The sequence below is a fragment of the Pseudophryne corroboree genome, chromosome 3 (assembly GCF_028390025.1).
Source record: "Pseudophryne corroboree isolate aPseCor3 chromosome 3, aPseCor3.hap2, whole genome shotgun sequence".
NCBI classification, from domain to species: domain Eukaryota; kingdom Metazoa; phylum Chordata; class Amphibia; order Anura; family Myobatrachidae; genus Pseudophryne; species Pseudophryne corroboree.
The window spans coordinates 202,633,396-202,777,574 of record NC_086446.1 but is presented as its reverse complement, the minus strand read 5'-3'; the positions used below and the strand labels follow the sequence as shown (position 1 = coordinate 202,777,574).

At 42.8% G+C, this 144,179-nt stretch overlaps 1 long non-coding RNA gene and 2 pseudogenes across 1 annotated transcript; 1 reads left to right on the top strand and 2 right to left on the bottom strand.

Moving 5' to 3' along the window:
- Positions 1 to 50,067: 50,067 nt before the first annotated feature.
- On the bottom strand, positions 50,068 to 108,876 carry LOC135057595 (uncharacterized). Its single transcript, XR_010244228.1, has 3 exons — positions 108,808 to 108,876; positions 51,160 to 51,252; positions 50,068 to 50,199 (listed from the first exon to the last, which is right to left on the bottom strand). It is a non-coding gene; the product is annotated as an uncharacterized LOC135057595 (long non-coding RNA).
- Positions 108,877 to 116,129: 7,253 nt separating this feature from the next.
- Positions 116,130 to 116,248, bottom strand: LOC134895874 (5S ribosomal RNA; annotated as a pseudogene).
- Positions 116,249 to 117,104: 856 nt separating this feature from the next.
- LOC134895978 (5S ribosomal RNA) lies at positions 117,105 to 117,223 on the top strand (annotated as a pseudogene).
- The last annotated feature ends 26,956 nt before the right edge of the window (positions 117,224 to 144,179 follow it).

Sequence of the window (144,179 nt, the reverse complement as noted above, 5' to 3'; positions counted from 1 at the left end):
CATCAGTGGTAACAGTGTTGCACAAATGAGTCAAATATATATATTTTTTACACACTGCAGTTTAGTTTCACCAACAGTGTCTCACAAATGAGTCAGCATTATATACTTTTACACACTCCGGTTTAGCTGACAGTGTCGCACAATACATGAATGAGTTAGAAATGGTAGTCAAACATTGCAGTTGACCTTCACAAATAGCGTCAAACAATATGTGTATGAGTAGAAAATATTATATAGTTGTCTGACCAGCAGTATCACAGTACTTATGAAAATAAAAGAAAAAATTTATATTACACTGGGGTACAGCATGTCACTGGCCTAGACTGAGGGTGTTGTGAACTCGGGGATTCTTCCGATGGTTGGGAAGAGGAACCACAACTGAGTTGGAGAAGGGAGGGCCTGATATAGGATCTCCTCATACAGGACGCTGACAGTGGAGTTCGATGAAATAAGAAAGAGCTTTATTGCAAAAGAAAACAACTTAAAGTCAAATGCCAATGGAATAAATGAAGGGAAAGTCCAGACCCACTGGAGGGTTAAGTGAGCAGTGATGAGAATGCTGGTAATTGAGAAAACTGTGGGTGATGTTGAAAGTCACAGATAACCTGTGGACCTTATGAATGATTATTAATGTAGATGGTTGAAGAACTTGTGGATGGTGACAGAGACGCTGATGATGTGAGAAACTGAAGTGCAGGGGTTTCAGACGCTTTGAGTTTGTAGAACTTGTGAATGGAGACTGAGACGCTGAGGATGTGAAGGATTGGAGTGCAGGGGTTTTAGACGCTGTGGATCTGTAGAACTTGTGAACGGAGACTGAGACGCTGATGACGTGAGGATTTGAAATGAAGGGGTTTTTGACGCTGTGGATCTGTAGAACTTGAGAACGGAGACTGAGATGCTGATGTAGTGAGGAATTGAAGTGCAGGGGTTTGAGACGCTGTTGGACTATGGAACTTGTGAACGGAGACTTGAGACGCTGATTCCTAGAAGCACGGATGACTGGAACACAGGAAGGTTATCGACCGCTGAATACACCGAAGCTGGAACAGTGAACTGGCAGCTGGAAAAGCCGAGGGCACTGGGGTACGACTGCAGGAATCCTTGCCGGGAACAGGAGCACTGGCATCTACGTCAGGGAAAGACGATACTCAGGCACTGAAGCTCTGTCTGGCGTCTGACTTTGAATCTCCCGCCAGCGCTGGATTGGCAGAGCAGTCTGATGACGTCACCTGCCCCCCGTCCACGTGATGCCGGGTGTCATGGCGGCGCCCATGCCCCGGAGAACCACCGGTACCCGCGCCAACCAGACGCCAGAGCCCGTGGCCCACCGAAGGCAGAGGCCGCAACACCGACCAGCAGACACGGAGGGGTAAGCGTGGCGAATGCCGCCTCTGGTGTGTGACACAGCACAAACATTTTCTAATTATATATTTTAGGCTTTTGTTTTTAGCTTTTATTGTTTACATTTTACACTGGGACAGAGCCCCTGGATGGATGGACAGATCACCCCTTTCAGATACAGGAGACAGAGCACCCCTTTTACAGATACAGCAGGCAGAACACCCCTGGACTGATATGGCAGACGGAGCACACCATCTGTACTGATACAGCAGAAAGAGCACCCCTTTCAGATACAGCAGACAGAGCAACCCTGAACTGATACAGCAGACAGAGCAACCTTGAACTGATACAGCAGACAGAGCACCCCATTCAGATACAGCAGAGATATCACCCCTTTTAGATACAGCAGACAGAGCACCCCCTTTTAGATACAGCAGGCAGATCAACCCTTTCAGATACAGCAGACAGATCACCCCCTCCAGATACAGCAGGCAGACAGCACCCACCCCATGCCAGACACAGTACTGAGACGGACGCGTCTGTCCAGTACACTCTCGACAGCTATATTAAAGAGGGTACCGATGCACTGGGACTTAATAGAATCAAGTGTATAAAGTATTAACAATATGATTGTTCTAGCCAGGGTTATCAACCTTAGAAAACATTTGTACTAACCATTATATATTTTCTGATAACTACGATTTATACTAATAATCTGACCAAAACAGAAAGTATAGTTCACTATCTAAAGAAGCATTACAGATGGGTCCTCCGTTATCTTGCCTGGCTGAGGCGTTAGTTGCAATCGGGCATATGCAGAATGCCATGGCGCAGGGAGGTGTGCCTAGTCGCAGAGAGGCGTGCCAAGTCCCAGGGAGATGCACAGAGTGCTTGTCATTACCTTTAGGTGTAATACCTGTGATCATCCACCAGACATCGCTTTTTACAATCACCACTGCGCATGCATGTGGTCTCCTGTAAAATACAATACTGAAATAGATAGTAAGAACTACTTTACTGGTGCATCTCATTACGCTCCATTATTTCATACAGTGTATAACAGTATATACAGTACAGATGCAAATAGTACAGCATATACAGATGCAAACAAACGTGATAAGGCCACAGTATGGTCAATTTATAGTACTTTAGAAATATGTGAGCGTCCAATTCCCACAGACAAATTAACATAAAACCAGTAGTGTACACAGACGCAAACAGATGTGTTACAAGTACATTGTTGCCTATTGATGTTAGGGATATTGTATGTTGGTGTCCTAATCCCGTAGCCACTACAGCATAATCAAAACCAATGGAATTATTCATCTGTCGGTGGCAAAGTGTCTGATTGGTGAAGTGTTCCTCTTCCCATGCTTACAGTCCCAGGTTCGATTCCTAAAGTATGAATGCATGTTAGTTTCTTCCAGACACTTTTTTTTTTTTTTTTATATCTATCATACTGTAGTATACTTTCACATTCAATACAAGTGTGCACACAAGTTTTACATAAAGCAGGGCAAAGCTGCAGGAGTGTTTGTACTGTTCTTGCACCATACGGTACACATACAATTCTGTAGCAGGGCAGACTCAATTGAAATGGCTACCACCTGCGACTCCTTGCCCCATGGAAGCACTCGGCTACGGAGCAAGTAACAGCACAGGTTTTTTCAGGCTATGGGCCAATGCTGAAGAAGAGTCACAATCCCCCAGCTAAAATACACAGGGGCGATAGGGATAAGCGAGCTCTATGCACATTACGGTACACCGGACTCGATCGCATAGCAAGTTGACAAAATGGTCGCCGTCCAATTCCCCCACCTTGTGGCAGCCCTCAGCTATGGAGTGAGCAACGGCATAGGTTTTGCAGGCTATGGGTCAATGCTGAAGGGGCGTCACTATCTCCTAGCTAAAATACACAGAGACAATGAGGTCCCGTAGAATGATCAATTAATAAATACTGTATAGTGTACGGTAGACATATGCAAAACTAGGAGTTTAAGCAACAGTGCAGTCTATAGAAGTCAGGGATACAGTACAGTAAGTGAGTGGCCAAGTCCCCTAGCCATTAGGGCTTAATCTAAAACCAATGGCAAGGGATCACTGCTTACTGTACATTTAGACATGAGCTTGTGTATCTGTCATGAGGTGTTTTTTTCCCTGACACTATTTTTTTTTCTATTGTAAAATAAAGAGCCGGTCCTAGGCATAGGCAAACCAGGCAACTGGGGCACAAGCAGCTTCTGCTGATTAAAATGATATGCAGCATGCCTATATTCTGTGTGTGACTGTGGCTCTATGAAATGAAATATGAAAATTGAAAAATAAAATGCATTACTAATGTGCGGCATTATGTGTATAAGGTGTACTACAGTACTTTGCGGCGTAACGTAAAGAAAGGGCATTACTGCGTGGTCTAATGTGAATAAAGAGCAATATAGTGTGGTGTAATGTGAATAAGGGGCACTACTGTGAGAAGTAATGTGGTACTACCATGTGATGTAACATGGTATAATGTGAATAAAGTTGCAGTACTGTGTGGCGTAATTTCAACTGGGGGTATTATTGTGTGGCCCAAGAGAATAGGGGCGATCCCTGGCAGCCATACTATATACAGTTAATAACCGCAATGAGTGTCTCAGACGTCGTGCTTCTCAGACGTCATGCATTCCAGGCATCCTAGGTTGTTATGTCAGTTTTGATTATGCCTTTTCTTTGAACATGGTATTTTCCACTGCCTCCACTTGCATGCTGAGTATCTGGTCTCCTCAATGCGCCTGTCCGTGATTAAACTCAGCAACCTAAGCTATTGCCTAAGCATGACTAAACCTCTGTCTAGGCACCGAAAGAGCCAAGATAACGGAGGACCCATCTGAATCAAGTGTATAAAGTATTAACATTATGATTGTTCTAGCCAGGGTTATCAACCTTAGAAAACATTTGTACTAACCACTATATATTTTCAGATAACTACAATTTATACTAATAATCTGACCAAAACAGAAAGTATAATTCACTATCTAAAGAAGCATTATGTCAGGTCTCTGGTTTTGTCTGTCCCCGGAGGGGGCACTAGTGGGTCAGCGCAGGTGTGGTGTATAAAACAAGGGGGCCGAAGAACAGTCCTGCGCATATGCGCTGATGTTTATTATGTCACAGAGGTCACAGAGCAATGGAATCCAATTGATAATAACTTGGAACCGGCAGTAACAGGAAATGAAATATGGATAATAGCTGGTACAACTGATAATAGGAATAATGAATGGTAACTTAATCCAAGGAGATGAATATTCAAGAGTCACTGGTAACACAAATGAGGAATGAAGATAACTTGATAACTGGATGCAAAAGGTTTTGAGAAATATAACTTAAGCAGACAGAACTCCGGTAATTGTAGAAAGGCTACAGTCTCTGTAACACACAAGGTCTTATAGCCAAGCAAGGCACAGGCAGGAGACAGTCCTAACACAGCAAGTTTGTTAAGTGCTGGATGCAATGCACAGAATGGAATCCTGGTAATTAGGTGCACCGGTTAGGCAATGATTAAACACCTGAGGAGAGTCTCTTACTGCATATGGATTGTAGCAGGCTGTGGCTGGCAGAGCCGTAACTACCTATGGGCAAATGGTGCTTTGCACACAGCGCAAATACGCTGAGGGCGCAGCCGCTGCCATGTCTCTTTGCCGGCACCCGCTTTGATGAGTGTTACCAGCGGTGCTCAGCTCACTGCTCCCGGCTTCAGTAACTTGCCTGCAAGGCAGCATCAGGAGGCCGGGGACGGGGCTGTGCGAGTGTTTGTTACAAGGGATAGTTATGTTTGTCCCTTAGCTGGCTGCAGGTCCCAGAGTATCCTCTGATTGGTCCCCAAGGTAAGGTAATTTATGTCCAGCAGGGCTCATTGTCGGCTGAGGTGCACGGCTGCTCTGGGCTCCGGGGGAAGAGGCAGGGAGGAGAGAGTGGCAATGTGTCTATGGTGCTGCAGTTCTATGGTGCTATTTATGTATGTACAGAGTACTGTATATGTGTGTATGTAATTACTGTACATTGTCTATGTATGTACAGTGTATATGTGCGTGTGTACAGTCAGTGTGTATTTATGTATGTGTGTACAGTGTGTATATATGTGTGTACAGTGTATGTGTGTGTAAGTACAGTGTATATGTATGTATGTGTGTGTACAGTGTAATATGTATGTAAGTATGTACAGTATGTATGTAAGTAGTGTAATATGTATGTAAGTACAGTGTGCATATGTACGTATGTACAGTATGTATGTAAGTACAGTGTATATGTATGTGTGTGTACAGTGTAATATGTATGTATGTACAGTATGTATGTAAGTAGTGTAATATGTATGTAAGTACAGTGTGCATATGTACGTATGTACAGTATGTATGTAAGTACAGTGTATATGTATGTATGTGTGTGTACAGTGTAATATGTATGTAAGTACAGCGTATATGTATGTATGTGTGTGTACAGTGTAATATGTATGTAAGTACAGTGTGCATATGTATGTATGTACAGTATGTATGTAAGTACAGTGTGCATATGTATGTACAGTATGTATGTAAGTACAGTGTATATGTATTTGTGTGTGTGTGTGTGTAAGAGCAGTGTATATGTGTGTGTGTACGGTGTATGTATGCAAGTACAGTGTATACGTATGTATGTGTGTACAGTGTGTGTGTATGTGTGTACAGTGTGTGTAGGTATGTAAGTACAGTGTATCTGTGTACAGTGTATATGTATGTATGTGGGTACAGTCTGTATGTGTGCATAGTGTATATACAGTATATATGTATGTGTGTACAGTGTTTATGTATAAGTACATTGTCTATGTATGTAGTGTGTATATGTGTGTACAGTTTATATGTATGCGTGTACAGTATGTATGTATGTTTGTGCAGTGTATATATGTAAAGTGTATATGCATGTACAGTGTATAGTGTATATGTATTTGTGTACAGTGTGTATATATGTATGAACAGCTGGGCCATAGTTGCCTACCTCCCACCTTCTGGGGCAGACTCTTAGTTCATGGTGGAGTCTCCCACTGCCCCAGATTTTAAAATCAAATTCCCCAAATTAAATTGCACCATCCTGAATCCGGATTGCAGAAGTGTGAGTCCTTGTACGTCAGGGTGGGTCCTGGATGAGAGGACTGGACCATAAACTTTGACACCAGAAGCAAACCCTATCCACAAGTCTGCTGATTCCCCCACCCACCTCCTGACCAGAAAGGATCTGACAAGAGCATTCAAGGAAGGCACGCACTGGCCCTATTTTTTATATGGGGGGGGGCGCCAATGCTGTTTCTTGCACACAGCGCTACAATGTCTAGTTACGGCACTGGTGGCTGGAGTCTGAAGCAGGCAGGAGAAATGAAGACTGGAGAATGAGACAATCAAAGTAACCACGGGGAATAACTGGAGACAGGAACACGGGAACCAGGAGAACTTGCAAACCGAATGGGACTCGTTGTCCGAGGCGATGAGACTGAGCCACGGACTGGAACTTATATCCCTTGCTCTGTGATGATTGGATGTTGAACTCTGTGGGAACACACCCCACTGGATTGGGTGTCCAGATCAGCTGAGCGCAGGTGTCATGGCGGCACCCATACCAGATAGACGCCGGCACACAGTGGGGCACACACTGGATGCGGTTCAGGGGTACTCAGCGACATTAGTTATGATGCTAGCAGACAGTGCATTAATGCAGCTGTGATTGGGGCTGCGACCTCCGGATGCCTGCACACCAGCGCGCTGGTAAGTGAGATGCTGCTGAATGCCGATTCCTGACACATTATCTATAATACAGTAAATAGGATTAAAGTTTTTCAATAAAAGGTTTATGTATTGTGAAAGTAATTCTTGCTGCACTTGTCTACTATTGCTGCAAGTTATAATAGGCCATTTCCGATGTCTAGTGATCATTACTATTTTTCTTACCAGCAATGTGGGTGTGAATTTGACTCATGATTGACAATGATGGTCTAAGCTACCACTCACAGCAGCTAAAATAAAGTAGATTGCAAATCCAGCTATATCCTAAAACCCATATTTTTTTTTAATAAATGATTTAGAACTAAGATGGAAGTTGAGTACATCAATTAAGATTACTGATTGGACTCAAATGGATTATTCCAGTGGTCCTCATATTGTCAAGGAGTAGTAACCTAGAGCTATTGACTGTACTCAACCTACATTGGAAAGACCCCATCCCAGCTATTCCTGGCTCTCCATCTGCAAACTGGACTAAGTGGCAGAATAACGCAAGCCTGCATTGGCATCAGAGGCGTAACTATGAGCGGTCGAGCAGGGCACATGCCCTAGGCGCCGTGGCAGGCCCAAGCAGAGGAGGCTGCTGCCAGCAAGGGCATCATGCTTGCTCGCCCCAACTATTGCACTGCTGCCGCCTTCCTGCCACACCGACCTGGTATGTATATATATATATATATACTGTATACATATATATATATATATATATATATATATTAGTGATGAGCGGGTTCGGATCCTCGGAATCCGACCCGCCCGAACTTCACCTTTTTTTTTACACGGGTCCGAGCGACTCGGATCCTCCCGCCTTGCTCGGTTAACCCGAGTGCGCCCGAACGTCATCATCCCGCTGTCGGATTCTCGCGAGACTCGGATTATATATAAGGAGCCGTGCGTCACCGCCATTTTCACACGTGCATTGAGATTGATAGGGAGAGGACGTGGCTGGCGTCCTCTCCGTAATAGAAAAGACTAAGTCTAAGAGTGACATTGTTATAATTGTGGGGAGGATTGGGGACGGGGAGCAGCTGTTAGGGAGTACAGTGCAGGGTTTTGATTATACCACCAGTGATTTTAATCCTTTGTTTCTCTGCCTGAAAAAAACGATCCACCATATCTGTGGCTGTGCTCACTCAGTGTGCTGCACTGCTGCATGATATATCTGTGCTGAGTGCACTGCTCTGCTCACACTGCCTAATTGTGGGGACTGGGGAGCAGTTATAGCAGGAGTACAGTGCACAGTTTTGCTGACAGTGACCACCAGTCCTGTATACGTTTGTCTGCCTGAAAAACACTGTGGTGTTTTTTTTTTCTTTCTTCATGCTAGTTTGTTTAGCAGTCTGCTGACAGTGTCCACCAGGTCCGTTATACAGTATATTATATATATATATAAGCAGCAGTACGGTAGGCCACGGCTGTACCTACCTCTGTGTCGTCAGTGCACTCGTCGTCCATAAGTATAAGTAATACTATACTATCCATCCATCTACATTGTATATCTGTGGTGTTTTTTTTTCTTTCTTCATACTAGTTTAGCAGTCTGCTGACAGTGTCCACCAGGTCCGTTATACAGTACATTATATATATATAAGCAGCAGTACGGTAGGCCACGGCTGTACCTACCTCTGTGTCGTCAGTGCACTCGTCGTCTATAAGTATAAGTAATACTATACTATCCATCCATCTACATTGTATACCTGTGGTGTTTTTTTTTTTTTTTCTTCATACTAGTTTAGCAGTTTGCTGACAGTGTCCACCAGGTCCGTTATACAGTATATTACATATATATATATAAGCAGCAGTACGGTAGGCCACGGCTGTACCTACCTCTGTGTCGTCAGTGCACTTGTCGTCCATAAGTATAAGTAATACTATACTATCCATTCATCTACATTGTATACCTGTGGTGTTTTTTTTTTTTCTTTCTTCATACTAGTTTAGCAGTCTGCTGACAGTGTCCACCAGGTCCGTTATACAGTATATTATATATATATATATATATATATATATATATATATAAGCAGCAGTACGGTAGGCCACGGCTGTACCTACCTCTGTGTCGTCAGTGCACTCGTCGTCCATAAGTATAAGTAATACTATACTATCCATCCATCTACATTGTATACCTGTGGTGGCTTTTAGTTGTGCGCAAAATATGGAGAACAAAAATGTGGAGGTTAAAAAAATAGGGAAAGATCAAGATCCACTTCCACCTCGTGCTGAAGCTGCTGCCACTAGTCATGGCCGAGACGATGAAATGCCATCAACGTCGTCTGCCAAGGCCGATGCCCAGTGTCATAGTACAGAGCATGTAAAATCCAAAACACAAAAGATCAGTAAAAAAATTACCCAAAAATCTAAATTAAAGCGTCTGAGGAGAAGCGTAAACTTGCCAATATGCCATTTACGACACGGAGTGGCAAGGAACGGCTGAGGCCCTGGCCTATGTTCATGGCTAGTGGTTCAGCTTCACATGAGGATGGAAGCACTCATCCTCTCGCTAGAAAAAAGAAAAGACTTGCGGCAAAAGCACAGCAAAGAACTGTGCGTTCTTCGAAATCCCAAATCCCAAAGGAGAGTCCAATTGTGTCGGTTGCGATGCCTGACCTTCCCAACACTGGACGGGAAGAGCTTGCGCCTTCCACCATTTGCAAGTGCGCCTCTTTTTTTCTTTGCGTCATGTGCTGTTTGGGGAGTATTTTTTGGAAGGGCCATCCTGCGTGACACTGCAGTGCCACTCCTAGATGGGCCAGGTGTTTGTGTCGGCCACTAGGGTCGCTTAGCTTACTCACACAGCTACCTCATTGCGCCTCTTTTTTTTCTTCTTTGCGTCATGTGCTGTTTGGGGAGTATTTTTTGGAAGGGCCATCCTGCGTGACACTGCAGTGCCACTCCTAGATGGGCCAGGTGTTTGTGTCGGCCACTTGTGTCGCTTAGCTTAGCCATCCAGCGACCTCTGTGCAAATTTTAGGACTAAAAATAATATTGTGAGGTGTGAGGTGTTCAGAATAGACTGGAAATGAGTGGAAATTATGGTAATTGATGTTAATAATACTATGGGATCAAAATGACCCCCAAATTCAATGATTTAAGCTGTTTTTTAGGGTTATTTGAAAAAAAAACCCGAATCCAAAACACACCCGAATCCGACAAAAAAATTCGGTGAGGTTTTGCCAAAACGCGTTCGAACCCAAAACACGGCCGCGGAACCGAACCCAAAACCAAAACACAAAACCCGAAAAATTTCCGGTGCACATCACTAATATATATATATATATATATATATATATATATATATATATAAAATTAATATCCCAGCTCCCCCTTCCCCCTCACAGTGACTCACACTCCTTCTCATGGAGTGGGCAAAGTGGCATGATGTGGCTTACAGCTGGCTAGAGAAGGATGGGTTAGCAGGCTTCAATGGCAGGGGGAGTGCATTCCGGGCAGTAGGGGGACCTACCAATTTTAGGCCAAAACTCTGGGATCCCCCCAATCCTGGGATTGGCTACCCTACATGCAAGCATCTACTGTACTTCCTTCAAGTCTACTGTCAGTCCACACAGATTGGTGAGTTAAGTTTAACATGTAGAACCTCATTCAGGAACTGTAAATCACTGTACAAACCCAAACTTTTGAACTTCGAGTCAAACATGGTTTCAACTCAGATCACTTTGGGGTTTCACTCTGGGGTTTCAAGCTGAACTTGACAGGGTTTCCCATCAAGTTCAGATCTTGAATCTCAGAAACATATCTTACATGTTTTGGATTGCATTTAAGTCCCTTCCTCTAGCTTTCATGCGCTATTTCACAGAGGAGAGTGTATGAAGAGGGTATGGGATGTACTTCATACTACAATAAAGAAATTAGAGATGAGCGCCTGAAATTTTTCGGGTTTTGTGTTTTGGTTTTGGGTTCGGTTCCGCGGCCGTGTTTTGGGTTCGAACGCGTTTTGGCAAAACCTCACCGAATTATTTTTGTCGGATTCGGGTGTGTTTTGGATTCGGGTGTTTTTTTCAAAAAACCCTAAAAAACAGCTTAAATCATAGAATTTGGGGGTAATTTTGATCCCAAAGTATTATTAACCTCAAAAAACATAATTTACACTCATTTTCAGCCTATTCTGAACACATCACACCTCACAATATTATTTTTAGTCCTAAAATTTGCACCGAGGTCGCTGTGTGAGTAAGATAAGCGACCCTAGTGGCCGACACAAACACCGGGCCCATCTAGGAGTGGCACTGCAGTGTCACGCAGGATGTCCCTTCCAAAAAACCCTCCCCAAACAGCACATGACGCAAAGAAAAAAAGAGGCGCAATGAGGTAGCTGTGTGAGTAAGATTAGCGACCCTAGTGGCCGACACAAACACCGGGCCCATCTAGGAGTGGCACTGCAGTGTCACGCAGGATGGCCCTTCCAAAAAACCCTCCCCAAACAGCACATGACGCAAAGAAAAAAAGAGGCGCAATGAGGTAGCTGTGTGAGTAAGATTAGCGACCCTAGTGGCCGACACAAACACCGGGCCCATCTAGGAGTGGCACTGCAGTGTCACGCAGGATGGCCCTTCCAAAAAACCCTCCCCAAACAGCACATGACGCAAAGAAAAAAAGAGGCGCAATGAGGTAGCTGACTGTGTGAGTAAGATTAGCGACCCTAGTGGCCGACACAAACACCGGGCACATCTAGGAGTGGCACTGCAGTGTCACGCAGGATGTCCCTTCCAAAAAACCCTCCCCAAACAGCACATGACGCAAAGAAAAAAAGAGGCGCAATGAGGTAGCTGTGTGAGTAAGATTAGCGACCCTAGTGGCCGACACAAACACCGGGCCCATCTAGGAGTGGCACTGCAGTGTCACGCAGGATGTCCCTTCCAAAAAACCCTCCCCAATCAGCACATGATGCAAAGAAAAAGAAAAGAAAAAAGAGGTGCAAGATGGAATTATCCTTGGGCCCTCCCACCCACCCTTATGTTGTATAAACAAAACAGGACATGCACACTTTAACCAACCCATCATTTCAGTGACAGGGTCTGCCACACGACTGTGACTGATATGACGGGTTGGTTTGGACCCCCCCCCCAAAAAGAAGCAATTAATCTCTCCTTGCACAAACTGGCTCTACAGAGGCAAGATGTCCACCTCATCTTCACCCTCCGATATATCACCGTGTACATCCCCCTCCTCACAGATTATCAATTCGTCCCCACTGGAATCCACCATCTCAGCTCCCTGTGTACTTTGTGGAGGCAATTGCTGCTGGTCAATGTCTCCGCGGAGGAATTGATTATAATTCATTTTAATGAACATCATCTTCTCCACATTTTCTGGATGTAACCTCGTACGCCGATTGCTGACAAGGTGAGCGGCGGCACTAAACACTCTTTCGGAGTACACACTTGTGGGAGGGCAACTTAGGTAGAATAAAGCCAGTTTGTGCAAGGGCCTCCAAATTGCCTCTTTTTCCTGCCAGTATAAGTACGGACTGTGTGACGTGCCTACTTGGATGCGGTCACTCATATAATCCTCCACCATTCTATCAATGTTGAGAGAATCATATGCAGTGACAGTAGACGACATGTCCGTAATCGTTGTCAGGTCCTTCAGTCCGGACCAGATGTCAGCATCAGCAGTCGCTCCAGACTGCCCTGCATCACCGCCAGCGGGTGGGCTCGGAATTCTGAGCCTTTTCCTCGCACCCCCAGTTGCGGGAGAATGTGAAGGAGGAGATGTTGACAGGTCGCGTTCCGCTTGACTTGACAATTTTGTCACCAGCAGGTCTTTCAACCCCAGCAGACCTGTGTCTGCCGGAAAGAGAGATCCAAGGTAGGCTTTAAATCTAGGATCGAGCACGGTGGCCAAAATGTAGTGCTCTGATTTCAACAGATTGACCACCCGTGAATCCTTGTTAAGCGAATTAAGGGCTGCATCCACAAGTCCCACATGCCTAGCGGAATCGCTCCGTGTTAGCTCCTTCTTCAATGCCTCCAGCTTCTTCTGCAAAAGCCTGATGAGGGGAATGACCTGACTCAGGCTGGCAGTGTCTGAACTGACTTCACGTGTGGCAAGTTCAAAGGGCATCAGAACCTTGCACAACGTTGAAATCATTCTCCACTGCACTTGAGACAGGTGCATTCCATCTCCTATATCGTGCTCAATTGTATAGGCTTGAATGGCCTTTTGCTGCTCCTCCAACCTCTGAAGCATATAGAGGGTTGAATTCCACCTCGTTACCACTTCTTGCTTCAGATGATGGCAGGGCAGGTTCAGTAGTTTTTGGTGGTGCTCCAGTCTTCTGTACGTGGTGCCTGTACGCCGAAAGTGTCCCGCAATTTTTCTGGCCACCGACAGCATCTCTTGCACGCCCCTGTCGTTTTTTAAAAAATTCTGCACCACCAAATTCAAGGTATGTGCAAAACATGGGACGTGCTGGAATTTGCCCATATTTAATGCACACACAATATTGCTGGCGTTGTCCGATGCCACAAATCCACAGGAGAGTCCAATTGGGGTAAGCCATTCCGCGATGATCTTCCTCAGTTGCCGTAAGAGGTTTTCAGCTGTGTGCGTATTCTGGAAAGCGGTGATACAAAGCGTAGCCTGCCTAGGAAAGAGTTGGCGTTTGCGAGATGCTGCTACTGGTGCCGCCGCTGCTGTTCTTGCGGCGGGAGTCCATACATCTACCCAGTGGGCTGTCACAGTCATATAGTCCTGACCCTGCCCTGCTCCACTTGTCCACATGTCCGTGGTTAAGTGGACATTGGGTACAACTGCATTTTTTAGGACACTGGTGAGTCTTTTTCTGACGTCCGTGTACATTCTCGGTATCGCCTGCCTAGAGAAGTGGAACCTAGATGGTATTTGGTAACGGGGGCACACTGCCTCAATAAATTGTCTAGTTCCCTGTGAACTAACGGCGGATACCGGACGCACGTCTAACACCAACATAGTTGTCAAGGACTCAGTTATCCGCTTTGCAGTAGGATGACTGCTGTGATATTTCATCTTCCTCGCAAAGGACTGTTGAACAGTCAATTGCTTACTGGAAGTAGTACAAGTGGGCTTACGACTTCCCCTCTGGGATGACCATCGACTCCCAGCGGCAACAACAGCAGCGCCAGCAGCAGTAGGCGTTACACGCAAGGATGCATCGGAGGAATCCCAGGCAGGAGAGGACTCGTCAGACTTGCCAGTGACATGGCCTGCAGGACTATTGGCATTCCTGGGGAAGGAGGAAATTGACACTGAGGGAGTTGGTGGGGTGGTTTGCGTGAGCTTGGTTACAAGAGGAAGGGATTTACTGGTCAGTGGACTGCTTCCGCTGTCACCCAAAGTTTTTGAACTTGTCACTGACTTATTATGAATGCGCTGCAGGTGACGTATAAGGGAGGATGTTCCGAGGTGGTTAACGTCCTTACCCCTACTTATTACAGCTTGACAAAGGGAACACACGGCTTGACACCTGTTGTCCGCATTTCTGGTGAAATACCTCCACACCGAAGAGCTGATTTTTTTGGTATTTTCACCTGGCATGTCAACGGCCATATTCCTCCCACGGACAACAGGTGTCTCCCCGGGTGCCTGACTTAAACAAACCACCTCACCATCAGAATCCTCCTGGTCAATTTCCTCCCCAGCGCCAGCAACACCCATATCCTCCTCATCCTGGTGTACTTCAACACTGACATCTTCAATCTGACTATCAGGAACTGGACTGCGGGTGCTCCTTCCAGCACTTGCAGGGGGCATGCAAATAGTGGAAGGCGCATGCTCTTCACGTCCAGTGTTGGGAAGGTCAGGCATCGCAAACGACACAATTGGACTCTCCTTGTGGATTTGGGATTTCAAAGAACGCACAGTTCTTTGCGGTGCTTTTGCCAGCTTGAGTCTTTTCAGTTTTCTAGCGAGAGGCTGAGTGCTTCCATCCTCATGTGAAGCTGAACCACTAGCCATGAACATAGGCCAGGGCCTCAGCCGTTCCTTGCCACTCCGTGTGGTAAATGGCATATTGGCAAGTTTACGCTTCTCCTCCGACAATTTTATTTTAGGTTTTGGAGTCCTTTTTTTTCTGATATTTGGTGTTTTGGATTTGACATGCTCTGTACTATGACATTGGGCATCGGCCTTGGCAGACGACGTTGCTGGCATTTCATCGTCTCGGCCATGACTAGTGGCAGCAGCTTCAGCACGAGGTGGAAGTGGATCTTGATCTTTCCCTAATTTTGGAACCTCAACTTTTTTGTTCTCCATATTTTATAGGCAGAACTAAAAGGCACCTCAGGTAAACAATGGAGATGGATTGGATAGTTTACTAGTATACAATTATGGACGGACTGCCATGGTTAGGTGGTATAAAAAAACCACGGTTAGGTGGTATATATTATAATAATAATACAATTATGGATGGACGGACTGCCTGCCGACTGCCGACACAGAGGTAGCCACAGCCGTGAACTACCGCACTGTACACTGGTTGATAAAGAGATAGTAGTATACTCGTAACAACTAGTATGACACTATGACGACGGTATAAAGAATGGAAAAAAAAACACGGTTAGGTGGTATATATTATAATAATAATACAATTATGGATGGACGGACTGCCTGCCGACTGCCGACACAGAGGTAGCCACAGCCGTGAACTACCGCACTGTACACTGGTTGATAAAGAGATAGTAGTATACTCGTAACAACTAGTATGACACTATGACGACGGTATAAAGAATGGAAAAAAAAACCACGGTTAGGTGGTATATATTATAATAATAATACAATTATGGATGGACGGACTGCCTGCCGACTGCCGACACAGAGGTAGCCACAGCCGTGAACTACCGCACTGTACACTGGTTGATAAAGAGATAGTAGTATACTCGTAACAACTAGTATGACACTATGACGACGGTATAAAGAATGGAAAAAAAACCACGGTTAGGTGGTATATATTATAATAATAATACAATTATGGATGGACGGACTGCCTGCCGACTGCCGACACAGAGGTAGCCACAGCCGTGAACTACCGCACTGTACACTGGTTGATAAAGAGATAGTAGTATACTCGTAACAACTAGTATGACACTATGACGACGGTATAAAGAATGAAAAAAAAACCACGGTTAGGTGGTATATATTATAATAATAATACAATTATGGATGGACGGACTGCCTGCCGACTGCCGACACAGAGGTAGCCACAGCCGTGAACTACCGCACTGTACACTGGTTGATAAAGAGATAGTAGTATACTCGTAACAACTAGTATGACACTATGACGACGGTATAAAGAATGAAAAAAAAACCACGGTTAGGTGGTATATATTATAATAATAATACAATTATGGATGGACGGACTGCCTGCCGACTGCCGACACAGAGGTAGCCACAGCCGTGAACTACCGCACTGTACACTGGTTGATAAAGAGATAGTAGTATACTCGTAACAACTAGTATGACACTATGACGACGGTATAAAGAATGGAAAAAAAACCACGGTTAGGTGGTATATATTATAATAATAATACAATTATGGATGGACGGACTGCCTGCCGACTGCCGACACAGAGGTAGCCACAGCCGTGAACTACCGCACTGTACACTGGTTGATAAAGAGATAGTAGTATACTCGTAACAACTAGTATGACACTATGACGACGGTATAAAGAATGGAAAAAAAACCACGGTTAGGTGGTATATATTATAATAATAATACAATTATGGATGGACGGACTGCCTGCCGACTGCCGACACAGAGGTAGCCACAGCCGTGAACTACCGCACTGTACACTGGTTGATAAAGAGATAGTAGTATACTCGTAACAACTAGTATGACACTATGACGACGGTATAAAGAATGGAAAAAAAACCACGGTTAGGTGGTATATATTATAATAATAATACAATTATGGATGGACGGACTGCCTGCCGACTGCCGACACAGAGGTAGCCACAGCCGTGAACTACCGCACTGTACACTGGTTGATAAAGAGATAGTAGTATACTCGTAACAACTAGTATGACACTATGACGACGGTATAAAGAATGGAAAAAAAACCACGGTTAGGTGGTATATATTATAATAATAATACAATTATGGATGGACGGACTGCCTGCCGACTGCCGACACAGAGGTAGCCACAGCCGTGAACTACCGCACTGTACACTGGTTGATAAAGAGATAGTAGTATACTCGTAACAACTAGTATGACACTATGACGACGGTATAAAGAATGGAAAAAAAACCACGGTTAGGTGGTATATATTATAATAATAATACAATTATGGATGGACGGACTGCCTGCCGACTGCCGACACAGAGGTAGCCACAGCCGTGAACTACCGCACTGTACACTGGTTGATAAAGAGATAGTAGTATACTCGTAACAACTAGTATGACACTATGACGGTATAAAGAAAGAAAAAAAATACCACGGTTAGGTGGTATATATTGTAATACAATTATGGATGGACGGACTGCCTGCCGAGTTCCGACTGCCGACACAGAGGTAGCCACAGCCGTGAACTACCGCACTGTACTGTGTCTGCTGCTAATATAGACTGGTTGATAAAGAGATAGTATACAATACATACAACAATGAATATACTACTATACTGGTGGTCAGGCACTGTGGTCACCACTAGTCACACTGGCAGTGGCACTCCTGCAGCAAAAGTGTGCACTGTTTAATTTTAAATTAATATAATATTATGTACTCCTGGGGGCTCCTGCTATAACAACCTGCAGTGCTCCCCAGTCTCCCCAACAATTATTATAAGCTTTGCCTTTTATACATTGATGTGCAGCACACTTGGCTGAGCTGAGTGCACACAGACTGAGTCACACTGTGTGACTGGCTGCTGCTGTGTATCGTTTTTTTTCAGGCAGAGAACGGATATAGCAGAGAACGGATATATATTAAAATAAATAAAAGTTAACTAACAACAACTGCACTGGTCACTGTGGTAAACTCTGTCTGACTCTGCACAATCTCTCTCTCTCTTCTAATCTAATTTCTAATGGAGAGGACGCCAGCCACGTCCTCTCCCTATCAATCTCAATGCACGTGTGAAAATGGCGGCGACGCGCGGCTCCTTATATAGAATCCGAGTCTCGCGAGAATCCGACAGCGTCATGATGACGTTCGGGCGCGCTCGGGTTAACCGAGCAAGGCGGGAGGATCCGAGTCTGCTCGGACCCGTGAAAAAAACATGAAGTTCGTGCGGGTTCGGTTTCAGAGAAACCGAACCCGCTCATCTCTAAAAGAAATTTGGATCAAATACCAAAACGCTTGATTGTGAATTTGCCAAAAACAAAACAATATTTATTTAATTCCAAAACACAGGCATCTGTGCACATCACTAGCCACAATTCCATATCATTTCAAACAATTCATTTTGAAAGCTGTGAAATCTATTTTAGCTATTGACTTACAATAAGCTGTATATGAGGAAAAAATAAAGCAGTGTATCTGTGCAAAATGACCATATTTACCTGTATTTTCTTAAACAAATTTTTAATTCCCTGCAGACGCTATTAAAGCAGGTTAGAACCAACAAATAATCTCAATATCACATTAAATGATGAACACATAAATTGCAAATAAAACTGCAATCTATTATTAACGAGCAAATGAACAGGATACCACAACACATTAAGCTATTAAGACAACACACATTTGGGGTCATTCCGACCTGATCGCAGCGTGCTTTCGTTCACACAGCTGCAACCAGGTCACTACTGCGCACGCGCGGGGGCCGTAATGCGCACGCGCATCATTGTCCGGCAACAGCCGTCACCGGGCAACGATGCTGACAGCGGAAAAAGTGGTCACAGCGGCGATTACAAGAAGATTGACTGCAGGAAGGCATTCCGGGGCGTCAACTGACCGTTGGAGACCGTTTTAGGGGGGTGGTAAGAAAAATGCAGGCATGTCCAGGCAAACAGAGGGAGGATGTCTGACGTCAAAGCCGAGCCCATCATCGCTGGATCTGTTGCACAGTGGCGCACGCAGGGGGTTTCTGAGTACCCAGAAACCCCCCTTGACGAGCTGAGGTCTTTAGTTTTGTAGACTGTAACAGCTGAGCAGCTCTTCACAGTGATTGCGGCAGGATCGGTGCCGCCGCGTCCTGTGCCTCAGAGAGCTCAGTGATGACAGTGGGGAGCTGCGGGCACTTGGTGGCAGCGGGGGGGCAGCAGTCACTACTCACTAGGGATCAGCAGAGGCGGCCGCGTTGGTCACTCAGTATGGGAGCAACGGGAACGGCCGCTGCAGGCACACTTGGCAGCGCTGACCTCCAGAGACGCAAACACGTGGCTACACTGTTATGCAGTCAGCCAGAAGACGTCTTCCATCTCCAGGTGCTATGTAGGAGTTGTAAATGTACACTGTAGAGTATGTATGTACAGCAGTGTGTGAGAAAAAATAAATATGTATCTCATATATATATATATATATATATATATATATATATATATATACATACACACATATATATATAAAATATATAGATATGTAGATATATATATCTAGATACATATACAATAGCATTGGTGGCACTCTGTTCCTCATAAAATAATACTCACACACCTCGTGTGTGCAGTCAACATTTCAGCTCTTTATTCAAGATGTTTTCAAGAAATATACAGCATTCTTGAAAAAATCTTGAGTAAAGAGCTGAAATGTTGACTGCACACATGAGGTGTGTGAGTATTATTTTACGAGGACCAGAGTGCTGCCATTCCTACTGCTATTGTTCTGTGTATTCCAGAAGCAAATCTGGCGTTGGTGGAGGGCACCTGGCATGTAATCAGGAGACTGCTGGAGTGGCTGGACTATATCTCTCTCTCTATATATATATATATCACACCAAAGTAGCACTCTTAGTATAAATCAGTACCACTTCACAGTGGCATTTCATTTCAAAATATGTCAGTGTGAAGTGGTACGAGTGCCAAGAGTGCTTGCTGCATTGGAGATATATATATATATATATATATATATATATATTTATAGCGCATATCTGGAACCCCCCCCCCCCCTTTAAAATCCTGTGTTTGCCCCTGGTTGCACAGGGTAAGTATGTCCAGGGCTGGTATTGTTTTGCATGAAACTTTTTTAGCATAGCATGGCTGCACAAGCAGTCGCATCCCTGCTATGCTAAAATACACTCCCCCATAGGCGGAGATTAGTTGATCGCACCAGCAGCAAAAAGAGGGCCATTGTTCACTCAAAACCTTTAGTCTTTTTTTGTGCCTCCAATGGTTGATTGTGCAGTTTCCTTATATTTTTCTATTGTGTCTCTAACATATTGATTATGCTAGCATAGTGCTCCTGTACATTGATTGTGATACTGTAGCACTGTGATCATACACAGGAATTATGCAGGCTATATGCCCTTAAATGGAGTAAGCCATGACTTTGTGGGATGCAGTCAATTTGCCGGTGGTTCCCGGGGTTCAGGATACGGATGCTAAAATATTGACAGCCGACAATGCTGCCAGGACTATTCCCACTCATGGGTGTCCACAACACCCATAGAGTGGGTATAGATTCTGTGTTGAGTGCAGCAAGCCACTGAGCCCGCAGCTTGGTGACTGCAGCAAGCCCACATGGGGACTCTAGAACTCACCCCACTGCTGGGAATTCTGGTAGGCGGGATGTCGCTGTCGGTAAATGGACAGCTGACATCCTGTCCAACGATAATACATATCGAACCCAACTTTGCACAACACATTGATCATTTTGGCACTGTGGGGTCATACAGTATGTTGATTATGTCTGTGAACAAACTCAGTATAGTCTTCTAAATTGCCTGCATTCTGGCAAATTCTCATCCCTACAAAGTGTGGTATATTGTGTCAACAATTAACATAATGTTAACATTGACAGAATGTCTGAATTGCTCATGTCATCAACACAATTTTCAATTTAAACATTACCTAAACAATAATTGCAGCCTAACCCTATACTTAACCCTAATTTCAGCGTAACATTAACATTAAAATCCCATGTTTGTCAATATTCACAATGTTAACATTACTGTATGTCAGTGTAGGCATTGTGACTGTCGAAATGTTGCATGTTGTACAGTAGGTCAATATACAGACCGTGTTAACGTTTTTATGTAATTCTAAAAGTTGACATTATGACTGCATACTATATCAGTCATATCATGCAACAATGAGCCAAGACTTTATGTGGAATGTCTTTTTTTTTCTTTCATGCCCTCTGGAATGACCATTCAGTGGTATTTGAGTTGCTAATTGAATTTTCAATGCAGTTTAATTTTTGAAGGTCACGTTAAACATGCATATGACTGACACAGTAGTGAGAGAATATAGAGCTGGATCTTTGCTAAGAGGATGATACACTGCTTCCCTACCTAAGATAGGACATACCAGGTACAGCAGTGTGAGACTACTAGTTAATGCAGAGAATCCCAAATGCGGTCCTCAAGGCACCCCAACTGTCCTGGATTTAGGTATATCCATGGCTCAGCATAGGTGGTTAAATCAAATTGACTGAGGTGCTAATTAACCTCTGAGTTAAGGCAATGGTTTCCTCCCATGAATGTGTGTCAGCATTTACTACTAGCACAAAAAAAGCTGATTCTTTTAACATGGAAATATTAAAGCTGTCCTGCCTGAAGTAGCAGAACACACAGTCTGACAAGCTCATGTGTACTTGTCTGTCCTGCTACATTGTACCTGGTTATTACACAATCAACCTTTTGTCTAAATGACATCTACCTTGACCAATGTTCTATAAATTCTCATAAATAAGCACAGGAAAACTAATTTTGAAATGTGTATGTATAGATAAAGTACAGCATTAGGGATGTGGGGGGGGGGGGGGGGGGGGTGACAGGCACCATGGGCACAGCAAGGATTACTGGAGAAGAGATAACAGGAGACAGGTGCCAGTCAAGATTTAACTGAAATTGAGTATGGGATAGAGAATTGAAGAAGTGGGGGACAGGAGAGGAGGGGCCAGTCTGGAGAACAAATCAGCTCATTCATGGCTAGTCCCAGGGGAGTTACTGTACAGCCACTGTACAGTATTGGTTAAAATATTCTGTCTGTAATAACCCTGGAGGACAGCTTTTCATAGATAGAGTCTAGCTGTGCCTGTGACCCAGATGGCTCCACCCCTAAAACTCTGGCCCCTATAGCCACACTGTATGTCTCTCATCAGAGCAGCTTAGGACACACTCTGCATGTCTCCTAGCCACAATATATGTGCATGCGCATAGCATCTAAGGCCCCAAGCAGTAATATTCTGCTGATCCATGGGGCATATGGCACACTGCCACTTGACCCAGCCACTGATCAACACACACATCTCAACATTCTATTCCCAACTCTTCTATCGCCCTCCCATGTCCTCCTCCCCATACCCCGCATCCCCAGTGCTACGCTTTATCTATACATACTCATTTCCGTTACAAAGAATTTGGACACCAGTGTCAATACCTATCACACAGAGGGCACAGTGTTACCCCCCCCCCTTTCAACATTCTAAAATTTGTTACAGATGTAGCCATGCATTGTGGTTACATCTAGATGCGAATGCACCTCAATTGCCGAATGGGGTGGCAAAAGACACAGCTTGGCTGCGTGACTACATCTGTATGTTCCCTTCTCTCCATGGCTTGATGTTCCCCCCTCTCCGTAGCTTAGTTCTTGATCTGCCCCTAAGTTAGTTTTCTCCAACATTCAGTTATAATGTTGCTGCAGAGGTAGCAAAACAAGCTGAGATTCATTTTGCTAATGACATCATCAAACAGTTTGCTATTAATTAGAGATGAGTCCAAGGGCAACGTGTTGTCTTCTTGATGTCTCTAATGAATTTAATGATAATTACTTTAAGAAATTATAGAACATAGTTTTCCTCTTAAACTATGTACACTTATTAAATATGACTAGTACAGTGATGAAGTATAACCATATTTCAAATGATAAGTATTTGTTTAATTTGCATCATGCTCCATGATCACTTCATTAGTCAAACATTTTGTAAACATTAATGAATTAATTGCTTGCTTATAAATGGTAAATACAGTAACAACCACCATATACTGTACTTTATATATTATTTTTTATCCAGATAAATAATATTGACTATTAACTTTTTTATCTCTATCTTCAGGGGGCAGAGATATGTAGATTACAAGTGTGATAAGAAATGCATTTGGATGCCAGAGGTCAGAAGACTGTCACCAGCATTCCAAAGTTCCAAATCCTGATATGGGTCAGGTAAGTATGTTTATACCCCCTACCCCATAACCCCCACTCCCTGCAGCGTAACCCCAACCCTCCCTTCCAAGGGCGTAGCTACAGTACCATAGGTGCAGGGAGTGCAGCTGCTATGGAGCCCAGAGCTGGTAGGGGTCCATCTTCATGTGTTATATATATTTTTCACCTTTGAGCAGTAAATACGGGCCCTTTGCCTTGGGGTCTATAAAGTATCTAGTTATGCTCTTGGAACTGCTCATTGTAATGTGGTATAAAACTGAACTGAAGGGCATTATAATGTTACATAATATGAACTGGGGCACTGTAATGTGGTGCAGTTTAAAGTGGAGGCACTGTAGTGTGGCATAATATTACCTGGGGGAAGCTTGTTATAATGTGAACTGAGGACATTGTATGGCATAATGTGAATTGGAGGTACTGTGTTTTATGGCAGCATTGCAATGTGCATAATGTGAATTAGGGCACTACTATGAGGCATTAAATTAACAGCTGCTGCAGAGAGATGTCTCTCTAGAAGCATTAGGACAGGGGGCCCATCAAAATGCTGCTCTGTGGCCCACAAAGTTCTGGCTATGCCCCTGCTCCCTTCCCTGCAGCCTAACTCTCCCCGGGGGTGCCCAACCCCCCCTTCCCACAGCCTAACCCTAACCATCTATTTCCCACAGCGTGACCCTAACACCCCCCTCCCCCCACAGCTGCCCCCACCTCATGGCTAAATTCTAGGAGCCCCCATAATACTTATGTTCAGGATGTCAGCGATTAGGATTCTGCCATCAGTATTCCAGTGATATCGCAGTTGCAGTGCTGGCATTTTGGCCACGTGTTGGGAATCTGTTGCTGGTATTTCAAGTGCCAGCATCCTGAGCACATCCCATTATTACAATACTGTCACCACATGGTTAAAATGGTAAATGCTGATTTCTGCATTTGTTGTATGAGGCCTACGGTAAGTTATCACATCTTTGTAAACAGAATTGTAACAGAAACGAAACTGAACCTGGAGTTTAAACAATGAGGGATGGTGTTATGCATTTGTTTCTGTGTATGTCTATAACACATACTGGGCACACACTAAGCATTATGGGCCAATAATAATACCAGTTAGGACAAGGTATGAAGCGGAGTAACTTTGTAATCATACAGAATATAAGTTTGGCAGGCTCCCTGTGTTACTGTAGTTGCAATTCGATTAAGACATGAAACACATATCAGTACTTAGTACTCTGCATTGGTGACTGGACATAAGTTTTCTGAGCATCATGTATGAGGAAGGATTTATCCAAAGTGAATTGAAACTATGAAGGACATATATAATACGAACTTTCAAATGTAAAAATGGAGTATTCCACATCACTTTCAATTGATTCTTGATTATTTATCACTTACAGGCACTAATAAAATAAATTTCCAGATTTTTATACAATATAATATTGAGTCTCAAAATATATTCACTGACTGACAAAGAATCATTTGACTGATACTTGTCACTCAAACGGGTAAAGGATTACAAATACAGTGGGAGGAAACCAATTCAGCAAAATGTGCCACAGGACATCGCTGACCAAATATTGTACATATGCAGTAGTGCCAACATCACCAATAAAATGTACAATGCTCGTGGATGTGATGTGCCATTCCAGAACAACACATAACATTTATCATGTTGAATTGAATTCATCCCATTGAGACAGTGATAGGAACATGTGCCACTCATCTGATGGAAAAGTACAACGATATTGAACTTAATGTGCTAATGAGTGAATGTTACTACAGTGATTACTACTGTGCTTCAGAGTATTAAAACTGGTTTCTTATCGCTAAGATGTTTGTCCTGGCTGGTGCTGAGGTATGTGTATGCTGCTTCCACACATTGTTCCCGATTCACGCAGCGGTCCGTTGGTGCTATGCCCACATGACACTTCCAGCAGCTTGCCGCTGTCTCTGAATCTGGTGTTGCACAGCTCTTATAGCTGTTGCCTGCTGTCTCAGGATTGATCCTCTATAGTGCTCCACTTCCTTGTGTTTTGGCCTAGTCCAAAGTTCCCTCCAAAACTGGCCATGGTTGCCACCATCTTGGTCTCAGTCAGCTGACTCTCCTCTGACCAATCCTGGAGGTTCTCCAACCGACCGACTGCAGCCTCCAATTGCTGAGCACTGTGCTAAAATGACGACCTCCTGCTGACATCAAATTGCCAGTACAACCGCCACTTCCATGGAAGCCACTGCTCCATTCAATCCAGTTCCAGTGTGGTGTAATCCAAGTGTTTTCTATCTTCAAGTGATTCTAGTTATTTCTCCAGTGGACTGCACAATGTCATCATTTTGAATCTAGTCCAGTTCAGCACTACAGCCCAATCAGTGTCATCACTCCGGATCCAGCCCGGGGAGCACTACAGCCTCATCAGTGTCATCCTTCTGGATCCAGCCCGATCAGCATTATTATTCTGGTTCCAGTCTGGCCAGCAGGGCGGCTCCACTCCGGCCAGCAGTCCAGCTCCACTCTGGCCAGCAGTCCTGCTCCAGCTGTGGCCGCCACCATCTTTGTGATTGGAGCATCTGCGTGTGATGTCATACAACCGCCCGGATCACGCCCCCCGTTTGTCCCACCACACCTCAATTTTCCTAATGGCAACTCCACAACGCTCCATCTCTGCCTAGGAAATGGAGCGTTGCAGCCCCCCTCCCTGATTGACAGGCAGAAGTGTACGCATTTACAACTGGGTGCCCGCAGTAAGTGCGGGCGTATGTGCAGGATGGGCCCCCTGCATGTGCCCACATCATCATTATATGTTTTGCGTTTGGATCGCAAGTTGCGATCCAACCTGAATTAGCTCCTAAGACTCCTCGCTTCATTCACACACTATGAGAGTCAGCTCCATCCACATATGCCAACCCAAAACAAACCCTCAGGTGTGACCCACTGATTCATATATTTACATATATCTGACAGCCTTATGTTATAACCTATACCACTATTAAAGATCCTGAACATATTTTTTGATGAAATGTGTTGGGCACATCTACAGGACGATATCTTACAGATCTCCAAGATAAGCACTTATTTTGTATCTCTATTGCATATGTGATTTTTATCTATTTTTTAAAAAATATTTCTTTGCTACAAGGACTATATGTTAGCCGGCATAAGGAAAATACTGGATGCTTTTAAAAGGTGTCATACGGCTGATTTGTCCATTTAAAAAAAGCAAAATAATGTAAAAAGCTTACAAATTTTGTTTAATTATGAAGGAATTAAATGAAAAATACAAAAAACAATTAGCAATAAAGGTGATTTGGGGTTAATTTGAGGCCACTTTAGTTTTTGAATTTTTTTTTTATAAAAAGCAATAATTTTTAATGGAAATAAATTATTTTATTCATTTATTGGTGTATAAACTAATGAGAAAGTTGATTTTGGGCCATTTTAGTATTTTAAGCTAACTGAAAACTTCCAAATGTCTAATTAGTCATTAGGAGGGGAGTTCAAATGGTTCTGAAACAAGTCCCAACATTTTTACCTTGTAAAAATGTTTGTAATTCACAATGCAAATTTGCTTTTAATTCACCTCACTCTCTCTAATATCTATCTATCTATCTATCTATCTATATATATATATATATAAATAAATAAAAGCAGGTGCACCGTACAACCATTGGAATTATAATAAAATTAATAACTGCACATCCTATCAGAGGTTTTTGGCATAAAATTGGTCAATATTTTGAGCCTGCCCACCATTAGTCAAGATAAACCTCATCGTGAAGGTGCCTAACAATATAGGGGTTCGCATCTAGGGTACCCCCAAACCACCACACCAAAACCACCCTAGGGCACCATACAAATAAAGAATAGCAATGAAAAATCAGGGTGTTAGGTAAGTGAAAGCAGCTGCTGAATGTTATACCCCATTCACACTGCACAAAAAACCCAATATTGACACAGTATTTTTCAGGTCGACACGGGTCGCTGTGCAGTGTGATTGGGTCACTGCTGAATTGCAGGGTCGCCTGACTCAGTAATTCAACCAAGGAATAAAGAAGGGTTATTCCTGGATTATTATCGGGTCAGGCACTGTGTGAATGGGTTACCCGGGTCGATTTGACCAAGGACCCATTCACAGTATATGAAGGTACGGCACTGGAGATCATCTTATGTCCAGCGCCTCCTCTGCAACCACCTCAGATACCACATCTGTCCCCACCCATGGATGGCAACTCAACTCGGCATATTGCCGAGTTGGGAAGCCACCCTGTTCACACTGCACGGATCCAATGCCTGTACGCACCCGGGAATAACCCATTTCCAATTCCCGGGTGCGACCCGGCAATTGCATCGTGAACAAAGTATTAGAGAGAGGACAGCAGTGAAGAATCAGAGTGTCAAAAGTGTCAGGTTAGCTAATCAGTGTTAAAAGTGTTCATAAAGTGACAGATGTGTGAAAATGTTAAATAAATAACAGTGATTTTTGTTAAAAAGCAATGCAAGATGGCGATTTCCCAAAGCGTCTCAGCTAGAGTAATGAAAGGATCCCCGTGCCCCAAATGTTCACCGCAAAGCTGACTTGCTATATAATTCTAAAGATCTTACATGGGACTTTGATATACAGATTGTGCAGTGAGAAATGCTAAATTTCTATTTAAAAGCCTCAGAGGCAGTGGTGCCAATCCAGATTAAATGAAGTCTCTAGCCTTCAGGTGTGTATACACACAAAATATTGAATATATTGAGGAAAGAGGGCCTGGATTGCACACCTTAGCTTCTTATTAGAGATGAGCGGGTTCAGTTCCCGGAGAGCCGAACCCTACTGGACATCACTACCCGAGCATGGCTCAGGTTTTCCCGCCTGACTCGGAAACCAGAACAAGGCAAAACGTCATCATCCCGCTGTCAGATTCTCGCGGGTTTTGGATTCCATATGAGGATCCGCGTGTCACCACCATTTGCACTGCAGAATTGGAGAATGTAACAAGTGGACGTGTCTCCGTCAGTGTTTGTGTGGGACAGAAAGTGGGGTGGAGATTCCAATGCTGTCTTGTGCTACTCAGTCCAGTGTAGTGTCTTATGCTGCATCAGTCCAGTCACAGTGGTGGTGTCCTCTGCTGCCATATGTTCAGTGCTGCTCTATAAATCCAGTCCATTGCAGTGGTGCGGTGTTGTCCTGCATCAGTCCAGTGGTGGTGTCCCTGTGCTTCCATATAAGTCCAGTGGAACTGCCGTATAAATCTAGTGATACTGCCGTATATGTCCAGTGGTACTGCCATATAGTTCCAGTGATACTGCCGTATATGTCCAGTGGTGCGGCCATATAAATCCAGTGGTACTGGTGAATAAATACAGTCCAGTGATACTGCCATATAAATCCAGTCAAGTGATACTGCTGCATTCTGTAAAACCAGTGTGCCGTATATGTCCAGTGGTACTGCCGTATAAATCCAGTCCAGTGATACTGCCGTATAAGTCCAGTGGTACTTGCGTATAAATCCAGTCCAGTGGTACTGCCGTATATGTCCAGTGGTACTGCCATATATGTCCATTGGTACTGCCATATAAATCCAGTGGTACTGGTGTACAAATCCAGTTCAGTGATTTTGCCATATAAATCCAGTCCAGTGATACTGCTGTATACTGTAAATCCAGTGATACTGTCATATATGTCCAGTGGTACTACCGTATATATCCAGTCCAGTGATACTGCCGTATATGTCCAGTGATACTGCCGTATATATGTCCAATGGTACCGCCTTATAAAACCAGTCCAGTGATACTGCAGTATAAGTACAGTGGTACTGCCATATAATTCCAGTGATACTGCCATATATATCCAGTGGTACTGCTGTATAAATCCAGTGGTACTGGTGTATAAATCCAGTCCAGTGATACTGCCACATAAGTCCAGTGATACTGCCGTATATGTCCAGTGGTACTGCCGTATAAATCTATAAATCCAGTCCAGTGATACTGCCGTATATGTCCAGTGGTACTGCCATTTAATTCCATTAATACTGCTGTATATGTCCAGTGGTACTGGCATATAAATCCAGTCCAGTGGTGCTGCCATATAAATTCAGTGGTGCTGTCCTGTGCTGTATATTATTTACTCCAAATAAAGGGGTTATTAGTAATTAATCTAAATAATTTTTACAGGGTTTGCCCTGTATGGTGTAGAGGTACGCTCTCCTTTACTGCAGTTTGTTATATAACTCCAGAAAAATAATAGAGAACAAAAATTTGGAGGATAAAATAAGGAAAGATGAAGAATCACTTCCTCCTACTGCTGCTGCTGTTGTTGCTGCTGGGAGTCAACCGTCACCCCAGAGGGGATGTTGGAAGACCACTTGTACTACTTCAACAAAGCAAATTACGGTCCAACAGTCCTTTGCGAGGAAGATTAAATATGACAGCAGTCATCCTGTTGCAAATCAGATAACTGAGGCCTTGACAGCTATGTTGGTGTTAAATGTGCGTCCTGTATCCGCCATTAGTGCAGTGGGACTGCAGTGCCAGCCCTAGATGGGCCAGGAGTTTGTGCCACACACTTGTGTCGCTTCGCTTAGTCATGCAGCTACCTTATTGCACCTCTTTTACTTCTTTACAAGATGTGCTGTTTTGGGGCCTAGTTTTTTTTTTTTTTAAGTGCCATCCTGTCTGCCACTGCAGTGCCACTCCTAGATGGGCCAGGTGTTTGTGCCGCACACTTGTGTTGTTTAGCTTAGCGACCTCGGTGCAACCTTCTGGCCTAAAAACAATATAGTAAGGTGTTCAGAATAGACTGGAAATGAATGTTATTGAGGTAAATAATACCGTAGGATCAAAATTACCCCCAAATTCTATGATTTTAGCTGTTTTTATGTTTTTTTCAAAAATCATCCAGATCCAAAACTAAAACCCAAAAGGGTGGTTTTGGCAAAACCAAACCAGATCCAAAACACGAGCATGGAACCAGAACCAAAACACAAAAAGTGCCTGCAGCACATCTCTACTTCTTATAATGGGATTTATTTAGGTATTGCTTTAAACTAGCGATCGCCAACCCGTCACTTGCGAGTGATGGGTAGCTCGTTTCGGCTTCCTAGGTAGCTCATGCTGTGGTGGGTACATGTTAATATGGTTACGGCCGTCAGCCAATCAGAGCTCACGCGCCGGCTCCTGATTGGCTGTCGGTCCACACCATGGGGGTCATTCCGAGTTGGTCGCTCGCTAACTAGTTTTAGCAGCCATGCAAACGCTATGCCGCTGCCTACTGGGAGTGTATTTTAGGTTGTATCGCAGAGCGCCTGCAAAAAATGTTTGTGTAGTTTCAGAGTAGCTCAAAACCTACTCAGTGCTTGCGATCACTTCAGACTATTCAGTTCCGGATTTGACGTCACAAACCTGCCCAGCGTTCGCCCAGCCATGCCTGCGTTTTTCCTGGCATGCCTGTGTTTTTCCACACACTCCCTGAAAATGGTCAGTTGCCACCCAGAAACGCCCACTTCATGTCAATCACTCTGCGGCAAGCAGTGTGACTGAAATGCATCGCTAGACCCTGTGCAAAACTACATCGTTCGTTGTATCCGTACATCACATGTGCGCATTGCACCGCATACGCATGCGCAGATCTGCCGTTATTTTAGCCTGATCACTGCGCTGCAAACAAATTCAGCTAGTGATCAACTCGGACTGACCCCCCCATATTCAAATAATGCACAGTGCCTCAAATAGAGTATGCACTTCAGAACGGCAGAGTAGTGAGAAGAGCCGCTGCACATAATCATATGGAGCTGCGATCACCACGGGAGCCGGGAACTCCGGAGGAAGCAGCGGGAAGAAACTGTGAGAGGAGGCAGCGTGGGTGCCGCAGCCACATTCCGTCCTCCAACAGCGGCAGAGCAAGTACAATGCTGCAGCCTGCCACCAGCACCTGGACCTCCAGATGGAAGCAGCCAGAGGAAGTTGTGGGAAGTGCCACGGCCACGATCACACACTCCTGGCAGTAGGTAACAGGGCAGCAAGGGTCTCCTGTGTGAGGGAGAGCACATTAGGTGGTGGTCAGCATCTAGGACGGTCTAGAGGAGTAGAGGGTGCCGATCCCAAACTTCTGGCCATTCTGGAACAACTCACCGGGGTCCACTTCAAAATTGATCCCCAGGCTATAGAAGGGGGAATAGGCTGCAACCTGCAAGGGCTCAGGGGTACCCTCCAGCTCTGCGGGCTCGATCCCCGCCAGTAGACCAGTGATTGTGAGACACACACAAGAGAGCGGCGGCTGTGGGGACTGCTGAAGGATATTATTTGTGTATTTAGCACTGCTGAGGGGCATTATTTGTGTATCTGGCACTGCTGGGGGGCATTATTCGTGTATCTGGCACTGTTGGGGGGCATTTTTTGTGCATCAGGCACTGTTTGGGGGCATTATTTGTGTATCTGGCACTGCTGGAGGGCATTATTTGTGTATTTGGCACTGTTAGGGAGCATTACTTGTGTATCTGGCATTGTTGGGGGGCATTATTTGTGTATCTGGCACTGTTGGGGGGCATTATTTGTGTATCTGGCACTGCTGGGGGGCATTACTTGTGTATCTGGCACTGCTGGGGGGGCATTACTTGTGTATCTGGCACTGCTGGGGGGGCATTACTTGTATATCTGGCATTGTTGGGGTTAATTATTTGTGCATCTGCCACTGCTGGGGGGCATTACTTGTTTATCTGGCACTGCTGGGGAGGCATTACTTGTTTATCTGGCACTGCTGGGGGGCATTACTTGTTTATCTGGCACTGCTGGGGAGGCATTACTTGTGTATCTGGCACTGCGGGGGGGGGGGGGGCATTACTTGTGTATCTGGCACTGCTGGGGAGCATTACTTGTGTATCTGGCACTGCTGGGGGAGCATTACTTGTGTATCTGGCACTGCTGGGGGGCATTACTTGTGTATCTGGCACTGCTGGGGGGGGCATTACTTGTAGTTGTGAGGCGACACCCACTTTTGTGAGACCACACCCAATTTTGCAGGAACGTGCGTGTATTGGGGGGAGGGGGTAGCTCTTTCAGAGGTTTTATTTTCTGGAAATAGCTCACACCCCAATAAAGGTTGGAGACCACTGCTTTTAACCATAGAAGCATCCAAGCAATTTCAAACTGCATGACAGCTTGTAATACCTTATAAGCATGTTTTCCCATTTTAAATGAATATTTGAATGCTTAATAGGTAATGTGATGAAAAGTCAAAAAAAAAATATTTTAAAAGGTAACTGTTTTTTTGTGTTACAGTGTCTCTACAGTAAGACAAATGCTAATATTGCTTGGTGTGGTAAGAGGGATCCTTTGTGTGACACTCATTGTTGTTAGAATCTGTTTGCCCATCAGCTGGACATGCCTTACACACAAATACATACTAAGCTGATATACACTGGCAGATATATTGGCCAATTAATTGATCTGCCAAAATATCTTTTGCTGATCTGCAGGTGTGTACAAGCAATATGTCTGTGAACGACATCTATCACAGATATGTTGCATCTGCTGTACAACACAGCAGATGGCAAATACATCTGCAGATATATTGGTCCATCTTTCTGTGTGTATGAACAACCAGCATCAGCAGATATACTGTATCTGCAGATTGATTGAACTGAAGATATATCTACCAGATTGATTCAGTCAAATCCATATAAGGTGCGTACACACTGGCCGATATATTGGCTGTTCTATTGAGTGGCCAATATTGCTGGTCCATCAACAAGTGTGTACCAACGATATGTTTGTGAATGCTGTCGTTCACAGAGATATTGCGTCACACGATGACCAAAATATCTACAAATATATTTGTGCATCGTTCTGTGTGCACGGATGGTCAGCCAACCGCCTACACACTTTCTGCACAAGCTGGCGGTGATTGACGGCTCAACTGGGTGGCTGCATGTAAACTAGCCCGGGCAGTGTCCATGCACAACACACTGCCCAATCCACCTATACTGTAGATATGTCTGCAGATCTATTGATCTGCAGATATATCTACTAGTGTGTACCCACCTTTAGTCACAGAGGTACTGTGGGCACATGATGGCAGAGGAAGGAGAGATTGATTAAGAGGAGCGGCATTCACAGACACACTGCATCATTTATATACGTATAAATCTGAGTTGCCATGATAATCACCTGACGCAGGGAATACTGTAAATCATTATAGCAGCTTAAAAACCCAAGGGAAAATGGACAAAGTTAAGCATCTTTTACAGGAAATCAAGAGAGATTTATTATCAACAAACACACTGACAGCACGGCTTGTATCTGGATTATTAGAACATAAAACTTTTTTTTTATAAAAATGTGTTCTACAGCAGGGGTGTCAAATTCACGGCCATCCAGCTGTTGTGGAACTAAACATCCCAGCATGCCTTGCCATACATTTTGTATTAGGAACTACTGTGACAGGGCATGCTGGAATGTATAGTTCCACAACATCTGGAGGCCCAGGAGTTTGACACCCCCGTTCTAGAATAATGACTAAGATTAATCCATTAATTTCCAAACAACTATGTCCTTTAGCAATTGTAAAAAAACAATTACTAAAAAGTCTTAAACATTTTCTGAAGCTAAAGCTGTAGATGTTTGGCCTGCTAAATGTGGGCACCCTACCCGAAGATATAAAATTTTAACATAAGATGCTAATAACCCACTTAACTGAACAGAACATAACATAGACATTGCAGGGAAAAAAAAAGTTTTGTAAATGGGTAAATAACAATATGATATTATAAAATATAAAACAGAGCATTGGTTTTGCAAATGATGTAGTCAGCAGTGGCGGAACTTCATCCCAGTTGCCCGGAGGCAAGATAAATGGTGTGCCCCCTCCCCCCTTACAAAAAATAATTTATATTTGAACTGACTCCTTGCCCTGTGTGAGTGATATCCCACCTTCCACGTGTGAGCCATGCACCCCTCCCTCCCCTGTGAGTGATATCAGCCTCTTGTAAACTATGTCCCCCTTCACCTGGTGAGCCATGCCCCCCTTCCTTTGTGTGAACCATGCCCGGCCTTCCCCTGTGTGAGCCATGTGTCCCCCTTTCCCTGTGTGAGGGTGTGAGCCATGCCTGCCCTTCCCCTGTGTGAGCCATGTGTCCCCTTTTCCCTGTGTGAGGCTCTGAGCCATGTGTCCCCCTTTCCCTGTGTGAGGCTGTGAGCCATGCCCACCCTTCCCCTGTGTGAGCCATGTCCACCTTCCCACTGTGTGAGACAGGGAGAGGGAGAGAACCACAGAGACAAGGAGAGAGACAAGGGAGAGAGAGACAGACAGAAGGAGAGAGACAGATGGAGAAATACGCAGAAACAGGGAGAGACAGAGATGGGGAAAGAAAGATAACAGGGAAGGGAGAGAGACAGAGACGGAGGGAGATAAACAGGAAGAAAGATGCAGATACGGAAAGAGACAGAGATGGGGAGAGAGAGAGATGAGGAAGAGAGACTGGGAGGGGGGATAAAGGCGGGGAGAAAGACAAGTAGGAGAGAGAGAGAGAGAGAGAGACAGTTTTGCAGGGAGAGAGAGACAGAGGTAAAAACAGGGAGAGAGAAAGACAGAGGCGTGGAAAGAGAGAGAGATGAGGGAGAGAGACAGGGAGGGAGAGAGAGATGGAGGGAGAGAGATGCAGAGATGGAGAGAGAGAGATGAGGAAAGAGAGACAAGGGAGAGAGAGACAGATGGAGGGAGAGAAGCGGGGAGAGAAATGCAGAGATAGAGACAGGGAGAGAGATGCAAAAACCGAGACAAGGAAACACAGAGATGAGGAAGAGAGAGACAGAGGGAGAGAAACAGAGAGAGAGGGAGAGAGATGCAGATACAGGGAGGGAGACAGGGACACAGAGACAGGGAAAGGGAGATAGAGACAGGGAGAGAGAGACAGAGATTGAGGGAGAGAGACATTGAGATATGGAGAGAGAGAGCAAGACAGAGACAGGTAAATAGACAAGGGAGAGACAGAGGGTGAGAGGTGCATAAACAGGTAGAGACAAACAGATGGGGACAAGAGAGCGAGGGAGACAAAGGAGAGAGACAGAGATTGAACGAGAGAGACAGGAAGAGATGCAGAGATGGAGAGAGAGAGACACGGGGAAAGAGAGACAGAGATGGAGGGAGAGAGACAGGGAGAGGGAGAGAGACAGGTTCACAGAGACAGGGAAAGGGAGATAGAGACAGGGAGAAGTGGAGAGACAGGGAGAGAGAGAGAGAGAGAGAGAGAGAGAGATATGAGGGAGAAAGACAGAGATGGGGAGAGAGAGGGGACAGCACAGGGTGAGGTGCATAAAAACTTCTTCTGCTCTGCGGGACACTGAAGGATGAAGAAACGCTCCTCCTAATATGGCCGGGTGGCTGTGGTCTCGCCCATAGAGTTTAGTTGGCTTCCCAGCAGAGGGGAGACTCCCGATGCTCCCTGCACAAGAGCTGTGAATTTTATCCACGCTTACCCTCCTTGTCCGCTTTGGTTCCCGCTGGGAGCGGCGCTTCTTCTGGCCTCACTGCCCGGACCGTGTCCCCCTCTCTTGGTCGGGGTGGCTGGTGGTGCGGGAAGCTCCTCCCCTGTGTCCCCGGTTTCCACTCTACTTCCCCTGCTATTGTTTCTCGCCTCCCCGAATCCTGCGTATTCCGCAGCACTCAGCCAGGCAGTGAGTCCTGTAATGTGTCTCCGCTCCCCATCGCTCGAGAGGGATGTTTTGTTAACAGTTAGACTGCCCATGTCAGTGCCGCGGTACCTGGTGTGTGATGGATACGCACAGGCATAGTTCCGTCATCCCATGTATCCTAAGCTTCACAAAACTTCCGGGTCTCATGCGAGGGGTCACAGAGGGGGAGCGCACCATTGATGCTGATCGGCGCTGCGCATCTTGGTGGATCCTCTATTGAAGCAAGAAGGGCAGGGCTGGTGTACAATGGAGGAGCCAGGTGCCCCATTCAGGGCTGGAGCCCGGCGGCAACAGACTCCGTTGCCTCCGGGAGATCCGCCCCTGGAAGTCAGGTACAATAGGGATTGAATGTTTTATTATTAGAGATGTGCGGCGGGCACTTTTCGGTTTTGTGTTTTGGTGTTGGATCTGGATCCTCGCTCATGCTTTGGATCTGGATTGGTTTTGCCAAAATCACCCTTTTGGGTTTTGGTTTTGGATCTGGATGATTTCTGAAAAAAAAAACCATAAAAACAGCTAAAATCACAGTATTTGGGGGTAATTTTGATCCTACGGTATTAACATCACTAACATTCATTTCCACTCATTTCCAGTCTATTCTGAAGACCTCACAATATTGTTTTTAGGCCAAAATGTTGCACTGAGGTTGCTAGATGACTAAGCTAAGTGACACAAGTGGGTGGCACAAACACCTGGCCCATCTAGGAGTGGCACTGCAGTGGCAGACAGGATGGTACTTTTAAAAACAAGGCCCCAAAGAGCACATAATGTAAAGAAAAAAGAGAGGTGCACCAAGGTCGCTGGGTAACTAAGCTAAGCGACACAAGTGTGTGGCACAAACAACTGGCCCATCTAGTAGTGGCACTCCAGTGGCAGACAGGATGGTACTTTTAAAAACTAGGCCCCAAACAGCACATGATGCAAAGAAAAATATAAGAGGTGCAAGATGGATTAGTCCTTGGGGTCTCCCCCCGACCCTTATGTTGTATAAACAGGACATGCACACTTTAACAAACCAATCATTTCAGCGACAGGGTCTGCCACATGACTGTGGCTGAAATCATTGGTTTGTTTGGGCCCCCACAAAGAAGAAGGAATTAATCCCCCCACCAAAAAAAGAAGCAATTTATCTCTCCTTGCACAAACTGGCTCTACAGAGGCAAGATATCATCCTCATCCTCCGATTCCTCACACCTTTCAGTGTGTACATCCTCCTCCTCTTCACAGATTATTAATTCGTCCCCAATGGAACCCACCATTATAGGTCCCTGTGTACTTTCTGGAGGCAATTGCTGGTAAACGTCTTCCTTGAGGAATTTATAATTCATTTTGGTGAACATCTTCTTCTCCACATTTTCTGGAAGTAACCTCCTATGCCGATCGCTGACAAGGTGACCGGCTGCACTAAACACTCTTTCGGAGTACACACTGGAGGGGGGGCAACTTAGGTAAAATAAAGCCAGTTTGTGCAAGGGCCTCCAAATTGTCTCATTTTCATGCCAGTATATATACGGACTGTCTGACATGCTTACTTGGATGCGGTCACCCATATAATCCTCCACCATTCTTTCAATGGTGACAGCATCATATGCAGTGACAGTAGACATGTCAGTAATAGTTGGTAGGTCCTTCAATCCGGACCAGATGTCAACACTTGCTCCTGACTGCCCTGCATCACCGCCAGTGGGTTGGCGCAGAAATTTTATCCTTTTCCTCACAGCCCCAGTTGCATGAGAAAATGAAGGAGGAGCTGTTGACGGGTCATGTTCCGTTTGAGTTGACAGCTGTCTCACCAGCAGGTCTTTGAACATATGCAGACTTGTGTCTGCCTGAAAGAGAGATACAATGTAGGCTTTAAACCTTAGATTGAGCATGGTGGCCAAAATGTAGTGCTTTGATTTCAACAGAATGACCACCCTTGAATCCTGGCAAAGTGAATGAAGGGCTCCATCCACAAGTCCCACATACTTAGCAGAATCGCTCCATCTTAGCTCCTCATTCAATTTCTCCAGCTGCTTTTGCAAAAGCCTGATTAGGGGAATTACCTGACTCAAGCTGGCAGTGTCTTAACTGACTTCCCGTGTGGTAAGTTAGAAGGGTTGGAGAACCTTGCACAAGACAGAAATCATTCTCCACTGAGCTTGAGTCAGGTGCATTCCCCCTCCTTTCCCTATATCATAGGTGGATGTATAGGCATGAATGGCCATTTGCTGCTCCTTCATCCACTAAAGCATATAGAGTGTTGAATTCTACCTCGTTACCACCTCTTGCATTAGATGATGGCAGGGCAGGTTGCTGATGGCACGCGGTGGCTGAATTCCAAAAGTGGCCCACAATTTTTCGGTCCACTGACAGCATCTCCTACATGCCCGTCATTTTTGAAAAAATTCTGCACCACCAAATTAATTGTATGTGCAAAACATGGGATGTGCTGGAATTTGCCCAGATGTAATGCACGCACAATATTGGTGGCATTGTCCAATATCACACATCCCCAGGAGAGTCTAATTGGGGTAAGCCATTGTGCATTGATGTACCTCAGTTTCCATAAGGGGTTGCCAGTGGTGTGCCTCTTATGGAAAACAGTGATATACAGTGTAGCCTTCTTAGTAACGAGCCAGCGTTTGTGAGATGCTGCTACTGGTGACGCAGCTGTTGTTGCTGCGGGAGGCAATACATCTACCCAGTGGGCTGTCACAGTCATATAGTACTTAGTTTGTCCTGGTCCACTTGTTCACATGTCCATGGTTAAGTAGACACTGGGTACAACCACATTTTTCAGGACATTGATGACACTTTTCTTAATGTCCATGTACAGTCCGGGAAACGCTTTCCTAGTGTAGTGGAATCTAGATGGGATTTGGTACCAGGGACACACTATCTTCATCAATTGTCTAAATCCCACTGCACTATTGGCAGATACCGGATGCACGTCTAACACCAACATAGCTTTTCCGCTTTGCAACAGGATGACTGCTGTCATATTTCATCTTCCTCACAAAAGACTGTTGGACAGTCAATTGCTTAGTTGAAGTAGTACAAGTGGTCTTCCGACTTCCCCTCTGGGATGATGATGGACTCCAAGCAGCAACAGCGGCAGCAGTAGGCGTACCACTCAAGGATCCTCCGTAGGAATCCCGGTTAGGAGAGGACTCATCAGTCATGCCAGTGACATGGCCTGCAGGACTACTGATGTTCCTGATGGAGGAGGAAATTGATGTTGAGGGAGTTGGTGGTGTGGCTTGCAGGAGCTTGGGTACAAGAGGAAGAAGGGATTTAAGTGTCAGTGGACTGCTTATGCTCTTACCCAAAGTTTCTGAACTTGACAATGACTTTTGATCAATGCGCTGCAGGTGACGTATAAGGAAGGATGTTCCTAGGTGGTTAACATCCTTACCCCTACTTATTACGGATTGACAAAGGAAACACACTGCTTGAAACCTGTTGTTCGGATTTGTGGAGAAATAATTCCACACTGAAGATGTAGCTTTTTGGTATTGTGCCCAGACATGACAATGGGTGTATTAATTTTTTTAGCGGAAGGATGAGGGCTTCCATCGTCAGATGAAGCTGAACCACTAGTCATGTACATAGGCCAGGGCCTTAGCCATTCCTTTCCACTCCATGTCGTAATTGGCATATTGTCAAGTTTTTGTTTTTCCTCAGACCATTTACATTTATTTTTTGGGTCTTTTTACTGAACTTTTGCTTTTTGGATTTGACATGCCCTCTACTATGACATTGGGCATTGGCCTTGGCAGACGACGTTGATGGCAGTTCATCGTCTATGTCATGACTAGTGGCAGCAGCTTCAGCACTTGGAGGAAATGGTTCTTGATCTTTCCCTATTTTATCCTCCAAGTTTTTGTTCTCCATTATTTTTCTGGAGTTTTATAACAAAATGCGGCACAGAAGAGCATACCCTGTAAAAATTATTTGGATTAAATATTAATTACCCCTTTATTTGGAGTAAATAATATACAGCACAGGACAGAACCACTGAATTTATACGGCAGCACCACTTGATTGGTTTTATATGGCACTACCACTGGACTTATACGGCAGTACCACTGGATTTAAACGGCAGTACCACTGAACTTATACGGCAGTACCACTGAACTTATACGGCAGTACCACTGAACTTATACGGCAGTACCACTGAACTTATACGGCAGTACCACTGAACTTATACTGCAGTACCACTGAACTTATACTGCAGTACCAATGGACGAATATGGCAGTACCAATGGACGTATACGGCAGTACCAATGGACGTATACGGCAGTACCAATGGACGTATACGGCAGTACCACTGATCATGTACAGCAAAGCGTTTCAAGGATTCTCTCCTCTTTGTCAAGAAGTCTTCTTGACAAAGAGGAGAGAATCCTTGAAACGCTTTGAAGTTATCCATGCTGTGATTAACACCCTTTGACTGCGGGACTTTTTTGTTACGGAATCCATGTTTGCCAATTTTCATGAATAAACCTGTGTATGTTTTTAACTACATCGGTCTATCAGCCTCCTCTCTGCAGTGAATGGGAGATGGAAAAAGAAACCTTTCAGTGCACTTGAGACTGAATTTTAATATAAGTGTGATTCCAATTACCCGCTGTCTTTGAAAAAAAATCATCTGGTATTCTGCTATCAATATTAAAGATACCCTTATGTGAATGCGAGCCTGAATTTATATGTGAGTGTCTCTCCAATTACGTGGATTCGTTCTGAGGATTATGTTCAGTTCAAGTACATGAAGCATTTCAGGCAGACGCTTTGATTAACGTTTTAGATTGTTTTAATTTGTTAAAACATCAGCAGCGCTAGTTTGTATCTTCTTTTGTATCCATTTGCATTTTGGGAGTTCTTGAGGGTGAACTCCTTTGATTTGGAACTAGCAGCCTATAATACAGCGCAAGGCTATAAACATTTTATTTGTTGGACTTATATGGTAGTACCACAGGACTGGATTTATACGGCAGTACTACTGGATTTATTCGGCAGTACCACTGGACTGGATTTATACAGCAGTATCACTGGAAATATATACGGCAGTACCACTGGACATATACGGCAGTACCACTTTACTGGATTTATATGGCAGTACCACTGGATTGGATTTATACGGCAGTACCACTGGACTTATACGGCAGTACCACGGGACATATACAGCATGATTACTGGACATATACAGCAGTATCACTGGACATATACGGCAGTACCACTAGACTGGATTTATATGGCAGTACCACTGGACTTATACGGCAGTATCACTAGGCTGGATTTATATGGCAGTACCACTGGATTTATACGGCAGTACCACTGGACATATACGGCAGTATCACTGGACATATACGGCAGTACCACTGGACATATACGGCAGTACCACTGGACATATACGGCAGTATCACTGGACATATACGGCAGTATCACTGGACATATATGGCAGTACCACTGGATTTATACAGCAGTACCACTGGACCTATACCACAGTATCACTGGAATTATATGGCAGTACCACTGGACATATACAGCAGTATCACTGGACATATACGGCAGCACAGGGACACCACCACTGGACTGATGCAGGACAACACAGCACCACTGCATTGGACTGGACTTATACTGCAGCACTGAACATATGGCAGCAGAGGACACCACCACTGTGACTGGACTGATGCAGCGCAAGACACCACCACTGTGAATGGACTGATGCAGCACAAGACACCACTGCTGGACTGATGCAGCACAACACAGCACCACTGAACACTGAACTGGACTTACACAGCAGCACTGGACATATGGCAGCAGAGGACACCACCCCTGTGACTGGACTGATGCAGCACAAGACACCACAACTGGACTGATGCAGCACAAGACACCACAACTGGACTGATGCAGCACAACACAGCGCTGGAATGACACACATAAGACAGAGCAGGCCGCCACACCACTTTCCCGCACAGACACTGAGGAGAGAGACATGTCCTCTCGCTACACTCTCCGGGACTGGAGTGAAAATGGCGGTGACGCACAGCTCCTAATATGGAGTCCAAAACCCACGAGAATCCTACAGCGGGACGATGACATTTTGCTTTGTTCTGGTTTCAGAGACTGGCGGGAAGTTCCGAGCCGGACTCAGATCCGTGCTCGGGACGTGATGTTCGGTAGGGTTCGGTTCTCAGAGAACCAAACCCGCTCATCTCTATTCATTATTATTTTTTATGACCTTTTGAGATTGTCTAGAATGTACAGTATCCAGATAACAATAAATGATGCTAAGTTTAAAAAAAAAATAGTATTATGCTGCAAAAGGATTTAGATAAATCATGAAGTTTTGTAGAAAAATGGCACATGATGTTCAATGTAGATAAAGATCCACACCTAGTTATTCTTCCTACAATTTTTATGGTGTACATATGATAAGCCTACAATAAATAAAAAGTATTTAGGAATACAATGACATTTTTAAGTTTTATGAAGCACCAGAATTCTGTTTGCTACAATTCAGTGAAACTTCAACTCCAAAATAGCAAATTATTGAAAAACTTGATAAACATTTCTGTTGGCTAAAAGTGAGATACTTGACAGGTTGTCCCGTATGCTTCCTGGTGTGTGTATATATATATATATATATATATATATATATATATATATATATATATATATATATAAAACAATAGTGCAAAATAGCGCTGCTAACTAAATAACAAGACTAGTAACATTAAAAATTAAAACAGTCAGAGACACTTCCCCTATTTTAGGGGGGCTGCTAAAAGGGTCCTCTTGTATGAACTCTATTTCAAAAGTCCAAATAGATAAAATGTACAGAATGGTAGAACCCAGCGCCTTCTGTGTTTTGCAAACTCCAAGTGCAAATTAAATACTTATATGTGTACCGCATCCCATGTTGATATCAAGCATGTGATATTAATCGTAGTTCTCCTGATGTCGGTCCTGTAGCTTTCCCACTAACTTCGTGGACGGTCCGTATGAAAATTAGAAGAATACCACAAAATAGTGTAATATTGCCAGCATATATGAGGTGTGCATAAGTAAATTTTCTGATGTGATTGGTAATAGTGCCTTTAAATAAACAGTGCACCCAGTGTCATAATAAAATGACTGTGCGAAAGTGCCCACCGCCTGTAGTAATATATATAAGTACCCTCAGGACTTGTAAAACTTACATGTAGGAATAACTTTATATGGTTCTTCTCCTGTGGTTCTTGTTGGGGACCCTGTGGGAATTTAACCAGTACTTTAAACGTTATAAGAGCATCAAGCTTGACAGGCAGCGGAAGACTCCAGTGAGGTCTACTGCAGATAGATCTCTATTCTCTGCTTTTTCTTAACCAGAATAATCCAGTTCAGGAGAAAGAGAAGGTTCTCAGTTTCCTGTCCTCTGGTCCAGTATCCTAGAGTTCACACAGCCTTGCTCCTGAAATTAAGAATTTCAGGGTTCTACCATTCTGTACACACACACATATATATATATATATATATATATATATATATATGTCTAGCCAATGAAATTGCCACAATTAAATATGCTGGGCCAAGTAGTGTGGAGATACACAAATTAAATCCTTGAGGTGTGCTGAAAAAAATATGAAATAATACAAACACCCTAAAATAAATATACAAAGATATATCAAGATGTAGAACTAAACAAATATTAAATGGAGACTATATATAAACAGTTTAAAAAAGAACAGTCGAATGCTAGGGATGATCATTTAAAATACAAGAGCTAAGTTTAAGTAGTGGTATTCACATGTTTATACCTTAAATATCCAGGTTTAATGCTTGCCTAAGGGGCTGCAGGCTATTTGTATAAATGGATAAATATTTCACATGTTGATTTCTATGAGCTGGCTGCTATAAAATATGTGATTGTGATTGGTCTGATTCCATGGTGAATCTGGACTAATTTGCAAATAGACGAAATCTGGCATACTGTAAAAGTAAATTGAATATCATCACTGAGCTTCAAACAACTGTAACAAATTAAATTTTAGAATACATAGAAGAGGGCTAGATATCATGAAAACATAATTGTAGTGCTACATAAGTAATTAGTCGGACCAGACCATGAATATGGTTCACTGCTTTTGCACATCTATAACAAAAATATGGCAGAACTCAACGGTGTATAAAGAGTATTACCACCTTATTATTTAAGAGAATGGAGTGGTTTCATTTAAAAGAAACCAAATGTAACTTTTTAATTTGAAATGTTGAAAAAAAAAAGTGTAAGGAGTCGACATAGCAAGTACTGTATATATAAATATATTACAGATAAATAAAAAGATTTGACTAATAAACATAAATGTAAGACTATCCATGGGACAGCAAAATGAATGTCTTCTAACACTGTATTGAAAGCCAGTCTCTATAACTCTTTAAATAAGTAGATGTGTTAGAAAAAAATGGTATTTTGTTATAAAAATATTAAAAATAGACTTTTTTCTTTCTTATTTATATACTCAAAATGAAGATCTTTTGTCAGTTATTGCTCACCGGTGGTATTTGTAAATGTTTGATCAAGGTAAACATTTCTCATATACATTGAAGGGTTACTTTTAGTAGAGAGTGGTTTCATGTTTTTTTTGTATCCTGTAGCCAAGGTCATAACTTCAACACACAGATTGATATTTATTTTTAAAGAAAGACACAGAACACAAATGAAAGTATCTTTATGATATTTCAAATATAAACACTTATCAATTGAGTCTGTTGGGGAACAAATACCTGTACTAAAGAATGAAAACAGAAACCAAAGTGACTCACTTCAAAGTAAAAAAAAAAAAAATAGATAAAAAAAGGGCATTTTGAAATGCTGGGAAGAAAGACCCCCAGTTATAGAGATAAGTATACCTCTGGGTCCCTCTTTCCACTATTTTTTCATCCTCACAGACACAGTAACGCCATCTTCTTTACAACCTCTATACTTTCTACCTTCCTCACCACACTCATTTACATTTTTCATTATACAGGTATCTCTTTTTGTTGCTTCTAATTGGCATTGAATAACAGCAATAATCCAATTTTGGCAATTTTTATTTTCTATATTGTTTATACTATCATCATTAATCATTTTAATAATTATTTTGTTTCTTGTTTTGTAGGTGTTCTGTTTGATGCTTTAAAGAGCTAAGTTATTGGCCACTGCTACGTTGTTCGGGCAGCTAAGTTTATGGTTCTACTGGTGCTCTTGCATTAGTAGGGCCAGAAGTTGTGCTTTGGGTTGGATTCAGTGGTATTTCTTGGCATTCTTTTAGAGTAAAATGATTTGGTGTTCCTAAGGTCTTGGTTATTCATTTGGGTATCAATGTTTCTGGGAAACAAACATCTTTGGATTTGCAGTGCTCTCATTAAGGATATTGAATGTATTTTATTGCCCTGAATTTTAAGTAAGATCATTTGGACATTTGTTGCACCTTGGCTGTTCTGGAATGGTGTGTGGGACTGTTAGGTTATTGATAAAGCCAGAAGGAAATTTTGGTTATATTTTTGGTACATATCTTACGGAGTACATTTGTCTTAGTAGAAACTGTTTTTGTTTACAGTATTTAGGTTCTTTGTAGAGATGAGTGGTTCGAAATTTAAAAAGCCAAACCACTCTGAACTTCTGGGATCAGAGGTGAAACCACGAGATCCCGCTGTTGGAAGTTGCAGTTTTGGCTCAGGCACATTTTTAAAACTCCCATTAAGTCAATGGGTTGACTGCTGATTGGCTGAGACTGCCATCTGTCATGGCTCTCAAATAATCAGCATGTCCCTATAGACTTTAATGGGACTAGATGCCTGCACCATGCAAATGACACCACCACCTCAATTGCCAACATCACCTTCTGCGCTGCCAACACCCAGCACGGAGCATACTGCTGGTACTCCAGCAATGCTGGCACTGCTGGCACCCCCGCACTGAGGACATTTCCAAAACTTCTGCACTTCCAACACAATCAGCAACCCCACACTGCCAACACCGCTGACACACACCAGCCATAAGGACACTGCCAACACTCCTGTGTTGCTGACATTGTCCGCACCCCTACACTGAGGACACTAATGACACCCCTGCACTGCCGACTCCACCAGCACCCCAGCAGTACTGACACCACCAACAATCCAGCACTGAGGACACTGCCAGCACTGCTGGCGTCCCAGCAGTGGGGACACCTCTGGCTCCCCCACACTGCAGGCACAAGCAGTATGGATTCCACAAGCAACCCTGCACTGAGGACACCACCGTCACTGCTGACACTGCCAACACCAGTATCTGCCCTGCATTGTATTCTGCATTGTATCCAACCCACATTGTTTCCAACCTGCACTGTATCAAACCAACAATGTATCCTGCACTGTATCCGACCAGTACTGTACCTAACCAGCAATCTATCCAGCACTGTATCTAACAGAAAATGTATTAGACCCACACTGTATCTAACCTGCACTGTTACCAATCCACACTGTATCCCACACTGCATTCAACCAGTAATATATCACGTACTGTATCCAACCTGCACTGTTTCCAACCGACACTGTATCCAACCGACACTGTATCCAACCTGTCCTGTATACTGCACTGCATCTGACCCACACTGTAGCCAACCCACACTGTATACCGCAGTTTAGCCAGCCAGCCTTTGGCCAATATTGGTGAAATTAAGGTTATTGGGGTTAATAATACTCTAGGAACAAGAAAAGACCCAAATTAAATGATTTTAGCTTTTTTTGTCAATTTCCAAAAAAAAATCCAAATCCGAAGTTAGTCACAGTGGTTTGGCAAATCCAAAGCCAGATGACAAATCAGAACCAAATCCAAATGACTCAGTGCACAGCCCTAGTTCTTTGTGGGCTGTTGCTTTGGTGGTTTACTTTGTTCTGGCTCTGTTTTTTTAATGTTTTAGAGTGCTGACCTTTGAATAGTTACTTGGCTAGTGTCATCACCCTATTATTTTATTGGTCAAGTTAAAAGTTTGAGTGTATACCTTTGAGTTTTGATTTGGGTTTCAGCACCTTCATTGATATCTGCCTAGAAAGCCGCTGTTTCTCAGCCAAAAATTGCTTTACAGAGAGAGCTGTATAGGCTGGTGCATTGTCCTATTGGAGGATAAAACCATTTTTGCACAACTCTGGCCCTTTCTTCTGATTCTGTCCCAAAAAGTTTAAAGAACAATTTTTGTATTATAGGTAATAACTTTATCTAAAAAAATTGTAAGTCTGCTTGAATTTGTTCCAAAATGTCTGTACAAATTCGTTTTCAATTTTCTTTCTGCTTAACTAACAGACTATGGTTTATTTTATACAAGTACAGTCTTGTCATTTAATAGCCACATCTCGCATTGTTAGTTGTTATTGTGCAAAGTTGGATTGTGCTGATTCTGGACATAATTTTTTTGCCACCCTACTCTTCTTATATACCGTGAATAGATTTGTCCTCCTACATCTAGCCTCAATTTGCCATGCAGCATGAGGAAAATCAAAATCAAACTTGGCATGGAAAAAAAAGGTATAGCCACGATATGCAGTTAACATACTGCCCGTTGGGATCTGGGCAATCTCAATACTGATGCTGGGATCCTGACAGGGGTACTATACTGCCGCCGGAACACCAGCAAGGTAGGTGATTCCCTTTCTATGGGTGTCCATGACATAGAAGGAGAATAGAAACTGTGGCAAGCAAAGCTCACCACCGAGCCCACAAGAGGCATTATTGCACTTTCCCACCTGCCAGCATTATAGCGCCCGGGATGCTGATGTTGGTATACTGACATCCAACATCCCGAGCGGCGCAATCACATACCAATCCCATAGCCACTACGTCATAGCACTTTGTGATTTATATACAGAATCAGAGACTCAGTTGCACACAGATATACAAGTGTCACATAACAAATTAATCTCCCGGTGTGTTCTAGTCACATCACATTTCAAAATAAAACACATTTTGAGGTGAAAAGATGTAAAAAAAGAAACCAGGTGCAAGAATCTTACGGGATATGGCACACCGAGATGTGCACTTTGGCACAACTGCCTACAACAATGTATGAGGACACATCTGTGTATTAAAAATAATTGAATTTAATTTTTTTCTACCAAATCTCTCTCTCCGAGTCTTTACATCTCAGGGCTATTAGTATTGTTATAAGTATATGTAAGTGATGGGAACACAAGACACCACTCAGTGTTTTTATCTCCAGACATTGCTTTGTTTTAGGTGCATGAGTATATACATTTATATGATGATGTAGTGTAGAAGGGAAGCTTGTATAATATTGTACAATACAGTTTTTTTTGTTGAGTTTTTTGTATTTAATTAATACTGGGTTAATTCATACTTAACTACTGTTAATGCTTTTTTTAGCTATGTACATAAAAAAAACATTAACACTAGGTTGATTAGCTACTATTTGCCCATTCATACCTTTTGAAAACTTATTTCTTATATTGAAATGCCTGTAACCAACACAATAAATTGTTTTGGTTGCATGAAAGTACATGGCAAATGCATTAAAAGCATGCCTAAAACTTGTCGGTCGAATTTTCCCAGCGCATTTGTGTGCATGAGCCCTCATTTAAGTGATTTGGAACAACTGGTGCAGAAGTTGGTTTGAAGCAGCTGGATTGAACATCCCTGTTGCTAAAGTGGAAGTACAACAAAACAAGTTAATTGGTACATTTGCAGTTTAATTTGAGATTTACATAAAAACTAGAATGATCACAATGAGCACTTTAAAGTAAATATCCTGCTGTGCTAATTTTCATTTGGCTAGGACAGAGGTATTTTGTTTGGCCAGTGAGACCATAACATTTATTACATACTTAATAAATGTATGTATATTGCTTCAAATGCATTGTAAATGATTTAAATAAACAGCTTGCTTATTTGTTTTAATTAACTCACATAAACTTAGAAGACTACATAATAGTATATCGAAACCTAGTTAGCAAAAAGGAGGAATGGAGTTAGTAAAAATGCTTGTAAAATTATTTGTGTTATATTTACAACTACTTTAAATATAATACATTATGTTTAAATTATAAAATGAGCTATACATTATATAATGTCCTCAGTGGAGGGCCCTCTTGTGGTAACTAAAGTAAACATAGAACAAAAATGTATTTTGACTGGCATAACTACAGTACATGTAAATTTTAGGTTTCCTTCATTATATCACCTTACAATTACAGTAAGATCTGTGAAAAATGATGTGCACAATTTAATAATATAGAATACAACAAATGCACATTGACTTGTGCAATCATAATTTATGTGATTACTCTAACATCTATTTAAAACATATAAATACTAACTTAACACATTACACAATAAAAATTCTGGGCAGAGCCATCTGCGACTGTGCTATAAATCACAGGCACAAAATGCATTAACGAAAAAACCACAAATGCAGGCATACAGTATAAGTACTGTAGCAACTCCCTTAATACATAACATGGCCAGTAACAGTAGCATATGAATATGGTTTATACCTGGAATGCACCACAGATAATACTATCCCACTTGCAACCATGTTTTCAAAACCATTTTGTCTATGTGCAACAACCACAGTCAGCATTATGCATTAGAAAAGGGCAGTATTATGCATTAAAAAATCAAGAACATTATAGTGGATTTTAGGAACTCGAACAAACAGGAACTTAGCCCATGAGTACTGAATGGACAGAATGTGGAGGTGGTATAGTCGTTTACATTTTTAGGCATTAATATTACAAAGGATTTGTCCTGGAGTGCTCACATAGAAAGCATCATTAAGAAGCCTCAGCATCATTTTTTTTAAGGAATATGAGTGCAAGAATGTGTAGGGAAATTTTATTTCATATTTATTCTTGTATTATTTAAAGTGTTTTAACCTATGGAATTGTGATTGGCTTATGCTTACCTAGTATTCAAGCATACTAGAAGACATGTCCCACCCAAATCATGGAATGTTTGCGAGGTTGTCATCACACAAACGATATAGATCTATCTTACAGTATGTCATACTAGCAGACTGAAATGTAGCTTTTCTCAACAGCGGTAAATACAGTATATTAAATTGTACTTTTGTTCTTGAGTAGGTTTAAGGTGAAATGTTTTCATGTTATTTTTAGGACTCTGTTGACTGCTCATGTCATTGAATTTTCATGAATTTGAGCTGTTTATAACAAAAAAGAACAGTTGGAGTTGAAAGATGGATCATTGAAACTTACAAAACCTCTGTAGTATAGTAAAAAGAACTCTTAGTACTCATTTATGAAAACAAAAAAATATGTTCACAGAAGTTTTGTTTATCCCAGAGAAACCACAAACCCCCCCAAAAACAAAACAAAATTAAAACAAAACACCAATCTGCATCAAAGAGCTAATCACAATTTAATCATTAGTGCTGGGCTGGGGGACATCATCACAATGTTCACCTACCCCTGACCATCAACAAATGATATAGCTTTATCAGGTTTCAATGTGTCTTTTTCCCCATTTGCTTGTGTTTGCAATAATAAAAACATAGTTTGGCTATATAGATGTGTTCACATACATCTTTGCTATATCCCGCCATGTATGGCACGGTTTTTCATGCCATAGACTCAGAGATTTAGTCATGCCTCATGATTTTTTGTTACTTTGCTTCTTTAATACAGTATGTTACTTTATACATATTCTATTATGGCAAACAATTTTTTTAAAATCCATCCACTTGCTACTCGTTAAAAACAGCTTTGCCGTGTTTTGCATGTTGTGCCAAATTTTGCAAAATAGCAAAGATGTAGGTGGACACATCTGTATGTGGCCTATATTAAAATGCCCATAGCCAGCCTAGTTCCATCTATTGTATCTAAATACAATTAGGTATAAGTGTCAAATCTTCATGGGTGCATATCTATGTGCTTTCTGTTCTGGGTACACTTTGTGCCAACAGACAAAGGTCTCTCCTGCAGACCCTTTATGTTATGCAACTTTTTATACAGGGCAACCATTAAAAAAATTCTAGGCACCGGTACTTTAACCTGCAGAAGATTAGTCCCACTCGTTATCAACCTCCACACTAAAACTATGGAAGATGAGTTGTACTTATCATCCACTGCAAGGGGGTACAAAAACACTAACAGTAACTTACCTTCCTCAATAGGCTGGATGACCAGTGGAGCAAGCATGCACCGGTTGGGGAGCCCAGGTAAAACCATCAGCATGCATGTGTGTACTGACAGCACTGTAATGTAAAAAGAATTAAAATTAACAGTGAAAGCGATGGGGAGAAGGGACTTTACGTCCTTCTATATTACTTCTATAAGATAGAAATGGTTCCGGCATGAATGGTCGACCATGTTATGGTTGACAGTCATTAGGTCAACCACTATTGGTCGACATTGACATGGTCGACATGGACACATGGTCGACGCATTAAAGGTCAACATATGAAAAGGTCGACATGAGTTTTTTAACTTTTTTGGGTGTCGTTTTTTGCGTAAAGTGACTGGGAACCCCAATTAGTGCACCGCGTCCCCTCGCATGGCTCACTTCGCTCGCCATGCTTCGGGCATGGTGCCTTCGCTTGGCACACTTTACGATCCACATGGACTACGATTGGAACGGTAAAGTATGGAAAAGTTCACCAAAAGAAAAAAAAGTAAAAAAACTCATGTCGACCTTTTCATGTGTCGACCTTTCATGTGTCGACTATGTGTCCATGTCGACCATGCCAATGTCGACCAATAGTGGTCGACCTAATGACTGTCGACCATAACATGGTCGACCATGTGAACGGATACCGATAGAAACATATGGGCGCCATCATATGCATGAGCAGAGTACCCACTTTCAAACTCATAGAAATGTATGCCTGGTGATCAGTGTGATCACCAAACATTAACCACTTTACTACAGAAAAATTATAACAAATTTGTGATTAGACACTATAGAATTGCACAAATAGGCTAAAAAAAAACAACAACACATACTGTATGCTTGTGCTACTCAGCCTCACATTTGCAGAGGGTGCACAAATAGTGGATGGAGGCTTCTCTATGAATACATTATCATTATAGGAAATGCCAGACTCACACGTCTCTAACAAGGATGCCCTTAGACTCTCCTCAGGGATCTGTGACATTTCTAGCAATGAAAACATAGTGTGTTCTTCAGCCTTAGTATTTTTTTCTGCCCTGATTTGCCTGTTTTACATTTGACACCTCTACTAGACTATGAGTGACAAGGTGTTGCATCATCATGTGAGGTTACAGAAAAAGATGCCAGATTGACAGGAGTTCTAGAACCACAATTCATAAAGCCTTCCCTTGCCACTGCATATGGTGTATGGAATTGTTGGCAAATTTTTGTTTTTCAGTGATAAACTTTCTTTGCATTATAGGTGTTTTTTCCTTTAACATTTTAAAGTCTTCTTTGATTTCAGATGTCCTTTCTTAAACCCTCTATGCCTTTGAGCACTGACTTTAGTATATGTGGAAGCACTAATATCACGATCATCATGACTGGCAGCAGCGACAGCATTAGTACTTGGTTACTGCTCCTACTCTTCCATCAACTGATTGTGATCCATACTGACTTACAGCACTTATATTATTAATGCAGTAGGTGGCATGGCATCTTCTGAGCATTGTTATAACACTATACCACAGCCTGTCCCTGAATACAAACACTTTTTTATATTTAATTTTTAACAAATGACATCTTCTCAATGTGACTCATAGAACATTTGACTATTTTTGTTGCCCGCTTTTTAGCTCTGGACAGGTACAGGCCTGGACTGAGGGAAGGTCGGCCCAGATGATCTTCTCTGCAGTTCTGACCACCTTTTGGTGCCTGCATATGTCCTTCGCACGGGTGGAGCTGTACCATACCAGTATCAAGGAGCACAGTACCGACACCACAATTGCAGAGTATAAGAGGAGCAGGAGCTTCTGTGGGATGTTGAATTTCCTTAGTTGCCTGAGGAAGAACAACCTCTGCTGCGCTTTCCCAACAGTGGTGTCAGCATTGGACTCCAATTAAAGGTCCCGGGAGATTGTGGTCCCTAAGTACTTGAAGGAGTCCACTAGCGATACCACACTGTCAGCAATCATTAACGAAGATGCACTAGCTGACTTCTTCCTGAAGTCCACAATCTTGACAGTTTTGAGGGGGTTGAGTTCAAGGTTGTTGTGGCTACACCACTGGGCTAACCAGTCTATTTCCAGTCTATATGCCAATTCGTCCCCATCCTTGATGAGGCCGATGGCTGTGGTATTGTTGGCGAATTTGATGATCTTTACTGATTGCACCTCTGAGGTAGTCATTTGTGTAAAGGGAGAAGAGCAGGGGTGAGAGGACACAGCCCTGAGGGGCCCCTGAACCAATGGACCATGCTTGAGAGGTGAATTCCCCTGCTTTCACCACCTGTGTCTTATCTGTCAGGAAGTCTACTATCCAGGAGAAGGTAGCTTCTGGGACTCCTAGGTGAAGTAATTTGGAGTGGAGGATGCTGGGGATGACTGTATTGAAGACCGAGTTGAAATAGGCAAACAGGACCCTCGCATTGGTATCGGGAATGTCTAGGTGCTGTAGAATGTAGTACAGGCCCAGGTTGACTGCATCCTCGTCACATTGTTTCGATTGATAGGCAAACTGTAGGGGGTCCAGTTGGGGGCCAGTCACAGTTTTCAGGTGATTCAAAACCAGATGCTCAAATGTTTTCATGACCACAGACGTCAGTGCTATCGGCCTATACTCATTCAGGTTCATGATATAGGGTTTCTTTGGGACCGGGACAATAATGGACCTTTTGAGGCAGGAAGAGACTTTCTGTAATTCCAGTGATTTGTTGAAGATCTTGGTGAATATGGGGGCGAGCTGACCCGCATATTCTCTCAGGGCAGATGGTGACACTCCGTCAGTATATCTCCACCAATTTATGGAGTAGTGATGATCACTATAACAGATCTACTGGTTCACTCTGTTGTGACAGGGTTAGATACAGTAGGTCAATATGAGCAGTAATTTTATCAACTACAGAGAAGAGCTACAAAATTGGTTAAAGGCATTGGATTTTGAGGAAAGGCAATCTAGGCTAGATATTTTTACACTACAAAAAAAAGGCATCTAAGAGGAGACATGATTAATATTTACAAATACATTAAGGGTCAGTACATGAAACTGCCAATCAATTTGCTTATCGAGATATCTGTACACAGGACACATGGTTTCCTTGTAAGGTTAGAGGAAGTGAGGTTTCAAACTAAGTGAAGGAAGGGTTTCTTCACAGTGCGGGCAGTAAGGATATGGAACTCACTGCCAGAGAAGGTTCTAATGTCTGACTCAATTGATGTGTTTAAGAAAGGATTAGACAAATTTCAAGCTGAAAAAGGCATCCAAGGGTATAATCTGTAATAATAATGTATGACCGTATCTGGGTCACTAAAAGAAAATCCAGTGCTTATCAGTAGATCAAAATACAGGTTTGTCTTTTTTCAACCTTGACAACTATTTTACTATGTAACTATCACACCACCATATTTTGAGATGTTACTGCTCTATAAAAATAAACAATGTCCCAGGTTGTCCTCAGTCTTATGTCATAATTTCAATGGATTTCAAAAAGGCCTTTGATTTGGTCATTTGGAACCATTTCTTTCAAACATTGAGAAGATTTGGACTCCTGGGGAATTCTGTGTCTGTACTTAAAGCTCTGTTGCAATTTGGCTCTTCTGCCAGGTATAAGGTAAACCTACACAAGTATGAAGTCCTTTCTGTTCACAACCCATGGTCCTCATCTCCATTTCCCTCTGTGCAATATTTAAATCAGCTCTAGTTGGCTAGGCAAAAACTCAGATATCTTGGTATTTATATTCAGAATATTTCTACGTTATATACCGTTAATTTCACGAGGTCTGGCAACATCTTTCATTATCTCTCATGGGAGGAGTTGCATTGCTGAAGTTCTAATTCCTCAACTGGCCTATATTCAAATGTTGACAAAAAGATTATCACGATTTGATGTCACTCAAATTACATGCCTATTTTTACATTTATATGGAGGGGTAGGAAATCACGTATATCTAGAGCTATTTTTTTCAGTATATACTTGATTGTTTGACAGGTTGTGAAGCTTATGCATGTAAATCCTTTGAGGATCTGGCTGCTCTCCTACATACTCCTAGAGCACATCTTCTGCCATTAGTGCAAAATAATATTTAGGTTTTTTTTATACCTATTTAGTATGGAAACTTCACAGGCATCAACTGTGTCTCAGTATATTATATTCTGGGATAATCCTATGTTCATTCCCAGTTTGGAAAACACTACATACCTGGTCTGGATGGTGAGGGGCATCAATGCTTTTAGAGATATGTTTGATCCTAGGGGTCAGTTACACTCTTTTCAGGATCTGAAATCCAAAAATTTCTTTCTAACTGACTTTTTTTATGTTCTTACAAATGTTCCACTTCATACAATCCTTACCACCTCTTATGCTAAAGGAAATTAAAACTGATGTTTTACGGTTCTTATTTAATGTATCTAATAACATGCATTAGTGATATCTGTATCCTTACTTGCTTCCTGTGAAAGCAGAGGTTTCATGAAACAGAGATATCTCAAGTAGACTCCCCTACTGTACTGTTGAAACATATAGAGAAGACTCTGAAAATAATCCATTTAGCAGGAAGTGCATATTAAAACTATTTATAGGGTGTATACTGTAACATGTTGTTCAGGAAGTTGTCCGAAATGTAAATACTCCCGAGCTACATTTTTTCATAATGTGGGAGTGTGGTAAAATTAGAAATTTTTGGGATTAGGTTATGGTTATTATTAACACAATATGTGCTATGTTATCTGCTCATTTTGTAAATTGGGACTTACAGGGCCGAAAGAAAGAGTTGATACATTTTTCTTAGAGTGGTTGTTACAGTAGCAAAGAAAGTTATACTCTGTAATTGGACACTTTCCACTGCACCATCTGTTCAAGCAGTAAAAAATACACTGCTAGAACGTCTTTATTTTGAAATAAAGGCAACTATACCGGATGTTGCGAAAGGGGTCATTTGTTTTAATGCTAAAAGGGGTATTGGCACTCTGGATCTCGCTATTAAGACACACATACAGAGGCTGTTTGAGTCCACAAATTGTTTTTTATATCATAATTTGGAATTAAAATGTTATATATATTTATAATCTTGTATCATTCTCAGATGTTACAGGATAGATTTCCTTATCTTTGTGGAAGACCCTAGATGAACTAGGGTTCAGGTTCTCTTTTTTAGTTTACTTTTTCTCTTATTTTCTGCTGTGATTTCCTGTGTTTGATTGCTTTTAGATTTCTTATCTTATGTTATTTTTTTAACTTGAATTATATTTTTTAGGTGTGCTACATTTTGCTTCTTTTTGGAGCCCAATAACTGGATATTTATGGCTAGTTATATTATGCTACAGTATGTTAATCCTGTAAAATACTGATCCTGACTCATTTACACATACTTTACTATGTAGTATGATGGTTTGTGTATGTACAGAACATTTCTCTTTTGTCTCAATAAAATTGTTTTGGAAAAAAAAACAATGTTTTGCTAACTGCCTACATCAAAACTAGCTTGGCCATTATTAGCACTAAAGGGACTTGCCCATCAAACAGTGTCCTTTTGTGTGCTTTGTAATCAGTGGAAATCTGAAAAGGTCCTCCTATATACACCACCTCCTGTGGTCCTGTGTGAAATGGTGCTCAAATCACCTAGGGAGAGACTTAAATCTAATCCAAAACATACAAGATCTGATGCTGGAAAGATTACATTATGCCTTATTTTGGAATCCAAAAATAGTAGTGAGATCCAAATCTGGCTAAGATCCACTTGGAAATGGTTCTGTGTGTTTGTGTGGAGTCAGTTTTCTATACACTGGACCAACTCATCTCTACTATTTATGTAACAATGGGGGTAATTCCAAGTTGATCGCAGCAGGAAATTTTTTAGCAATTGGGCAAAACCATGTGCACTGCAGGGGGGGCAGATATAACATGTGCAGAGAGAGTTAGATTTGGGTGGGTTATTTTGTTCTGTGCAGGGTAAATACTGGCTGCTTTATTTTTACACTGCAAATTAGATTGCAGATTGAACACACCACACCCAAATCTAACTCTCTCTACACATGTTAAATCTGCCTCCCCTGCAGTGTACATGATTTTGCCCAACTGCTATGAAAATTCCTGCTGCGATCAACTTGGAATTACCCCCAATGTTTCAGTGTCTACTTACAAATTAGCTGCCCCAAAGAGACCTGCAAAAACATACTCGATTCCAAAAAAGGTTTCTACTAAAACATATTTCCACAGTTGCAGAGATATAAAAAAAAATAGCTCTCAAACTGAGCTAAAACTGTATTGGCTTGAAATTGGTTAAAAAACAATGCTGATTCTGTAAGTAACTTTAGGTAAATACTAGTTAAAATAATCTAATAATCTGCTAATCAAATTGGAAAGGCTATGGCCCTCATTCCGAGTTGTTCGCTCGCAAGCGGATTTTAGCAGATTTGCTCATGCTAAGCCGCCGCCTACTGGGAGTGAATCTTAGCATCTTAAAATTGCGAACGATGTATTCACAATATTGCGATTACACACCTCGTAGCAGTTTCTGAGTAGCTTCAGACTTACTCGGCATCTGCGATCATTTCACTGCTTGTCGTTCCTGGTTTGACGTCACAAACACACCCAGCATTCGCCCAGACACTCCTCCGTTTCTTCGGCCACTCCTGCATTTTTTCCGGAAACGGTAGCGTTTTTTCCCACACGCCCATAAAACGGCCTGTTTCCGCCCAGTAACACCCATTTCCTGTCAATCACATTACGATCGCCAGAACGATGAAAAAGCCGTGAGTAAAATTACTAAGTGCATAGCAAATTTACTTGGCGCAGTCGCAGTGCGAACATTGCGCATGCGCATTAAGCGGAAAATCGCTGCGATGTGAAGATTTTTACCGAGCGAACAACTCGGAATGAGGGCCTATGAGCATTGGAATCCAATTTCCAAAAGCAGATTATTTTTATAAATAAGAGATGGATTTAACATTTAAAGGTCTCAAACAACTTTGCCTGCTCTACTGAGGGATTACAGAGAAAATTTGACTTGGTGGCTGTTCAGGGTCACCAAGAAATCATTACGAAGTTAAAATTTAACTCAGATCATTTACTGCTATCAACTGATAGCAATTTTTTTTAGAGAATCAGAAGTAAGCAGCTATAACGTGCATATTGGATTAAAATAATGTTTCTCTTCTAATTGCCAATAAAAAAGGGAATCTGGCAATGCATGAGTGACAATGATCCCACAAAACAGAAAAATCATCAGCACATACTTGTCAAAGAATATATAATGTTCAATATGCAATTTTATAATACAGTGAAGAATCCTTTTCTCCGTTGGGTATGGAATTTTTTCTCTTCTAACCTCAGGGGGTGTCCTTGTGTCCCATGTTGTGTGTTTTTTTGGTAAACAAATTGTTTGATAGATCCTTGTATTGTCCATTAATGTATTTATAAATATTAATGATGTCCCCTCTCAGTCGCCTCTTTTCTAGTGTGAACATATCAAGCCTTATAAGTCTATCTTCATAATCCAGTGCCTCTAACCCCTTAACCAGTTTAGTGGCTCGTCTCTGAACCCTTTTGAGTTCCAAGATATCTTTTTTTATAATATGGTGCCCAAAACTGTACGCAATATTCCAGGTGTGGTCGTACCAGTGATTTATACAGAGGCAGGATTACACTCTCATCCCTTGTCTCCATTCCCCGTTTTATGCATGCTAACACCATATTAACCTGTGCTGCTGCATTTTGACATTGCGTACTGCTACCAAGTTTAATATTGATGAGCACTGCCAAATCTTTTTCAACTACCGTTATTCCTACATTTTCCCCATTTAGTTTATAGGCTGCCTGATTGTTCTTAGTCTCAAAGTGCATAACTTTACATTTGTCTATATTGAACCTCATTCTCCATTTGTCTGCCCAGGCCTCCAGTCTAGATAAGTAGAGACTCAAAATCCTTGTCTGAATTATTCTACATAGTTTAGTATCATCTGCGAAAATTGACACTGTGCTTTTCAGTCCCTCTCCTAGGTCATTAATTAATATATTAAACAGCAATGGCCCAAGTACTGAGCCCTGCAGTATTCCACTGAGTACTGAAGCCCATTCAGAGTACATCCCATTAACCCCCACTCGCTGTTCCCTATTAAACAGGCAATTACTCACCCAAGTACAGATAGTGTTTCCTACCCATAGCTCTCTTAGTTTGAGAATTATTCTCCTGTGTGGAACTTTGTCAATAGCCTTAGCGAAGTCTAAAAAGATCACATCCGCTGCTTGACCCTGATCAGGGCTGTTTCTAGCCAATTTGGGTCCCAGTGCGAGATTAAAAAATGCGCCCCCCCATTGACATAACAAAAAAATGCGCCCCCCCCATAGATATAAAAAGGAAAAGGTATGCGTGCACCTAAGGCGCGCGCTCCCGGCAAAGGGAGTGTGACCTCGATAAAATGGGTGTGGCCTCGTCTGAAAAGACTACCTTACACACCAGTTTTTGACCTTGCACCGACAGATCACGGCGACTGCAGGAAAAAAATAAAAAAATATATTATGCCATACACTGCAATGCCCTTGATACATTAAATCCCCATTTTACACATTACAGCAGGCAAGTGTCCCCATTTTCCAAAATACGGCAGGCAAGTGTCCCCATTTTCCACAATACGGCAGGCAAGAGTCCCCATTTTCCACAATACGGCAGGCAAGAGTCTCCATTTTCCACAATACGGCAGGCAAGAGTCCCCATTTTACACAATACGGCAGGCAAGTGTCCCCATTTTCCACAATACGGCAGGCAAGAGTCCCCATTTTCCACAATACGGCAGGCAAGAGTCCCCATTTTCCACAATACGTCAGGCAAGAGTCCCCATTTTCCACAATACGGCAGGCAAGTGTTCCTATTTTACACATTACGGCAGGATAGTGTCCCCAATTTACTCATGATGGCAGGAAAGAGCCCCCATTTTACACATGATGGCAGGCAAGAGTCTCCATTTTACACATTCCGGCAAGTGTCGGGGTGGTGTAGAGAGAGAGAGAGAGAGAGAGAGAGAGACTGACTTTTGAAGCGGTTCTTCCCGCTCTTCGGCCATCTTTCCCTCGTCTTCCCTGCACCAGCCCTTACTGTAGCTTGGATCCCCCTCCTCCCTTCTCCTGAGTACCCAGCTCGGGGGGCAGAGTGTTGTGGAATAACGCGATTGCATCGTGATGTCACGACGCACCCGCATCATTCTGCAAAACTCCGCCCCCCAAGCTGGGTACTAGGGAGGAGGGGGGAATCGAAGAGCATCAGAAGTGCTGCGGCGGGCGCCCTGTGCGGTTGCACGGCTTGCCCGCTGCAAGAATAGGCCCTGACCCTGATCAATATTATTGTTCACTTTATCGTAGAAGCTTATTAAGTTAGTTTGACATTACCTATACTTCACAAATCCATTTGATTCCTAGTAATAACCTTGGAGGTATCCAAGTACTCTAGAATGCTATCCCTTAATATACCTTCTAGTATTTTCCCCACTATAGATGTCAAGCTAACCGGTCTACAGTTCCCTGGGAGCATTTTAATACCCTTTTTAAATATTGGGACTACCTCTGCTATACGCCAGTCCTTTGGTATCATTCCTGATCTAATTGACTCGCTGGAGATCAAATATAGAGGTTCTGATATCTCTATGTTGAGTTCCATAAGAACCCTGGGGTGGAGTCCATCCAGCCCAGGAGATTTATTTATCTTAATTTTACTTAGTCTCTCCCAAATTACCCCCTCTATAAGCAAGTACCAAGCAATGGGTCATTATTATTTTCTATATTATGCTCTACTCTCGTCAACCTGTCCTCTTTCGTGAATACTAATTTAAATAATTTATTAAATAAAGCTGCTTTTTGCCTATCATCATTAATCAAGACATCCAGCTTGCCCTTTAAGGGCCCAATATTCTCCCGTTTCAACCTTTAACCGTTTATATACTTAAAGAACTTTTTGGAGTTTGTTTTACTCTCCTTTGCGATTTGTTTTTCATTTTCTATTTTAGCTGCTCTAATCGCTTTTTTTGTTACATTCCTTGTAGAACTGGAATGATTCCACATTTCCGTCAGACTAAAATGCTTTGAAAGCACACATCTTTTTATCCATTTGTTCCTTGACCTTCTTATTAAGCCACATCAGTTTGGATTTCCTACTTCTATTTTTGTTGACTTTGGGAATATATAAATTAGTGTACTAATTGAGCGCAGTTGTAAAAATGTCCCACATTTCAGCAGTATTCTTACCATGAAATACAATTTCCAAATTAATCTCCTTCATTGCTTGTTTCAGCAATGTGAAATTTGCTTTCCTTAAGTTAAAAAATCTTGGTTAAACCCTTATATTGTTGCTTTTGAAAGCTGATATCAAATGTGATCATATTGTGATCGCTATTTCCTAGGGTCTCCCCTACTTTAGTGTTTGTTATTATTTCCTCATTATTAGTTAGTACTAGGTCCTGTATAGCCCCTTGCCTAGTTGGCTCCTCAATTACCTGGGACAAGTAATGATCTTTTAGCATGTTTAAGAACCTGTTATCCCTAGCTGTATTTACTGTTTCTGTGTTCCAGTTTATGTCCGGGTAATTGAAGTCCCCAACAATAACAACATCCCCCATACCTGCAGCTTTTTCGATTTGCTGCAAGAGTTAGAATTCATCAGCCACACTAATATCTGGCGGGTTATAGCATGTCCCTATTAAAAGTTTATTTTGTATCTTTACCCCCACTCGAAATCTCAACCCATAATGACTCTACGTTATCTCCAGTCCCCTCGTAAATGACCTCCTTTAAATATGGTTTTAAGAATGGTTTAACATAGATACAAACACCCCCTACCTTTTTATTAATCTATCTCTCCTGAAGAGAGTGTATCCCTCAATGTTTGCCGTCCAGTCGTGAGAATCGTCCCACCATGTCTCAGTAATGCTTATTATGTCATAATGGTCATTAAGTGCAATTGCCTCTAATTCCCCCATTTTACTTGTTAGGCTCTCGCATTTGCAATTGTACACTTAAGTTTATTAATTCTCTGATCCGCAAGTTCTGTTGTACATAACATTTCCTTAGGAACCTCGGTTTCCCTTAAATTACCATTGCTGACTATTTCTCTCCTTCCCCCTCTCCAACCCCATTATACTTTCTCCATCCCACTATTCTTTACTCTCTAGTTGTCCCACTAATTCTTTCTAATCCCTCCCCCCAGGCACCTAGTTTAAAATCTCCTCCAACCTTCTAACCATCCTTCCCCCCAGCACCGCTGCCCCCTCCTCATTCAGGTGCAATCACGACCAAAAAGATGGCGCCTGACTGAGAAGTCCGCCCAGTGTTCTAAGAACACATACCCCTCCTTCCTACACCAGTCTCTAAGCCACACATTTACCTCCCTAATCTCCCTCTGCCTTCCTGATTTGGGCTTCACATGGTGGAGCCCAAACAAAGGCTGCCTTATGACCAGTGAGCAGGGGAGGCCGCCAGTAGGGTCGACAAGCATTAGGTCGACACACATTTGGGTTTACCACTAAAGGTCAACATGCATTAGGTCTACATGGTCACTGTGTCGACATGGTCATTAGGTTGACATGTACTAGGTCGACATGCAAAAAGGTCGACATGAGTTTTTCACAATTTTTAATTTTTTTCACCTTTTTCAGACTTAACGATCCACGTGCACTACAATTGGGAACGGTAACCTGTGCCGAGTGCAGCGGTAGTGGAGCAAGGCACCTTGCCCGAAGCATGATGAGTGAAGCGAGCCATGCGAGGGGATGCGGTGCACTAATTGGGGTTCCCCATCACTTTACGAATAAAACTACACCAAAAACAATAAAAAAAAATATCATGTTGACCTTTTTCCATGTTGACCTTGTACATGTTGACCTAATGACCATGTCGACCTAATGCATGTCAACCTTCAGAGGTCAACCCAATGTATGTCGACCTAATGCATGTTGACCTAATGAACCACACACGTGAGCAGACCATTTAAACCAGCTCTATGCACCAGACTTTTACTGTTTATTCTTACTGTACTGTATATACTTGTTGTTCACTGTTCTTCCTCATTTTAATCTGCACATTCTGATATCCTCATGCCATGTGCCTCATTGTTCTCTGTCAATTCTTCCATTGGCATTTTCATGCTTTTTGCATCATTATTATTTGCAGTGTGAGTGATATATATATATATATATATATATATATATATACATACATACATATATACATGTAGAAAACCTGGCACTCTTTAGGGACAGCGTCACCACAATGTACCTTACTGGGGTGCCCTCCAAAAGTTGATGGATCTCATATACACAGCGGAAAAGAAGAGGCGGCACTCCCAGATTTTTTAAGTAGAAAAAACTTTAAGTCGTGAGTTGACATTTCGGGTGGTCTCACCCCGTCTTCAGGATAACAAGTGTGCATCAAACAAAAGAACATTTATACTTACATGCCATATGCCTTCCCATCTGCCGCAGCCCAGGGACTCAACTGCTCACTTCCGGACTCCAGCCTCTGACATCAGCGGAAGCAGGGAACTCATGGGACTTGCGCTGGGAGGATCTGAGAGCGACAGACAGCGTGCATTGTACGTCACCATAGTAACACCAAACAACAATGTAAAACTGTGTACAGAACCAATAAGATGTGAGGAAAAGCCTCACAATAATGTGCAAACATACATGAAAAAATTGACTAGTACATATTAAAGCAACAGTATAGACCAGCAATAAACAGATGAATAAACCAGTAAAACTAGCGCAGACCATACTAATATCTAAGGAACAGTTAATTGATCAGTGAACCCACTATACTTCTTAACCACTAGCTAAATACAAATAAATTTAAATAAATTTAGTAATATGTGGGATCAACTGGCCAAGTATACTTTAAACACCTAATAACTACAGAAGCTGCAACCAATGCTCCCATATACGGAGCCCATGTGCGATGGTCGCTTAAATAAACAAGGAGAAACTTAACGACTTGTTCAACCCCTTAGGATTGACAGTGTCCAGTGTAAATATCCACCAAGCCATCAGTTGCAAAAATTTTTTGGCACGGTCGCCTCCTTGCAGGGATTTAGGGACCTGGGCTATCATTCTGCAACGCAATGCCGACAAATTATGTCTAGCCTGCACGAAATGTCTAGCGACTGCCTGGTTGCTTGTAACCGAAAGCAGGGCCGCCCTAATCACCGTCCTATGTTGGGCGATGCGTATATATATATATATATATATATATATATATACCCTTGCAAAACAGTCGGCACTCCCAGGCTCTTAGAAGCAGCGTGCTCCGTGCCAGATCAGAAAAATACATACAGCTCCAAGAATGAACGGCACTGAAGACAAGTATGTTGCAAAGAAATTGTATTAAAGGCTACAGCTGTTTCAGGGCGTCAGCCCCTTCCTCAGGCCAAATACAAATATGAACACACAGACATAAAACACTTACCCTGTTAAATACCCCCCGGGACACACTCACCACCACGTCTCCTCCACGCCATCCCGTTTCCGGGTGTCGAGCCATGGGATCACTTCCGCCCAGCGCGTCACCGTGACCATGGCAACACAGCGCTTGCTTGTCAGCCAGGCACAGCCGCTCTCCAACGCAGACCCCCCGCGTGCTCTCCCCGTACACAGGTTCCGGATATAGACACATTCAGCGGGTGCTCCCTGTAACACATAAATAGACATATTTTATATACCTTAGTGTAAAAATAAAAACAACATCTTATATTACACACATACAATAAGTAAAGGAACCTATTACATATGTCAAAAACTCATCGCTCAGGTCAATACCACACACATCTACCCCATATCCAAGGTCACTACTCCTAATGGACATTAAATATAATCTGTTTTTAATTAAATTATGACACCAGGACCTACTAATTCACCTAGCCAGCATCCAAATGGAGCAGCTGGTGGAACTGCACACAGAAACACGTTGGGGATGCAACTAAGTTATTCTAAACGAATACATTCCAATTAATCTTATCATTGAGACCCCGGGGCCACAAAGTGTCCAGCCTCATGATCCACCGGGTCTCTTTTTCCAATAGGACTTTGGCCCTATCCCCACCTCTTAATGATGGTGGTACATGTTCGATTCCAAAATTCCAAAAAGAGTTGATGGTATGATGGGCTGTTAAAAAATGTCGGGACACCGGCTGCTCCACCGGTTTGCCCTCCAAAATCAATTTAATGGCAGAACAATGAGCTGCCATCCGTTCACTGAATTTTCTCGTGGTTTGTCCTATGTAGAACAACCCACATGGGCAGACTATGGCATAAACAACGTATGATGTGCTACATGTAATCACCTGTCTGATGGTAAATGTCACATTGCGGTTTGGGTGCTTAAACTCTTTGCAGGCAATCATGTGTTTACATGTAGCACATTTGGGACAACGATAACACCCAGGGGCTTTCTTATGTATAATAACATCATCTACACCCTTCATTCCCGAAATATCGGTTTTTACAACCAGATATCTGAGGTTTGCCCCTCTCCTGAAGACTGTGGTTGGTTTTAACCCTCTAAATGATGTTAAATCTGGGTCCGACGCCACTATTGGCCAAAGGGCTTGTGTAGCCCTACGTATAATAGGACTAGTGGTTGAAAAATCACAGGGCCACGGAAGGATATTCCTAGTGCTTTTCTGGATAGGGTGTAATAGCTCATTCCTGGACATCTGGAGTACCTTATCATTCTGTATTTGTAATAACGACCCATCATACCCCCTAGCAAGGAATTTAGAGACCATGTTATCTAGTAATCCAGGGACTTTTGCCCTGTCACTCGTGATGCGTGCCACACGCATCATCTGTGACAAGGGGAGCCCCCTCTTAAGGGGTTCAGGGTGGTGACTAGATGCCATCAATAATGTATTTCGATCTGTGGGCTTGGAGAAAATTTCTGTAGAAATCACACCATCATTAATCATGACTTTCACATCCAGGAACTGAACTTCCTTTTCATCACAGACATAAGTGAATTTGATGGGTGAAGGCAAGGCGTTAATTTCTGCCATCAATTCCACAAAGCTTTCTCTCCCTCCGCTCCACAGAAAGAAAACATCATCTATGTACCTGGTATACATTAGGATGTTATTGGCCACTCCCTGGTCTAGGAAGAACATTCTATGCTCTTCTGAGAACATGAAAACATTAGCATACGAGGGTGCGACCGATGATCCCATCGCGCACCCTCGCAGCTGTAAATAGAATTCACCATCGAACAGGAAATAGTTCCTGTACAAGGTGAGTTCCAATAAAGTAAAAAACAACTTATGGTTAAATACAGCCGTGTCCAAGTTTTTCTCAAGGAAGACCTGCATAGCCCTCATCCCCTCCTGATGTGGGATGGATGTATAGAGGCTACATACATCTAAACAGCACATCAAGGTGCCTGGAACCAAACCCTGTACTTCATGTAATTTAAGGATAAATGAGTTAGTGTCCTTAAGAAATGTAATTTGTGCTGGTAACAGTGGTTGAAGGATGCTGTCAAGGAGTTGTGACACCGGTTGGTAGAGAGAATCCCTCGCCGAAATAATCGGCCTTCCCGGAGGGCTGGTTTGGTTTTTAGGAAGCTTGGGTATTGTGTATACTGTAGCAATGGGCTTTTCGGATGGTTAACACATAGGGCCTTATGAACCTTTGCCGGTAAGTGTCCCTCTTCCTTGGCTTTGTCTAGAATAGAAAAAGTTCCTGTTGATATTCAGAAACAGGGTTGCCCCGCAATTTGCAATACACCCCTTCCTCTCCCAGCTGCGACAAGGCCTCTTGACGATAATATTCAATATCTAAAACGACAATGGCCCCGCCCTTGTCGGCGGGCCGTATGACAATGTCATTATATGAACGCAAATGGCTAAGTGCCTGTCTCTCTTCAACCGACAAATTCCCTTTGATTTTAGCTGGAGCTGCCACATATTTACTAATGGAGTCATCCATTAGTCTTCCGAAAGTTTTGATCGAGGAATTCAATGAAACGGGGTCAAAGTTTGACCTAGATTTTTTCTGTAAGAAAGGATCAAAAATGGAAACTGGACTGTGTTCCTGTGGTGTATTCTGAAAAAACTCCTTCAATCGGAGTTTCCGTGTAAACTTATGGAGATCCCTAGACCAAGCAAAGGGATCGTGCCGGTTAGTGGGCACAAAACTGAGTCCTTTGCTAAGGACACCCATTTCATCTGGTGTCAGCACTCTTTTGGAAAGATTAAAGACTAATTGTAGGTCTTGTTTTGGGCCGCTCTTCTGACCCCTTTTGTTCTGGCCACCCCGGCGGGTGGCAGTGCATCGGCTTGGGTCTGACCATCTAAAGGGCCCCGTCCCAAAGGGGCACTTCCAGACGCCTCCCTGTTTCAGAAAAAATAAAATCACTGTCACTGCTTGATTTTGTATTTTTATTCTGTTTTTGCTTTTGCCAGGGACGGCGTCTGTAGGATGGTCTAGGTCTATTCTGAGTATCCATGCCTGCCAACCACCGATACACCTTATTCTCCTCATAGTCTTGGTCTACCGTCATCTTTTTATTCCGCTTGAACTTTAATAGATCACGGCGATATTGATCACATTGGGTTCTCAATTTCCGCATCCAATCCTGTGATTCGTCCTGTTGAAGAATTTTTTAATTTTCTTTTTCAAATGTAGTAATCTTGTGTCTAGTGATTTCTAATTCTCGGTTGGTTTCTTCAATAACAAGAACCATGAGGTCAAATGCACACCGGTTCAATATGTCTATCCATTTTCTGACGAAGTCGGGATTATAACGCCCTATTGTAGGCACATTCCGAACACGGAACCCTCTTGGAATCTTATGTTCTTTATAATATTCTGTTAACGATATTCCATGCAGGAGAAAGTCAATTTCCCGACGTTTATATTTCATCAGTTGGAACAGGCAATCTTCCGCTCTCATGACTGAATCAGTAACCGGTATGCTTTCTTTAGACAAGATCCTATCAATCTGTTCTTGTGTGAAACCAAAAGTCTCTCCCGGGGCCATAGTTCCCATGATATGGCACCCTGGGGTATCAGATTGTGAAGACATGTTGCTTGTCTAGTACCTGTGCGATGTTAATAAAGTTCCTCTCCCATATACTGGAAGCAGAGTATTCAGGCTTTAGAGTTTAGAAAAAATGAAGCAAATGGTGCCATACAACGGGTGTTCAAAAGACACTTAAATACCCTTGCAAAACAGTCGGCACTCCCAGGCACTTAGAAGCAGCGTGCTCCGTGCCAGATCAGAAAAATACATACAGCTCCAAGAATGAACGGCACTGAAGACAAGTATGTTGCAAAGAAATTGTATTGAAGGCTACAGCTGTTTCAGGGCGTCAGCCCTTTCCTCAGGCCAAATACAAATAAGAACACACAGACATAAAACACTTACCCTGTTAAATACCCCCTGGGACACACTCGCCGCCACGTCTCCTCCACGCCATCCCGTTTCCGGGTGTCGAGCCATCGGATCACTTCCGCCCAGCGCGTCACCGTGACCATGGCAACACAGCGCTTGCTTGTCAGCCATGCACAGCCGCTCTCCAACGCAGACCCCCCGCGTGCTCTCCCCGTACACAGGTGCCGGATATAGACACATTCAGCAGGTGCTCCCTGTAACACATAAATAGACATTTTATATACCTTAGTGTAAAAATAAAAACAACATCTTATAATACACACATACAATAAGTAAAGGATCCTATTACATATGTCAAAAACTCATCGCTCAGGTCAAAACCGCACACATCTACCCCATATCCAAGGTCACTACTCCTAATGGACATTAAAGATAATCTGTTTTTAATTAAATTATGACACCAGGACCTACTGATTAACCTAGCCAGCATCCAAATGGAACAGCTGGTGGAACTGCACACAGAAACACGTTGGGGATGCAACTAAGTTATTCTAAACGAATACATTCCAATTAATCTTATCATTGAGACCCCGGGGCCACAAAGTGTCCAGCCTCATGATCCACCGGGTCTCTTTTTCCAACGCTGGGTGTGTTTGTGACGTCAAACCAGGAACCAAAAGGACTGAGCTCGTCGCACTGGCAGAGTAAGTCTGGAGCTACTAAAAAACTGCGGGGTAATCGTTATGAGAAAATTAGCGAACCCTTCGTTAGCAAATCTGCTATGCTAAGATACACTCCCAGTAGGCGTAGGCTTAGCGTGTGCAATGCTGCTAAGAGCAGCTAATGAGCGAACAACTCGGAATCACCCCCAATATTCTAATTTTCTGAGTTTCGCCTGAATATATTGTAAAAGATCATCAAGTCACATATAAGTGTACATATTATATCACTAAAGGAATCAAAGTCCAATAATCATTTAGGTCTCCAGCATGAATATTGGTACACCATAGGCAGTGAGGGAGACAATGCCACAATATATTGTCCTCATCATATACATATATTAACTCTAAGAACTATAGAAAAGTTAAAATCGGACAACCCCCCCTTACAAAAAAACGCAAAAAAACTCCCATAAAAGTTGGGATATCATGGCAGTAAAGATGGTATAATGTTATCATTACTGCCTCACAGCACTAAGGTCACTAAGGTCCCACCATGGCCCTAAGGTCCCACCATGGCCCTAACTGTGTTGAGTTTGTATATTCTCCCCGTACTTGCGTGGGTTTCCTCCGGGTGCTCCTGTTTCCTCCCACAGTCCAAAAATATAGTGGTAGGTTAATTGGCTCCTGACAAAATTAACCCTTATTGATGTGTGCGTGTGTACATGTGGTAGGGAATATAGATTGTAAGCCCCACTGGGGCAGGAACGCTGCAGAATATCTGTGTTCTATATAAATAACTGGTAATAAATATCAAGCTGGAAAATAAATTTACTTTATCTAGCAGAAACATATTCAAGGAATTCTACTCATTCTGACCCCTTGGGGCCACTGTATCCAACTTAAGAATCCAACAATGTAGTGCACCTCAAAAGATGGCATACGGAGTATGTGAATGCGGATTATAAGACTCTCTTTCTTTATATATATATATATATATATATACATAGAAACAGTCCACTGGTGTAGGATAACCAAATACTTCCCCCAGGCAGGAACCAGGCGGCACTCCACGTGGAGTGCCGCCTGGTTCCTGCCTGGGGGAAGTATTTGGTTATCCTACACCAGTGGACTGTTTCTATGTATGCATTCATGTATGCATTCATGGGATGGCACCCCGGTGGCTGATATATGAGTGAGTGCCTGCTACACCCTTCTTGTTATATATATATATATATATATATACTGTGTATATATATATATATATATATATACATACATACATACATACATACATACATACATATACATACACACTCTTCAATTTTATCTTTACATTTTGACAGGAATACCCATGTTCATCATTATCTTCTTTATACTAGTTGTAGTCTCATGGCTATTTATAGTCTGGTTCTGCAGGACACATTTAGTACTGACACAGGGTATATGCTCTAGTTATCATTTTGATAACTACAATGTTGACAGTCAAATAGTTGACACCTGAAAAATGTTGACAGTCAAAATGTCATATGAAATGTAAACAGTCAAAAAGTCTACACTCAAAATTTTAGAGTTAGGGTTTAGAACTAATTTTTGGATTAAAATTGAATGTTGACATTACAGTATGTGCCTGTCAACATGTTGGCTGTAAACATTTTAAATATGTCAACATTTCTAATGTCAACATTGAGGTTTTCAAAATCTAAACACATTGTTATGTTGCATTTATCAACATTATAGTGTTTATATAATGACTGTCAACTGTGTGATTGTCTACAAAACATTCTGAATAACTCACATACAGGGCCTAATTCAGATCTGATCGCTAGACTGCGTTTTCGTACAGCCTGCTATCAGGACTAAACTGCGCATGCACAGCAATGCGCAGGCATGTCGCACGGGTACAAAGTGGATCGCTGCTCACCGATTGGTTTGTGCGAAGAATCCATTCACACGGGCGTTCGCAAGGAGATTGACAGGAGGAAGCCATTTGTGGGTGTCAACTGACCGTTTTCTGGGAGTGTTTGGAAAAACGCAGGCATGTCCATGCGTTTGCAGGGAGGGTTCCTGACGTCAGTTCCGGTCCCGGACAGGCTGAAGTGTTCGCAGTGGCTGAGTAAGAGCTGGGCTACTCAGACAGCACAAAATCTGTTGTACAGCTCTGCTACACATGCGGTTGCACACTTACAAAGCGAAAATACACTCCCCTGTGGGCGGAGACTATGATTACGCAGGACTGCAAAAATCCCCTAGCGAGTGAACAGGTCTGAATTAGGCTCACAGTCACCAGGCAGTTCTAGGCCAGTCAGTCACCAGTTCCAGTCTGGTCATCTCCAAGTTCCAGGCCAGTTCCAGTTACTATTCTTCTTCCAGTCTAGCTCTAGTTACTGTACCAGTTCCAGTTACTATTTCAGCTCCAGTCTTGCTCCTGTTACTATTCTGGTTCCAGTCCGATTCCGGTTACTAATCTGGATTTAGTTACTATTTAGGTTCCAGTAACTATTCTGCTCCAACTCCGGTCACCATCTGGTTCCAATTCAGCCATCATCTGGTTCCAGTCCAGTCACCATTTGATTCCAGTCCAGTTCACTCTCCAGGTGCAGTTTCTTGTACAATAAAGTTATTTCCAGTTCTATACACACCATTGGACTATCCACACACCTTCAGCTCTTGCTCCAGCACCCCACACCGACCCAAGCCAGATCCAACCCTCATGCATGACATCAATTTTATTATTCCAAGGCTTTTGGGTACAAAGTTATTTTAGTTAATTGAGTTATGGTTATTTCAGTGAGTTATTTCAGATCATTGAATTATTGATTTATTACAGTTCATTAAAGTTTTCATACAAATCCATCCAGTGGACATCCCAGAACAGGCTCCCAGTGTCAAAGTTCTGGCCAGTGTACACCAAAGGGAAGTCAAACCAGGACCCCAACCCCCTAATAGGTCTTCTGTGATCCAATGTTATGACTCTGTGAAGTTTTCTTCCAAATCCATTCAGTGGAAGGGCCAGAAGATACTGACAAAATTCTGCCATGAGGTCCGACCGTTACCCTTACCCCCCTAAAACCAGTGCCTGATCCAACCTGATCAATTCGCATTAGTTTCATCACATTTGGTGCAGGGGTATCCAAATGCATAACCAGACAAACAAACCAATTAATGTTATATATAAGATATAAAGGGTATATGTTCCAAGTTTGGTCCACATCCATCAAGCCATGTAGGAGCCTATGAATGATATACATGCATTTACATATTTTCACATTAGATAGATAGATACTGTAGATAGTATATGCCCTTTTCATATTCTGCAAAATAGTGGAATACCTTGCAGAGTGTTGTTCTACAGATAATGTAACTTTACAATCTTAGTTAGCAATGACAGTTTCACTATTAAACACATAAATGGTATATCTTGCAGAGTGCAAATCCACAAATAATGTATCTCACTCACATGGAAACAGATGTACAGTAGTATGTTTGCACACTCAATCAAAGTTAGTGGAGACAGTGGTAAAGATTTATCCTGTTTAAGCCAACATATAGAAATATTACCTTTCACTTTCTCTAGGATACATAGATCTCAGTATACTGTACATACAGTATGTCAGGCTCCAGAGCCTTAACTCTGTCGGGTGCTCCCGGGGGTTGCCATCCCACTGGTTGACGTGGCTGTGCCGGCAGGGAGCTGCTGGCTGCGTGTCCTCCTGGACGGATGTACGGCTGCTGAGGGCCAGGGGCCGGGGGTCTGGAGAGCCAGGTGCTGCGGCAGGGATTGCTACGGTAAGGTCCTCCAGTGGTGACACAGTATAGTGTGTCAGAGACAGAAGCTAGCTAAAGCTGTGTGCTAATAGCTGAGTATGTCTCCTGTGCTGGGGGCAGCCATGTTGGAAACCAGAGTATTACCAATGAAATTCCCATTCTGTGTCCAGCTAATCCTGCGTATTCTTCCCTTACAAAAGGGGGCTTGCTCAGAGGGAGATTGCCAGTGCTTCAAGTTACCTCCTTGTGAAAGGTTCTCCAGCTCTGTACTCCCAGGTTACTTCTGGTGCCCTGGTCCTGGTTGCTCTCATCTATCGGTAACCTAAACGCTGCTGCAGTCCTGCTGTCTAAGTCCGTCGCCACTTGTGGAAACGCTCACGGGGTCCCAGGTCGTAGGGAGCTCCAGGTTCTAACGGCGGTTCTCGCAGACGTCTTTATATCTTCAAAGTCCAAGTTCTTCAGCCTCGTCTTTCAATCACAAATCACAGTCTTCAGCCTTGTCTTTTAATCATAAAACACAGTCTTCAGTTCTTCTTTACAGGAGTTCTTCAGCTTCCCTTTTCAAGTAATTTAACCATAGACTCTAATTCTTCAAGTTTCTTCAAATTCTCCAATATTCATGTACAGCCTGTTATTCATTAAAACTACAGTTATCTTCCTATGGAGTCATCCTTTTCTTTACGCCCTCTAGCCGACGTTAACACTAAGTTTGTCCTCCACCCCATGAGGAGGAATTACATTCAGCCACCTTGTTTACTCTCCTCACAGGTAGCTGTCCCTTCAGCCAAAACTCGGTTGTCAGAACTCCAACTTACGCTGAGCGTGACACAGTATACTAGATATGTATACGATAATGTTAACCAATATAATTCCTCATGAAGGACAAAAAAGGGTGGGAGGCAAAAGGAAGACTGTGTCAGTCTGAGAATACTAAATGCAGTTTCAATAATTGCTTCCTTAATAAGCAGTGTTTAGTATCCTTAAAATTAGTACAAAATATTCAGACAGAGAAATCTAATATTGCAATTTTCCCTGAAAAACCACAGGAGTCTGACTGAACCAATTCTCTATGGAGAGGATATTAACTATTAGTTTCTAATGATAGTTGTTCATGTGAAAAAAGTGTGGTCTAAAGTCTGGAAACTGAAGAGACAGGAACATTTTTGCCTACCCTTCCCAGATAGGGATTGAGTAAACATGATACCTTTAGGCATGGGGGATAGCTGGTCACACTATGGATGAGTGGATTTTAGCTGTATCAACAGTTGCCACATGTAAAGACAGGACACACCTCTAACAAATAATCTTGGAACCAACATATCACTTCGGATCTTATTGTATGAGTTATTCTAAACCATCTTATCACCAGATGATGTCCTTACAAATGGTTAATTGAACATACTGTACTTGTTGAAATTTTCTGGAAAAATATTTTGTGAGCATCTGTGAACTATTATAATTGAATACCATTTTATTATGAGCAGATGTTATTAGGAGGACCCAAGGGCAGATTATTTTTTATCACTGCGTAGTGAGGCATACAGTGGAGCCATGGTACCTGGAGAAGGTCCATGCCATGGTGCTCCCCCCAATATATAAACATTAGTCCCAAAGGGGAAAAAAATAAAATACACAAGAGCCCCCACAAGGAAATAAAATGCAAAACTGTCCCCACTGAGAAAAAACATAACACACATTGGCCCCCACAGGAAAAAAACACACACACATTGGACTACACAAAAAAATGAGACCACTAGATTCAATGATTGATTCAGTGCACACAAAGCCAGAAAAAAAAATAAACAAAAATTGATTCCCCATCAACCTACAGAAGACTGACCTCACCTGCTGGGCCCTCACAGATAGCTGCAGATGTAATCACAGGAGACCAGCCTCCAGTCAACTGTGGGGCATCCTACCCCCCCCCAAACACACACACACACACACACACACCCAACACCAAAATATGCTGCAATTTTTCTGAGTGATGTTGACGGACAGAGACCAACGTGTCACCCCCCAAGAGTGACACGATAGTCTCTGTCCGTCAACTTCACTCCCAGAATCCAAGCATATTTTGATGCTGGGTGTGCGGGTGTGTGTGGGTATGATGCCCCACAGTTTGTTTGGCTGAGTGGGTATATGTAGAAGTGGGACTGTGCCCCAGGGATGTATTACCAATAGTGGGTGGTGATAATAGTGGGGATTATTTTGCAACTGGGTGGGCCTACATCTACTTGGCAGAGGGAAGTATTTTACAATAGTGACCTATGAACATGGGGGTGGGATGCAAAACACACTCTCAGAATGTATTTTTTAGTATAAAATATTTAAATATATTTTTTAAAATACATTTAAAACTTTATGAAATAAAAACACTATATGAACACTTTCTGTGGAAAAATGTGTTGGTTACGTGATTAAAAGTGTATATGTAATGTTTTATGTTGTTTATTTGTAAGACTACAGATGTAGCCACTCTTATCTATAGCAGCTCAATCGTAAACGTGCGCTCCCGGCGTGACTAGCTAATTTGTCCACCTGTTTACGCCGTGAGTACACAGAGACGCTTTCCATTCTGAGCATCTCTGTCTGGGCGCATATGCCCACCTGGACGGAGACTCTCTCCATTCAGAATGGGGCGCATCTCCGTCAAGGGCATGCTCACCTGGCCAGACGTAGATGCTCACAGCATCCAGGTGCTCCCAGGCAGGCATGCCTAGTCATAGATGGAGCCACGACTCCATCTGTATATCGAATACACAGGGGGAGATGTACTAAGCAGTGAAAAGAATGGAGAAGTGAGCAAGTGGATCAGCTGCTCTGTATATTTTTATAGAATGAAAATTCGAAAAGTTACTTCAATGCAGATTGGTTGCCATGGGCACCTTCTCCACTGGCTCACTACTCCACTCTTTTCACTGTTTAGTACAGGTCCCCTTAATTCTCAAGCAATACAGTTTTTCTAATTATTATCACTTTGTATGTCTTATACAGATGTGTCCACTTACATCTTTGATAATTTGCTAAATTTGGCACAACATGCCAAACATGGCTAAGGTGTTTTGCATGAGTAACGAGTGGATGGATTTTTTAATTTTTGTTTGCCATAATAGAATATGTATAAAGTAACATATTAAAGAAGCAAGTTAAGAAAAAATCACAAGGCATGGCTAAATCTCTTAGTCTATAGTATGTTAAACCAAGCCATACATGGCCGGATATAGCAAAGATGTATGTGGACACATCTGTATGTGCTAGTTTGTTATAACTTCCAAAGTCAATGGGTGGTATTCAAATGATATGTCACACCCAATCTCCTTTCTAAAATTATCCCTATTATCGTACCCGTAGTAATCAGGTTTAGCTACGTAAAGGGTTGGGTGCCACGCTACCCCGGGGCTAGTGAGCAGAAATAATAACATGCCAGTCAGCAGAAACAGAACAGTGGCAGATGGGAGCAGAAATAATTGAATACCACCCAAAAATGATTATATATATATATATATATACACACACACACACACATACATATACATAGCACAATAGAAGAATTGGCGCCAACGGTATAAATGCTTAATATTATAAACAGACCCTTTAATGGGTTTCACTCATAAAACATAATAGTGACATGTTCCATCTAAAAACTTTTTATTATCGTAAAAACATACAATCAATATTTGTACAGAGAAGGTGTGGTAAATCACTTCACCCTTTTTCCAGATCAAATGACCATAGTAACAATTTTGCAGATGATATTCAATTATAACCGCTTTTTCCTTTTTACTGAATCAGAAAAGCTTCATAAGGAAACAACCCAACGCATTTCGTCTTTTCTCCAAGACTTCATCAGGGGTGAATCTCGACTAAATGGTAAGTATGAATAATGTACGGAACCACAATCTCAATAGCTCGTTCTTGAATGCTTGATGACAAGACCCTATAGGTCACTATGACTTCAGATTGGTCACTCAGTCAAGCCTTGTAATCTGAAAATTACCACATGGAAAAATCAGATGCTCAGGTTCGGGGACAAATCACTTAGCAGGCGAACCCCTAATGATCTGCATAGGTGGCTCAGCATATATATATATATATATATAATATATATATAAAATATCTGGGGAGCGCTCTTATTGAATGGATATTCCAATGTATATGTTTGTGAATGGAGGATACTCTTTTAGTACCCTATAAATGCATACACCCAAGTGTTAAAACCATTTTTTATTCTCAAAATACAGTATCAGAAACACATTTTCATGATAATTTCTGACAAATAAAAAAAACTTGTATGTTTGTTCAGTGTTTGTAAATACAATAATGTTAAAACAAAATAAAAAATGAAATATTTTGTTTTGTTTCACCATGAGGGTGAAAGGTAATTATAACTAGACCTTATCATATTATAAAAGAAAAAATGCTGTGCCACATGTGAAACAGACTCAGATGAGATTCAATACGAATAAAAGAAAAAAAAAAAAGAATATATATATATATATTTATTTATTTTTTAAAAGCAACACTCCCCAAAGAGTTAGGGGCATCTGCTAACCCCCAAGTGCACTGAGATGTTAAATCACTGTAAAACAATTCATCTAAAACCAGAAGATGTGGGTATAAGCGACCGATCGTGTCATACAATTTATTAGTATAAAAAGAATAAAAAGAGAATAAGATCTCTAATAAAAAAAACCTGACAATTAATTAATACCAATACATATGGATATAAAAACATAAAAAGGGGAATGGTTTAACGAATATATTAAAAATATATACAAGAGTAATGAATGTTTTCTAAGTAAAGTTTTCTAAAGAAAAAGTAAAAAGATAGTCTATTGACCTCTGATTAAGATAAGACTATCTTTTTACTTGTCTTGTAGAAAACTGTTATATTTTAGAATTAATCAAAAAAAGCCCCACAAAGAGTTTTTCCTTATTTTACTTTGGATCATCAGTGACTCACCTAGCATCCCAGATTCAAAGTACCAATTACAGTGCTTGCTCATCGTTTACTAATTTGTAAAACAAATCAAATTAGTGTATTTTTGTAAATGGTGTATATTCTAATAACAAACTGTGGTTTCACCATAATGAAATATCATCGGGTAACAGGCTTTCAAAATGATACAGGCAAATTAACTTTGCTGAGCAACTAACAGCATAAATCCAAGTGTACATCATGGCAAGACAGAATCAGACTGATTAAAACCCACAACAGAGTATCCAGGGAGACTTCCTATAAGGGCTCTAACATCCAATCAGCACCAGTCAAAGAGCCAAGCATTAAAACTGCAACCCACCAAGACACTTTTACCTTAGCAATATGACTGGACAAATTTGTATTATTTAGCAGTTGCCTTCATGTATAAAAATACAAATGTCCCTATAGATTTAAAGTTTGTGAGCAGGACCCTTTTACCTCTTAGTAAATCTGTTATCACCAGATTTTATCTTACTAATGTCATGTACTGAATCAGGGGTGCCATCAGAAATTGTGGGGCCGGCACTGACAAAATAGGCAGGCCCCCCCCCCAAAAAAAAAAATTAAAAGTAAAAAGTAAAAAAAAATATATTTAAAAAATAAATAAATCATGTGCACATATGGACCAACACTATATTAATGCCCATTACACCATACCAATGCCTCCAATAGCTGTGCTGTTTACCCACAAACTGCCCCCAGTAGTGGTGGCGCTTAAACACAAACTGCCCCTTGTAGTGATGACGCTTATACATGCCTCCAATAGGTGCGCCGCTTACACATAAAGACCACACACACACACACACACACAGATACACACACACATACACACACAGAAATACACACACACCCATACACACACTTTCTCTCTCTTACTCACTCTCCCTCAACTTACCTATCACAGACTAGCAGGAGCTGTGGCCGATCATTCTCCTGTGACCTGTGGTAGCAATCAGCCTGGTCCTGTGTAGCCCTGTTCCCTCCGTTCTGGTAGCTCTGCCCCATTTTAATTCCAGAGTTCTGACACTGTCACAGGAGGGGGGAGAGGACGCAGCAAACTTCAATTGAAAATGTCCCTCCCAAAATGGGCACCACCTCAGAGGAGACAGTTATTAAAGATACTAGAAGAGCCTCCTTGAGTATTTTTAATATCCGTCTCCTATGAGGCGGTGGCCATTTTGGAAGTAACACTTACAATTGATGCTTGCAGCGTCCTCTCCCCCTCCTGTGAAACGCAGATATCATGCATAAAAAGGGGGCGGAGCAAAGCAGCGGGCAGATGGTGGCATGAGCGGCCCGGGCCCTCTCCTCTCTGTTAGAGAGGCCGGGCCCTGGGCCTACTGTGCCCGCAGCACCCCCATGATGGCGGGCCTGTACTGAATAATAATACAAAAATAAATATGCTAGTCCATGCTAGTTTAAAATAAATGAATGTTAATAAATAAATAAGATATCTGAAAGCTCAGTTTTCTTCTTTGCCTCATAGGAAACTTTTTTTCCCCTCTATATGATTCTGAACATATATGCAATACAGTAGGTACCAATAATGCCACCTAAAACTACTGTAACTGCATTAATTTGAAGGATATTTAGGGGGGTATTCAATTAGCCATTATAACTGATTTTTTTCTGTAAAAATCCAAACTTTTCTCGCAAATTGCGAGTACAGCCTATTCAATTAGCGGGGAAAATGTATCAGTTATAAATATTTTTCGCAAATTTCACTTAACCTACTCAGGTGAAAAGTTTGGAAAAATCCCTATTTTAAGATAAAAATGTTTGGATTTAGTTCAGAACCCCTGGGCCACCCTCCTTAACAACTAATTAGGCATTTTGAGGTTTTAAATTATTTTTAATTGCCCAATAATGACATACTGTATCATTTTTGGAGTGAAATAGTGCAAAGTGATGGAATTTGGAGTTAAACATATAGGACAGGTATATTGGGGTGCTTTATGAGTGGGACAAGTGATTTTAGACTAACCCTAATTTAATGAGAGCATTTATTTTGCACAAAAAATCTTGAATCAATCATTTTTAATAAAATGCATATAACATCCATTTCACACAATTTAAGTCCAAAAAAAAACCCTCTTTAATGTGATCTTGAATACGCTTCTCTTCTGTTATCCTGTTAGTTTAGCATTTTTTTGTTACAGGCTGATTTCCCCATTTTCACATACACTTTTCACTGTAAGAATTTTCATGGGAAACCCATTTGGAATTGAATAGGTTGAAAAACGGTAGCGAACATACACGTGAAAAGATGTTTTAGCAGCAATTTTCGTCCGACTGCCACAAGAATTATTAACTCGAAAAATTTGCAGATAATTGAATATCCCACATAGCCTTTGTTAATAGCAAAACATATACATTCTCTTAATTTCCTGTCTAAAATGTACTTTACTTGAGTGTTTTTGGTTTCTGGCTCTGTTGCTAAGAGATTAAAAAAACATTAAGTAGTATACATAATAATGAAATACTAAATACTGTCAACATTGTGGTCTAATTCTTATTCATGTATAATTAATTTGTATGCCTTTTTATACATTCTCAAAGGATTATCTAAATAAATGAAAATAGGAATAAACATGAAGAAACTCTGTGTTGAAAAGGTTATATACATCCCTGTGGTATGTATTAACAATCGGTTGCAAGAGATCTACAGTATGTACCATTCTGCTAAGAAAAAACAATGACCTTGATTATATTATGATATCAAATCCAGAAAGGAAAACAAGTAATGACACAGACAAGATTGAACTGTTTGTATGTCATATCCACTTCCAATTGATATGACAATGACTTAAAACATGCCAACCTGACTGCAAGAACAGCTGGTATAGAAGAGGACACCTAAAGACGTGATTCTGAGTTTTACAATAATAAAACACAATAGATATAAGTAAGAAAATAAGTTAGCAAATCAGTACAATAAAAACTGTTGTCCTGAGATCTCTTCCTCTGTGTGCCTTAAACAGTATATTTGGAAGAATTTATTATAAGCACATTATCTTAGAGTAAAAATAATTTTAACTCTCTGGGTGGTATCCTATTAGCCCCGATGCATTTTCGTCTATTAAAAACGGATGAATATCGGGATTAATGAACAATGGTCATTATTACGGTATCCAATTAGAGGCCATTATTAGCAGCCAAAATTGGACCCACAATCACATGATAACACAAGGGATTGGGGATAAGATTCCAAACCCATGTGTTTTTCACGGCATCGGGGGCTGTTTATCGGGGATTATGCTTCATGTTCCTAAGGCATGTAAAGCATAATCCACAATAAATGCAAGCATCGGGGGAACAGGATGATAACATCAAGGCTAATAGGATAGTTGCCGGTGATCCTATTAGCTGTGGTAAAGTACCACTGTTAATCAGAGATGAATGGGTCCGGTTCTCCGAGAACCGGACTCACCAAAACTTTGCATTTCGAGTCCGGATCAGAGTCTGGCTCAGGGCTTCCCACCAGACTTGGATCCCAAAACGAGGCAAAACGTCATCATCCCACTGTCAGATTCTTGCAGGGTTTTGGATTCTATAAAGGTCCCGGTGATCTGCGCCATTTTCACTCTGGCTCTGGAGAGTGTACGGAACAGATGTATCTGGGGTTTGTTTTGCATGGGGCTGCTGTAGGGCTGGTGTATCAGTCCAAGGGTTCTCTGTCCGTCGGCTGGTGGTGTATCTGACAACAAGGGGTGATCTGTCCATATACATCCAGGGGCTTTTTGCCCCAGTGTTAAAATAAATCCCAGTATACTGTATGTGTACCAGGGGCTGGTGTGTCCTATGTATCAGTATCAGTCCAGGGGGGCTCAGTCTGTCATCTGGTGGTATATCTGACAAGGGGTGATCTGTCCATCCATCAAGGGGCTCCACCCCAGTGGAAAATTACAATAATAAAAGCTAAAAATTCTAAAATATAATGATAAAGAAATTATATTTTTGTTTGTTTGTGCTGTACCCCAGTGTACTATACCATTTTTATTTTATTTTCATAAGTACTGTGACACTAGCGGTCAGACCGCAGTACGTTACTATTTCTGACTCATACATGTGTTGTTCGACACTGTTGATGAAATTAAACCGCAGTGTTTTATTACTATATCTGACTATTACACTTTTTGTAGAAATTGTGGTGTGTGCTCTAACCCACTTCATTCGTACTTGTGAATAGATATGGAGGATGAACAATTGAGAGGAGAGCAGGAAGCACATACTAGTGGTGCAGGTGCTGTCACCAGTCATGAAGATACAAGTCCGTCAACATCATCTACTAAAGCAGATGGCCAGGGGCATAGAGGGCTTAAGTCAAGGCATGTAAAATCATTTAATTGTACAGTGGTAAAGAAAAAAAACATCAAAAGGAAAGTTTGCTGCAGTGGAAATACGACAAACTGTGCAATCAGAACCATCAAACATTCTTGAGGAACATTTAGGGGTGTCCATGTCAGCTATTTGTGAGATTGACATCTTTCACACTGTCCTCATAGAGAAGCCTCTTTCACCTCCTTCCACCATTTCTGCACATGTGGGGAGCAGTACAAGTAAAGATGGTGATGATGAGGAGGACATAATAGAAATTGAGGATTCATGTGTGGAAGTGGGACAGGGTGAGGGGGATATGTGTGCTATCAGACAGTGAGGATGTTGTTGATGATGTTGTTTGTGTTAGTCAGCCACCAGTGCCTGCAGTTGTTGATCACGATAAAAAGAAAGCCATTGCGATGCCTGGTCAGAAAACCTAAAAAGCCACCTCTTGGGTGTAGGATTATTTTTACCCCAATTCTGACAATGTTTGTGGAGGCATCTGCTCCATTTGTGATGCAAAACTTAGCAAAGGTAAGAACATTACCCATCTAGGTCCCTCCTCCATGTTACTTTATTTGCGGCAAAGACATGACATTTATTGTACAAGATTATAATGTAATTAACAGCATCATCATCAAGATCCTCATCATAAGTGAGCTAGTCCTTAAAAAAAATGTTTTGTTGGGACACAGCAAGCACTTCTGCCACAAAAGTGTATGTCCCAGTCACTGAAGTGCTTGGTTTGTTAAATTGTGCATGTCCTTTTGAATATCCAATTTAAGGGAGGGATGGCCCATTTTTCATTACTGCACTGCCATGTGGCATATATGTGTTATAAATTGCTGCATGTTTGTGTTTCTGTTGTGTCAGTTAGTGACCACCAAGGGCATAGCTACCATATGTGCAAGCAGTGCAGTTGCTATGGGGCCCAGAGCTGAAAGGAGTCCATCTTCCCTGTCAAAGTTACATGTGTTGTATACATTTTTACCCATTGGGTGGTACATAGGGGTATTTTCAAAAATTTTCCTTGGGGTGTGCAATATATATATAGGTATGCCTCTGGACCTGCTCATTATAGTGTGGTATAAAATTAACTGGAGGGCATTTTAATGTTATATAATATGAGCCATTGCACTGTAATGAGGCCCAATATGAACGGAGAGCACTATATACCATAATGTGAATTGGGGGTACTGTGCAACGTAATGTGTACTGGCAGCTCTGAAATTTGACATAGGGTGAACTTAAGCACTACTGCTATTCATAATAGAAACTAGGGCACTACTATGGGGCATAACATTAAATATACGATGTGGTAAGAACTTACCGTTGATAACGTGATTTCTCTTATGTCCACAGGTATCCACAGGATAACATTGGGATATTGTCGAGCGACAGCGAAAATGGCACCAACACGGTCACGAGCTTTCTGGCCTCCCAGGATGCATTGCGGCCTCCACTATATAGTCCCGCCCACTGACTCAGTCAGATCAGTTCTTTCCACAGCGATTTTAGGCAGGAACATTAGGTAGAGACCTGTACAGGCGATAATAACACACATGCACACCCTTCCATACAAGAAGGAAGAGGTTTAGTGATTGTCTAGATCCTCAAATCAGATGCGTCAGGGTGGGATCCCTGTGGATACCTGTGGATATAAGAGAAATCATGTTATCAATGGTAAGTTCTTACCATAACGTATATTTCTCTGGCTAGGTCTACAGGATTATCCACAGGATAACATTCGGATTCCCAAAGCCATTTTAGTGGTGGGGACGCTCCTGATTGCACAGGAGGACCTTTCGCCCAAAGTCTGCGTCATGAGAGGCAAAAGTATCCAAGGCATAATGTCTGATGAATGTGTTTATGGAAGACCATGTGGCTGCCCTACATATCTGTTCTGCTGGAGCACCCTGTTGGGCAGCCCAAGAAGGACCTACCTTACGTGTAGAGTGTGCAGAGACATTAGCTGGAATAGGGAGAACTGCATGAGAATAAGCTTCAGATATTACCATTTGGAGCCATCTCGCCAGCATCTGTTTACTAGCAGGCCATCCTCTACTATGGAATCCATATAGGATGAAGAGAGAATCAGTTTTCCTGATGGCACTAGTACGCTCTATGTAGATTCTCAAAGCCCGGACCACGTCCAGCGACGCTTCTCCCGCAGATAGTCCCGATACCTGAAAAGCTGGGACTACAATCTCTTCATTCAGGTGAAACTTTGATACCACCTTTGGAAGATAACTAGATCTCGTTCTGAGAACTGCTTTGTCTGGAAAAAAACTAAGGAAAGGAGACTTACACGATAATGCTCCTAAATCTGACACTCTTCTGGCTGACGCCATTGCCAGTAAAAAAGAACTTTAACCGTTAACCACTTAAGATCTGCTCTCTCAAGTGGTTCAAACAAAGGACCCTGGAGAAATTTAAGAACTAAATTCAAATCCCAGGGAGCTGCCGGAGGAACAAATGGAGGTTGAATATGTACTACTCCTTGGAAAAATGTACGTACATCCTGTAAATCAGCAATCTTCTGCTGAAACCATACAGTTAACGCTGAGACTTGAACCCTCAAAGAAGCAACTTTCAACCCTTTATCCAATCCTGCCTGAAGGAAATCCAAAATCCTAGCTACTTTAAAAGATCTCGGATTGTAATTCTTTCCAGTACACCATTGAATATAGGCTTGCCATATTCTATGATACACACGAGACGAAGAAGGCTTTCTTGCTCTAAGCATGGTTTGGATTACTTGTTTCGAAAATCCTTTAGCCTCTAAGATAGAGGTTTCAGCAGCCACGCCGTCAAAGACAGGCGATCCAGACGACTGTGATAACAAGGACCCTGCATTAACAGATCTGGACGTTGAGGGAGCAGTATCGGTGCTTCCACGGACATTCTCAACAGATCTGTGTACCAATGCCTTCTTGGCCAAGCTGGAGCTATTAGAATGATTGCTCCTTTTGCCTGTTTTATCTTTCTCACTACTCTGGGTAACAGAGATATTGGTGGGAACAGATATGCCAGCTGAAACCTCCATTCTACTGACAGTGCGTCTATCAGGACCGCTCCTGGGTCCCTTGTTCTTGATCCGTACCTCAGAACTTTGCTGTTTAGACGAGACGCCATAAAGTCCATCTCTGGTAGACCCCATCTGTTCACCAGTGTCTGAAACACTTCTGGGTGTAGTGCCCATTTGGTTTCCTGAATGGTGTGCAGACTGAGAAAATCCGCTTCCCAATTTAGTGCACCCAGGACAAATACTGTTGACAATGCCGGGAGATGGAGTTCTGCCCATTTTAGAATGGGAGTTACTTCCTCTATCAGACTCTTGCTGTGAGTTCCTCCTTGATGATTGAGGTATGCTACTGCCGTCGCATTGTCTGAGCGGATCTGGACTGGTCTTCCTTGTAGATTGTCCTTTGCCTGAACTAGAGCCAAGTAAACGGCCCTTATCTCCAACAGATTTATCGGCAGGCGACTTTCCCTTGCGGTCCATTTTCCTGGAACCATAGGCTTCCGAGTACCACCCCCCAGCCCTGCAGGCTGGCATCTGTTGTCAGGACTTGCCACTCTTTTATCCAAAAGGGTCTCCCCATGTTTAAATGGTCTGTCTGTAGCCACCACGCTAGAGACCTTTTTACCTTTACTGGAATCTTTATCATCTGTTTCTTTATCGTCCAATGATTTCCGTTCCATTAGGTCAGAATAAGGTGCTGCAATGGTCTGGAGTGGAATTGCGCATATTCCACCATGTCGAAGGTTGATACCATCAGACCCAACAGTCTCATTGCTGCATGGACTGACATTGTCTGGGCTTGCAACGCTTCCTGAGCCATGACCTGCACCTTGACTATCTTTTTCTCTGGTAAGAGAACTTTGTGTATGTCTGAATCCAATATGGCCCCCAAATGAACCATCCGCTGTGACCGATTCAGTTACGACTTCTCCCAATTTATGAGCCACCCGTGTCTCTGTAAACAAACTATCGTCTGTTGAAGATGGGTCAACAGTAAATCTTGCGATTGTGCTAAGATTAACAGGTCGTCGAGGTATGGGAATATTCTTATCCCCTGCTTGCGCAGACAAGCTGCCATAACCACCATGATCTTGGTAAACACCCTGGGTGCTGTAGCTAGCCCGAAAGGCAGAGCTTGGAACTGGAAATATTCCTGGAGGATGGCAAACCTGAGGTAACACTGATGTGACAGTGCTATTGGCACATGTAGGTAAGCATCCCGTACATCCAGAGATACCATGTAATCTCCCAGTTCCATAGCCAACATTATGGAGCGTAACGTCTCCATGTGGAACTTCGGGATCCATATGTATTTGTTCAACATTTTCAGATTTAGAATTGGTCGATATGACCCATTCAGTTTCTGGATTAGAAATAGATTGGAGTAATACCCCTGTCCCTTTTGTGATGGAGGTACTGGGACAATCACACCTGACTGCAGTAATTTTTGGACTGCTTCTTGCAGGGCATTGGCCTTCGACTCTATACGAGACGGGCTGGTGCAAAAAAATCTTTGAGGAGGCTGCCTCCTGAATGGGAACCCATACCCCTGAGATACTACCTTCTGCACCCAGGCATCTGCTGTTGACTGTTGCCATATGTGTGCAAATTGAAGGAGTCGAACCCCAACCCTGGAATCCTCCAGGCGGAGGCCCGTCTCTTCTGGCTAAGGGTTTTTGTTCAGGTTTGGAAGCTGGCTTTTTGCTAGCCCACTGCTTCCTACCCCTGGATTTAAACTGGGGTTGTTTAGGCTCCTCTTTAGCTTTTGCTTTGCTTTGCCAGTGAAATGAGCGAAATTTTAAACCCTTGGACTTAGGGTTATAGGTTGCCGGAAATCGAACCTTTTTCGATTCAGCCTCTGATTCTAGGATATGCGATAAAGGTTTTCCAAATAATATATTACCCACAAAAGGCAATGCTTCCAATTCTTTCTTGGATTCCGCATCTGCCTTCCAGGTACGTAGCCAAATTGCTCGATGAGCGACTACTGTCAAAGCTGAAGCTTTAGAAGCAACTGTACCTACATCAATTGCTGCTTCTTCCAAATACTGGGCAGATTGTCTTAAACGGCAAAAACGATCATCTTGCTCCCCAGTAGGAGAAGGGATGCTGTTCTCTAGTTCCTCTATCCATTCGCCCATAGCCTTTGCTACCCAGGCCGAAGCCATAGCAGGTCTTACCACTGCTCCTACTAGAGAAAAAATATTTTTCAAAAGGCTCTCTACCCTTCTGTCTGTGACATCATTCAAAGAGGTAGATGACAGTGGTAAAGCAGATTTATGCACGAGTCGCAGAACATGTGCATCTACTTTTGGAGGAACTTCTCTCTTCGAACAATCCCCAGCAGGAAATGGATAATAAGAATCCCATCTCTAAGGAATCGTATACTTTTTACTGGACACTGCCCAAGACTCATCCATCATTTCCGTCAACTCATCTTACGCTGGAAATTCAGCTTTCACTAATTTTGTTCGCTTAAATACAGGTGCTTTTGCTTTTAACGCTGTCTTGGCTGGCTCTTCCAAAGAAAGCACAGCCTTCATGGCATTAATAAGTTCAGCTACATCTTCTGAACTAAAGCTCTGCGACTGATCATCATACGGAGTTGATTTTATTGTTTCCTCATCATCCTCCGATGTATCATCTTGTGTAGTCTGCCACACAGACGTATCTGTCTTAGTCTTACCTGCCCCTTGGTTGCTTGTAGAGGCTACTGGAACCAAACCATAGGAGGGGAGCTGCATGTATGGGTTCATAGTGTAACCTAACCCTTGAGGTGGTGCTACCGGAGCTAACCTGTCCGCTATTGAAGACAGAGTCTTTGCGAACATGTTCCATGGTGGCTCTACTGGAGGTTGAACTAACTCCTGTTTTTTACTTCGCTGAAAAGCGAAACAGTTTGCACACAAACCCTCATAAGTGACCAATTGATTCATATCAATTACCCCTGACTTACAAGATAAGCATGTTAGGGTTATAGGAGTGCTTGGTAAATTCTCCTCATCACTTTTGCCGCTCATAGACATGGTATTAACCTGTTATCAACTACACACTTTGTGACTGAAAAACACCTTATATGTCAGTATATAGGAGGTGAGATCAATTTGACCACAGTGCACCTGATTTGAGGGTCAGAACAGGACTGACATTACACAGAAAAATCAGCACACATACTAGCAGTCAGTCACATGTTAAAGCATTAGACATTGTCATCCGAGAATACAACTTCCATAATAACTTAAACATAAGTAGGAAAATTGTACTTCTGTTTTAACTGGTTCTAATTTCAACATAACATGCAGAAAACAGTAATATACAGGTCTCATATGCAATAGGTACTAAAAAATTAACAATGCATACTAAGAAGTAGAGAGAATTTTAAGTACTGTATACCCTGCCTCCAGAGAGCGGGATACAGGGAGACTCACCACACTTCCATATCCAAGCAAATACGCTCGTAAGACGCTGAGTAGATTCAGACGCTACTGATGTACACTGCCGCTCTTGGTAACTGATAACGGACACGGACGCTCACCAACGGACACGGACGCTGAGCGACTTCCACGTGTATGCAGACGCTAAAGGCCTGCGACTCGGTCTGGGCGGGTTTATATCCAGTGTACACAACCGCAGCATCTGAGATGCGACCGAGTACCCTCGTGGTAGCGTCTGAGCCGGAAGTGAGGTAATTCAGTACATGAAACGAGACACACGCGGGAACTGGCCATGAACTCGGAGGAGGGGCGGCCAGGAGAGCGTCTGAATCCCCCTGTTGACTTAAACTCCCAGGATCGCGGCCTCTACCTAGTCCTGGCGCCTGTGATCCCCGGAGCGTAGCGCTGTCACACTCGAGATGTTCGGCGCACCAACACACTGTTTGTAGTCTCCACCAAAACAGTGTAGCTGTGTCCTGACCCCTCTAGTAAGAGGAAGTCCATAGACTCACCGTCTCCCCATGCTCCGGCCACAGCCTGGTTACGTCTGCTGGACCTGCTAGAACATCCGACACAGACGCCCGTCGAGACAGCACTGATACCCGAAGGTAAGCGTTGTTGCGACCCGGTGAGGAGTTGTTGGAGCGACTCTTTCTAATATGCGTTTAAGACGCTGTTAAGAGAAGTCGCTCTAAAACACATTATAGTAAGTCTATAAAAATAAAGTAATGAAAACTTGAGGCTGCTCTCACAGCAGCCCTGTGACCATGCGGCTTCCTGCCGCACCAAGCAAAAAACTGATCTGACCGAGTTAGTGGGCGGGACTATATAGTGGAGGCCCCAATGCATCCTGGGAGGCCAGAAAGCTCGTGACCGTGTTGGTGCCATTTTTGCTGTCGATCGACAATATCCCAATGTTATCCTGTGGATAATCCTGTGGACCCAGCCAGAAAAATAAGCTTCTACTATGGTTCAGAAAATGAACTAGAGTGCTTAGGTTAGAGGAGAGGAAATTCCATACACAACATAGGAAAGGGTTTTCATGGTAAGGGCAATATAGATTTGGAACTCCCTGCCAGAGAGGGTAATAATGGCAGACACTGTAAATGTATTTAAAAGCGTATTGGACAGATTCCTAACTGGTAAATGTATCCAGGGCTATAGCATTTAACATATTGACTTTACATTATCTGGGAGTGGTAAGAATCATTGTTTTCATTTGGTACTAAGCCATTAATTCAGCAGGCACATTATAATAAGAATAGATTAACACAGAATACAGGTTGAACCAGGTGGGCAGTTTGCCTCTTTTCAACCTCACTGACTATGTAACTATGGTACTACTATGTAACTATTATAGGCAAAAAAAATAACAAGAGCTTCATCAAAGTGTCTCTCTAGAAGCATTGGGATGGGGGGCCCTTCAAAATATTGCTATGGGGCCCACAAAGTTCTGGTGACCACCTGGGCTCGCTGCAACCTTTGGCCTAAAAAGGATGAAAACAATTGTGAACTGCGAGGTGGTCAAAAATACTTGGAAACGACTTGAAATTAATGTTTTTGAGGTTCTTAATACTGTAGGAACAAGGGGCCTAATTCTGAGTTGATCGCAGCAGCAAATTTGTTAGCAGTTGGGCAAAACCATGGCCCTCATTCCGAGTTGTTCGCTCACAAGCTGCTTTTAGCAGCATTGCACACACTAAGCCGCCGCCAACTGGGAGTGAATCTTAGCTTAGCAGAATTGCGAACAAAAGATTCTCAAAATTGTGAATAGAAATTTCTTAGCAGTTTCTGAGTAGCTCGACACTTACTCTGCCACTGCGATCAGTTCAGTCAGTCTCGTTCCTGGTTTGAAGTCACAAACACACCCAGCGTTCGCCCAGACACTCCCCCGTTTCTCCAGCCACTCCCGCATTTTCCCAGAAACGGCAGCGTTTTTTCACACACACCCATAAAACGGTCAGTTTCCGCCCAGGAACACCCACTTCCTGTCAATCACACTCCGATCACCAGAACGAAGAAAAAACCTCGTAATGCCGTGAGTAAAATACCAAACTTCTTAGCAAATTTACTTGACGCAGCCGCAGTGCGAACATTGCGCATGCGCAGTTAGCGGAAAATCGCACTAATGCGAAGAAAAATAACGAGCGAACAACTCGGAATGAGGGCCCATGTGCACTGCAGGGGGGACAGATATAACATGTGCAGAGAGAGTTAGATTTGGGTGGGGTGTATTCAAACTGAAATCTAAATTGCAGTGTAAAAATAAAGCAGCCAGTATTTACCCTGCACAGAAACAAAATAACCCACCCAAATCTAACTCTCTCTGCACATGTTATATCTGCATCCCCTGCAGTGCACATGGTTTTGCCCAATTGCTAACAAACTTGCTGCTACGATCAACTCAGAATTACCCCCAAAAACAGGCCCAAACTCTGTGATTTTAGTTGTTTTTATGATTTAAAAAAAATACAGTTTCAAAACCCTACAAAGTTTTGGCAGATCCAAAACAAGACCCCAAAACTCAAGATTTGGGCAGGCACACATATCTACTGCTAATAGGATATTGCCCAACAGTATGTCACATATGGATTCCTGTTCTTATTTGGTGGCATTAAAAAAAATGTATAGTGCAAACAAGCAACAGATATTGCAAATAAAACATGTTACAATGAAAACATTGATGGCAAAATAATTGATAAAAATGAAAGTATTCAAGGCACTGGTCTAGGAATTAATAACTTCATGCCAAGTCTTAAAATGAAATGAAATGTCTTGCTAATTGCTTCTTTAGTCACAGATGCACTGTGGGCTCTTCTCTGAGTCCAAGCAGGTCTGGTACCTTAGTACTGGATGTACCTCCTCCCCACCCTTCACCCAGATGGTGGCCCTCCCTCAGATAGGTGATAACAGGATTAGTAGCATGTACATTCCAAGCAAAGGTTAACAAACTTAAAGGGTGCAAAAGTTCAGGAAAGGGTAATAACAAGCACAGGAAAGAACAAAAATAAGCAGGAAAAAGTAAGGCAAATAAACTCTTTTCAGTTCGCTGCAATTGTAATGGGTAGAAAATACTTAAACTACTACAGTAAAATATAGGTTGAGCTTTGATTGCAATATAAATAAGCCTCCACAACCTGAACTGCAGCTTAAATTGCAAGAGGTCATGTGACTGAAATTCAAAGTACCCACCTGACTGCTAAGAGGTGGTTCAGTAAAAAAAAGTGAATCAGCAACAACAGTAATCTAAAAAAAAAAAAATGGTTCAGTTATGTATACAGTAACTACAGCAGGAATACATACTTATTTTAAGTACAATATATAGATAGAATGATTTTACACACTCATACTCAATAATAACCTCAACCAAACATCTAATATGCAAATCAGTGAAATCACTGAACAAAGATTATTTTACTTAGGCAATGCATCTCAGCACTACTATGTATGCTAGTGAATACTTAGGTAATAAGATATGACATTGAAGGCCTCTGGCTTCACAATAAACTGATACCTTGTCACAGTCACTCTTAGGTTCCTAGGACAACAGAACGGTTACAATGTTATTGTCTGCTCTGACTATTCTAGTGCTCCAAAGTTCCAGAGCCACTTTTACATGTTACTCAAACATTGGTCTAGACCACAGGTTCTCAAACTCGGTTCTCAGGACCCCACATGGTTCATATTTTTCAGGTCACCTGTAGATTTTTAAAATGTGACAGTTGGTGATACATAGTGCAGCTGCCAAGTGACTTGGAAAACGTGAACCTTGTGGGGTCCTGAGGACCGAGTTTAAGAACCACTGGTCTAGACCAAAGAGTAATAAAGTATAAGCTCTCTGTGGAGGCATTTATTCATGTCCTTTCCAGGATTCAGCACCACTCATACTGCAGACAGGGGTGCTGACAGCCCTGCTGTGCCCCAGTAAAGGGAGGGGCTATGGCCAATGTAGCAAAGGTGTAGACAGGCCTCACCTTATGAAATCTAAAAACTCAGGTCTTACGTGCAGCCACGGGGAGCACCGGTGTTCATTCTGGTGGCCAATAACAGCAGACGGCGGGTGTGTGGGAGTTAATGCTCCCAAACTCAGGGGGTGGGATGTAATAAGCCTTGAAAAGTGATAATATTACTGTGATAAAGTACCAGCCATTCAGCTCCTAACTGCAATGTCACAGGATGTGTTTGAAAAATGTCAGTTAGGAGCTGGTTGGCTGGTATTTTAACACCATGAAATTATCACTTTTCAAAGCTTAGTACATCCCGCCCAGGGAGAGAGAGAGAGGACTGCTGCTGCAGCTGACTGTCTCCCCAGCCCAGCACACAGCAGCATGTGCTCGGCTGGGGAGAAAGGTTGCTGCAGCAGCAGTCAGTACTCTCCCTCCCTACACTGTGGCTCTGTGTAACGGGGAAGGAGGAGGAGCCAGCGGGACCCAGCCCCTGCCAGGTTCCTCCAACAGGTCCAAGCCTGGCTAAAGAGTACCCACCCACTGTGCAACTGGATGCAGAGATAAGAAATATCCGGCAACTAAAGTGCTTCAGACAGCAATGTCCAATAACCATGGGGGGAAAAAACTTTCTGAACTTTGGACTATCACTTTCAATTAGGGATAGTTGCCAATCATACAAAAATCATTCTATGTGAATAATTAAAAAGGGATTGGGCAAAAGGCGCTATGGGTCTTATTTAGAGATGGATGCAGCTGCTGCATTCACACGCAGGGCTGCTTCCAAAGGGTCTGCACATGTGCAGCAGATGAAGTGTATTTGCGCAACCATTCACTATGCGATCATATCCCGGAACCATGCGATCGTATAGTGATTGATAGGCGACAGGTGTCCGAGGGCAAGGACGTGGTGTTGGGGGAGAGGAGGGCAGGAAATGCAGGCATGTCATGGCCGTTTTCGGGGCTGGCCGATGACGTCTCCTGCATTTCCTGTGATAGGAAACATTGCGGCAGTGCCCTATATTCAATGTAATCTCAACTGAATTTGAGATTGCATCGTTGGGCAGCACCACACATGCTGGGTGACTTTGCCCTGTGCTGGGTGGCCCCCAGCATGTGAGCAGATTTTGCTGCAATAGTAAAATCTGTGACCATCTCTGAATAACCCCCTTTATACAGAACATGTGACTTTAAAAAAAAAAAAAGATGATTTTTTTTTTTTTTTTTTAGAAACACAGCACATCCATAAATCTAAAATATTAGCTTTTCTGGGGAAAAAAAACAATAATCTATGATCAAGTATTATTTGTTGTTAACATTGTTATTCCATGCACAGAGCTAATGTTAAGGTCAATGGGACTGGTGCACAATGTTGGTGTGATGTGACTGAATGATGAATCAATGCCTGTGTGCATCAGAATTATTCCATTAACCTTGATTTGCTATATATAATCATCTCCTACATTTTCTCTGCTAACCTTCCTTTCATTGCTACAAAAAGAAAAAAAACAATTAAAATCATTTTTGAATTGTATCAAGAGTCCTTGTAACATTGCACTTGATTTATAATGATACATATAAAATGATCATATCTGAAAACATGTTTTTTTGTTTGTTTTTTTACATTATCTAAGTGCTTCAAGGTTTAATTATAATTATGTTGTGCAAAATGTAACAATAAAAAAAAATCATTTGACATATCAGTGACTTATAGTACATCCATCATTTTGCAATAAGATTTTTTTTTCCTTATGTGAAATACTGTAAGTTGCTTCTCACAGAATAGGTGGAATTGACTACACAAGCAATGATTCAGCCTGTAGATTTTTTTGGTACAGCTTGCAGGTCTATTAATAAAGCAATGAAAATAGTGGAGAAGTTGCCCATGGTAACCAATCAGATGCTACTGTATGTATAATTTTATAGAAAGCACTTGATAAATGTTAATTCAAAGCTGATTGGTTGCCATGGGCAACTTCTCCACTGGCTCACTTCTGCGCTCTTTTCACTGTTTCATAAATTAGCCACTTAATCTTTTAACATTAATATCAAGTCATCGCCCTAAACTTTTGCAATCCATGTACAGTATGATAAGCTCATTACTCACAGCTACAGTATTTCAGAATGAAATCTTTCCTTTCCACTCTAAAGAATGGGGCATTCTATGTATTTCTATTTTCAGTAAAACACATACAGTAGTCCCTAGCTGCCCCCCACAGGTAATAATATTTCCATTCAAATACGTATCTATAGGGACAGTTACAGTTACCTGCACACTAAGGGCTTGATTCAGAATTGTACACCATGCTGATAGGTACGAAGTGTGAACTGTGCATGCGTCCAGGGCTTAAAGTGGTCCTGGAGAAGTGGGGGAACTCTCTCCCCCCCACCCCCCCCCCCCCCCCCTCCGCCACCTGTGTGCGCTGCAAAAAGGGGGCATGGCCTCACTAGGAAGGGGTGTAGCCACACTATAGTACCTCCAATTCAAAATAATGCCTCACAGTAGCACAATCTTATTCACATTGCCCCACATATTAATGCCCTTTACACACACAATGCTCACAGTAGCAGTGTTGCTTATACAGACAATGCCCACAGCAGTCCGCCCCAATTTTAGATGTGGTGCGCAATGTAGCAGGATATGTTGAACAACCTTTGCTCACCTCTCCTATGTCTTCCATGTGTCCTTTCTGTTTTCTTGGTCTGTCACTGTCCTCATGTGTCCATATCTTCATATTAGGTAAGCCTCTTACTCCCTAAGGGGCAGATGTATTAAGTCTGGAAAAGTTATAAAGCAGTGATAAGTGCAAGGTGATAAACGCACCAGCCAGTAAGCTCCTCTCAATTTACATATTGGAGCTGATTGGCTAGTGCGTTATCACCTTGCACTTATCACTGCTTTATCTCTTCTCCAGGCTTAATACATCTGCCTTTACTCTCCTTCGTGTCTGATCACCTGCATCTTTCTGTCCTTTACTTACACCCTACACCTCTCACTCCCTTCTACCCCTTCAGCCTCTGCTTCTATCTTAACCCATGCACCTCTCACTCCCCCACCTCATTCCATGCTCCTCTCATTCCCCTATCTCACCCCCTGTACATCACTCCCCCATCTCACCCCCTGTGCCTCACTCAGCCATCTCACCCACCCCCTGTGCCTCACTCACCCTTCTCACCCCTGCTCCTCTCACTCCCTGCTACCCCTTCAGCCTCTGCTTCTATCTCACCTCCTGCACTTTTCATTTCCCTATCTCACTCCCTGTGCCTCACTCCCCTATCTCACCCCCTGTGCCTCACTCCCCCTTCTCACACCTTGCTCCTTTCATTCTCGTATCTTACCCCATGTGCCTCACTTCCCCATCTCACACCATGCATCTCTCATTCCCCTATCTCACCCCCTATACCTCACTCGCCTATTTCACCCCATGAGCCTCACTCCCCATCTCACTCCCTGCTACCCCTTCAGCCACTTCTAGCTCACCCCCTGCACCTCTCATTCCCCCATCACACCCCTGTGCCTCACTCCCCCATCTCACCCCCTGTGCCTCTCCCCCCTATCTCACCCACTGCTCCTATCATTTCCCTGAGACACACCTCTGTCTGCACTGGGAGTGGGGTGGAGGAAGAGCATCGAGCATTGGCTGGGTTCCAGCTGAAGTGCAGTTTTAAGTTGTCAGCAGCCACCAGCCATTCCTGCGGACCAGCTGCTGAAGAAAAGAAGAGGCCACACTTTGAATCTAGTGCCGATTGCACGCCAATCACGGCTGGCGCGCCGCCAGACAGTGAGAGGATGCCACTTGGCAGCTTCTCATTGGCTGGAAGTGCGTGAGCTGTGATTGGCTCATGCCAGCTTTCTTTTAATTGGCAGCCGGTCTGCCCGCAAGCCATGATTGGCTGGTGGGCGCTGCCAGCTTTAAAGTGCACTGCAGCCAGGACCCGATGCTGTGGGCGGACGGAGTCGGAACTGGTTCCGCCTTCAATTAGAAGTGATGGAACGCAGTTCCGCCCCATTCCAGCCCACTTTAACATCTGCATGTGTCTAAGTTACATGTGCCAAGGTACCTTAGTGCTGCTGCTCACAGTGATGATTTATTTGCAAAGAGATTAACAATCTTAACATGTCTTGATAAAGGTCACTTGACCAAAACGCATTGACAACAAGGAGTGCGAGTAGCATCTGGGAGACCTGACTAATTTTTTTCTTCCTTTTTTTTTTTGTGTGTGTGTGATATTTTTTTTAAAGATTTTATACTTAATCTTTATATTTGAACTGAGATCTGTTTTTTAAATACTTGATCCTCTATTTTGTTTTGTGAAAAACTGTGGAATAAAAAGAAATTTTGCTTGTCACCTTTTTCTGGATCTGGACGTAACATATATCCACCCCTGAACCAAGCTCTGTTCACTGAATAATTTTGATACAGAGATACCTTGATGGGAGTGTCCCTACAACTTGTGGTGTGAGTAGGGGTATGCCTCATCAATTTTATGACTTGATTGTAAAAAAAAAAAAAAGATTCCTTTACATGTGTGCTCCCTGCATTTTCTATGTGAGTTACTGTGTACACCTTGTCCTTACTTACATGTAGAGGTTATGTAAAATCATCTTTTCACATCCTAACACACAGCGCTCACGTGACACGGCACGTGACGTGACGCGCAAACCAGGAAGTGAACGGGACGAGACACAGGCGAGGCAGAGAAAGTGGAGACCGGCGGCTGTTGGACAACGCGCGGACCGAGGGAAACAGAAGACATCGAGGACAGGTATCTGAGGTTGGGGAGGAGGAGACGCGGCTCACCGGCGGTAGGAAAGCACCAACCCCCGGCGTTTAGTCTAAAGACACGCAGCCCACGGCCCCATACCTCAGTGATACACATAGACTATTAGTGACAGGCGGGACGCCGCACTGTCCACATACTACTAACATACTAACATACCTGACACCCAGTCTCAGAGGAGACATAGGCACTCACCACCCCTATGGTAAAGGTGACCCACGTGGTACACCTGACATTTGCCTGAGCTGGAGTCTAACCTGTATACCATCAGGAAGGTATACAGTGCAAAGGGTAGTCTGCAGGACACACCTGACAGCGGTGAACAACAAAGACGAGTAGCATTACACCTCTTAGAGGTTGCAATTAGGACCTATGGCATATTAACCTGTAACCTATATACGATTAAATTAACATATCCGTTTTTTCCAGAGTAATCATTTTTTCCAGATTAATCATTTTTTCATTTTTTCAGTTTTCACGGCAAAACACAAAATACAGCCACATACCGCATCCTTTACAACCAATCAGCGCGCTAACCATTTCCTTTCATATGTAAAATCACACCTATACTTGTCCTGTTTATTCATTATTTGGATTGGGGTAGATGTTCCAGGGTGAAGGTAGGATATAAAAGATACCTTTAGATGCAGGATAAATTCTGTATACTACTGAACACCTCAGAGAGGTCACTGAATAATGTCGATACAAAGTAACCTTGATGGGAATGTCCTTGCAATTTATGCATGAGTAGTTGAATGCCTCATTAATTTCAGAAAAGATAAATTTATGTGTGTGCCTCCTACAGTCACCATGTGAATTGCTGGGTATGTTTCATCTTTAAGAAAGCCTTTAGCTTACCTTCCCCTAGTGTTCAGATGTGTGTCTGGAATAGGTAGAGCCCCAGGGACAAAATGCAGTTTGGTGACTCTCCAGAGGCAGCAGTTAAATTGGGACACAGGGCTCACACAAACCCTCTATCTATATAACTCCCACTCAGGGGCCAAGCACTCCAATAGAAAACATAAATGAAGAAATAAACCGTAACAATAAGCTAGGATCTGACTATGGGGGGTGAGGGTGGGGGGTTAGATTGTATAGGGGGAAGGAGACAACTTTTAACTATTTTTTCAAAGCCCTCACTATATGCCCAGAGGAATAAAACACATTGGCCCTCACGCACAGAAAAACAATTGGCCCTCACAGGAACAAAATAGAACATACAAAATTGCCTCAGTCCTCCACAGACGACTGACCTGTCTTCAGTGCTTGCTTGAAGGCCATGGTCTTTGTCATAGAGTCAACTACAGGTTTCCCGGGTGGTCCATCTCCCAACCAAAGGCACAGCAAGGAGCCACAGTGCCCAGAGTAGGCACATGCTACTGTATGAAATCCCATCTTCTAGTACAAAAATGTGTCATGGGACTTGGCATAGCCAGAATGTGGTGCTGAGATGTAGCATGTGCACACAAAGGGAACTATTTGTTTAGTGCACAGTATGTCTTGGATGCCAAGGGGGTACCGTATGCCTCAGCTGAAGAGGGTGGGGGGGGGGCAGGGGGTGATTTATATTTCTTGGACTGGGGCTGTAGTGTATGTCAATTGGCAGGGGCATTTTTACAGAGGAGGGGGCCCATGTGCAGACTCTAGGTGGGCCCCCTCCTCTTCACGGTGCTGTATACTCTGACATTGTGCTAGAATCTACTGCACATGCGCAGGTCTCTGGAAACATGGTACCTGCCATGTTTCAGAGACTAACTTCTGAGCATGCACGGTGGCCATTTTTCCAGTGATTTTTTTACCATGGCTGGTGATCAAAAGCGGGACTCCAGAATGTTAAGTAATTAAACATGAGTGTAATGTGTATTGTGTTGGCCCATGTGCACCGCACACATTGCACCCATAATAGAAATGCCGGTGTCCATTGGGTTGGTGATAAGTAGTGTTTTTCCCTAGGCCCAGTGGAGTATGGGGGCAATGTATGAACCTGGGGTAAGGAGGGTTGTTAAGGTGGATAATGTATGTCCCCAGTTTGGGGGCTACTGTTTCTAGGGGGCAAGGGAGTAGGAGTTAATGCCCGTGGGATGGGGAGTTACTGCATGTCAAGGCACCCTGGATAGGACGGTGAATGTATGCCCCTTGTTGCCATGGGGTAAAGTAGGTAGTTTATGTAATGTGGGCCGGGGGGTAGTGAGAGTAATGTACTGTGTATGCCTGGGACCAGGGGTAAGATGATGATTACCAGCTGCTTCTGTTAGTTGTAGTCACAGCAATGGTCAGTCACCTGCTGCTTCTGCCCTGATGAGGAGAGGAGCTAAGGATGTGATGAGTCAGCGGAGAGATGACAGTTACTGTAGGGTGTGGGTGATCAAGGCCGAGCGCACAGCAGCAGCCAGCACTGGCTGGGGCTATTGTTGCCACTGCTTCCAACTAATGGCACTAGCCAGAGCAGATGACAAATTCTAGTTTGTGTTCCACAGTGGAATGCAAATCCTAGATGCACGGCAGCAGGCATGGAAGACATATGGATCAGCCAAAGCTGGTAGGCAGTGTGTGCCAGCCAGCAGTTTGGTGAGCCCCCTCCCCATCTGTCCAAGCCTGGAACTCCAGTCCCCACTGTTGGTGGTGGCCCTGCTGATGAACGGGAAACTATAACAGCAGTACAAATAAATGCTAAAAGCTATTTCTTCCATAGATCCCTTATTTATAAACTATATGCAAAATCTAACAATTATTATTATAAATATACCATGGACAGGATAACAGGGAAATTATGTAAAGTATTTCTGCTAGAAAATAAACAAAATAAAATCAAATTCCTATAATAGTCATGAGATGATCATTGTAGGGAGAAAAAAAAAATCTCCAGACTCTTATGATACCTATTTATAAAAACAATAAGGATCATAAATGACAAAAGTAATACCATGTAAAATTAACAAAGGACTTGTCTACAAAAGCCTACATTTCACAAGAAATTCAGCAATATGTTCCAAGGGCAAAGAAAATAATTTATATTTACAGTATAGCTAATCAGAAACTAGGCCTTTGAAAAATAATGTCATTTGAATACAGTACCAGAGTATATTTAATATAGTTTATATTCCTTAAATAGATCTAGCCACAAGCAGTTCTGTAAGTCAACATAACATAATATAATGTTCGCATGCTGGGGTCACCAGGGTCAGTTTTGTACATTTAGTAGTAACTGTAGGCCAGCTTTAACTGAATCATCCTCCCCTCTACCTCTTATTATCAATGAGCATACTCTTATTATCAATGAGCATACAATTTATATACATGGGGCCATATGTAACAGAGTGAGAGTTTCAAAAAGTGAGAGATTTGGTAAGGTTTTGCAGTTTTTTTGTAAAGTGGCAATCATTTACATAGAGATGAGCGCCTGAAATTTTTCGGGTTTTGTGTTTTGGTTTTGGGTTCGGTTCCGCGGCCGTGTTTTGGGTTCGAACGCGTTTTGGCAAAACCTCACCGAATTATTTTTGTCGGATTCGGGTGTGTTTTGGATTCGGGTGTTTTTTTCCAAAAACACTAAAAAACAGCTTAAATCATAGAATTTGGGGGTCATTTTGATCCCAAAGTATTATTAACCTCAAAAACCATAATTTACACTCATTTTCAGTCTATTCTGAATACCTCACACCTCACAATATTATTTTTAGTCCTAAAATTTGCACCGAGGTCGCTGTGTGAGTAAGATAAGCGACCCTAGTGGCCGACACAAACACCGGGCCCATCTAGGAGTGGCACTGCAGTGTCACGCAGGATGTCCCTTCCAAAAAACCCTCCCCAAACAGCACATGACGCAAAGAAAAAAAGAGGCGCAATGAGGTAGCTGTGTGAGTAAGATTAGCGACCCTAGTGGCCGACACAAACACCGGGCCCATCTAGGAGTGGCACTGCAGTGTCACGCAGGATGGCCCTTCCAAAAAACCCTCCCCAAACAGCACATGACGCAAAGAAAAAAAGAGGCGCAATGAGGTAGCTGTGTGAGTAAGATTAGCGACCCTAGTGGCCGACACAAACACCGGGCCCATCTAGGAGTGGCACTGCAGTGTCACGCAGGATGTCCCTTCCAAAAAACCCTCCCCAAACAGCACATGACGCAAAGAAAAAAAGAGGCGCAATGAGGTAGCTGACTGTGTGAGTAAGATTAGCGACCCTAGTGGCCGACACAAACACCGGGCCCATCTAGGAGTGGCACTGCAGTGTCACGCAGGATGTCCCTTCCAAAAAACCCTCCCCAAACAGCACATGACGCAAAGAAAAAAAGAGGCGCAATGAGGTAGCTGTGTGAGTAAGATTAGCGACCCTAGTGGCCGACACAAACACCGGGCCCATCTAGGAGTGGCACTGCAGTGTCACGCAGGATGTCCCTTCCAAAAAACCCTCCCCAATCAGCACATGATGCAAAGAAAAAGAAAAGAAAAAAGAGGTGCAAGATGGAATTATCCTTGGGCCCTCCCACCCACCCTTATGTTGTATAAACAAAACAGGACATGCACACTTTAACCAACCCATCATTTCAGTGACAGGGTCTGCCACACGACTGTGACTGATATGACGGGTTGGTTTGGACCCCCCCCAAAAAAGAAGCAATTAATCTCTCCTTGCACAAACTGGCTCTACAGAGGCAAGATGTCCACCTCATCTTCACCCTCCGATATATCACCGTGTACATCCCCCTCCTCACAGATTATCAATTCGTCCCCACTGGAATCCACCATCTCAGCTCCCTGTGTACTTTGTGGAGGCAATTGCTGCTGGTCAATGTCTCCGCGGAGGAATTGATTATAATTCATTTTAATGAACATCATCTTCTCCACATTTTCTGGATGTAACCTCGTACGCCGATTGCTGACAAGGTGAGCGGCGGCACTAAACACTCTTTCGGAGTACACACTTGTGGGAGGGCAACTTAGGTAGAATAAAGCCAGTTTGTGCAAGGGCCTCCAAATTGCCTCTTTTTCCTGCCAGTATAAGTACGGACTGTGTGACGTGCCTACTTGGATGCGGTCACTCATATAATCCTCCACCATTCTATCAATGTTGAGAGAATCATATGCAGTGACAGTAGACGACATGTCCGTAATCGTTGTCAGGTCCTTCAGTCCGGACCAGATGTCAGCATCAGCAGTCGCTCCAGACTGCCCTGCATCACCGCCAGCGGGTGGGCTCGGAATTCTGAGCCTTTTCCTCGCACCCCCAGTTGCGGGAGAATGTGAAGGAGGAGATGTTGACAGGTCGCGTTCCGCTTGACTTGACAATTTTGTCACCAGCAGGTCTTTCAACCCCAGCAGACCTGTGTCTGCCGGAAAGAGAGATCCAAGGTAGGCTTTAAATCTAGGATCGAGCACGGTGGCCAAAATGTAGTGCTCTGATTTCAACAGATTGACCACCCGTGAATCCTTGTTAAGCGAATTAAGGGCTGCATCCACAAGTCCCACATGCCTAGCGGAATCGCTCCGTGTTAGCTCCTTCTTCAATGCCTCCAGCTTCTTCTGCAAAAGCCTGATGAGGGGAATGACCTGACTCAGGCTGGCAGTGTCTGAACTGACTTCACGTGTGGCAAGTTCAAAGGGCATCAGAACCTTGCACAACGTTGAAATCATTCTCCACTGCACTTGAGACAGGTGCATTCCATCTCCTATATCGTGCTCAATTGTATAGGCTTGAATGGCCTTTTGCTGCTCCTCCAACCTCTGAAGCATATAGAGGGTTGAATTCCACCTCGTTACCACTTCTTGCTTCAGATGATGGCAGGGCAGGTTCAGTAGTTTTTGGTGGTGCTCCAGTCTTCTGTACGTGGTGCCTGTACGCCGAAAGTGTCCCGCAATTTTTCTGGCCACCGACAGCATCTCTTGCACGCCCCTGTCGTTTTTTAAAAAATTCTGCACCACCAAATTCAAGGTATGTGCAAAACATGGGACGTGCTGGAATTTGCCCATATTTAATGCACACACAATATTGCTGGCGTTGTCCGATGCCACAAATCCACAGGAGAGTCCAATTGGGGTAAGCCATTCCGCGATGATCTTCCTCAGTTGCCGTAAGAGGTTTTCAGCTGTGTGCGTATTCTGGAAAGCGGTGATACAAAGCGTAGCCTGCCTAGGAAAGAGTTGGCGTTTGCGAGATGCTGCTACTGGTGCCGCCGCTGCTGTTCTTGCGGCGGGAGTCCATACATCTACCCAGTGGGCTGTCACAGTCATATAGTCCTGACCCTGCCCTGCTCCACTTGTCCACATGTCCGTGGTTAAGTGGACATTGGGTACAACTGCATTTTTTAGGACACTGGTGAGTCTTTTTCTGACGTCCGTGTACATTCTCGGTATCGCCTGCCTAGAGAAGTGGAACCTAGATGGTATTTGGTAACGGGGGCACACTGCCTCAATAAATTGTCTAGTTCCCTGTGAACTAACGGCGGATACCGGACGCACGTCTAACACCAACATAGTTGTCAAGGACTCAGTTATCCGCTTTGCAGTAGGATGACTGCTGTGATATTTCATCTTCCTCGCAAAGGACTGTTGAACAGTCAATTGCTTACTGGAAGTAGTACAAGTGGGCTTACGACTTCCCCTCTGGGATGACCATCGACTCCCAGCGGCAACAACAGCAGCGCCAGCAGCAGTAGGCGTTACACGCAAGGATGCATCGGAGTAATCCCAGGCAGGAGAGGACTCGTCAGACTTGCCAGTGACATGGCCTGCAGGACTATTGGCATTCCTGGGGAAGGAGGAAATTGACACTGAGGGAGTTGGTGGGGTGGTTTGCGTGAGCTTGGTTACAAGAGGAAGGGATTTACTGGTCAGTGGACTGCTTCCGCTGTCACCCAAAGTTTTTGAACTTGTCACTGACTTATTATGAATGCGCTGCAGGTGACGTATAAGGGAGGATGTTCCGAGGTGGTTAACGTCCTTACCCCTACTTATTACAGCTTGACAAAGGGAACACACGGCTTGACACCTGTTGTCCGCATTTCTGGTGAAATACCTCCACACCGAAGAGCTGATTTTTTTGGTATTTTCACCTGGCATGTCAACGGCCATATTCCTCCCACGGACAACAGGTGTCTCCCCGGGTGCCTGACTTAAACAAACCACCTCACCATCAGAATCCTTCTGGTCAATTTCCTCCCCTGCGCCAGCAACACCCATATCCTCCTCATCCTGGTGTACTTCAACACTGACATCTTCAATCTGACTATCAGGAACTGGACTGCGGGTGCTCCTTCCAGCACTTGCAGGGGGCATGCAAATAGTGGAAGGCGCATGCTCTTCACGTCCAGTGTTGGGAAGGTCAGGCATCGCAACCGACACAATTGGACTCTCCTTGTGGATTTGGGATTTCAAAGAACGCACAGTTCTTTGCGGTGCTTTTTGCAAGCTTGAGTCTTTTCTGTTTTCTAGCGAGAGGCTGAGTGCTTCCATCCTCATGTGAAGCTGAACCACTAGCCATGAACATAGGCCAGGGCCTCAGCCGTTCCTTGCCACTCCGTGTGGTAAATGGCATATTGGCAAGTTTACGCTTCTCCTCCGACAATTTTATTTTAGGTTTTGGAGTCCTTTTTTTTCTGATATTTGGTGTTTTGGATTTGACATGCTCTGTACTATGACATTGGGCATCGGCCTTGGCAGACGACGTTGCTGGCATTTCATCGTCTCGGCCATGACTAGTGGCAGCAGCTTCAGCACGAGGTGGAAGTGGATCTTGATCTTTCCCTAATTTTGGAACCTCAACTTTTTTGTTCTCCATATTTTATAGGCAGAACTAAAAGGCACCTCAGGTAAACAATGGAGATGGATGGATTGGATACTAGTATACAATTATGGACGGACTGCCACGGTTAGGTGGTATAAAAAAACCACGGTTAGGTGGTATATATTGTAATACAATTATGGATGGACGGACTGCCTGCCGAGTGCCGACACAGAGGTAGCCACAGCCATGAACTACCGCACTGTACACTGGTTGATAAAGAGATAGTAGTATACTCGTAACAACTAGTATGACTGACTATGACGGTATAAAGAATGAAAAAAAAAACACGGTTAGGTGGTATATATTGTAATACAATTATGGATGGACGGACTGCCTGCCGAGTTCCGACACAGAGGTAGCCACAGCCGTGAACTACCGCACTGTACACTGGTTGATAAAGAGATAGTAGTATACTCGTAACAACTAGTATGACTGACTATGACGGTATAAAGAATGAAAAAAAAACCACGGTTAGGTGGTATATATTATAATACAATTATGGATGGACGGACTGCCTGCCGACTGCCGACACAGAGGTAGCCACAGCCGTGAACTACCGCACTGTACACTGGTTGATAAAGAGATAGTAGTATACTCGTAACAACTAGTATGACACTATGACGGTATAAAGAATGAAAAAAAAACCACGGTTAGGTGGTATATATTATAATAATACAATTATGGATGGACGGACTGCCTGCCGAGTTCCGACACAGAGGTAGCCACAGCCGTGAACTACCGCACTGTACACTGGTTGATAAAGAGATAGTAGTATACTCGTAACAACTAGTATGACTGACTATGACGGTATAAAGAATGAAAAAAAAACCACGGTTAGGTGGTATATATTGTAATACAATTATGGATGGACGGACTGCCTGCCGACTGCCGACACAGAGGTAGCCACAGCCGTGAACTACCGCACTGTACACTGGTTGATAAAGAGATAGTAGTATACTCGTAACAACTAGTATGACTGACTATGACGGTATAAAGAATGAAAAAAAAACCACGGTTAGGTGGTATATATTATAATACAATTATGGATGGACGGACTGCCTGCCGACTGCCGACACAGAGGTAGCCACAGCCGTGAACTACCGCACTGTACACTGGTTGATAAAGAGATAGTAGTATACTCGTAACAACTAGTATGACACTATGACGGTATAAAGAATGAAAAAAAAACCACGGTTAGGTGGTATATATTATAATAATACAATTATGGATGGACGGACTGCCTGCCGAGTTCCGACACAGAGGTAGCCACAGCCGTGAACTACCGCACTGTACACTGGTTGATAAAGAGATAGTAGTATACTCGTAACAACTAGTATGACTGACTATGACGGTATAAAGAATTAAAAAAAAACCACGGTTAGGTGGTATATATTGTAATACAATTATGGATGGACGGACTGCCTGCCGAGTTCCGACACAGAGGTAGCCACAGCCGTGAACTACCGCACTGTACACTGGTTGATAAAGAGATAGTAGTATACTCGTAACAACTAGTATGACTGACTATGACGGTATAAAGAATGAAAAAAAAACCACGGTTAGGTGGTATATATTATAATACAATTATGGATGGACGGACTGCCTGCCGACTGCCGACACAGAGGTAGCCACAGCCGTGAACTACCGCACTGTACACTGGTTGATAAAGAGATAGTAGTATACTCGTAACAACTAGTATGACACTATGACGGTATAAAGAATGAAAAAAAAACCACGGTTAGGTGGTATATATTATAATACAATTATGGATGGACGGACTGCCTGCCGACTGCCGACACAGAGGTAGCCACAGCCGTGAACTACCGCACTGTACACTGGTTGATAAAGAGATAGTAGTATACTCGTAACAACTAGTATGACACTATGACGGTATAAAGAATGAAAAAAAAACCACGGTTAGGTGGTATATATTATAATACAATTATGGATGGACGGACTGCCTGCCGAGTGCCGACACAGAGGTAGCCACAGCCGTGAACTACCGCACTGTACACTGGTTGATAAAGAGATAGTAGTATACTCGTAACAACTAGTATGACTGACTATGACGGTATAAAGAATGAAAAAAAAACCACGGTTAGGTGGTATATATTATAATACAATTATGGATGGACGGACTGCCTGCCGACTGCCGACACAGAGGTAGCCACAGCCGTGAACTACCGCACTGTACACTGGTTGATAAAGAGATAGTAGTATACTCGTAACAACTAGTATGACACTATGACGGTATAAAGAATGAAAAAAAAACCACGGTTAGGTGGTATATATTATAATACAATTATGGATGGACGGACTGCCTGCCGACTGCCGACACAGAGGTAGCCACAGCCGTGAACTACCGCACTGTACACTGGTTGATAAAGAGATAGTAGTATACTCGTAACAACTAGTATGACACTATGACGGTATAAAGAATGAAAAAAAAAACACGGTTAGGTGGTATATATTATAATAATACAATTATGGATGGACGGACTGCCTGCCGACTGCCGACACAGAGGTAGCCACAGCCGTGAACTACCGCACTGTACACTGGTTGATAAAGAGATAGTAGTATACTCGTAACAACTAGTATGACTATGACGACGGTATAAAGAAAGAAAAAAAAATACCACGGTTAGGTGGTATATAATTATACAATTATGGATGGACGGACTGCCTGCCGAGTGCCGACTGCCGACACAGAGGTAGCCACAGCCGTGAACTACCGCACTGTACTGTGTCTGCTGCTAATATAGACTGGTTGATAAAGAGATAGTATACAACAATATACTACTATACTGGTGGTCAGGCACTGGTCACCACTAGTCACACTGGCAGTGGCACTCCTGCAGCAAAAGTGTGCACTGTTTAATTTTAAATTAATATAATATTATGTACTCCTGGCTCCTGCTATAACAACCTGCAGTGCTCCCCAGTCTCCCCCACAATTATTATAAGCTTTTATACATTGATGTGCAGCACACTGGGCTGAGCTGAGTGCACACAGACTGAGTCACACTGTGTGACTGCTGTGTATCGTTTTTTTCAGGCAGAGAACGGATATAGCAGAGAACGGATATATTAAATAAAAGTTAACTTAACAACAACTGCACTGGTCACTGTGGTAAACTCTGTCTGCACAATCTCTCTCTCTTCTAATCTATTCTAATGGAGAGGACGCCAGCCACGTCCTCTCCCTATCAATCTCAATGCACGTGTGAAAATGGCGGCGACGCGCGGCTCCTTATATAGAATCCGAGTCTCGCGAGAATCCGACAGCGTCATGACGACGTTCGGGCGCGCTCGGGTTAACCGAGCAAGGCGGGAAGATCCGAGTCGCTCGGACCCGTGAAAAAAAAAGTGAAGTTCGTGCGGGTTCGGATTCAAAGAAACCGAACCCGCTCATCTCTACATTTACATAGCAAGATCAACCTGGTTTTGCAGTGTAAATGATTGGCACTTTAAGATAAACCTGAAAAACCTAACCAAATCTCTCACTTTCTGAAACTCTCGCTCTATTACATTTGACCCATGATGTCATAAATCATGATATAGTGGGACAGGGAGTAATAGTAAATATGAAAGATAGGTGGAGCAAACCTACCATGGTTGAGTTAGCAGGATAGTGTGTGTTATTGGATCAGATGTTCTGGTCACAAATGTTGTAATTATGGGCGAACTGAAAAAAAAAGAGAGTTTAAAACATGTTACAATTGCATAGAAAGTTGTTAATAATGTATTATTATTATTATTTCTATGGCACTACAAGTGGTCTGCAGTGTCTTACAAAGTACATAAATAGAAACAGTATGAACAAAATAAGAAAACAGTGACTTACAGAACAACATATTGCAGATCATGGATATGGTTTATAACGTTTCTGCAGCAGTAATTATATTGCTCAAATAGTAGCTGGGTAGCCCAACCCCATGGTTAGTAGAGAGGTGGAGATAATGGAATAAGTGAAGGAAAGAAGAGAAGAAGGGCCTGCTTGTGAAAGCTTACAGTCTTAAGGGGAGGGTTCGGGGATAAAAATCATTAGAAACTTTCTATGCCATTGTAACTTTCTGATATATAACATGTATTATATTATGACTATTTTTATTACTATAAGGCATTTTTACAGTATTGTGTAACTTAATTTGTAACTTTTTACTTTTATAATGTTTCCTGTTCAGAAAGACATTTGAAATGATGATTCTATCAAATTATTACTTAATTTCATTAACTACAGTATCTCTAACATTTTTAAACCACAACTTTAGTGATTTGGTAGCCCAAAGATGTAGTTATACTGTACATTATAAAGTAGTCCGTCAACACATAAAGCCATCCATTATAGTAAATTTTATATTTTATGTGACAGTGGTTTAGTATGATTCGCTGGCGCACAGTATCCTGGTGGTCATGATACCAACACAAAGATCCCAATGATGGAAAGACAGATACAGGTCAGTGTTACCACCCACCCATATCCCCTAAACCTTGGTTTTGCGCCCTAACCTTAACCTTTCCCCTTAGTGCCTGACCCTAACCACCCCCTGTAGATACCTAAACCTAAGTCCCCATCCCTGCTGCCTAAACTTAACCCTTCCTCCCCTGCAGCCTTACCCTAACCCCCTTTGTGGTGCCTAACACTAACCTATGCACCCTGCAGCCTAACCCTAACCCCATTTTTGGCACTTAAACCTAACCACCGCTCCCCTTGTCCTAAACCTAACCTTCTGACTATACTTATGGTCGGGATGCCAGTTGTCTGAATTTTGTCATCTGTCTCCTGGCCCTTTTGAGTTCCTGCATCAGGATTATCAAGGGTGTATGGATTCAGGCATCTGCATTTCGCCATACGGGATCCTGACAGCTGTCATTCTGACCGCATCCCTGTGACAGTATATAAAGGCCTAATGCACCACAGGGAACCATGTATTATATCAGAATATATGCTGCAAATACATTTCTAGAATTATCTGAACTAGAACTCCTGAATATAAAACATGGAAATATATTTATATAGGTGTTTATATACTGTAGATGTCACTCTATGTACAGTATGTGTACAACTACATGTGTGAAAGTATGTATGTATAAGAATGTGTGTGACAGTATGTATGTATGTTTATGTATCAGTGTATGACCATGTGTATGGATGTGTGTGACTATGTATGTATGCATAACTACAGTACGTATGTGACAGTATGTATGTGTATTATTGTGTGACAGTATGTATGTGTGTATGTATGTATTTATTTGTGAGCTGCAGTGCCCTGCTGGGAGGAAAAGTAGGCAGGGAACACTCCCCTGCTATTCACATGAAACAGGGTCCAGTCCATCAGCTGCAGAAGGGATATGCATGTGGTACCCCGAAAAGCAGTGTGCGTGCCACTTTAAAACCTGACTTACAGTTCCACAGCAGCACAGGGGTAGAGAGTGGCACCATGGTCCACTTACATGTTGAAGATGTGGACTGCTGATTGAAAAGAGGCAGCCTGAGAAAAGAGAGCCTTGTGGGAAGGAAGGAAGAGTACTGCAGAGTGTGAGAGGAGGTTTTGGAATGCTTACTGCACATGGAGCTGAGCAGGAGCTGAAAGACCAAGTGACAGTCTAGGTCTTTCAGAGTAGTACTGCAGAGTGCAAGCAGCTGCTGAAGAGATAAGTGATGGGTGAGCTGGTGTTGAGATGCCGCAGCCAGAGACCGGACACCACCAGTTGTGAGGAGAAGCATGGACATGGAGGCCATATTGGCACTGAAAGAAGCCATTAAGGACTGGCTGAGCAAGTGAAAACGTCTGCTTACAAAGTATACGGACAACAGGAGTCCTGGGCAAGTTTGATACCCAAGTTAAGTGACCTCTATCCATATCTGTGCAAGTAAAGGGTGTGGATGGCATAAAGCCCCATTTCTTAAGTTAAACACTGCAATGCCATATTCTGCCAGCTAAGCACTGCAAGGAGTTTACTGAGGCAATAATTTTTACCTACTATACTGAGACTATGAGATTCAGTGAAACAGAGTTGTGGTACCAGCACAGATACACACATATATTTTAAAAGAATGAGTTTATGACAAGTTTGTATACAGCCCTGTAAACAGGAAAGCGGCAGAGTTTGCTACATTGGAAAGACCCTCATGGCTAAGTGAATTGTATATGTTGAGAGACACTCCCATCCCTTCACTAGTTACATCCTTTTTGCATGGTACTGTGAACAATTGACTTAGCTATCGCCCAGGAATCAACCCTTCATTTGTGTGCCAATCCCCAATTGACATACTATGGCACAGCAGACTTCTACCTGAGCTCCAACGCAAATTATCTGTGAAGACTGTAATACATTGGGGCTAGGGAAAATTAGAAATTTAGTGTTGATTATTGCTAATTGTATGTTCATCACTCCCCTCATTACCACATTATGTGATTCAAATTATTTGATGCCAGTATTTGTGATTCTAATTAACGTGTCCATCTGTGATTCAAATAATATTCTGCCATTCTTTTGTGATTCCAATCAATTGTCTTTTGCACATTGAATGCTCCTTTGTGATGTTAACTGTAGCCAATTGTCTTCTCTTTACTCATCGGTTGCACCCAATTCTTCTATTTGTGATTATTTTAAATTAATGCCAAATTAACAAATCATCATCTTTGATCCAGGGTTCAATAAAAAGACTTCCTTTTGGAATTGCTGACTCACTCTTGTTTCATATCAATCTATCCTACCTCTCAGAAAATGGTACTACAGGACAAGGTACAGGGAGAAACAATACAGGGGAAAGGTCCATCATATAGACACCCAACACCTGTGATACCTCTCTCAACCACTTAAACATACCCACCAACCCCAGAATTCTACATACACAAACCCTTCATAACAGAGAATGGGGGTGTGATGTGTGACTTTGTCCATTTTTCATGTACACACTGAAGGCTTTCACACAGTAACCCAATCCCTGTATCTCAAATGTTGCTCTTTAGGGTCCTCAGGGCTTAGATGTACAAAAATTCCCCAAAGCCTTAATCAAGCTTTGGACACAAGTGGGTATATTTGACTAAAGGACTATTTTCATTAAATTTTTATTATCAAAAATCTATCTAAATCAATATTGTGTTTTAGGGGCTATAACATACATTTACAGACACTAATTGCATGCTTCATTGCAAATTCTGATATACTTACTTCTTTGCAGGAATAGTGTGTCTGAGTTAGAACCTATCACCGTGTACTACAAAAAAAGTCTTTTTTCAAAAGTGGGTGCATACAAACTCCACACATATAGAGATAATCACTTAAACTTGCACAAATTTCTCCTTCAAGCAATAGTACCTTGGAACAGTCCAGGTGCATGTTTTGGAGAGAGGGACAAGTGGTCTAGAAAATCACTCCAACAAACTTTTTCAATTTCTGAGAGGGACCAATGATCTACAGCATTAGCTTAAGAGTCCCAAGGAACACTGTAAATTTGGCTATTTATGTATACAGGATCACAGAAATAGATTGTTTTATTTCTCTGTTTGTTCACTGGAATTGTCTGTCCATATCAAAATCCATCTTTCTGTTTTGTACAACAAAAAACCCTTATTAATCAGGTAAATAGAAACTCCACACAGCAGTGGCGCATTTAAATCTAGAACCATTTTTTTGCTCAGAAAATTATCCACTAGAGCAGTGATGGGAAACATTTGGCACTCCAGCTGTTGTTGAATTACATATCCCAGCATGCCCTGCTACAGTTTTGGTATTTGCCCATGCTAAAACTATAGCAGGGCATGCTGGGATGTGTAGCTCAACAACATATGGAGTGTCAAAGGTTCCCCATCACAGCACTAGAGCAATTCAATTGCATGATTTTGGTGAAATGGACCAGTGGTCTAGAGAACCATCTCACCAAACCTATACCTCACTTAGAATTGGAGACACATGAATGTATATGCAAGTTTGAAATGACAATGTATGTGACATCTTTTCTGTATTAATACTGCCTGTTAAGGAATGAAAGCAGGAGCAGATAAAAATTTAGCACTCTGCTCTTATTACCCAATTTACTGCTTCATAAACAGACACAAATAAACTCCCCACATAAAGGTGTCAATTTATACTTGAACCATTGTTGTCCACGTACACCTGCATCTATGGCCACTCTTAATTGCAGTCTAGACAGTGAACCTAGTCATAAATGCAACAGTTTTAGGTTGTCAAAATAGAGTACACACAAACTACAATTTTGGATTCTAGTTTAATTATACAAAAGTATAGATTTCTTACACCTGTATGTACTCTCTGTGGGTTGTTTTTTTATAGAGAAGACACATCTCTCAACAGTATTTAACGAGGTCATTAATCTCAGAGATATTCTATTGTTCTTTTACATTTTATATTTTAACTGGAGAGATTAGCAGAAATATTGTTTGCTATACTTCCTATATTGGATTGGATTTAACCTACCAGTGTGTTGCATGTTGCCTAGATGTGTTTGTATTTTTACATTTTAATTATTAAAAGCTATATTCTATCTACATAACATTCTAAATAAAGTGTGCCAAAGAAAATATTTATAGTCCTTTTTCTTCTTTATGTCTATGTAAAGATCTCCTACCCTTATAGTTTGCTGAACTATTTTTCTGGGAGCACCACCAACCAAGTGCTAATTGTTTTCTACTTGTATCGCCCAAACGTTGGTCCATAACCATATATATTGTGATCTTGAAAAGACACAGGTCCTGTGCAGTTTCAAAATACTTGTTAGCTCATAATATTGTACTTGAAAAAAAAATGGAAAGTTCTTTGCTACAGTACATACTGTAGATGGAATGCTTCATTATGTAATGCACTGGTCACCCAGTGGTGAAACTATGAATTGCAATTTTGCTTTATGGCACAAATTTGCTTGCATGGCACGACATCATGGCACAACAACATAATAGAATTGGTGTCATGCCAAATTGAGTGCCATGGCACAATTTTCAGAAAGGTAAATGTGGACACATCTGTATGAGTTTCACAATAACCAGCAAAGCATTGCCATGTCTACCTATGGGACAGAAAAACAGAGGCAGTCTCATTACTTTTCAATCTAAATACACATACACACACACACACACACACACACACACACACACACACACACACACTGTATCTATCTTAAAAACCAAACTACCAAACGTGATTTTTCATATGTAAACTTTTCCAATTAGCAAATCACAAGTATCATTTATCTATGCAGACGATTCAAGCCAGAATAACAGCCTAGTAGAAATTCATAATTTATTAATAAGTTAGTAACAAATTTATCTAACCATCAAAATACATGTCTTTGGCCAAAAGAAATTGATACATGCACAATGTAGAATCTACCATAATAGATTACACTTATATTCATCCTGTCAATATCACTATTCACATTCAATATAGGGGCGCAGAGTGGGGTACTATCTTTTGGAGACTGGTAATATGTTCTTCATGTGGTCAGGAATTTTCTTTGTAATAATTTAATTTGGATTCAGGGCCAAAAAACACAAATGCTTAGTACTGTAATATAACTGCCTCTCAAACAAACACAAGTTTGTCAAAGCCCATAATGAAAAGTGATGAATGATGGAATTGTACTTGGACTCTACCATTCAGCCTTATGTTGCATGTTAAAAAGGACATGCACAGTTTAACAAACCAAGCAATTCAGCAACAGGTACTGACACTCTTGTGGCTGAAGTGCTTGGTTTATTTGGGCTCCCATAAATAATACATTTTGCTGGTGCTAAAACCTCTTTTCACATACACACTGGGGGATGGGCAGCTTAAGTACATCATAGCTATTTTGCACAAGGGACTTCAAATTGCCTTTTTTCCCTTGAATAAAAAAAAACTGTGTGAGATTATAAAGTGTACCTTACCATTAAAGTAATCCCCCATCATTCGATTGATGTTTACTGTATCGGTTTTGTAAATGCTAGATGTGTCAATATATTTGGTACAATTGCATTTTGTAGGACAAGAAAACATTTTTTGTTTAACATCCTGATACAGATGAGGAATTGCTATTGTGGTAGAATAGAATTGAGATGGAATTTGGAAGTTACACTAATGCACACTTGACCTTGCCTAATCTTCTAAAACCAGATGCATTAATGGCAGATGTTGGATACAGATTTAATGCTACCATAGCCGTCATATATTCAGTAAACCACTGTGCATCAGCATGGTGGCTGTCATACTTTGTATCTCTTGTAAATGAATGTTTCACATTCACAGACAATTATTGTGTGAAATAGTACTAGTCTTATTCTTGGTCTCCTTCTGTGATAAGGATTCCTCAGAAGCAACAGTTGTAGCATGCAATAATTCTTCTTGAGAAATTTGCACAGGAATCAGTTAGCCTTTGCAAACTTAGCAAAAAGATATAAATCTGCACAGGATATAACAATTATAATTTCAGTGGATTGGAAATATTATCAAACCAATGTAAGAGCCTACTATAATAATTGGTTCAGCAAGTGGTTGGTGGTGCTCCCAGAAAATAGTTATAACAACTATGAAACAACTGGTATAGTCCCTTGAAGAAGAAAAAAAGGACAAAAAGCAACTATATGCCTTTTCCAGGGCACACTTGAAGAATTTGAAATAATGAAATTATTAAAATATAACTTTTATTATTATATACTTAAAAAAGAAACGAGAGCAAGCATCTACAATTAAAGAACATTATTGTCCACAAGTACTAATGTACTGGATTATAGGCGAAATAATGGTGTAAGTGAGCAAAAATAAGTGATCCCTCATTCAATGAAATAATATACTCTACTTGTATTCTCTATAATAGAGATTTTAGTAGAATGAGGTCACTACCTCGGGTCTAATGTAGTCAATGAGTGCAGGAACCTGAAGTCTAGTTCCTGCCGTGGGTCCCAAAATTATGTTATGTGTTGGAGAGCAAAATACCTACGGTACCTAGTATTCCCTGGTGGTTCCCCATCCAGGTACTGACCAGGCCCTGCAGTGCTTGGCTTCCAAGATCAGACGAGTTTGGGCATACTCAGTGTGGTCTGACCGTAGGTAAATCTGTCTCCTGGGTGCACCGTTTTCCGATTGTATTGGGACCCAAGATATGAATCACAGAATAAATATTGGGTTTTATGTGGTCAAAAATCAGACTACCAGATTATTGCTGACAAATCTAGCAAATAACAATCTATGTAAAAAGAGAAATGGTAGCCGCAAGATATCATTTATCATTACATTTACTGAAGATTGCGTATTCCCTCATAGATTCATGCACCAAATTTAAATAAGCAGCAATATTGAATTGATGCTAAAGATCTCTCTGCTTCCCATACATTCATAGCATAATTGTAACAGGCAACAGGTACCACAGGAAATGCTTTAAACACTGTGAAATAAGGCGATAGTCTGGGCAAAAAAAAAAAGGGCCCAGTAATAGCCATAATTGTTTGGAAGCAAAGCAATATTTTCAATCCTATACAGTTTGAATGCTGAGGATCTCTCTGCTACCCATACATTTATAACAGAATTATAGCAGGCAATAGGTACCGCAGGAGATATTTTGAACAATTTGAAATGAGGTAATAAAGCAAAAGAAGGCCTGGCAATAACCACAAATATTTGGGAGTAAAGCAGTGTGTCAATATCAAATGATAGGGTTCAATGTATTATCCAATATTATAAATTCTGAGATTAATTGCTTTATAAGTGCATCAGTCCCTTGTATACAGATTCCTCTTTATCCACCCTTGCATTGAGATCATATATCAAAACTAGTATAGGACAACGGCTAGATTTGTCAGCAATAATCTGGTAGTCTGATTTTTGACCACATAAAACCCAATATTTATCTGTGATTCATATCTTGGGTCCCAATACAATCGGAAAACGGTGCACCCAGGAGACAGATTTACCTACGGTCAGACCGCACTGAGTATGCCCAAACTCGTCTGATCTTGGAAGCCAAGCACTGCAGGGCCTGGTCAGTACCTGGATGGGGAACCACCAGGGAATACTAGGTACCGTAGGTATTTTACTCTCCAACGCATAACATAATTTTGGGACCCACGGCAGGAATTTGACTTCAGGTTCCTGCACTCATTGACTACATTAGACCCGAGGTAGTGACCTCATTCTACTAAAATCTCTATTATAGAGAATACAAGTAGAGTATATTATTTCATTGAATGAGGGATCACTTATTTTCGCTCACTTACACCATTATTTCGCCTATAATCCAGTACATTAGTACTTGTGGACAATAATGTTCTTTAATTGTAGTGGTTTTCTTTTTTAAGTATATAATAAAAGTTATATTTTAATAATTTCATTATTTCACATTTTTCAAGTGTGCCCTGGAAAAGGCATATAGTTGCTTTTTGTCCTTTTTTTCTTCTTCAAAGGACTATAGCCTTTGCAAACTGTATGCTGAACTAGAAAGAGGATTATACACAATATTACAGATGTATGAGCTATTGTACAAGTAAAGGTCCATTAGACATCATCAGGACGGAATTAATAAATATTTAATGTACATATTACTTAAAAACAAATTAAAAAATATATGATAAAAAAAAATTTGATTCATATATTGTATCTGAGCAGATGTCTCACCCCTGAGTGTGCATATATAGAATTAGTGTTTGGTCCTGAAAAGAGGCGGTTCCTATGAATACTTCCGATACCAGTCTAAGCTGAGGTTGATAAGGTTTATCAAACCATAAAGTAATATCCAGGATACATACAATGGAGCAATAACTGTTACTGCTAGAGGAATGGTTTCTTTGGTGTCAAGCTGTTAATGTTGAATGCAGAGTCCTCAATTGCATGCGGTAGTAAATGATGGTGGCTCCAAAATTGTTCTAGAGTAGTCCACATCAAAATGTTTTTTTCTTTGGTGATTCCAGAAGCTGGCTCTGGCTCTACAGGAAGGTATAGCAGTCCAATGGGTGATTATAGGTAGGTACACCAATGTGTTTTTCTGCTTAGGGCCTGCAGCTTTTTCAAGTATACAGAACTACCTTGACCACTAATGAGGAGGTTGATGATGAAGGTGTTGACAGTGGAGATTGTATTTGCTGGTATCTATCCATGCTGCTGGTACAGTAACTGATGCTAGACTGCTTGTTATTTTACATGATTTTCAAGATATTGAACACATTGAATGAAGTCAATGCAAATGACTTAACCTGGAGGAGATGACTAGATGTTTAACATCCCTACCTGTAATTACTTTGTTAATGCAATGACATGGTTCCCCTGAGAAACGTCAAGATTTGGGTAATAATATTTCCACATGGAAACATTTTTCTGCCAAATCATTCAAGTGCAGGGATTATATATATTATTTGTCAGGGGTCTAATTGCAAAAGGAATTAATCTCACCCTATGCCTCAATTTCCAATTTGTGCATCCAAAATCAGTGTTTCACACTTCCACAATTTTAAATAGTAAAAAGTTGGAGTACTGGAAACCAAGGAAGCAGGGGATATTACAGGAAATAACTATAATAACCGAACACGGGGAAAAAGGAAGCTGCTGAATTTAATGGCACAGTGCTTTCTCTGACAGCCACTGATTAGTAACAAGTGAAGCTCATTGGTTAATTAGAAATCTCTGACTACAGTCTATTAAGAACTGCATTTGAAAGAATAACTGTCTCAGTAACAGATAAGTAAGGCAGCAGACCAGCAAGAAAAAATCTTATATAATAATATACAGATAACTTATTAAAGATTGTAGAGGGAAAATAAAATTATATTTATTTAAAAAATATATAAAAGCATATAAAATTAAGAAAGATTTAAAGCTGCTAAATAGCCAACTACAAATTTAATGACTGAAGAGATATTAAAAACATTTGATTATGCTCAAATTTTGCTTTGACATTTAATTCATGCCTTAGAATTATAATACCTTAATTGCATACTGTATTCTAAAGTTCTTAGTAAGTATATTTTAAAGTTTGGTGTAATCAATACTATATTGTTCTAAATGATGTTGTGATGAGTACTTAACCACAAATAAAATATAAATATTGTATACATTATGAATACTTGCTTTAGTCCACCAGATAAGAATTGTGCACACAAACGTTTACTTTAGACCCTGTCCATTTGCCATTCTTTACTTGAGCTGGATGTTATATTTGAAGGGGTCAGTCCTTAAATTTATCAAAGAAGTGTTGGAGGACTATAAATTAGTATGCATGCGAAAGTGGGCTCAACACAACTTGGGAGCTTGAAGCTTAGAACACACAGAGGTCAGAATGTGCAAAGTTTTTTAAATCTCAAATGAAAATGACCTGTAATACTATTGCATAACCTATATTGCAATATAAGCATTCAACATGTATCAAATAATACAACTAATTAATTTTGGCAAAACAATTTACACATGCAGCATGTGTAGTCAGAAATCAGTTAAGATACTGGCTGTCTGGAGCCTTGCAGCCGAAATACCAATGCTGGATCCCGACACCTATCAGAATGCCGATGCTGGAATCCCGAAACCTATCAGAATGCCAATGCTGGAATCCCAACACCTATCAGAATGTCGATGCTGGAATCCCAACAGGGTCAGGAGACTGATGCCAGAATCCCGACTGTAAATATAGTGGGCATGTTAGGACTGAGGGGTGGGGGGGTTTAGTTGGGTTAGGCTGCAGGGAACGTGGAGGGCTAGGGTTAGGATGCAGGGAATGGGGGTTAGGGTTAGGCACTAAGGGGGAGGTTAGGAATAGGGTGTTGGAAGGGAGGGTTAGGTGGTAGGGGAGAGGGGATAACATATTTAACTCTACCCTGTCGGGATTTAAACGATTGGGATGCCTGCATCGGTATTGTGACTAATCCGCCGGTCAAACATACTGAACCCATATATTCAGTGGAGATATGCACATTTGTGCCAAAACATTAGTCCCCATAGCAAACTATAATAATCTAATCTCAATAAAATTATATTTTACAGTAAAGGTGTGTACACACGGTAAGATATGTTCTTGCGATTTTGACTATATAGTCAAAATTGCAAGGAAAGTTAGTGCATATCACAAGGTGAAAGCCACCTTGAGATCCCGATGCATGGTCCCATAGGGTTGATATCGCAAGCCTACTGTAGATAGTCAAAATTTAGGTGCCTGCACAGTCTATCTAATTGTCACTTAGTCAAAATCGCACATATCGCAATATCGCAAGCAAAGTCTATCTAGGCTTGCGATACTGACCATAGTCCATATCGTACAGTGAGAATCAAAAAGTGAAAATCTCACCGTGTGTATACACCATTAGTCTGATGTCTATGTGTATATAAAAGTATGTTTGATTCATTAAGGATATACGTAGACTTGTATGATGGAAACAGATGTTGAATACTGATACAGGCCAAATCATCTAGCAGCTAAAAATATATACAGAGGACCAACACTTAATACTCCAAACAATTATATACAAACAAAGTAGGTGTATAAAACTCTGCACTTAGGAAAGTTAAATAGGAAATGACCTAAAATGATGCTCAGATGATGTGAAAATAAACCGGTGACATTGTTGAAAGTATACATGCAATCTGCAGAAAAATGTTTGAAAGTGTAATAAATTAACCCAGGAAAAAGTTTGAGGTCACAGTGTGTTGAAGATCACATGTAGGAAATTCCTTCAGAAATGCATGTTTACATCAAACAACCTTGTAAAAGGCCCATAACAGATTATTTGGTTATTCTTAAAGTTCTCAGATAGTTGTCTGTGTAAACCTCCTCACAGGCCATGTGATTCAGTACAGTATGTAAATATAAAAAGTAACCTAATGTAATATGTAAATATAATGATACTTTATTTCACTATTAGGTCAATACAAAATTAAAATCCTGTCAAGTTTGCTTCCTACCAGATCTCAGATGCCAGAATTTGATTTGGATCTAGGTAGGTATAGCTGGCAAACAGTACACAGGGGTTCCATCTATATTTTGATACACAATCTGTTATGGTATGACTAAATCCAAGTTAGCTAAAGGACCTCTGACATCACCATTATGGAAGAAGCAAGGTCAGAAGATGGGACTCGAAATGTACCCTCATAGGATCACTCCTATCATCATGCTTTGGGCTTGCTGGCTTGCTCCAATCACTGACCAACAAGTTACTAGAGGGAGTAGTTGTTGACATGGATATTGAAAGTACTATCCCACCAGTCTTGCTACTCCCCCTGATGTCAGAGGTCATTTAGCCCACTTGGATCTAGCATCTACCAATCTGCATTTTGGCATCTGATATATGGTAGTAAGTAATCTTGAGAGGGTCACTTTTATAAATCCATGGAATGGAAGAAGAAAAATTGGTGCATTCACATCATCTATGCTTATTTTTGGGAACTTTCCTATTGGATTTTCCAGTTTTTATTAAGTTTGTATGACCAGGGATTGCTCAAGGCATGGGCTGACAGGGCCGATGCCCGGAGTGCCATAGCTTGAAAGGTGCAGCCCTGTACCCCCAGCTGCCTAGTTAACCTCCAGCCCAGCTGCGCAGAGCTCAGCTCAGGTGCATTCCAGGATTCTGACTAAGGGGCAAGTATGACTGTTAGTGAGATAATGAGGTATGGAGGCAGCAGCAATTACATATCCCAGTCCAGGAAGTGACTGTGAAACCTGGGAATAGTGTATGCATGTGAGCATGCTGCACCCCACCTTGCAGTGGGTGAGGGCCTGAAAGCAGTGAGCCCTGGGGAAGGGTGGGCCAGGGGTAGGCTTGGAGATGACCCTGGGCTTGTCATATAACACACTCCATTTCTCTATGACCCTGCTCCCACGCTACCTCTCTGGCTTGCTCTATTTTCCCTCTTCCCTGGATTTTTCTATATGCCCTCTTACATGGCTTCCTCGATTGGTCCACATGGTCACAGCAGCTGCTTGTTCTTTAGGAGAACTTATCTTCAGATGGCTACTTATTGTGATCCTGATTACAAAATATAAGGACTGTGTCCCTGATATAAGCTTTTGTGACAATTTTGAATAGGGTCTACTATAAACTAGTATTCAGCATATTGAGGAACAAAAGGTAGTGTAATATTGTCTATTTTTACATTAACTATATACTGCTAAAGAGCCATATGTTGCAATATTTCTGTCATGACTACTATGCTTCCCTGTGTGTACATATGCAGGAAGTAAAGGAAATGAGGTTATACGGAGGTCAGAAAAAGTATATATATATATATATCCCGTGTGAAATGGGCGGCACTCGCGGGGAACTTTAACAACCAATGAAATAATGAGAGACTAAAGCTTTGGTAGCGTTTCAGCTATATTCTAGCTTTCGTCAGACCAAACACATAGGAACATTAAACAAACATTTATACCTTACCCCACACCTGGTGCTAACTCCTCCCTGGTCCGGTACGCTGGCGGGGATGGATGATGTCATCGCAGCTCAGCCGTGTGACCCCGTCCCGCCTTCCTCATCGCGCCGGTCACTGCCCACTTCCTCCAGTCCTCCCTGCAGCCCTGCGCACTAGCAGAGACCAGTGACGTCATCACGTCCTGGCTGAGAGACGCGCTCTCTCCTCCTGCCCGGCCCCGGTCACCTAGGGAACAGATAAACAAATATAACAGTGCATAACATCACATGAAAATGACATGAAGTGGAATTTCTTGTGGAGCCACCACTGTACTTAATACCTTAGATAATTCAGTCAACAGTACTAATCACTTTCTCACATGGCATATTCTACATCTATCGTGCACTGGCAGTAATGTTGACCTTATTATTGTGTCATTTCAAAACAAATATGAAACCTTGCTAAAATGAACCTACATATTCCTATTGGCAACCAACAGTTAAAGTGGCCTCAATCCAATACCTTCCCTATTTATATAAAGGAAACAATTCCTAATACTCCACTAAGTTTGAAGAGACATCATACTGATCTATAAGAAACAATTCAACGGTATCTGCTCATTTAACCCCCCTGGGGTCTGCGTGTTGAGGAAATGGATCCACCTCGCCTCACGTTGTAGCAACATTTTCTCTCTATTGCCCCCTCTTATGTTGGGTTGCTGATCTATAATTTTATATTTCAGACTTGATAAATTGTGCTTGTATTTGGCAAAATGACGTGCTACTGGTTGTGCCTGGCTCTCTACCCCCAAGGCCGCTCTGATGGCCAACCCATGCATGGCCATTCTTTACGGAATTATCTCACTGTCTTCCCGACGTAAAACAATCCGCAGGGGCAGCGGATGAAATATATCACAAAGGTATTCGTGCACGTTAAGATCTTATCAATTTTAATAAACTTGCCTGTATAAGGGTGTGAGAAACCTGGTCCCACCTCCATATAGCTGCATGTGGTGCAGCCAATGCATCGGTAACACCCAGGTTTCTTGCTAAGGAAAGTTTTAATGGGGGCAGTCTTATAATTAGAGATGTCATTATGTACCAACAGGTCCTTCAAGTTTTTATTCCTCGTGTAACTCTGTAGTAATGTTTTATCCCTCAAAGTGCCCAACTCCTTATCTGTTATAATAACCGGCCAGCTTTCCTTTACATGTTTCTTCACCTCTTTACTGACTGTGGACCAGTCATAAGATGGATAGAGGAAATCTGTTAAAGGGATTTGGGAAGGATACAACCCCAATGCGGAACAAAATTCCATTTGTACAGAGGTGGTCCACAGTCAGTAAAGAGGTGAAGAAACATGTAAAGCTCAGGTTTTCCCGCCAGACTCAGAAACCAGTACGAGGCAAAATGTCTTCATCCCGCTGTCAGATTCTTGCGGGTTTTGGATGCCATATAAGGAGCCGCATGTCGCCACCATTTTCACTCCAGTCCTGGAGAGTGTAGCGAGAGGACATGTCTCCTCAGTGTCTGTGCGGGGTGTCAACCTGCTCTTATGTCTCATTCCAGTGCTGTCTTGTGCTGCATCAGTCCAGTGGTGATGTCTTGTGCTGCATCATTCCAGTCACAGTGGTGGTGTCCTCTGCTGCCATAAGTCCAGTGCTTCTGTATAAGTCCAGTCCAGTACAGTGGTGCTGTGTTGTGCTGCATCAGTCCAGTGGTGGTGTCCTGTGCTGCCATAAGTCCAGTGCTGCTGCCGTATAAGTCCAGTCCAGTGGTGCAGCTGTATAAGTTCAGAGGTACTGTCATAAAAGTCCAGTGGTACTGCCGTCTAAGTCCAGTGGTACTGCTGTATAAGTCCAGTGGTACTGCCTTATAAGTCCAGTGGTACAGCCGTATAAGTCCAGTCCAGTAGTACTGCCGTATAAGTCCAGTGGTACTGCCATATAAGTACAGTGGTACTGCCTTATAAGTCCAGTGGTACTGCCGTTTAAGTCCAGTCCAGTGGTGCAGCTGTATAAGTTCAGAGGTACTGTCATAAAAGTCCAGGGGTACTGCGTCTAAGTCCAGTGGTACTGCCATCTAAGTCCAGTGGTACTGCTGTATAAGTCCAGTGGTACTGCTGTATAAGTCCAGTGGTACTGCTGTATAAGTCCAGTGGTACTGCCGTATAAGTCCGGTCCAGTAGTACTGCCGTATAAGTCTAGAGTTTCTGCTGTATAAGTCAAGTGGTACTGCCGTATAAGTCCAGTGGTACTGCCGTTTAAGTCCAGTCCAGTGGTACTGCCGTATAAGTCCAGTGGTACTGCCGTATAAGTCCAGTGGTACTGCCATATATGTCCAGTCCTGTGATACTGCTGTAAAAGTCCAATGGTACTGCCATATAAGTCCAGTGGTACTGCCATATAAGTCCAGTGGTACTGCCATATAAGTCCAGTGGTACTGCCATATAATTCCAGTCCTGTGGTACTGCCGTATCAGTCCAGGGGTACTGCCGTATAAGTCCAGTGGTGCTGTCCTGTGCTATATATTATTTACTCCAAATTAAAGGGTTATTAATATTTAATCCAAATAAATTTTTACAGAGTTTGCCCTGTGTGGTGTAGGGGTACACTCTCTTGTGCCGCATATTGTCTCATATAACTCCAGAAAAATAATGGAGAACAAAAATTTGGAGGATAAAATAGGGAAAGGTCAAGAAACACTTCCTCCTAGTGCTGAAGCTGCTGCCACTAGTTATGACATAGACAATGAAATGCCATCAACATCATCTGCCGAGGCCAATGCCCAATGTCAGTCGAGGGCATGTAAAATCCAAAAAGCCAAAGTTCAGTAAAATAACCCAAAAAAATAAATATAAATGGTCTGAGGAGAAATATAAACTTGCCAATATGCCATTTACGACACGGAGTGGCAAGTAACGGCTAAAGCCCTGGCCTATGTTCATGACTAGTGGTTCTGGTTCAGGTTCACATGATGATGGAAGCCCTCATCCTCCTGCTAGAAAAATAAAAAGAGTTAAGCTGGCAAAAGCACAGCAAAGTACTCTGCATTCTAAGATGGTGTCACAAATCCCCAAGGAGAGTCCAAGTGTGTCGTCGGTTGCGATGCCTGACCTTTCCAACACTAAACGGGAAGAGGTGGCTCCTTCCATCATTTGCACGCCATCTGCAAGTGCTTGAAGAAGTACCCACAGTCCAGTATCTGATATTCTAACTGAAGATGTCACTGTTGAAGTACACCAGGATGAGGATATGGGTGTTGCTGGTGCTAAGGAGGAAGTTGACGAGGTGGATTCAGATGGTGATGTGGTTTGTTTAAATCAGGCACCGGTGGAGACAGTTGTTGTCTGTGGGATGAATAAGCCCATTGTCATGCCTGGGCAAAATAACAAAAAAGCCACCTCTTCATTGTGGAATTACTTATCCACAAATTCGGACAACAGGTGTCAAGCCGTGTGTTGCCTTTGTCAATCCATATTAAGTAGGGGTAAGGACGTTAACCATCTAGGAACATCCTCCCTTATACGTTACCTGCTGCGCTTTCATCAGAAATCATTGTCGAGTTGTGAAACTTTGGGTAAGAGCGTAAGCAGTCCACTGACACCTAAATCTCTTCTTCCTCTTGTACCCAAGCTCATGCAAGCCACACCACCAACTCCCTCAACGTCAATTTCCTCCTCAGTCAGGAATGTCAGTAGTCCTGCAGGCCATGTCACTGGCATGACTGATGAGTCCTCTCCTAAGGATCCATAGGATCCTTGAGTGGTATGCCTACTGCTGCTGCTGCTGTTGTTGCTGCTGGGAGTTGATCGTCATCCCAGAGTGGAAGTCGGAAGACCACTTGTACTACTTCAGCTAAGCAATTGACTGTCCAACAGTCCTTTGTGAGGAAGATGAAATAAGGCAGCAGTCATCCTGTTGCAAAGCGGATAACTGAGGCCTTGACATCTATGTTGGTGTTAGACGTGCATCCAGTACCCACATTGTTGCAGTGGGATTTAGAAAATTGATGGAGGTAGTGTGTCCCTGGTACCAAATCCCATCTAGATGCCACTTCACTAGGAAAGCGATTTCCGGACTGCACAGGAACATTAAGAAAAATGTCCTGAAATATGCGGTTGTACCCACTGTCCACTTAACTATGTACATGTGGACAAGTGGAGCAGGGAAAGCAAAGGACTACATGATTGTAACAGTCCACTGGGTAGATGTATTGCCTCCCACAGCAACAAAAGCAGCTGCACCAGTATCAGCATCTCACAAACACCAGCTTGTTCCTAGGTAGGCTATACTGTAAATCTCCGGTTTCTGTAAGAGGCACACCACTGACAACCTCTTACGGAAACTGAGGGACATCATCTCACAATGGCTTACCCCACTTAGACTCTCCTGGGGATTTGTGATATCAGATAGCGCAACCAATATTGTGCGTGCATTACATCTCGGCAAATTCTGTAATTTGGTGACGCTGGATTTTTACAAAAATTAAGGGGGCATGCAGTAGATGCTGTCGGTTGCCTGAAAAAATGCAGGCCACTTTCGGCATTCAGCCAGTGCATGCCGAAGACTGGAGTGCCAGCAAACACTCCTGAACCTGTCCTGCCATCACCTGAATCAAGAGGTGGTAATGAGGTGGAATTCAATACCCTTTATGAATCTGCGGATGGAGGAGTAGCAAAAGGCCATTCAAGATTATACTGTACATCCACCTACGATATAGGCAAAGGAAAAGGAATGCATTTGACTCAAGCGCAGTGGAGAATGATTTCCGCCTTGTGCAAGGTTCTCCAACCCTTCGAACTTGCCACATGTAATGTCAGTTCAGACACTGCCAGCTTGAGTCAGGTCATTCCCCTCATCAGGTTTTTGCAGAATCAGCTGGAGAAATTGAAGGAGGAGCTAAGATGGAGCGATTCCGCTAAGTATGTGGGACTTGTGGATGGAGCTCTTCATTCACTTTGCCAGGATTCAAGGGTTGTCAAACTGTTGAAATCAGAGCACTACCTTTTTGGCCACCGTGCTCGATCCTAGGTTTAAAGCCTACGTTGTATCTCTCTTTCCATCAGACACAAGTCTGCAGAGGTTCAAAGACCTGCTGGTGAGACAATTGTCAACGCAAGCAGAACGTGACCCATCAACAGCACTTCCTTAATTTTCTCCCGTAACTTGGGCTGCGAGGAAAATTATAACATTTCTGAGCCAAACCAGTGGCAGTGATGCAGGGCAGTCAGGAGCAAGTGCTGACATCTGGTCTGGACTAAAGGACCTGCCAATGACTAAATGGTGGAGGATTATATGGGTGACATATCCAAGTAGGTATGTCAGACAGTCCGTTTGTATACTGGCAAAAAAAGGAGTAAATTTTGGGGCCCTTGCTGAAACTGCCTTTATTTTACCTAAGTTGCCCCCTCCCTCCAGTGTGTACTCAGAAAGAGTGCTCAGTGCAGCCGGTAACCTTGTCAGTGATTGGCATAGGAGGTTACTTCCGCAAAATGTGGAGAAGATGATGTTCATCAAAATGAATGATAAATTGCTCCAGGAAGAACTTTTCCAGCAATTGCCTCCAGAAAGTACACAGGGACCTGTGATGGTGGATTCCAGTGTGGACAAATTAATACTTTGTGAGAGGAGGATGTACACTCTGAAAGGGGTGAGAAATCAGAGGATGAGGACGACATCTTGCCTCTGTAGAGACAGAGATGAATTGTTTATTTTTTGGTGGGGGGATTAGTTGCTACTTTTTTGTGGGGGCCCTAACAAGCCAGTCATTTCAGCCACAGTCATGTGGCAGACCCTGTTGCTGAAATGATTGGTTTGTTAAAGTGTGCATGTCCTGGGGGCGTGGCCACGGCGGCAAGGGACTAGGCAGCAGGAACGAGGAGCTCCCTGGATATTGATCCTGATACAATCCTTGGGCTCTTTCTGTGGTCTCCCCTGGACTCCTCTCCTGTCTGGCGGCACTGGGGAAGCGGCAGGCACCGTTTATAGACCCGTGCTAGCGCTCCCGGCTAGCGCCAGCGGCCGCCCAGACTCCGGGCCTAGGCCGCAATCCAGTCCCCGGCCTCAGTTTTGGAGCTCCGCCGGGCGCGTGTGCGCGCGTGCGCGATCGCGCACCCGAGACGGCCACAGCGGCCTGCGGCACCGGAGGGAAGCGGCACCCCACTCCTGCACCCCCAGGGCTCCACACCTACATGATCCTGCTCCCCTGAAGGCTGGTGCAGGGAGTTAAGAAGGGGGAATCAGTGTGCTGGGCGCCATTTTACCTGCAGCTTCCTGTGTCTCTCCTCACTGCATGGTGCAGTGTATGTGAAGATTGTATTGGGCTGGATGATTTAAACTGGTCCCAGCTGCCCTGCCTTTTGCTTTTGGAATACCATACACTGGATATATATATATACCACAGGACCCCCCTGGTCCCCCCTTTTCCCTTCAATATAACAGCTGGTTATCCTGGTCCCTGGCGTGCTGTTGATACTGCATTCACCACCCACTGCTATACTTCTTGACACTGAATATCGGGACTCTGAGTATTGCTGGGCCTTGATACGATGGTGAGGGGCGGCCAGAGTGCAGCCGCGGCTAAATTGGAGAAGTTTGCTCGACAGCCTGCAACCCAGCCGACGCAGTCATCTCCTAAGCCCTCCCCCCCTGCCAGAATGGATCCCTCGGCCAGGGCCGACTCAGGGGTGAATGCACAGCCATCTGCTCCTTCCATCCAGCAGGTCTTGGAGGCCAGTGAACAATGCCTGTCGGACAAAATGGAGAAGGTGCAGTGTGATTTATCACTGCTGCGACAGGACGTCCAGCGAATACGGGAGAGGGTGGGCAAAACTGAGACGAGGGTCTCCAACCTGGAGGACCTCAGCTGCCCTTTACAACGATCGGTGTCTGCCGTTACACAACAAGTCACGACATTGCAAACTAAACTCTTGGACATGGAGGGCAGACTCCGCAGAAATAATGTGAGATTCGTGGGCCTACCTGAAAAGGAAGAGGGTGCACACCCCGAAGATTTCCTGGAGTCCTGGCTAAAAGAGGCATATGGCGCTGAATCCTTTACCTCCCAGTTTGCAGTGGAGCGGGCTCACCGAGTGCCCTTCCGGCCTTTGCCCCCAGGCGCCCCGCCACGAACTTTTATAGCAAAATTCCTGCACTATAAGGATTGGGACTCTGTCCTGCGCCTGGGACGCGTGAAGGGCCCCCTGCTCCAGAATGGAATCCGGGTGTCGGCATTTCCGGACTTTGCAGCGGACGTTCAAAAAGACCGGGCCCAGTTTCTTCCCATTAAGCGACGTCTTCGTGACCTGAATCTACCCTACTCGATGCTATTCCCCTCCAGGTTGCGTGTGGTGGCATACGGGGAGACCAAATTCTTCAGCTCGCCAAGGGAGGCGGCTTCCTGGTTGGACAGATATGCTCCTGGGGTCCGCCAGCTGGCTTCAGACTGACACCGGGTCGCCCTCCTCTATGGGCCTACAATCCGCAAGTATAAGTCCAGGGAGCTTCCTCTCGTTTAGTGGTTCTGGACTTTGCTGAGAAGTGATATAAACGTATAAAGGTTTTTGTATTGGGGTTGTTTTGATCGTAACGCCTAGTACAGTGTTGCCGTAGGCTTTGGGATCTCCAGGGCTAGAGTTTGGTTAGGCATATGGGTATGCCACAGTTCGGGGAGGTATACGGGGTGGGGGGATGTTTGGGGGCCGCTGTTGGCCTCTCAGCAGTTTTTCTGTTATGTGTTTTGAATTCACGAAGTCTATATATTTGTCATTCAGAGGGTGTGGTGGGGTCGCACTGTTTCATTGGGGTTCGGCTCGGGGTCCGGGGCCTGCGGACGATATGATTACGAGAGCGGAGCGCCGGGTGGACGGGCGGTTGCCCGGAAGACATCGACGATGGTATTTCCTCTCTGCCTTCTGGTGTCTAGGAGTGCTGTGCCCCTGCTGATACCTTGGCCGACATGCCTCCCTTAAAAATCTTGGCGTGGAATGTCCGGGGCATCAACAACAAAGTTAAGCGATCCTTAGTATTTAAAATGATCAAGAAATATGGCCCGGATATCATTTGTCTGAGCGAAACCCATTTGGAGGGGAATAGGCTGTTGTCGCTCCGCAGGCCTTGGGTGGGGTGGGCGTATCATTCCTCGCACTCCTCTTATTCCCGAGGGGTGTCGGTAATGATAAAGAGGACAGTACAGTTTGAGATGATCAGGGTAAATACAGATCCATATGGTAGATACGTGTTCCTAGAATGTAAACTGTATTCACGTAATTTTTTCCTGTTGTCTGTGTATGTTCCCCCCCGTTTTCATATGATGTCCTGCAGAAAGCCGCCTCATTTGTAGCTTCCTCCCCCCACACCCCTGTCATCTGCCTGGGGGACTTCAACAATGTGTTGGATGCCTCTTTGGACAGATGGAAGACTCCTCGGGATCAAGGGGCGGGGGGCGACTTGATTTCATCTAGATCTAAATTTGCAGATTTTCTAGATAGTATGCAGTGGGTAGATGCCTGGAGGACTCGGTATCCTACGCTTCGGCAATACTCCTGTTTTTCTGGTACACACGGCTCCTTTTCCAGAATCGACCTGGCCCTGGTCTCGCCTGAACTTTTGCCTGGCGTGGCGGATGTCCATTACGAGGCACGGGGGGTGTCCGACCATTCACCCCTGGTGCTGTCATTGGATGGGGACTGTCAGAAGGGACAGTCATATTGGAGGTTGCATCCATCTTGGTTGGCCCAGCTGGGCGATTGCCCGGATTTAGCGCCCACATGGGAGGGATTTTCGCGGATAATGTGGGCACGGCCCCGGTCCCGGTTGTTTGGGATGCATTCAAGGCGTATTTGCGAGGTACATTGATTGGCAAAATTGCTGCCTGCAAGGTAGCTCGCAGGGCGACTGAAAGACAGCTTGAGACTGAGTGTAGGGACCTGAAGGCCCGCTGGCTGATGGCTCAGGAGGCCTGGCTGGCTCACCTTTCAGACAAAAATGCACGCTCCCTCCTGTTTAGGGCCACTAATATATACATGCAGGCGGACAGACCAGGTAGTTTGCTGGCCCATTTAGTGCACTACAACCGACCTGGGACCACGATAGCGCAGCTGCTTGGCCCCGACGGCTCCACGGTAGATAACACCCCTGACATTGCACAGATGTTCCTCCTTTACTTTAGGGAGGTCTATGATAGTCGGCTGACATGCTCCATGGAGGACTTAGACTTGTACCTGACAAATATACCCCTTTCTAAACTTTCCCCTGAGGCTAGGGACGCCTTGGACGCGCCACTGACCCTGGAGGAGGTGACGTCGGCGGTGGAGGTGTCTCCTAGTGGTAAATCCCCAGGTAGTGACGGTATTCCCACGGAACTGTATAAACAGTACATTAAGTTCTTTGGTCCTCAGCTGCTTGACACGTATGTTGATATGTTTGCCGCTAACTGCCTTCCTCCCTCAATGTCCGAGGCTATTCTTATAATGCTCCCAAAACCTGGTAAGGACCCTAAACTTTTGGAGTCCTACAGGCCGATCTCCCTTATTCCCACTGATGCCAAGATCCTGGCGAAAATTCTCGCGGTCCGGCTCAACCTAGTAATTGAATCTATAATTCATCCGGATCAAACCGGCTTCATGCCTGGGAAATCCACATCCATTATTTTGCAGGCTCCTCATGACTTCCCCTCGGACGCGGCTGTGGTCTCATTGGATGTGGCCAAGGCATTCGACAGCGTTGAGTGGCCCTACCTGTGGGGAGTCATGAGGAACATGGGCTTTGGCCCAAACTTTATACAATGGATCAAATTTTTATACCAAAATCCATGCGCCAGGGTCCTGGTGAACGGCTACATTTCCTCCTCCTTCCCTTTGACACGGGGCACCAGACAGGGTTGCCCCCTCTCTCCTGCCCTGTTTGCCATAGCCATCGAGCCCCTGGCTTGTTTGATTAGGTCGCACTCGGACATTGGGGGAATTGATACGGGTTCATGCACTGACAAAATAGCCCTTTATGCGGATGACTTGTTGTTATTCCTCCGAGACTACGCGGTGGATATGCCCACTGTGTTGCGGGTCATAGAGACCTTTGGTGGGTTTTCAGACAGTGGACTCCAGTTAACAGGCATAGGTTTGTATTTGAAAATTAGCCAAACTGTTGCACTTGCTGTGATGTGTGGCAGTTGATCTGGATCACTCCAATAATTCACACAATTCTATTCTAGAATGGCTATCCTGAGCTTTTGTCATGTGTGTTGCCATTTTTAATACTGTGTGCAGCTGATTGTGTGAATTATTGGAGTGATCCAGATCTCTGCATGTTTACTGAATATTCTATTCAACTGCCACACATCACAGCAAGTGCAACAGTTTGGCTAATTTTCAAATACAAACCTCTGCCTGTTAACTGGAGTCCACTGTCTGTGTCCACTCACCTCTACAAGTTTAATGGATTGCCTCATCTCCCTGCCACTAACTCCTGCTGAATGATTGAACCTCTTACAGCATTACTGATCCTCTCCATGCATTGCAAACTGAGTCTGGAAAATGTGTCTTGAAGAAATCCAATACTTGGTCTTCTGTGCAGATTTTTTCAAAGTCTTCAAAGGGCATGAACAGAGTGCATGTAAAAGACTTATCCTGGGAGCATAAAATAAAATTTAATTAGGGAAGAAGAGGTTGTCCGTTTGACTCCTAAGGAGAAAGTGTGATAATCACCGAACATTCATCAAAAATAGACGGGATATTAAGACTGTGGATCTCATACATACCTCAGAGGGTGCGCACTTTTGCAATTTGTAATTGTATTGTGGACTGTTTAAAGTGGGGGTGACCACTTCAGCAAGAGTTGCGGCACTGCTGTGTTGGAGCGCTGGTTTGAAAATCTTCACATTTTCTCCCAGCTATATAGCGATGGTTCATTGAAATCATTTCAGCAATTAAAGGAGGAGTTTGGACTTCCGAACTCTCACTTTTACAGATTCTTACAGCTCTGGCACGCCTTACAGGCGCAGTTCGGAGATTCTCCCCCGGCGCTCCTCCCCTTCCCCATTAAAACATTTCTACACTCACTGGGTCGAGTCAAGGTGATCTCCTTCACCTACTAGTACCTTCTTCAAACAACACATGCAGACCCGCTCTCGAATCTTTGGGAGAGCTGGGAGTGTGACTTGGGTCCCATTGACGGGGAAGATTGGGAGGGCGCTCTGGGTAACCCGAGCCAGGTCACCAAATCGCTGCGGTTTCAGCAGATACAGCTTTTCATTCTGCATAGATCATATATGACGCCAAGCAGGCTGGCCAGATTTAGGACTGATAGCGTTGATGTTTGTCCTAAGTGCGGGGCTACTGGAGGCACCTTCTGGCATCTCACATGGGAATGCCCGTTGCTGTAGACGTTCTGGGCTGGGGTCGGGTCGATTCTGGAACATACGGGGATACCGAGAGGCTTGCTGACTCCAAGATTTTGTATTTTGGGGGTGGGCAATCCTGACTCTGGGTCTCGTTGGGAAAGCATATATGCCCGCAGTATGTGCGCTCTTGCTAAGGTGTGTATTGCGCGGACATGGCTGGCCCCGCATCCTCCCACGATACCTCCCACGCTATGTATATATGAAATATAATGCCCTTACCAAATACAAGAAGATATGGTCTCCTTGGATCAATTCCACATACTCATCCCTTGCCCTTCAGATTTAGAGGGCACCGGCTGTCGCTGCGGTGCGCTATTTGGGCCCTGAGGCTCTGGGCCGGACCTTCATCTCTCCTTTAACGTAGTTGTTTAACTATCTAGCTGCCACACCACACCTTACACACCTTAGGTTGACTAGGTTTGAGTTTGTTTCAGGGGGTTTTGTTTTGGGGTAGAGGGGTTGTGGGCTATACACGGCCCACTAGATGGGGTAATTACAATAAAGGTTTGGGGAGAAAATATCTAAAATGTTAAGTATGTGAATCATGATCTGTTTACGATCTCTAGAAAATATGTATTTTGTGGGAAGAATGCACGGGAACAGCAATACGGGGAATGTCTTCTGTATATGTATATCCTTGGAGACAAGTATGATTCAGAATAACGTGTACTACCGAATGTGCTTCCCAGTGTACACTGAAATGTCTGTATCTTTATTTATGCTGTTGAATAAAAATTACTCTATTCAAAAAAAAAGTGTGCATGTCCTGTTTATACAACATAAGGGTGGGTGGGAGGGCCCAAGGACATTTCCATTGTGCACCTCTTTTTTTTCTTTGCATTATGTGCTCTTTGGCACCAAATTTTTAAAAGTGCCATCCTATCTGACACTGCAGTGCCACTCCTAGATGGGCCAGGTGTTTGTGCCACCCACTTGGGTCGCTTAGCTTAGTCTTTCAGCTACCTCAGTGAAAACTTTTGGTCTAAAAACAATATTGTGAGGTGTTCAGAATAAACTGGAAATGAGTAGAAATTCATGTTATTGAGGTTAATAATACCGTAGGATCAAAATTACCCCCAAATTCTGTGATTTTAGCTGTTTTTATGTTTTTTTTTTAATCATCCAGATCCAAAACCAAAACCTGAAAGGTTGGTTTTGGCAAAACCAATCCAGATCCAAAACACGAGCGAGGATCCAGATCCAAAACCAAAACACGAACCGCACATCTCTATATTACAGAGATTTTTTCTGTTTTTATAAATGTCTATTCATTTTAAAGCAATCCAAATCTGAGCCAAAAATCTATTCTGAACCAAAACACTTGAGGGTAGTTTTGGCAATACAAAAATACATTGATGAATTACAACCACAACAGGGGATCCATGCACATCTCTATATACAGTACATGTGACATGTACGGAGCAAAGTGCAAACTAGCACTATAGTGTAACTGTTTAATGGATTTTATCACTGAAATACAGTATACTTAACAGGATATTTAAGAAATTTGTGAGTCTTACATACAGAGAATTCATGTGCACCATTTATACTGTAGCTCTGGAGTGTATTGGAAGATAGTAAAAAATCTTTGCATAGAACAGCACTTATTTTTGCAGGTATGATGGTGGGGGATAATTATGTGGGATAGAGGAGTTCAAATTTATACACTAACAGTACTTGGGCTTTTTTTATTTAATTTTTTTGACATAACACAAGACCCAAATACTGTGTTTTTACATTGTATCTCTCCACTTGCTGTTTAAGTGCCCATTAAACCCCCAGTAAATGCCCTCAGAACTCCCCAATGAATGTTTATGCCCTACAGATCCCCCCACATATTCATTTTTTAATGCAATTTAGGTCCCCAAACATGTCCCTACCTTCCCACATATATATAAAAAAAAAAAAATCACTGCGCTCAGAGAAGGGCAATTAAAAAAAATAACAATCAAATTGTGTTGTCTTTTATGAATGCTCAATAATATAAAAATTAGTTTATATATGAATAGATGGATTCACAAACAACAATATCACACATATAAAAATAGTAAACAAGCTTTAAGTATATTAGTACCTCATAAAGGCAACTGCTATTGGGTATAGTGCTTCAGCACATATGTTATTCAGTGCTAATTAGTATAAATTGATAGACATTAAAATAACAGTCTCTCCAAAGACAATTGATTACTCCCTCACTGGCGTCCCAGTGAGGTTAGTACAATAAACTCTGCTATTTGTTAAGCTCTCAAAAGTACATGCATTTGGTGGTTAGTGGGTTAAAAGCGGCTTGCAGTCACAGAAATGCATAGATATTTACCACTGTGCTGGTTCCTGTGCTGTAGCAATCCAGGGTTCTTTGCAAAATGCACTAGTGGTGATATCCTATTGGAAAAAAAAAGTATGATGTGCCGTTTTTAAAAGCTGAATGCTGGCTGCACTCTCTGTGTGTTTACACTTTCCATGATTTAACCAGGTAGAGAGCAGAGCTGGATATTACAGGTAACGACGTCCACTGCCATATACTGTAGCCAGTGGTTACTGCTCCACACTGTGAGGCAGGAGATCCATCAGGGGAAGTCCACGTGTATGCGGCATTGATAAAGCTGGAGAGCAGAGAGCGGGAGAAGTGAACAGAAGGAGTAAGTGTCAACCAATTTCACCTCCCAGCAACCTGGTGACTTTCTCAAGACATCTTGCGCACCCCGGGAGGCCCAGTGAGATGCTAACAGCACCTCAGGACTGTGATCGCCTCTGCCTGATTGACAGGCAGAGGCAGTCGTGGGGCGGGAGGGGGCCTGCCAAAGGAGTTAAAACGCCATTGGCGGGGCATGGTCTGGACAATGCAGGCGTGTCCAGACCGTTGCGGGGGCGGGCCACAGCAGCTGCTTGATGTCACAGTGCAGGCGGGGAGATACCACTATTAAATGCTTTTGCACCATTATGGGGGCGGGGTAGGGTCTGACATGTGGGGCGTACTAGCCCTGTGCTGGACGTCCCCCCACATGTCAGAGAAACTGATCGTAGATGTGCTAAATTTAGCCAATCAGATCTGAATTACCCCCTATGCTCAGTTTCTGAATTCACCAATACTTGTTTCCCTTTCTGAGATCACAACCTTATCACATTTAAGCTCTCCTTCAATACCTCAAACCTAATTTCACTGAAATTCTGCAATCCTCATCTAACCCACAGAAACATTAACACTATTAATTTTCAAGAATTTCCACAAATTTATACATTCACTTCGCCTCTATCACTCCTGAACCAGACTCTTACAAATACTACAATCCCCAGGTCTTCAGGACATTTCTTGGTTCTCCTCCTACCTATCTAATCATTCTCTGAGTGTTCGCTTTGCTGAATCCACCTCTTCTTCACCCCCTCAATCAGTTGGAGTACCACAAAGCTCAGTCTTAGGTCCTATGCTTTTCACAATCTATACCACATCTCTTGGCATACTACAGGTGCTCAGCTCTTTTGGATTTCAGTATCATCTGTACATGGATGATACTCAAATCTACCTATCCTTCCTAGATTTGTCTCAATCTGTATTGGTCCGTGTCACTGAAATGCTTTTCTGTCATTTCATCATGGATGTCATCTTGTCACCTGAAACTTAACATTTCCAAAACAGAATGGATTATATCCCTACCAAACAATATTAGTAACATAGCTACAAACCTGAAATCTCTATCACTGTTGATATCTTGACAATAAACCCTACCCCACAAGTTCGCTGCCTAGGTGCCATCCTTGACTTTGAACTTACTGGTCTTACCAAAAACAGACTCTCACCACTATAATTTATCTAGAATGCAGCTGCAAGGCTAATCTTCCTCGCTTTGATAAAGCTGCCAAACGCCAGCGAAATGCGTAAGGGGACCAGCCTTGACCCTGACACTTCAAAGCCACCTTTAGGATACCTTTGCAGTCATTGCCATCTTGGACACTTTTCAACCTATGGATGTGGAAAATTAATAGAGGGAAAACCACCAAACATCTGTGTCGGATCGGAGACAGCCTCTGGACCTTCGCTAGGTGGGATACCCGGCCAATCCACTAAACATCTGGTAATTATACCACAAGATTGGACACATCTGCATATCTAAAACTTAGGATCCTGTTGATATTGTGACCGGTCACAGGGACATTACTAATATTAATAGGTGTGCCTATACATTTCAAATTGTCAGTGGTCAGAGACTGGCTATAGAGGCTCCATTTATTATGGTTTTACATTTGTGAGAGAATATTTATATATATATATATATATATATATATATATATATATATATATATATGTTGAGTAACCACGTGAATTTAGGCTTGCTGTACTCTGAAAGGTTATTTGCTCATTAAGAGAAACAAATTGTAAGAAGGAATTACTCTAGCAACAGCCAGATAAAGGCTTCTTAGAACAACTTGACCTCATTTATAAAGGGACATGTCCATTTATAATCTGTCAGCATCTGACATTTCAGCAAAGTCACAGCAGGTCTAGAATGTTGTAACTATCTTATAATAGTTTGATAAGCCAACAAGTTCTTTTCAAATCCAAAGGGCTTTCTTTATTTTAACCTGAAGGCCATAAAGACAGGACAGCTACTTTTTAAATGCAGAAGACGTTATACCACTCAAAAAAAATGTCTAAAGATTTCTGTAAAATCCACCAGTTAGCCACAGACAGTATGCTTTAATATATCAATAATAATTTATACTCCTGTCACACATTCTAATGTCAACCATATAAGTGCAATAACAAGTGTTCCTCTGCTTCACTTGCAACACTTAACAGAAGGTTCAGATGCTTTGCTCATCTTCAACCACCAGTAGTAATACTTCTCTGTTTGAAAAATCCAAATGTTTTTCTAAACACTGTGCATGTAATATCAAACCTAGCTATTATATATTTTTTGATTAAAATACAGGCCACTAAGAAACAAATAGAATATATAAAACAAAAACACACAAACAAGTTAGAAATCCCCCACCTAAAGGATTGATGTACAATATAACATGGATTAAATCATTTTGTATATTATATATATTTAAATATATATTGTGGTGAGACAAGGTTAGTTTCACCAGGAAATGCAGTATTTTCCTAGTCACAACTGCTCTGTAGAGGGTTAAAGAAAAGCCTTCCAGACTCAGAAAAGTGCTTTGCAGCCAGGTAAAAGAACCTGGTTCAGTACATAGCCCGGATTGGGGCTCTGAGGTGCGTTTGAGGGAGAGAAGGGTGGTCTCTCAACCACACGGCTCTGGTCCAGGTTTTCGGACCTTCCCAGCAACAGCTGGGAATTGGTCTAATTGTACTGTCATCGATAAAAACCCTGCTAAGTCTACTGCTCAGGAAACTAGTGTCGATAAGTGGCCAGCGAGCAGGGAACATTTCCCCTAGTATTAGGGAATTGGACCATCAATGCCCGGAGGCACTTAGAGACCGTGCATACGGTCTATGGATTGGAAAATGTATTTATTTTGTTTAGTGTGAAGTTTTTTTGCTGCCTGTATGTCAATAAATATTCGCACAAACTCTGTATACTGCCTGCAGTGCCCTGACTTTAACGACGACCTTGTTAAAATGTGGTGGCCCATACGGGGAAACTTTGCTGCTTGAACAACATCAGATGCCGCTGGCATGGTGGGGACATCGCAGTGGCAGGTTATTCATTGGTAACCTTGAGTAGGCTGATGGGCCAGAGAAAATTTGTACTTTTTTTTAAAGTGACAGTACCGCAAGGGTGGTGTTGATGTTGTGTGTGCAGCATAGGGTGGTTGTAAATTCTTGCTTATCATCATGCATATATTAAACTGTCCCCATTTCTCTACACCTCCTCTAAGAGCAAGATGGAGGAAATATTGCGGACACTAACCTCCTTGTTGGCTGCACACCAAACCACACAAGAGCAATTGGTAATCTTCCTTAAGTCCAAAAATGAGGAATCTACCTCTGGTCAGTTAAAAAAAAGATGTCTGTCGGTGATAACCTAGAGGCATCTCTCCTTATTTTTGAATGAGTGGCAGTACGTTTAAAGTGGCCGCAAGCATGATGGGCAGACAAACTAGAACTTTACCATACTGGGGAGTCACAGAAAGTGTACGCAGACTTGCCAGATAATAAAGCTGCTAACTATGAGAAAGTCAAAATGGCCATTCTGGCCTGCAGCGGTCTTACAGCAGCAGGTAAAGCACAGCGTTCAGGGACTGGGCCCTGTGTCCAGGGGTATCAGTCTGGAAGCAGCTGGCTGAGCTCTCCCACTATGGCAGAAGCTGGATGCAGCCCGAAGCTCATACTGATATGCAGGTGGTAGAGATTGTAGCCATAGATAATAATAATAATACATTATTATTATTATCATCATCGATAGTTCACAAGACATGAACCATCAACGAAATTAAAAAGCAAGTACAGAAACCATGAGGACAAGGAAGAACTCTCAAACCAGAACACTCCCATTTATCTTAATTTTGTCCTATTTAACATGTTCATTGCTGTCGGGAAGAAACTACCCCTTAACCGGCTAGTCCGACAAAGAATAGATCAATAACGCCTATTTGATGGCAGCACAGAAAACATCCACAAATTTGGATGAGATAAGTCTCCTAAGATGCTTTTCACCTTCGTGAGAAGCCTTTTCTCATATATATCCTGGATGCAATCCAAACTAACTCCAATGGCTCTGCTCACAGTTTTTACCACTCTCTGAAGAGACTTACGTTGTTGCTGCAGTGCAGGTACCAAACCACACCAAAATTCCATATGTAAGGGCACTCTCTAAGACAGCCGAGTAAAAAATTTACCAGGATTTCCTTACATATTCCCAACATTCGCATTCTCCTCAATAAAAACAAACATTGTTGGGTCTGTTAATAACACATTGTGTGTGGACACTCCAGGACAAGTCTTTGGAGATATTAATACCCAAAAATGTAAAAGACTCAACCATCTCCACTTCCTGGCCATTTAAAACTATAGGGCAGAGGGGTTGTTTGTGCAATTTCCTAAAATCTAGGATAATTTCTTTGGGTTTTTTTTACATTTAAAATTAAGTGGTTAACTTGACTCCAAGCCTCCAACCTAGAGACCTCAGATCTATACTCTGACTCGTCATTCTTACTAATTAGGCCTACAACTGAAATATCGTCAGCGAATTTAATAATGTGAACTGACTCTGATTGAGAAATACAGTCATAAGTAAACAGGGAGTACAGCAGGGGGCTCAATACACATCCCTGAGGAACCCCCATACTAATTACAAGGTCACTAGATAAAAAGTTATGCAATATGACAGACTTGGGCCTTTCAGTCAGAAAATCCAGGATCCATCTACATACAAAATTGTTCAATCCTAGCTGAGATAAGTTACGCACTAGAGATATTGGAATGACCGTATTAAAGGCCGAACTATAATCCACAAACAAAATTCTTGCAAAAGAACATGTGGATTCTAAATGGGTAGCTACTGTACTTGGTGAACTAAAGTAATAGCAGCATCATCCGTCGATCTGTTCACCTTGTATGCAAACTGGAAAGGACCCAGATTAGCCGGGATGTTTTTCTTTATGTATCCCATGACTAATCTTTAAAAAGCCTTCATTATAGGAAATGTTAGAGCAATTGGTCGATAGTCATTTGGCTCACAGGCCTTACCATTTTTAGGGACAGGAACAATAATAGATGGATTAAAACATTTAGGCACACAACAGGTGGCAAGAGAAAGGTTAAAAATTATCGTAAAAATCCCAGCTAACTGCTCAGAACATATCTTAATAACATTTCCCGGAATACCATCTGGGCCGGGGGCCTTACCTGATTTGGAACTGGTAAAGCATCATCTAACAGACAATTCATCCAGCACCAGGGGCTCCGCATTCTCCAGGTTTTCCACCCAATCTACCGGAGAAGCAGCCACTCTGTCAAAACGGGAATAAAATATGTTTAACGTCTCCCCCAGAGAGCTATCAGCCTCTTTATAAGAAGGATTCTTATTAACTTTGTAGTCAGAAATATCTTGGATACCTTTCCACATACTTCTTGCATCTTGTCTTTTTTAAACTTACTTTCGAGCTTAGCAGAAAAAGCCCTTTTTGTCTCTACCATACCCTTCTTTAGTTTTAATCGGGCAGCTCTAAAAGCATATTGATCACCAGATCTAAATGCTTTATCTCTCTCACCTAATAGGGTTCGAACCATGGTTTATCATTAGCAAAAGCTTGGACACACTTCTTAATTGTCACACTCTCTATACAATAGTCTACCTAAGCAAGTACCATGGAGGTCAGGGAATCAACATTCACATTATTATCATTCTCCAATGATTCTTCGATAAACAACCCTCAATCAGTAAAGTCCAGAGCATCCTGAAGTTTCTGCATTGCACCCTCAGGCAAGACTGTAATATTAGTACTAGTTGGCCTAAACCGTTGTACCAGGGTTTTGTATGCTGGAACCAAAAATAGAGAGACCAATAGAGTGACCAATATTTGAATATCTAAGAGTTGTATAAGCATCCTTAATGTTGCAATAAACATGATCCAGCACATTTTCCTCTCTAGTAGGTAATTTAACATATTGATAACATTTTGTTAAAACTACCTTCAAACTGGCCTGATTAAAATCCACGGCAACTATAAAAACTTCATCAACATATTTAGATTCCATCTTAGCTATAGCAGCATGCAAGACATCCAATGCAGATTCCACATGAGCAGATGGTGGGATATATATGGCTATTACAAGAACCACTGAGAATTATCTTGGCATGTAGAAGGGTAGGCACTTAACCACTGCATATTCCACATTTTCATAAAAAAAAGTCTCAACAAGACTAGCGTCTGTGAACCAGTTGTTATTAATGTATACACACAGTCCACCTCCTCGCATTTTACCAGATTCTGTGTTTCTGTCCGATCTAAATAATGACCTATCAGTAAGCTGAACAACAGAGTCCAGAGTATAGTCATTCAGTGAAGTCTCTGTAAAAATCATGAGAGAGCAGGTCTTAAGTAAGCACTTGCTAGCAAGTCTCACTTGGATCTCATCTAGTTTATTCGGAAGGGATCTTACATTTGCAATAAATAAGCTGGGAAGTGCCAGTCTATAGGGGCACAAGTGGAGTCTTACCCTAATACTGGCTCTTTTGCCCCGCTTCTGCTTTCTCTCCCTCCATGGTCTACGTTTCCATCTGGACTTGCATGCCCTCCAGGGACTCCAGGACCTCCAATCATGGGCAGAGTCTTACTGCTCAGGCTGCTCGGTCTGCTCAGGCTGACCAAACTCCAGACTTTCTGACCCCCACCAACTTACAGCAGCTGGCTCCCTCCTGGATCCACCCCAGCTGCAGTTCCCAGAGCTCCTAATCCAACTCACAGCCTCCTGGCTGCAAGATCCCCCACAATTCCCCCACCCAAAGGAGCTCCCAGCATGCCCGAGATCATCACCTCCTCGGTCCCCAGATCAGCCTTGCAGGCTTCCAGCAGCAACAGCGCCTGCAAGATGACCAGTGTCCTCACCGGCCTCTGCATCAGTGCCCACCACACGCTCACTCCAGGCCAGACTCACTACCAGCCGTCTGGTCACCGGGGATTTTCAGCGTCCACCACACAATTCCCTCTGGCAGCGCCACCATGGAGGGACCAGTAACATAACGGGCCACCAGCAGCTCCCACTGAGAGTATGCAATCTTGCATGATCCATAAGGAAACAGAGCCCCCAGGCCCCCGATCCATAAAACAAGGATAAAGGAGGATGAAAAGGTAACAGAAAGTCCTCCTGCACCCATGGTACTGCACAGCTCAAAGCCGCTGCATCTGAAACGCGCCGCCAAGGCACCCAGCCAATGATGCCCATTGGTAGATCAATGTGTACGTTCCCTGGGAGAAGATGCAGAGATGCAACGCTTGGTACTTCACCAGGATCCCCAGTCGCTGGATGAATTGGCCCTCTCTATAGAACAATATGAAGCTGTGGTCAATATGGCTAGAACCACTAAAAAGGAGCATAGGGCCCCGCAGATGGTGTAGCTGGCACCTTGCCGTCGCTTGCCTCCTCTTGAAGGGCACAGCCGTGTAAAGGGGTATAAAGAAAGACCAATAAATTGTTATGAATATGGCAAGCCAGGGCATGTGAGAGGAGATTATCTTAAAATAGCCAAGCCAATAGACTGTAGCTCTGCAAGTTTGGGGCCAGCTTAACCAGGTTTTTGTACCATGGTTCCTCTGACTATGCGGCCTTCCCTGTTGTGGGAACCAGTTGTAT